Genomic DNA, 116,123 nt, shown 5'->3' on the forward strand with positions numbered 1-116,123 from the left:
GCACCTTTTCTAGTAGTGCCAAATGCTCTAACAAAGTTCCACTTTTGACACAAGTAGGAAATATTAGTGTAAATTTAAGATTCATATTTTGGATATAAAACCAAGAACCCTAACCAGAATTATTTTATATTTGCTAACAATAGGATATTAAAATATTGTTTTTCATATTTTTACTTACATTCTCATAGCTGGGAACGGTTTTTTGTTTCAGTCATAGTATTGTCCTTTCATTGTTAAGAAAATGCCAATCGTGTAACATGATGAAGGAAATGATGTAACATATTATCAAATCTAATGTGAGATAGAATAACTTTGCACTAATGGCTACAATTTGTCATTTTCAATATTTTATTTTATTGATGGAAAGACAAAAAAGGAAAATTATATATATTCTACCTATAGCGCTGATTCCAACTTGAAAAATGACTTGATAAGACTCATGGAGCTTTCAAGCACACTGTGCCAGTAGACTTCCTCTTAAAGGGTGTGGGACATGGTATGCGAAAGAGAATGAGAGGAAATAAAAGTGTTGTGATCAGATGGGAAAGGGAAGGCCTTGATTGGAGAGAATGATAACTTAAGCTGGATTCCTTCCCCCCTTTATTTTTTTTATGATCGAAAATCTGTGGGAGGGAGTATCCCCACAGTGCACGCCATTTCTATAAATTAAAGGAGTGTATGTACAAGAGGAAACCGAGAAAAGCGCAAGAAAAAGAAACTATACAGAATTATCTTGCCATGATTGTATTCTAGAAGCTAAATCACTTTCTATCTCTGGACAACCGGTGCGAGTTCCTTTCCCGAAGATGAAATAGTGGGAAAGAACCCACAGGAGCAAAAAAGACATGAATACGAAAAAATTGCAAATAATATTAACTGAACTTATTAACTGAAGAAAAAATGATAAATGTCCTGATGAACATACGCACAAAATTTCGAATTTAAACTAACCTGGGACGACATTATTTTTTTTCCTTTGCGAGACGGCTTGGGATATTGTAGCTCTAGTGTAACAATGAACTTTTGTGGAACTATATATGTAGTATCTAGTTTCAAGATGGCAGCATTCGTATGCTCATTTATGTTTCAATGTCTTTCGTTCAGCGTGTATGAGTTTTTTCTTTTAGGAGTGTATGAGTTTTTATACTATATTCAATAAACATTTGGACGCTAGCTATATATACCAAGTGGTTGGTGTATTCTTATTAATATATATCCAATATATTATATTGCTTTACAAGATTTCACCACGCAACATACTTTGGATGTTGATACCGAATACTAGTAACAGAAAAATAAACAACATATTGTCAATAGAATTCCATGCAACAAAGCGTTTGCCATGTTTTTTCAATAAAAAAAAGGGTTTATATTACCAAGTTGGGGAACGGGTGACAGAGATCTATTTTTCGTTGGTATGCTGCATTAAGGCCTTGTTTAGATGGAACGCAAAATTTTTTACAAATTTTTTTGCACAGATGGGTTGTAAATCGCGAGACGAATCTAATAATGCTAATTAATCCATAATTAGTTAATAATTAGCGGATGGTTACTGTAGCATTAATGTTGTAAATCATGGATTAAGTAGGCTCATTAGATTCGTCTCGCGATTTACAGCCCATCCATGCAAAAAGTTTTGTAAATAGACTTCATTTAGTACTTCATGCATGTGTCCAAATATTTGATGTGATGTTTTTTTTGCGTTTACGGGGTTTACAGGGTCTGATCTGAACAGGGCCTAATGCATCTGCAACCATGCAGACGGAGTCAGTGGCCGCTGCGTTTGGACACTTGGAGCCCGTCGATCGACTCGCTATGAAGTGGGATCAAGAAATTAATCCAGGCCATGATTCTACGGTGCGCCTTCGAAGAAGAAGCTGTGTTAATTCCATGTAGCTATATAGTACTCCACAAATGCTTCCATGTAGACCAAAATTCAGCACGTAGAAGTTTTGAATACAGTGATTGGTTAGATTATACTCTGTTATGCTATAGTAGACTTCAAGCCCATATTGCAGGATGTATAAGACATAACTATGACGCCTAAATCAGAAGTAGAAAGAAAAGTATCCCATTTTTTTGACAAATAAGCATGTTTCAGTTTCTTGTTCCGGTCTCTATGTGTGGAGGAGAATTATTTCCGAGTCCTTTTCATGTCAAATCCATCTGCCTGCCTCAATAAAGTCAACATTTCCACTTCGCACATGCCTGCAAGCAAAGGGCAAGTAGGAGATAGCTAGTACTCTCTCTATATATATATACTATATATATGTGCTGTTTTGGAAACTTACTAAATATAGACATGATTAATTCACTAAAAAAATGTCAATTTACAAAATAGACAAATGTCAAGTAGTCCAATGAAACAAATAAAATAGTCGGCCATTAACATCATCTTCATATGAAAAATCCCAAGTTGGATAGGTAGCTTATTCCAATCCTGTTAGTTAAAACCTCCAAACAAAAATGAAGAGATTACCATCGACTTCGACCAGCCCTGTGCATTGTTTTTTCCAATAAGTTAGTCTGTTATTATACGTGCAGCATACATTTCACAATCTGTCGGAAATGAGTATGGATGTACAGTTTCCTGCCTTATTTTAGGATGTAATATAATGGATCACAACTGATAAGGGTTTTAACTTTTGGCGGTAGAAATAATCCATCCACAATTCCACATAGGATGTATCATGCGCACGTTACAATCTTATCAAAACAAGGGTTTTTTCGGTTTAGTACTCTCATTTTCCAAGCACAAACGTTTGGTGGTCCGAGAAAATTGGGCCACTAATGACCTGCTAAGATTTGGTCACATTTCATAGAACTGTCATTGCTTATCATAGCTTGTGTAGATTCAACTAAGATAAGCTAACATTATTCTGCCACAAAATTGCTCTACAATCTATCAATCCATTGCCTATATTCTCTCTTTTTTCTAGCATAATTTTTTTCAACATTAAACTTTGCATGATGGTAGTGTTGTTGGTCAAAACCCACCGGCGAGAAGCGACAGGCAACACGAAGAGCCGGAAGGCTACCGGGGCGCTGGCTGGCACCGGTCCCTCGGTCAACGGCCCAGATCCTGGCACACGCCGACGCTTCCGGAGATGCAGGGCGTGCCACCTGACCTATACCCGATCAGAAAGGTGCGAACGTGCTTTCGACGATTTGCCTGCATGCACAAACACGTGTAAACATTAGTTCGAGCCGTGGTCGGCTCCCCGGGACGACTCTTGCATCGGCTTTAAAGAGCCGATCGAGTCCCGGTGTCGGATCAGATCTGCATATCCGGATATTAATAGATAAAGCAAATAACTGCAAAAACTGCTTCAATTAGATCTAGCTAATCCAATCCACGACGGTAAAAGCTTCACTGCTAGATCGGAACATCCTACAGTAGTTAGGCCTAACGAGTGTAATAGATAACCAAACCTTAACCAGAATAGAGGCCTAAGAATAAGCGAAAGCCGATTCCCGGATCAATCCCTATTAAGATCAAGGCAAAGCATCTAATACGTCGCCTGATCGTCCAATCCGTTTGCAAGGCCTAACCTAGCAGATATTAAGCCGATTCTTAAGTATAAGAACAAACCATAATAGATTAGATCTACTAGATAGAAAAGAAACATGGTGTTATCTCTACGTGACTAACTCTATGCAACGAGAATTAGCGTAAGATTAATACATGATCACGCAGAGATAATATGATATTCGTAGATGATAAACAACAAGAGCATGATAAATCTACTAAAGGTCATGCTACAAACATCAGGATAACTAGCATTACTCGCCATCAAAAATGCTTCAGTATGAGTAATACCAAGGTAAAAGTAAGAACGATGCTGCCCTGATCGCAAGAAGTGATCAGGGCAGCATGGCGCTTACTTGGATGAAACCCTAGGATTAGGGGTGGCGGTGCGCTGAGAATTGTTGTTGCGAGACGTGATGACGTTCTTTCTTTACGAATATCATAGGGTACATATTTATAGTTCGGAGACTTAGAAAACAATCTAAACCAACGTGTCCAAATCGGACTCTATCTCTAACCCAAACTGAACTAAATCTAAAGATACATGGCCCACATGGCCCAAACACTCACGCAGGAGCCGATTCACAAGCCTTCTTTAATTCCTGCTTTAAGCCTAACTTGCTCGCGGCCCATTAATTAACCCTGTTAATTTATGGTGATAACACATGCCCCCTGGTTTTAGCAATGATCATTCCAAAACCATTTCGTTGCTTCATCTTTCCATTGATGCTCATTAAAACGCACTACAATCACCATGGAAGACGTAACGTCTCTGCAGCCGGCTCCTCGCAGAATGTGAAAATGCCGATCCATCTTCCATTTTTTATTACTTAATCTCACCCCGAATCGATCATAATCCAACACCAACCAGGTAATTCACCTCTCCGAAACTTCTTCCTTACGCATATATATTCTGGTCGACTGTAATCCTATTTCCAGGACGCAGCTGGAGACATCCTCAGTACTGGAAGCCCGGCACAACAGGGAACCACCGTTCATGAAGCCGACACTGGAACAACTGAAGTCCAAGAACAGCAAGAATCAACCATCGTCCCAGCAGAAATTCGCAGCGAAGGAACTGCAACAGCTGATGTATCGATGGAAGTTCAACTCAGAACTCCCGATCCTCCGATGGAGGTGCGTGACGAACAGGCTGATATAGCCGATGCCCCTGTTGTTGCCTCAAACCCAACTGAGCCGATCGCACCCGGACCGACCATTGCTTCTTCCTCAGAACAGGTAACACTACATGAGCCGATTCTAAATCAGCCGATAACTCCATTGATGCACCTTGTTCCCAAAACTAACTCCAATATCTCCACAGGGCTTCAATATTTCAGATTTGCTCTCCTTTGACCCAGCATCAATGGGTCTGATCACCCCTGGAGCGAAAGTACCATTATCACGGCAGCCGATTGACCTCGCGGATCAGCTTCAACACATCAAAAATCTGCTATCTGCTCCAATCAGTACCCTGGTTTACGATTCCAGCGAAATAAAGAAAATCCCCAACTCCCAGAGTCACTTTAGGTCAAGCTCTGGGCAGCCGGCCATCTTCCCTTCTTTCGGGCAGAGGTAAAAGCAGAACAACAGAGAATAGAATTACGTCATTCTTAAATTCCTCTGAAAGCCGACATCGCTCAAAAGTGCAAGATGCTCAACTAGAAGAAAGCAACTCTGGACGCCAAAGCCGATATCTCCGCGAGTACAAGGCGACTCAATCTCCTGGATAAAGAACTGGTGGAACTCGAAGCAAAGGTCCGCACCACCCAGAGACTGATCCAAGAGGAGAAAGCCTCGATTGCAAACTCCAAGCAAAGAAGCCCAAGAAATGACCGAGCAGATACGGGCAGAGTTCGCAGAGATAAGCACCTTGAGTCAAAAGATAGTAACAGGCGATGACAAGGACGACAAAGCGATCATAGCAAAAGCCGACACCATACGCGCAGAAGCCATCCATGCCATAGAAGGGTTCCTGAACTAGTAGAACAATTCAGAGAACATTTAATGTTGCATGTTAAATCTGAAACTCGTACCTATTAACAACATCTTAAGTCGATGTTTACACATCGGCTGCTTTGTTTCTCATATATATATTTTTTACTGGCCAACTCAATGTGTTGGCCTCTCTCCCCCTTTTTTTTTACTGGCCAACTCAACGTGTTGGCCTTTTATAATACAGCCAGATGGATTTCATCGGCTCTTGTTATTCGCCTTCCCACATGCTCGGGAAATATTTCTTGAGGTGTTGGCCATTGACGGCTACAGGAAACTTGACACCGTCTAATTCTTCAAGCATGTACACATTTTCAGGCAGCACCTGATCAACCTTGTACGGCCCATGCCAAGTTGGAGACCATTTATCATACTTCCTATCTTTAGTTCCCAATGGTAGCACTGCCTCCCAAACCAGGTCTCCAACCTGGAAATTTTTTGGCTTGACCTTTTTGTTGTATGCATGAGCGACTTTAGCCTTTTTTTCCTTGATCTTTTCGAGTGACCAAAGTCTTAGCTCTGTGAGATCCTCCACATTGTCGCTCATCAAGGCTGCATACTCCTCAGCGACAGATCATTCTGGAACTCAACACACCTCGATCCGGCCGTGATCTCCCATGGCAACACAGCATCTTGACCGTAGACCAGATGGTATGGTGATGTCTTGATGGATCCGTGACACAAAATACGATATGCCCACAAAGCCTCTGACAACACCTCGTGCCAGCGCCTAGGATATTCATCGATCTTCCTTTTGATCAGCTTGATAAGGCTCTGGTTGGATGCTTCAGCCTGTCCATTAGCCTGGGCATAATATGGGGATGATCTGATCAGCTTGAACCCCATGTCATCAGCGAACTTCCTAAATTCCTCCGATATAAAGACCAATCCTCCATCGGTCGTAATGGTCTGGGGAATCCCGAACCTATGACCGATGTGCTCTTTAACGAAACTGATCACATATTTTGATGCCACCGACCTCATGGGTACCGCCTCCACCCATTTCGTGAAATAATCCGTGACAGCCAACACCCATTGGTGACCTTTGCTGGATGGCGGGTTGATCTGGCCAATCATATCCATGGCCCAACCCCTGAACGGACATGGCTTAATGATAGGATTCATTACTGATGTCGGCACCATCTGAATCTTGCCGAATCTCTGACATGCCTGACATCCCTTGTAATATTTAAAGCAGTCCTCAAGCATGGTAGGCCAGTAATATCCCAATCGCCTAATCAGCCACTTCATTTTATGGGCCGATTGATGAGTACCGCAGGCTCCCTCATGAACCTCATGCAAAAGCCGATTCAACTCCGAAGGCCCCAGACATTTAAGCAGCAGTCCTTCCAAAGTCCTGTAGAACATATCGTCCCCTATCATAACATACTTCATAGCTTTGAGTCTTATCCTTCTAGGTGCCCTCCCCCCCCCCCCCCGAGCCGAATCCTTCAAATAATTGAAGTTATCGGCTCTCCAATCTCCAGGTTCTAGAAACTGAACCTATACATCGACCCATTCGGTTGTTTCCTTGTATCCGGAAGCCATCTGTGCCAAGTCATTGGCTTCATTATTCAAAGTCCTGTGTGTCCAATGGAAATTAATGTACTTGAATTATGACATCAACTCACGGCACTGCATCCATATCGAAAAAAGAGCCTCGCTCTCACATCTATATTCTTCCGTGAGCTGAGAAATCACCAGTTTCGAATCCCCAAATATTTTCACCGCTTCTGCGCCAACTTCCAGGAGTAATTCCATCCCCTTGCGAACGGCCTCATACTCTACTAAATTATTGGTGCATGGAGTAGTCACTCTGATGGAAAAGGAATAAGTTGCCCCTCGAGGCGATACCAAAAGAATTCCCACGCCGCACCCATCATCACACGCCGATCCGTCGAAAAACATGGCCCAAGCACGTATAAAAAGTGCGGCCACGTCAGTGTTGACCCTGTCTGCAATGAGATCCGCCAGTGCCTGTCCCTTGACTGCCTTTGCAGTTTGATATTGGATATCGAACTCCGACAATGCAAACATCCATTTTCCGAGTCGGCCTTTTAGAAAAGGAGCCGACAGCATATGCCTTATGACATCCGACTTGCAGATAATGATCGTTTCCGCCGAGAGCAAAATATGACGAAGCTTTGTGCATGTAAAGAACAAACAAAGGCAAAGCTTCTCAATCTCAGGATACCTGGTCTCAGCGTCCAACATGCGTCTGCTGAGGTAGAAAACAACCCTCTCCTGATCGTCACGTTTCTGAACCAGCACCGAGGCGATGGAAGTGTCTCCCACAGACAGGTACACGAAGAAAGGCCTGTCTTGCTGAGGAGTAACCAACACTGGAGGCTTCGACAAGTATCCCTTGATTTTGTCGAAAGCCTGCTGCTGTTCTGCCCCCAGTGAAACTCATCCTCAGACTTGATCTTTACCAGACCCATGAACGGCTCGATACGCCCAGACAGATTAGAGATAAATCGTCTGACAAAGTTGATTTTGCCGATGAGCTTCTGCAACACCTTCTTCATAGTAGGCAGCCTCATTGTCCTTACAGCTTCTTGACTCTTTAAACCGATCTCGATTCCTCGCTCATGTACCAGGAATCCTAAGAACTGACCAGCCGATACACCAAAGGCGCATTTCTTTGGGTTCATTATGATCCCAAACCTCCGAGTCCGCTCCAAGACCTGACGCAAATCTTCCATATGTCCCCCAGCCGATGCGGACTTGACCACGACATCATCAATGTAGATTTCTACCAGTTTGCCGATGAGATCATGAAAAATGTAATTCATGGCGCATTGATATGTTGCACCAGCATTTTTCAATCCAAAGGTCATAACCATGTACTCGAACAAGCCGACCGCGCCCGGTACTCTGAACACGGTCTTGCTTATATCCTCTGGGGCCATGAAGATCTGGTTGTAGCCGACATTACCATCCATAAAGCTCAGCATTTTGTGACCGGCAGCTGCGTTGATCAATGTTTTCGCAGCGGACATCGGATACCCGTCCTTTGGCGTTGCTCTGTTGAGGTCTCTGAAATCCACGCAGACTCGCCATCGGCCATCCTTCTTTTGTACAGGGACCACGCTGGAGACCCATTCTGCATACCGACATGGCCTGATGAACCCTGCATCCAACATCTTTTGCACCTCTTTCTTAACCTCCTCTAGGATTTCGGCCTTCATCTGTCGTGCTCGTTGTTGAAACAGAAGAAATCCTTTCTTAAGCGGGAGCCGATGTTCGATGATGCTTCTATCCAGACCGGCATTTCAGTATAATCCCACGCGAAACAGTCCCGGTATTCTCTCAATAGTGCTATCATCGGCTCATGCAAGCTCGGGTCTAACCTTTTGCTGATAAATGTTGGTCGCGGCTTATCCCTGGGACCGATATCAACTTCCTCCAAATCGTCAGCTGATGTAAACCCGTACCCCAACTTGCCTTCACCTGTAAAATCAACTGTGAACGTAGGCAACTCGTCGTCATCTGCCACGTCGACAGCAAACACGGAGAGATAACAAAAGAAAATTTTCGGCAGATCGCAAGGGCTGGCCGTTTCTGTATTACCATTCGAAACTGAATACTCAATAACTAACCAACTGCCAGAGCAGACTATTGTTTGTTCATTATGTAACAGTTTCAACTCCAAATAAAAATTATCTACTTTTTGGGGCCGGTCGCTGGGACCGGCCTCTCTAAACCTGCTGAACTCCGTAGAGTGCCAGGATGTGTTTATTCTGTGAGGCCAGTGGATAAGACCAGCCTCAATCCATTTTTTATCGCTTCGACCCGATCACAGTCTTCCAGCGCAATCTCTGAGATCGGCTCTTGTCCTTCCTCGTCCCAGGCGTTCATGTCTACGAGCGAAACCTCGCTGGAGTCATCTGCACGGACCATCTCCACTTCGTCGCCATCCCATTGAACCAAACATTGGTGCATTGTGGAAGGAACACAACAATTGGCGTGAATCTAATCCCTCCCAAGCAGCACTGTGTACGTACTCTTACTGTTGACGATGAAGAACGAGGTTCGGACGGTCTTGCGGCCAACTGTCAACTCCACATTGAGGACGCCCTTTATCTCCGACGGCTGCCTGTTGAAATCATTGAGCATTACGTTGGTCTTGATAAGGTCAGCAGCAGAACGACCCAATCGGCGCAGCACTGAATACGGCATCAAATTAACTGCGGCGCCGGTGTCGACCAACATCCTGTTCACAGGCTTACCGTCGATGAGACCCTTGAGATATAACCCCTTCATGTGCTTGTAGCTTTTCTCTTTGGGCTTCTCAAAGATGATCGGCTGTGGGCCAAGATCCAGCTGCATGACGGCCAGCTCCTCTGGATGAGGCGCTCGAAATTCCGACGGGAGCAAAAATACCATATTCACATCAGCCGACGGTTTCTCATCGGTTTTTAAATGCTTGGGACGCCACTCCCTCCTTGGAGGGTGCCTTGCCACTCTTTGCGGGCGCCTGACTTGCCCAGCGAGATTCGGGCGCACCTTCCTCAATACGTCGAGGTACCTTGCTTCCGCCTCTTCGAGATTGCGTAAGCGCTGCACTCTGTGCTTCTGCGAGCGACTGAGTCCGTCAAGACACCATCGTGGACGATGATACTTATCCTCCCCTTCGAGCTCAAGATCATCCCTGGATGGCCGCTCAACATGGTCGTCGTGACGCACTTTGGGCCCCAAGCGCCGGAACACCGACGTCTCGCCTGACTGGCGTCCCCGAGGCCTGCACTCCAGGCAATCATCGATAGTAGGCAATCGGCTCATGCCGGAATTCCAACAGTACCTGAAGAACGGGCAATGCCACTGGTCGCGTATAGCCTGGCGCCTCCCCAGCGTTCTCCCTGTGCGGTGCTCGTACTCCTCCTCTTCCGATTCATACCGGCGACGCAGCTTGTACTAATACTCGTATTTTTCAAGAAGCCGATTGGAAGCTGGGAGTTGATTGCGGATGTGACGCACTTGTTCTTCAGTAATATGTTGCTGCTCCGACTCATCTTCATCCTGGGGCCGTTTGCCAGAATCGGCCTCTTTCCTCTGCTCGTCGCGGCGGCGTACGGGTCCCACCATGTTAATCTGGAATGCAAAATTCTAGCCCTCAGGTCTAAGATCTGACAGCCCCACCACGTTAGCCTGTGGGAATGGTTGACTGTCAACCTTCATCATGTGTTGGGCCAGAATTAATCGGCCTTGCTCAATAGCCAATTGGATTTGCCGACTGTGACATTTCAGAGTTTTAAAATGGTAAGCAAGAAATATTAAATGTGTTTTCATGTTTAATAAACAGGAGAAAGTCAATTTATGCATTTCTTTTTAGAAAATAACATATGTGTGTATGTGTATGTGTGTTTATGTGCATAGGTCAGGAACCTCAAATAACTTTCACACCAATGTAATTAGGCATATGAAAATGAATAGACATGTTCACCATGAAAAGATTAATCAATGTCTAGTTGAATCTTAGTGGTAAAAGTGACCAAAATTACATGAAATGATAAGTGTTTTGTTTTGTAGTTTTCGAAAATTTAAAATACCTTTTAAACCATTGTTCAATTAAACTTTTTCCTGAAATAAAAGTTGTAGGTTTTTAAATTCTCTACAACTTTCGTATTCAGAGTTTTCCATGTTTCAAAAGGAATTTTTTGAGAAAAATTCGAATTTGAATCACTCAAATCTCTTTTTCTCTACTCTCTCTCTCTCTCTTCTCTCTCTCCCTCCCCTGTTTTGCGCTGGTGGAGCCGAGGTCGCCGTCCGAGCCGAGGCCACCGGCCATGCGCCGCCCCCTCGCTGCGCCCCGTCCCTGGCTTCTCCCGAAGCTTCCCGGTCTCTCCACGCGGCGCCATCTCCTTGCACGCATGCAGAGGACGGCCGTCGACGCGCCACGGCGACGAACGCGCCGAGCCGTGCCGTGTGCCGCTTCGCCGCTCACTTGCACCCTCTGCCCTGCACTCCTCCCGTCCTTTCGCTTCGCAAACGAGCCCTCTACCTCTCCCTCTACTCCCCTCCCTGCTCCAGGCGCCGAGCCGAGCTCCCCGCGGCGTCCAGAGCTGCCGCCGCCCGCCCTTAGCGCCGCCGCCTCCTAGGCCGCCGCTTAGCCCCCTCCTCCGCCCTTCCTCGCGACATCCGACCCCGCAGCTAGCTCCCTCACCCTTCGCTGGTGCTCCCCGACCCGCTCGCCGACGCCCAAGCCCGCCGAAACGCCGCCGCCGCAGGCCCAGTCCGCCGCCGGCCGCCCCTTTCCGCGGCGCCGCCCGCTCCGGCCATCCCAGCCCCAACCAAAACCACCACGAGGTAGAGCTCGTCCTCCTCTTGCTTTTCCCCCACTGGGCCCTCGCCGCCGACGACCCCAAGCGCCGGAATCCGGCCGCCGCCGCCTCCCCTGTTTCAAACCCCAGCCAGGGACCTCGGGTTGAAATTCAAGAAAATCCAGGGGGTTGTTTGAATAGACTGTGACTCAGATGAATAGTGCTTTAAGGACCCCTTTGTAATTTCTAGCTGTAAACTTTGAAATTCAATAGAAATTCGTAGAAAATTCGTAAAATAGCAAATCCAGTTGTTCTGGAATCCTTATGAAAAACTATATGCAGTAGAATCAAAATATGATAGGTGTTTGTTGAAAGTTTTTGCTGTACAAATTGTTTTGTGTCACTAGGTACATAAAAACTAATTGTTTTATCTTTTCCTTAACTAAAGTTTGAAGCCATGTCTTGCTGTGAAATTTTTATGGTGAGATATCCATGTGACTCTAGTGTTGCTATAAAAATTTCATGATCAGTTCTCATGTGTATCTAATTCTTTGATTTAATCATTGTTTAGTAGACTTTAATTATGATAAATAGTTTGTGTTGATGATAAATCATGAAAATATTTCTAAGTGTTCTTTTTTAATATTTTAGCTTGTCCAGAAAGTTTGAGTTCCAATTCGTGACTAGAACAGGAGCTAAAAATGAATATTGTAAATATGATGTCTGTTTTGTTTATTTTCTCAGAATTAATTATCTATAGATAAAATCATCAACAATTCACAGTAGCTAAGTCATCCATTTTTCTAACTACTGTTAAAGTTGAGCTTCTTTTATACTCTGTTCTAACCTGTATAATTCAATCTTGTTCTAGGAGTTGTCTGATTACATGAATTTTTCTGGATAAATGGCTACAAGTTTTGGGATGAATTTTTCAGGATAACTAGTTCTGTTTACGTTCTGTTTGATGTAATTTTTGTGGAATTTAATACTGTATGTGTATTGAGTTGTTGATTTATTAATGAACCATGATTTAATTGCTATAGGAAACTACTCCCACTTGTTTAGAAAGTTAGTATAGCTTTCTTATGCTGTTGATCATGATGCCTTGTGTAGTTAGATATGTTGAGTTACTACTCTATAAACGATTGCCCAGTAAAATATGAATGGAAGTGTTTCACTCTTTAACTTCGGGTTTTGTTTGAATTACAACTATATAGTGAAGCAAGTTATAAGTTGTTATCATCACAACAACTCACCCATGTGCATCTCATATAGATACTACCACTCTCGCTGACGGAACATACGAGCTGGTGTCCGAGTCCGAGAGTGAGCAGCGTGAAGCTCAGGTGAATCTAACTGAAGTTACTGAAGACCCGAGCCCGATTTTGGAAGAGCCCAGATCCAGTTACGCCCAGGAAGGCAAGCCCCGGAGCATGTCCTTCTATTTTAAATTATGCAACTTATTATGGTTCCTATCTACTTGTGCATTTAAGTTACAGGATTTGACTGAAACCTTAGTTGCATGATCCTAGGTACCGATGCTTGAACACTAGTATGTGTAGGTCGCTAGTTAGCTATGCTAATGGTTCGGTAGAAGTCGAGTGATTTCCGGTCACTCGCGAGAAATTATAGGAATTGGTTGTTTACTACTTGCTACCACTATAAGGTCTACGGGCGGGGTCGTGATACTCGGGATGCCCCGTCTGTTTAGTGAAAAGTGATAAGGCCGCAGTGTGTGGTAGTGGTGGTTAAGCGTTTGAACGCACTAATCACATGCCGAGAATATGGTAATCGGTAAGCTTAAGTACTGGATTGAACCGCGGCCGGAACATACCTTCCCACCGTCTTGACATCGTTCTCATCTAGCTAATGACGGGTGCAGGGCCGGGCTCTGTAGTCGAGGGTGGTGGGCCTGTTCCGTGAAGCGGGAATTGAAGGGAAAAGTTGCACGTGTGACTCTGGGAGTAACCACGTGACGTGTGTTTAGGTCTACCTGGCCAGGTTAACAAATTCGATTCGAATCGTCCGTTTCTCACCGGTTATTGAGACTGCTTAACCCTTCTGTCACATAGAGTAAGAAGTGAAAGATGAGGATGATGAATATGGTTGATTGGACGATAAAAGATAATTGTTTTCACCATGTATGCTATTGGATAGATGCTCACCTAGAATGGTTAATTGAACTAGAACCTGAAAACTATAACCTGCAATTAAGGATCTATTCTTTATTGCTTTTCAGCAAAAACCAACCCCTCAAGCCAAAAGCCTTGCATGTCTAGTTAAAGGACTAAATATATCCTAGTCAGGTAAGCCTTGCTGAGTATTAGTATTTTCAGCCTTGCTTGTGGCTCAATTTTGTTTCAGGCGATACTTTGGAGGACATGTTTGCCAGTCTGACCTGGCCTTGCACTCTCCCGCCTGGTTGGTCCGTGGAGTGGGATACGTCCCCGGCCGGCGATGACAAGAACGAGTGATGTCATGTAATGGGCTTCATCGTGACACCCCTTTCGTCGTTAGTTCTCGTGTTTACTTTCCGCTAAAATAAAGGACTCTGGTGAACTTCTTATATGTTGGCTTTGAAAAGTACTTTGTTAAATTTGGAACTTGGTTTGTAATTCTACTTTTATGTTAAACTCTGTGGTGTAATATATTGTGAGGTGTTGTAATCTCTGGACTCGCCTTCGTGTGAATTATGCTGCTTTGTTCGATCCAGGCTTAAGTGGTTTTATCGGGAATTTACCCGACGGACCTCCGATGTGCTCCGTCTGCTGTGCGAGTTAAACCTAATTGCCTTTGCAACGATGGTTAGCGCACTTAAGCCGGTTTATGTCGGGCAGTTCTGCCACACCGACGCAGCTCCTTGTAGTCATTCGTGGCATGGGTGAACGAGTGGTGCCACTTGCAGTACGGCCTCCCCCGCAGCTCTTGCGTCGTTGGCAGCTTGTGATTCTCTGGGAGCTTCAACTGCTTTTCTTTGAGCAGTAGATCGAATATCTGCTCTGCCATGGCCACGTCAAAGTCAAAGCCCTTCACAAGCCCCTTCTGTTTGACCCACTTGCACGGGACGGGGTTTGCCCCCCGGGTCCACTCTGCCACAACCACTTCTTGTTCCCCGCTAGAATCATCATAATCATCTGCTTGGGCCATATTCACATGGCGGTTAAATTTTTTCTGGTACAGCTCAGGGTGATAGTGTTCATATGCAAGGTTCACCGAACCGTCGGTAACCGGTCCGGTTTGACCGGTTACCGGTCAAACCGGTCCGGCCCGGTACCGGTTTGGTCCGGTATGAAACCGGTCCAAATTCAAAAATTTAAATTTGAATTCAAAAAAATGAAAAATTCCCAAAAAATTCCTAAAAATACTTCAAGGTGCAATGAATCTAATGGTGTCAAATTTTCTCAAAAATTCATTCATTTAGTATGGTTTGCGGAATTTAAAAGTTAAATAAAAAAAGAAAAAGAAAAAAAGCCGCGGCCCATTAAGGGCCCATCGCGCGGCAGGGCGCATTTAACCTCGCGTGTCCTCAGCTGAAGGCTCAGTAGCGCCTCCCTCATCCGCTCCCCCCTCCTTTACTCCTGTCCGCCGCCAGAAGTCGCCGTCCGCCGCCCGAGACCGGCTTGCCGCCCGTGGAGCTCGGCTAACCGGTCTCCTCGACCGGTAAGCCGGACCGGTAGCACACTACAAGAAATTTGGCCTTCCATGACGATTAGATTGTGTCACAGAAGACTAAATATTTGTCATTGTATCTAATCTATGACGACTTTGTGACAAAAAAAAGTTCGTCATTGAATGTGCGTCACTAATGACAATCAGTGACGAAATATATTAAAATTGTCATAGATTTTATGACGATATATTTATCATCACAGATTTTTATGACGCATTAGAATCGTTATTGTTGGAGAGAAAATTGTCATAAGCTGTAGAATGTGATTTCGCCACATAGGATCAAGCTGGGTGATGTGGTTCTGACGTAGCTCTACCTTGTGACGTTTTTATTTCATCATAATTTATCTGGCCCACATTATTTTTAGGCCCACTTGTAGCCTGGTCCAGCCCATGTTTAGACCCATTTACAACCTGGCCCAGCCCATGTTTAGACCCACTAGTAGCCTGACTCAGCCCATGTTTAGGCCCACTTGCAGCCTAACCCAGACATATTTAGATAACTCAGCTCATGTTGAGGCCCAACTATGCTTGACCCAACCCATGCGAAGTCCATTTGTAGCTGGACCCAATCCATGTTGGCCCAGCTCATATCAAGGCCCGCAGTTGGGCCAACATGAGACCAGCCCACTATAGTGCTGCCCAACTATTGTGGCCGTCCAAACATAAATCGTATAATGCTAATTTAATCTCATTTGTAACCCAACACATCCACATCCAGCTCACAAAATGGTATTTGTAGTATAGAATAACATAACCATACTTCATTCACATAATATTATCACAGTTCAATAGTTCATTGACATAGCAATAATCCATATATTCCACCAACAGAACCATCTCACAAAATATGACAACCACCATCTAGATCCACACACATAACAGGATCTTCACATTTTGCACATTTGGCAACCAACAGGTTCACAAAACAGCAGAGCAGTATGGCACTTCAAGCCAAAAAGGACCTAGTGTTCACATCTAGACACATCAACTCCTAGATCCAAAGTTAGCTATAATATTCCCAAAATACCATAGTCCCATGAAAGCATAAACCACGTTAGGGATAAGTATTCACCTATTACTGACTCTGATTGAAGCTGATCAAACCACGAAGGAGAGCATTGTTTTCTTCTAATTGCTTCTTGAGATCTCCAACATCTTCTAGATGCTTCTGTCTTGCTTCTTCTGACTGTTTCTTTAGGTTGTCTATCTCTTGTTGTTGACCATCAAGCTTTTGTCGAAGTTCCTCTTTGTCTTGTTTCTCCTTCTCAAGTTGCGCTTCAAGCTCTTGCACACGCAAAGTTTCAGCTCGGCTAGATCTTTTCTTCAAGGCTGGCTGAAGGCCTACATTTTGAAGGAATTTACTTGATGGTAGAACTTGAGAAACTGCTTCAATTGCAGTATTGGGTTGCTGTTCATCTTCAACTGGAGCTGCCATAATAGCGTTCATGTCATCCTAGCAATGAAAGGATAACAAAATATTAGATATAAGTTTCAAGCGAAAGCTATACATCAAATTTGATCATAGTAAACTGACATGGAAATCATCATTAAAAATTTGGTATTAGAAGTGCTAGTTTAGCAATGCATAGCTCCAACAGGAATGTTCAGAATCAATAAAAATTTAAATCTCTACATCATTCATATAACGAATATTAAATAACAGGTGATGTGGCTCATGGTAAAGCCAAAGGAGCAGGTAAAGAATATTAAATAACAGAAATTAGAGATTTGTTCAGTGAATAACTAATCAAATATTGTATGATGTAATGTTAGAATGTAGTTCTGTACTTCTGTTGAAAATTTACACACACACACAAAGGTTCCTTATAACAATCTTAATTAGAATCTGATTGCCATGATAATTTTCATGCATGTGAAAGAAATATGTCATGTGTGGTCACACTACATATGAATTTATTCATCTTTTTGCAGACTGATCATAAAAAAATAACAGCATAGGATTGGAAACTAGGGAAAAGCCCTCAAGTAGCATATATTTATTCACACCAGTGCACAAAATTTAGAAGGAAACAATTACTTACAATAGCCTTCTGGACTGGCTCAGCAAGGCCTTTCTTTTTGCTAAGATGGCACTCCTTGAAAAGTTCAATTGCATTGGGTGGTGCATCGGGATATAGCATTTCGGTCTAAAATTATATGCAATACAATTTAGAACTTGTTAGCTCCACATAGGATAAGTGTAAGTGAAAGTAGTGAACACAGATGCGAAGTGTTTAGTATTCCTTACCACAGCAAAGCGGTGTGCAATGTAGCACCGAGAGCCTGTGCGCTGCTGTAACTTAACAAACTCACGATTCAGTTTGTATTTCTGGCACTTCTCCTACAAATGGCACAATTACATCAGGCACATAACTGTGCAAGGCAATAATTAACAAAGCATCATGTACTTCCATACCTTGTGTCTTGGGCTTGACCACATTGCCACCAAGGCTCTCCATTGCTCATCAGTCATACTATTCACCGGCGATGTAGTTCTAACTTGATTAGCCGGGACATCATCAAAGTACTGTTTTTTGAGCCTGTGTCTCATTTGACGTTGCCCACCCTTGAGCATGTCAACACATGCATCTTTGACTGGCTTAGAATTGGTGTCCATGGTAAATTGAACCTAGTAGAGTATCAAAATTAGATAGTAGAATGCAAAGGGATATAGTAAATTTATTGACCAGGATTTGTGATACTCACAGCAACTTTGCCAATGTAGTCTGTAAGGATAGAGGGATCCTTCTTGTACTCCTTCCAGTGTGGAAGGATAGGTATGTGTTGCCTAAGAACAATCCCTCCCTCTGATGCAAGCTTTGCAGCTTGCATTGGTGTCTCTGGCCGTTTGTTCCCTTCAGAAATGTGGATTGCTAACTTAGTGCCTAAGCCTCTGCTTATCCTCTCAAGTCCTTTTCCCAAAGTTCTTCCCCTATGCACTTGCTCTGTGATGGTAGTATGTTCAACTGACAAAAAAACAATCATGTAATTAGTTTAACAAATATAGTTTCATAAGCACTTCGTTGGTCAGGGTACTGTTTGATGCAAGATATCTATGTCTACTATGCAAGTAATCATCCATTTGGATTCAGGACAGCAACATAAGAACATCACAAGGCATCAATCATCTAGGACAGCATAAGGACAGCAGCATAAAAACAGTATAAGGACATTAGTTGTGAATATTGACAGGTTATCCGCATAAGAACAGAATAAGCACACTTAATCATTGAGTACACCATAAGCTAGCATGATATCTTAATAAATCATACCATAAAGCTTACGTGATATCTGAATATTAATTAACAGGTAATCAGAAGTCAGGACTACAAATAAAAAACAATAGGACAAAGTTCAGCCACATGCCTTCATCGTCCATTAGAAGAGGGTCCTCATGTTGGGCAGGAGACCTTGGTGGTACCAATGCAACATCTGTGGCAGGAAGGTCTTCGTGAGTTGAAGCCGACGCTCTTGTCTTCTGCCTAGTGACTCTAGCAGGTAGGCCTTGTCCCCCTGGTGCCATGACTCTCTTCGTTCTTGCTCCTCCGAATGGCATTCTAGTAGTATCATTTGAACTCTGTAAAGCCGCAATAGAAAACCATAACAACAATTAGATCCAGAATTAACTAAATGGCAAGTCTGCTAACAACATAGCATGCCTTAATAATGTGAAGTAAATTGTAAAGAATTGCACTGTAGTAGGACCTTTTCAACGCCTTCTTCTTCAGAGTCGTCATTCTCTTCAGGCTGATACAAAGAATCTGATACTGCAGTACCTCTCGCCTTCTTGTTATTATTTGTGCCTGCAGTACCCCTCTCCTTGGTGTTTAACGGTGCAGCTGTTTGGCTAAGGATTGACTTCAACTTTAACATACCAAGTTCTTGAATCCTCTGGTTGTTCCTCATGATATTTAATGTTCTTTCTTTCTCATAATCTGTTAGTTCTTGTTCTGTACATTGATGAATAAATAAAGTTCAACATCATCTTACAAGTTACTCCGTTCTCACAAACAATTCAGATGCATGTCCAAATATTAGAAACAGGTAATCAGATTCAGATTCAATGCATTGGTAGTCCTAACTTTATTCAGGCAATCCTCATTTTATCTAGGGGCATGACAACAATAGTTTAACGTATTCAAATTTCCAAAGTGTGAAATAAGGCATTGATGATTTGTAAACATTATGGATTAAACTATTAGACTAGCTAGCAGTTCTATCAACATGCCACAAGTCCTGATGACAATCTACATTAGCTAGCTAGATGACAATACACTTGTAAATTAGCAAGCCGATGACAGTCAAAATGATTTTACCTGCTGGTTGCCGTTTGCCTGATCCTACCTTCCGGCCGGGAGCCATCTTGTACTATATTGGTCGGTAGAGAAGGGAGGCGTTAGAACCTGGAAGCCAAGAAAATTTGTGAGATCCTAAAATTCGGAGAAGGCGAAAAAAATTGCCAGCAACCATCTAGTGGTTATCACTGTCATCAAATCATGAGATTTTATCCAGCACCAAAAGGAAAGTGACAAACTCCTAAAACACTGTCGTGAACCATATGTAGTAGGCCTAAGCAATCAATTGTGGCCTAAATCAAATGAGCTCAGAAAATGTGTGATCCGGACTTCAAAATCAGCCATCCTACAAACACCATTTGCAGATCTACTCTACACAATCCAATTGATGGTCACGAGCAGCTTGCTGCTGGTGGCAGTGTGAGTAGCCAGCTGCTATGCGCTGCCCAGCAGCACAGCAGAGGCAACGCGAGATGCAGAGGCGACGCAGAGGGGTCAGGAGGAGCGCGACACGGTGGGGAACGATGAGGCGGGAGGCAGCCACGGGAGGAGAGTAGAGCAAGCCGGCGGCGTCGCGCGCACAAGCACAGGGAAGAGGAGGAAGAAGCATAGGCATTGGCCCAGAGTTTCCTTACCGAGAAGACTGCTGAAGGATTGTTCTTGTCCCCCTCCCTGGTGCGAGGAGGAAGCGGAGCGCCTGAGACGCCGGCAAGGGGAAGGAAGGAGTGGAGGAGGCGTGGCGTCCGAGGGCCGCGCCGGCGACACTGGACCTGGCTAGAAGCTGTGGGGATGGGTGGAGGAGAGGGATGGACCGGCAGCGACAAATGACCTGGGACTTGCGAAATGGGCTCGGTTAGGGTTCAAGAAGCGCACGGGTAGGTTATATGGGGTCCGAATTTTTACCACTTTACCCTTGGTGTGCCCATACAAGTTGCATATGTCTTAGGACAGAATTGTAATTTCTGCCCGAATTTTTTTTGAGTGGCGGGGTCTGGACGCGCCCATGGTTTCGGAGGAAATAATTTCGCCCTCCAAATTTTTGGCGTTGGCGGGTTTCGACGCGCATGTGGCTTTTTGGGGAAGAGGGCGCCTACAGCCACCTCTAATTGTTGGCTTCCATTCTTTTTATTATTTTTCCTCATCTTTTTTTTGAAAGTTATTATTTTTCTTCATCTAAGATAAAACAAATAGGTGTTCAAAAGTTCTTTAAAATTTAAATTTAAACATTAAGGAAGAAATGACATATTTCTATGTTGTGTCCCTCTCTTAAATTGGATTCTGATGCATATGTACACGTTATATATATATATATATATATATATATATATATATATATATATATATATATATATATATATATATATATATATATATATATATAGACACACACACAGAGAGACATACATAGTCGATCATGCTTAATTATTTCAAACCAAAAGAGACTATGTTAGTTAAAGGATTTGATGTAGTGATCAAATCTTTATTCCATTTGGTACTATTCATCATCACGCTTCAACTAATATTTTGTAGTATGATATATTTTTTTGCGAGAGTAGTATGATATATTCTTAATCACATAAATCCGTATCAAGCTGCAGTACTACTTTGTAGTATGATGCATTCTTAATCAAGCGCGTGGTATCCAGGATTCGAACATGGGCCCTCCTTGCTCTGCCCATAACCAGCAGTGATAGCAGTGAAAGGGTGTTTTATGCAGTAGTGAACGTGCTCATCCGGTCGTGTGTGTGTGTGTGTATAGGTTAATGTTGTTAGTCCTTCGTTACTTACCTAAGAGCATCTCCAAAAAACTAGATAAAATTTATAGTTAAATAACTAGGTAAATGAATATAAAGCTAGTCAAAGGGTGGGAAATCCAACAGCCTCTCCATCCATTCCTCTCCTCCATCCAAAAACTGATCTATGCGGAAACGAAAATGGTATTTTCTTCCGGTAATGGAAACGAAAACAATTTCAGTCTCTTTCGGCCGTTTTCGAGAACTATCGTATTTAGCTAGTATTTTACCACCAGTAATACTGAATTTGAGAAGCTGTCACTAGCGGCCCAGTTGGCCCTACCCAACTCCACTCACTGACCTCTGTGACCCGCCGGTGCACGGACGGGGGACGGGCACTCGGCGTGCCCTGCAGAAGGTCGCTAGGCGACGTCGAGCTAGGCAGCCAGTGATGGCACTGGCAGGAGATGTGGCTAGTCGTTGCTTGTGCAGATCAATTTCTTATTGTTACATTAGATATGCACCACACTACTGCTTGTGCCATCTACGGCGGCAGTTTGGACAACTTGCTCTAAGACAATTACATTTACTGCTTGTGTCTGTCTTTGAATTTGATTAATGGATCATGTATGCAACTATGTCTGAATCGAATCTTCTGAGATTTAATGTCTTAATCGAATATTTGGTTGAACATTTGATTTGGCACATAATATGATCAAGAACATAGTTCATACAGGTAGTCAGATGTAACAAATACCAAGATGCTCCAGTTTGATGCCCCTCTAGACTTTGAGCAATAAACAGAAACAACCATCCAGTTCCACGATCCTCTGAACTAAAGTACAACAATAGAAAGATATGCATACATGCGGGTTCATATTTCAGTTACAAATGCATAGGGCAAACCACATGATATTCTTCACTTCTTCACAGCTTGTTATTCAAAGCCCCTTGCCTACAGGTTCCTGGCCCCTTGGTTCTCCTATTCATCCTCTGTAGAAGACAAGATGGTTCAATATATGTGCTACTAATGAAAATATTTTCCAATAGAAAAAAACTAAAGAGTTCAGTAAGTCAAACTAATACCTTCATCATCATCAGGGATTGTTGGACCTTCATTATCGCTACAATATTGGTATCCATGTTCATCATCGCTTGACTCATTTGCTTCCACTTCCTCTTCCCTTTGTCTACAGACCTCGTCCACTACACTTGCATCAACAATTAAACTATCTTCATTGGCTACAGGTTCATCCTCCAAGATTTCTTCATTAACTTGCAAATGAGAATCTTCACATTGATCATCTTGGTACGACAATCCCATGCCATCGGGACACCTACGGCATGGACAAAGTATGTCTTCGTCATTAGGAAATTTCTCAGAGACAAACTTCATGAACTCACTGACTCCATCTAGATGTGCCTTGCTAAAAAGCCTACTATTGATCCAATTTTTGTCCATCTGAAGATCACTGAAACAAGTGCAAAACTTAGCGAAAGATGGGAGGATGCATCTAGAAATAAAGAATGGATACAAACTACCATGAGCACAAACATGCTTCAGCAATCAACATAAATTAGTAAGCTTCTGTGAAATGACCAAGCAATATATGAATTCCACAAATACAGTCTAAAGTACCATGTCCAATTGTATCTGGTTATTACCATGAATTCTTCTCCTCTCTACACAAATCAAATAGCAAGTGCTAGGCGCTAACATGCGACATGAATCTATGAAATAAAATGGTGCACTATAATGCATCCGTACCATCAAGTGAAATGCAATACTATTTCCTTGTCATCAAGTAAAATGCATTGTTGTAAATAATTCGAAGTCCATGTGCCTTCTGCACTTGGCTAGAAATATGTGCATATGTTATCTGTAGTTGGGCAATTCCAATAAAACTTCAACCTTTACCGAATCTGTTTTTCCTTGAAGGTTCCAGTTATGTGGATCAAGTATATAATTTGCTTCAGTTAAGGCATAAATTTTGTTGCAGACTTAATTTAATAAAGAAAATCTGCCAAATTTATGTATGCTTTTCATTTATGCATCAATATTCCAACTACTTCCTAATGGCAGGAGCAAAGAGCAGTTAGCAAAGATCACGATTGTTCACAGAAAAAATAGTTCCCCAGAAAAAAACACTTCCCCAATATGCTACTTGAAGTTTTGAACCGGCAGGTTCATACCGATCACCATTCATGTCACATGATTGAATTATTCTCATGTGTAAGTCTTGCAAAGGGTAGAATAATAATCTATCATACCAGATCAAACAAGCTCAAGAAAATTACATGCTAAAATACCAGTATTCCGGCGATTCATGACAATGAACTGGAATCTGGGTTGGGCATTGCTGAAAAAAATATACCCTATTTGTCAGAGACATACTAAGGTATCTGACGCAAGAAGCAAATGCAAAGTGTTAAACTTTCATCTATAAGGCCCACAACATTTCAGTTATCACTAGAAATAACAGAGGACATCTAGACGTGGAAGACTGGAAACACATAGAAGTAGGGATACATGTCAATAGATCAATGCTAGGATATGCAAATGCTTGCACTTGCCGGGAATGAATTCTCCGTGACGGAGCTTTCGATTTTAACTCTCAAAGTAGCATGACTTGGTAATCATTAAAGTGCACCTTTGAACCCGCGCTCGGCCTGCCGTGCCACACTGCCGGCTGCTCCCTGCAGGCCTGTTGCCTGCCCCACGCTCCTGCGGCGGCACGGCGCTGCCCCCCGCGCGACCGCGCCCGCGGGCCGGGGTCCATCCGGCCGCCCAGTACTGCGGCCACCCCCTGCCCCGCTGGGGCCGAGCGGCCACCGAGCAGCCGAGCCCCGAGGCGATTCTCCGGCCGAGCAGCCGCTGGCCGCCGGGAGAGGGACGTGGGAGGAGAGGGCGAGAGGCGGCCGGCCGCCGGGAGCGGGAGGATAGGGCGAGAGAGAGGCGGAGAGGCGAGAGAGTCAGAGAGCCAGAGACCGAGAGGAGGACGGGGGTGGGAGGCCAGCTCGGTCGGCCCGCTCGGCTGTTGTTTGGGCCGGGAAAGAAAGTTGGGCTCAAGTGGCCAGGCGAACAGCCCAGTTGCGCCGGCCGCCGGACGGACTTCGTCTTCAATCTCCAGACGCGTCGAGGCTCAGCCGCTCAGTCCCATGGCAGAAAATTTTAGGGGGGGCTAAGGGGGGGCTTCAGGGGTTCTCCGGCGGTAGGGGGGCTCTAGCCCCGGCAGCCCCACCGCTAGATCCGCCACTGGCTATTATGTTCAATGAGTTCAATATACTATAGGTAAAATATTATATTTAGCCATGGCTCATATCGTACCATTTCCATCTTAAAATCACAATTTCTATTTTTTCCTTTCACTTATTTTTACATGAACAATGGGTGTGGGACCTAATAAGTTTGCACGTAGGTCACCGTCGTTGCCTAACGAAGACATTAGTGACGAACACCTGACCTAGTGACAATTTAGCATTGTCATAAAATTATGATGTTTGTAGTTGGACTCAAGTGACAAAAATGCATTCGTCACAACATGAAGTAAAACTAGTTTATGACAATTTTCATCTTGTCTTAGTGACGAACACATAGTTTTCGTCGCTAAATTGTACCACCCTATATAAAATGTCATAAAAGGGAATGACCTAGTGACATTTTGATCGAGTGTCATGAGATATTCGTCATAGAAGGTCACATTTCTTGTAGTGGCAGATCTACCGGTCCCGACCGGTTAGCCGCCCGGGTAGGCCGGTTTACCGGCCCAGAGAGGCGGTAAACCGCCAACTAGCGGCGGTAAGCCACGGTCAGGTAAGGTTTTTTCCCTAGGATTTAGGTGTATTTCGATGTTTTGTTTTAGGATTTAGGTGTATGACTTAGGTATATTTAGAATTTAGGGAAGATTTATTTGTAGTACATGATTTTTTGCACTATGTAGTAGGTTTTAGGTAGATTTGATTTAGGTGTATTAGTTGATTTTTTACACTATGACTTAGGTAGGAGTTAGAATATTAGATGATATATTTTTGTTGTGCATGTATGCAGATAGACAATGGCAAGCAGAGATGTTGTATGGGAACACGGTGAAAATCTTTATCCCGGATGGCGATGTAACTATTGTCGTACGCAGAAAGGAGGAGGTGGTGCGACTAGATTGAAACAACATTTGGCTGGGCGCGGGGCAGAGGTGGTCCATTGCATGAATGTGCACCTGATGTGCGGGACTTCTTTCAGCGTGAGTTGGATAGGGCAAAAAAGGCAACTGCTGACCGGGCTCGAGAGAGGTTGAGATGGGAGAAGGCTGCGGCGGAGGGAAACTATCCCGGTGATGAAGAAGATGAGGAGGCTCAGGTGCAGCGTGTTATGGATCTATCGAGAGCGGAAGCAGAGTTCCGACGGGGGGTGGAACAGAGAGGAGGTGCATATGAGCGTGGAGAGCTGCGGGCCACACCCAGAGAGGAGGTGCATATAGGTGACACTCACCTAGGGAAGAGAAAGTTGCAGAAGGGGCCTAAGAAGGGTGACCCGAAGCGTCGAAAAGGCAAAGGAACAGCAAAACCAGTGAGCAGCGACACCGAGACTGATGATGGCGAAGGTGAGCGTAGTCCTCCGTATCAGGAGTCCGAGGATAGCAGCTCGGCCGATGATGGTGACGGTGCTGATCCTGATGCTGCTGGTGGTGGTAGTGGTGCTCATGCTGCTGCTGCTGGTAGTGGTGGTGCTCGTGGTGTTCGTTTCACAGGTATACATTGCACATATAAATAGACACATATTTCTGACTATGAGTATTGACTACTAATTATGAAATTTGGTTGATTGCAGGGGAGACTCAGTCCACACATGCTACTCAGGACACCGACCATGGAGTACCGCACTCGCAGAGGAGAACAGGTGGACCGACGGACTATGACAGTCCACAGCACTCTTCTTCCTCCTACAGCGATTCCAGGCACTCTTTTCACTACCCCATTCCTGACATCAGCATGCAGCCACCGACGAGATGGGTGTACGAATGGCAACACTACAAGGCTGAGCTGCTTAGAGTGCGAGGTATCGCTTTGATGTCCACCGCCGAATACCAAACCGCGTCCCAAATGGGGGTCTTCCCATTCCTACGTTGAACTTTCATTTCATGTGTATGACTCCGTATTTGTATGCACGCTTATTACTATTGTATTTGTATGCATGATTATAAATTATTGCTTTGGTAGGGTCATTTACATTATAATATGCATAGATAATGCCGAAATTTCCTTTTATTTCACACCGGGGATCCATTTTTTAAGCGTCGGAAAACTGCACGAACCCACCGGTATACCGGCCAAACCGGCCGGTAAACCAGAATAACCGGCCGGTATGCCGTTAACAACCGGAACGCACATGTAACCGGCATACCGGCCAAACCGGCCGGTAAACCGGTCTAACCGGCCGGTATACCATTTTCAACCGCTTCAACGACGAATTTTGAATTCAAATTTTCTTTTGACCGGTTCCGACCGGTAACCGGCCTAACCGGACCGGTAAACCGGTACCGGACCGGTAAACCGGTACCGGACCCCGGCGGTTAGGCCGGTCCGTTCGGATAATTGAACCATGTTCATATGTCGTGAGCTTCTGCACTATGTGCGCCAGAGAGGTGAATTCCAACTAAAAAGACAGATCCTTGATCGGCTTAGCGAGCCCCAGAACTGCCAAATCGACTGCCTCCTTTTCTGTGATGCGCGATGAGTAGCATCGATTCTTAACCTCTCTGAAGCGTTGTACGTACTCCGACACACTTTCCCCTCACTTCTGCTTGACTTGGGCGAGGTCGGCCATCCCGGCTTCAGTAGCCTCTGAGTGATACTGGGTGTGGAACTGATCTTCCAGCTGCCTCTAAGTGCGGATCGAATCTGGGGCCAATGACGTGTACCATCCAAAAGCTGAGCCCGTGAGAGACTGGCAGAAGAACCGGACCCTCAGAGGATCCGATACTAAAATCATCCCGAGCTGCGTTAGGTATCGGCTCACATGCTCGATGGAGCTGGCCCCTTCTGACCCGCTGAACTTTGTGAACTCTGGGAGCCGATACTTGGGTGGCAACGGGATCAAGTCGTAGTCGATTGGGTACGGCTTGGAATAGCCGATCGTCTTTCTCTTGGGCAGAATGCCGAACTGGTCCCTTAGTATTGCGCTGATCTGCTCCATACTAAGAACTCCTAGGGCCGAGGGCTCAGCACTCGGCCCGGTAGCGTACTTCGCTAGCCATACTTGTTTCTCTGCATCTGCCCCTGAAGCTCCTATACTCACCGGCTGTCCCACGCGTGTTGGGTTGATGTTGTCAGGTATGTACACGCACGTGTAGCCGTGCGGGATCTCCTTAGGCGGCTCGCTCAGGAACTGGCCCTCCCCGGGATCACCGCCGATCTTGTAGACGACGTAGATCGGCGAAGTCTGCGGTCCTGGAGTTGTGAGCGAGTATGGCATTGGCGGCCTAGACTGAAGTGGGGTTTCTCCCCTGTGACTCCCCAGGATTGGTCCCGATGGGGAGTACTGTTTCTTGATCACCTCCTAGACGACGCGATGTGCCACACGCTCGAGCTCGTTCACCAGGCTTTCTGAGTGCCGATGAAGCGAGTGAGCCACCATGTAGTTCATCTCCTGGCGCAGGGTTCTGGTGCGCTCTTCTGACGGTACGGACATGTCGATGTTGTCGAGAGCGCCTTCGGGTGAGAACCCTTTCCACCTGATGCCGTGGCTGCGGGTCCTCTCGAAAGAGCCGATGAGATCGGCTTCAAACTGAGTTTTGACCTCATCATACTTCTGCTGGTGTTCGGGGGTCAGCTCTTCATACGTGACAGGGTTGGTGGCCGGCGGAACCGGCGCTTGGTTCTGAGGTCCAGTCATCCCGGCGGTGGACGTTGTTGCTGATGAAGGTACCACTGGGCGTGCCAGAAGGTGTTGTCGGTCAAAACCCACCGGCGAGTAGCGACAGGAACCACGAAGAGCCGGGAGGCTGCCGGGGCGCTAGCTGGCACCGGTCCCTCGGTCAAAGGCCCAGATCCTGGCACACGCCGACGCTTCCGGAGATGCAAGGCGTGCCACCTGACCGATACCCGATCAGGAAGATGCGAACGCGCTTTCGACGATTTGCCTGCATGCACAAACACGTGTAAACATTAGTCCGAGCCGTGGTCTGCTCCCCGGGACGACTCTTGCATCGGCTTTAAAGAGCCGATCGAGTCCCGATGTCAGATCAGATCTGCATATCCGGATATTAATAGATAAAGCAAATAACTGCAAAAACTGCTTCAATTAGATCTAGTTACTCCAATCCGCGACGGTAAAAGCTTCACTGCTAGATCGGAACATCCTACACGTAGTTAGGCCTAACGAGCGTAATAGATAACCAAACCTTAACCAAAATAGAGGCCTAAGAATAAGCGAAAGCCGATTCCCGGATCAATCCCTATTAGGATCAAGGCAAAGCATCTAATACGTCGCCGGATCGTCCAACCCGTTTGCAAGGCCTAACCTAGCAGATATTAAGCCAATTCTTAAGTATAAGAACAAACCATAATAGATTAGATCTACTAGATAGAAAAGAAGCAGGGTGTTATCTCTACGCGACTAACCCTATGCAACGAGAATTAGCGTAAGATTAATACATAATCACGCAGAGATAACATGATATTCGTAGATGATAAACAACAATAGTATGATAAATCTACTAAAGGTCATGCTACGAACACCAGGATAACTAGCACTACTCGCCATCAAAAACGCTTCGGTACGAGTAATACCAAGGTAAAAGTAAGAACAATGCTGCCCTGATCGCAAGAAGTGATCAGGGCAGCATGGCGATTACTTGGATGAAACCTTAGGATTAGGGGTGGCGGTGCGCCGAGAATTGTTGTTGCGAGACGTGATGACGTTCTTTCTTTACGAATATCATAGGGTACATATTTATAGTTCGGAGACTTGAAAACAATCTAAACCAACGTGTCCAAATCAGACTCTATCTCTAACCTAGGGATGAAAACGGGCGGAAAACCTATCAATCATTTCCGTTTCTATTTTTTATTACGGAAAATGAGCGCGGGAGCGGAATAACCAGGTATAGGTGCGGAAACGGGATATAACAGTTACGGAAACAGACGGGAACCAGAAAATCTACCAGAATACATTATGATTTAATCACCACTTATTTTGTATAAATATAACACAAAACTCTTTTACACAAGTTATTTTTCAAAAATATGATCAATATTTCTTGTTTCCTACGATTAAAGCGCAAAATATATGTATTGATGTTGAGAAACATGAGAGGATATATGGTGTGCCAATTTATTTTTTTCCGGATTTTATAAATACGGGAAAAATACGGGATTATCCCAGCTAAAAACGGGATTCTGCAAATACGGTCGGGATACACCATCTCCCGCTTCCCGTCCCATTTCCGTATTTTTCCGTAAATACGAAAACAGACGGGATAAATATAGAAATACGGGCGGGACGGGACGGGATTTTTTTCATCGGTTTTCATCCTTACTCTAACCCAAACTGAACTAAATCTAAAGATACATGGCCCATATGGCCCAAACACTCACACAGGAGCCGGTTCACAAGTCTTCTTTAATTCCTGTTTTAAGCCCAACTTGCTCGCGGACTATTAATTAACTCTGTTAATTTATGGTGATAACATGTAGATGCATATGTGTTGTATCCATTTGTTTTTTTATAAATATTTTTGTACAAATTTAGGTGTAATTAAGTTTGGTAACACGGTAACACTGGATATATGTTCTCCTCTCTGTAATCACCTCTTGATATGATGACATGATCATCGTTGTTGGGTCGTAATCATATGACTCCGTCCACTGGAGTTCAAATCTCTATAACCCCATAATTTTTATAGTCCCCCCTTCCAAAATATAGGTCATTTTGACTTTTTTAAATTTATAGTATTTGCTAAGTACCTAGATATATCATATGTCTAGATACATAGCAAAACATATGAATCTAGAAATATCAAAACGACCTGCATTTTGGAACGGAGGGAGTACATCACTACTTTAAACAATTTATTAATATATGAAACATCAAAATATCTCTTCACAGAAAGCACCATATCAAGCTCCGTCGCGGTTTCCTTGGCAATGAATTAATATTACTGTAGCTATTTTGATCGCTACTATTTCACTTAAAAGTTCATAAATACTTGAATTTAATATTATTAGAATTATCATGAACTATACTTGACCACTATTTTATACTTTAACTTATATATGTATAATATTCTCTCAAAACACACACGGTCCAAATTTCTACGATAAAAGACAATATACCAGTTAATAAACTGAAACGGAGATATGTACCAAAACTAACAAAACAAGGAACTTAATTTTATTAATAGGCTTAATTTTATTATTTTTCTCTCCCTATGTGGGCGGGCCCACCCTCGCATACGTGACAAAACGGCGTTATTCCGAACGAATATCTCCATCATGCACGCATCGCATCAACAGCGAAACCATCCCATCCAATCAAGTCAGGATCATATCCGAAATCGACCGTTCATTGTCATCTGGTTGTGACCCACTACACTAGCTGGCTGCTGCTGCATTCATTAGAAACGACTCAACTCAGGCCCTACATGTAAACGCAAAAAAGCCTTAAACGCATTAAAGTGAACGGAATCTTGCTAATTTAAAGTATTAAATGAAGTCTATTTATAAAACTTTTTGCATGGTTGTGCTGTAAATCGCGAGACGAATCTAATGAGCCTACGTAATCCATGATTTGCAACAGTGATGCTACAGTAACCATCCGCTAATTATTGATTAAACATGGATTAATTAGCATCATTAGATTCATCTCGCGATTTACAACCCATCTATGCAAAAAGTTTTGCAAATAGACTTCATTTAGTACTTCAAATGCCCTATTTACATCTTTACACAATTTTGCAAAATGAACTAAACACCCCCTCAAAGTAACTCTTCCAAACATGAGAGGTGCCCATCGGTGGGGCCACACGACCCAGGGCCTCCTTATTAGCTTTTGGCTTTTGCTAATTACTTGTACATGTATACTACAATACTGAGAACAATCAAAGGTGTAGGTAGCTTCGCGTAATACCCATTTTGCCCCCTCCTTGCCCCACAATATATAAAACAAAATAAAATAGTAGCATATATAGAAGCTAGCTCTGCCCATTGTAATAATCTACTGTGCTTGTTGCTACCATACCAACTTGGTGATAGGAGTCTTTCAAGATAAGTGTGTCAACTTTTAAGTAGCCTTTACATTCATCAGGATAAGAGTCAATGCAAGGAAAAACAGAAGTCATTCTTGTCATGTCTTAGTCAAACTGTCGTGCTGGGTATGTTCATTGAACCTGTGGAAACAAACCATTGCCCCCTGCTGGTGCTAGCACAGCGGTTACATGAGAACATGCTCCTTATACTAGGTATATATGATGATGTTGGCTTCCATTTGAATTTGTGCACGTTTGCCTGACCCTTCAAAGTGAATCTTGACTGCTTGCCTAACTTTGAACGTGCACAATCATATAGGCATGGCACCAGACTTTTAATTAAGGGTATTTTTGTTCAGCATAGCGTCAGTTAATTAGTTTGGAGAGCGTGCTTGTAGCCCAAGCTATATGGAGAACTAACTTCCATCACTCTGTTTTGCTGGCTGCTTCTCCAGCCAATTAATAGTATTTTTCTCTCACACCAAACCAGCATCAATCACCAATTAGCTAGTAGTAATTCATAACAAACCAGCACCGGCCACCAGCCGCAGCGAAGAGTGCATTTGAGGCTTCACACTCGTATGGGTATATATCATGATGATGTTAATTTGCATTGCTTTCCACACATGCTGGAAACCAATAGGCTGGTTCAGTTCACCCGATCGAGCGAGCTTTCCCATCAGCAGGCATCGCCGCAAACGGAACAAGACACACGAACCTGCAGACAAAACCACAGCATCGATCAGTCCAGCACTCCAACCTGACGTGACCACACAGCTAGCAGATCAGAATTCCAAGCTTTCTCCTCCCTGATGTGCTAGGTAACTGATATCGTTTATTATCTCGAAACGTTAAAAAATGAAAAATAAAAAACGAAGACTATGCTCGTACTTTCCCTGGGCCGGCGGCGTTCACCGCCAACCATCTGTTCAAGTCCCAGTGGTAGTTCAGGAGTGAAGTGCAGTGCAGTAGACTGGGAGAAAAAGGGATGTGAAAGCTAGCTAGCTAGGTTAGCTCACTAGCTTAATTATGTTGCTTGAGCCCGCGAAACTCTCTCTCTCCAGTCCTGACCCCGTCTCTGACGGCCGGAATATAATTATTCCCCACGTTTTGCTTTAACAACGATCACGAATTGGAGCAGACGACGCTAGCTTCTGGAGATAATATCTCTGGAAAAGCGTGGCATTAGCCGCGACGGCAGGGCATTTGGGCACCATAAACTACGCGCACGTCCACACCGGCGGTGGTGGCGAGCGGCCGCGAGTGGTTCGCCGGGAGAGAGTTTGCTCGTCGTCTCTGCTGTCCTTTGACGAGACCGGCCGGCCGGCGTGCAGCTCCTCCTTTGCTCCTCTCGCTCTCTCTCCGCGAGACCGCGTGCAAGACAGCAACGGGATTACGCAACGGTGACTCAACCGGTCAGAGCAGTGAAGCAGTACAGGACAGGGGTGGTGACTGGGGCTAAGATTTGACGACCCGACCTGGTGACAAAGAGACCTTTTGGCTCTCGTGTGTGGGTCCGGGACGGTGTAACGAACATGGCACCATTTATGTCATTTCGAGTGATTTTAGTGATCGTATGACAACACAATCAATGGGACTAATGGCTTTGTTAAGTGAATATTTCTAGATCCCAGGGATGAAGTAAAAAGGCCAAGCAAAGCAAAACACGAAGAAAGAACTCAAAGAAACGCTGAATTGGACGAGTTCTACTGAAATCAGTAGCACCGGAAGAACCGATGCCTATAGCATCGGTGCATCCGATGGTTGTCGGAAGTTCCGACGTCCTGGCATCGGTGCAAGTCTGAGCACCAAATAGAGAACAAGCGAAGACCAAGTCAAGATAGTCAGGTCACCGGTTGAACCGACAGAGTCAAACTAGGCATCGGTGCATTGGATGTACTATGTCCCAGAGACGATGTCAAACACGCAGGAGCCAAGCCTTCAGCACCGGTTCAACCGACGGAGCATCGGTGCATACCGTCGGAGCATTGACGTCAGCAGAAGAGAGAGGTCCAACGGCTAGTCCAGTTGCTGTTGTGACCGGTTGAACCGACGCCCAAAGCATCGGTTCATCCGATGGTCTCTGGAGTCGCTGCAACTGTGTCAGCAAGCCAACGGCTACTTCAGTTGCTGTGAGTGACCGGAAGTTCCGACGCCTCTTCACCGGAAGTTCCGATGCCTACGCAGAATTCTACCAACGGCTACAAACGGCTAGTTCGACTTGAAGGCCTATATATATGTGCTCCCCCGGCCATTTGAAGATTGCTGGAGTTGCTAGAAGTCATACACACACACCTAAGAATATCTCCAAGCCATACAAGAGCTCATTGGTCATATCCTTAGTCCTTAGCACAAGCTTTGTGAGTGTTAGTGCTAGGTTAGCTCTTGAGTGAGTGATCAAGCAAGGTTTAGATCCTTGTGCTGTGGTTCTAGAGTGAACCATCCTTGTATCTTGGTGCGCCGGTCATCCTTGGAGCTTTGGTGGCTCGCCGGCAAGTCTACGACCCTCCGGCTTGGTGTGGAGCGGCGTCGACGACATTGTGCGGGGGACGGAGACCCCTCCTTCGTGGGCAATCTCCCTTAGTGAAGATCGGGATCAAGGTGACCGTGATTGTGTTCACGGAAGAGACTTGATTGCCGGGAAGCGATACTCTTAGTGAGTGGTTCAACAACATGGACGTAGGGGCGCCTTTGTGGCAAACCGAACCACGTGATAAATCCTCGTGTCGAGAGTTCGCTTCCTCTCATCTCTCTCTTTAAGCTTCCGTATTTCTTATTGCAAATTGTATGCCTTTACTTTCTTAGTGTAGTATCGTGCTAGGATTGGCTATAGGTTGTAAAACTCTTTTGGGATGAGGGTTACACATTAAGGTGAACCGTAGTTGCACATCTAGATAGTTTGTTTTAGTTTAATTTTGTACAAACTAGTTGGAGCCATAGGTTAATTTTTTAATTGTGTCTAATTCACTCCTTCTTCTTCTTAGGCTAGAGCACCCGATCACTTTCAGACGGCGAGCTAGTTAATAGCCTCGTGCCAAAATGCGCACTGTTCAACGCCACGATGTGGAAAGGTTGGTGTTTTCGTTTAGCCAGAAGATCGATCGCCGATCGGGCCGTCGTCAGAGGTCAGAACGAGGAGAGGACAGGAAGAATGGAAAAAACAAAGATGAACTCTCCTCCTCCGTCCGGTGATGTCCAAATAAATCCCCACCTGGGATGTCGTCGCTTCCCGGAAACGAAGCCCACAGGGCCGCGCACTACCTCGGAGCGAAATGGCCGCCCCCCTTGCCGTTGACAGTGACGCACTAGCGAGCAAAAGGGAAATGCCATAGGACAGTGCAAATCGACGTGCACTAGCTAGCTTAGCAGCAGTGGAACAGCCACGAGTCAGCGATACTGGCAAACAAGAGATATAGCAGCAGGACGATTGGAAGTTGACATGCACTAGGCAGAGTAGTTGGGAAGTTTTGGCAAGTGTGGCGGGCTAACCATGTTACAGCATACCCGGAAATGGCAAAGACTTAGGAGTTAGGAGTACTTAGAAGTTTAGGATAGAATGGTATTACTTGGGGGCGTCCATAGTTTTTACTAATTAAGACATTTTTAGTATAATTAATAGGAAAAAAATCCAGTTTACACCTTCAAACTATCATAAAAGTTCAATTTTTGACCTGCGGCTACAAAATCGGATAACAAGGACCATCCAACAACCCAAAGCGGAAAAATTTGACCATTTGGGTGATTTCAAAGATGGTTTTGTATTTTTTAAAAAATTTAAAAAATGGTTAGAATTAAAAAATCAAAACTATTTCAGTTTAAATCAGAAAAATAAATATTAATTTTTTTCTAAAAATATAACCTACATAATGTTGCTCTATTTGAATCTTATTAATTCAAAAACAATATGCATAACTATAAGCAAACACATACTAGGGATATGAAAAAATTGGAACCGAATACCTCATAAGTAGATAGATTACATTTTTAGAAAAATGCTGACAGTTGTTTTGTTTTTATTTAAAATGAAATACTTATGTATTTTTTAGTTTAAACTTGAATTATTTATTTTTTATAAAATAAAAACTACCTTTGAAACCATCAATTTGTAGAGTTTCGATAGTTGGATGACCTCCGTTATTGGGGTTTGTAGTTAAACATTGAAAATTAGACTTTTGTGAAAGTTTGAGAGTGCAAACTAGATTTTTTTTTGTTCCAATTAATATGATCGAATGTATAATACTCCATGGGCCTCTCAATTTTAGAACCCAATTAAATGGCTCAAATTTTATCACTAAGGTCTCCCTTCAATCCAAACAAGGTGCCTCACCGCGGGGAGTCTGTCACCCACGCTCCCTCGGTCGCTCCTGTGCGTACATGGCTAAATGGATGGTACGACACATGCCGTTAAGGTAGGCAAGGCACACCAAGAATAAGTTTGTGGGTCGTGCCATGCCAGCATACGAGCTTAGGGACTGCACAGTCAACTATTGTGTTAAGTATGCCTCAATCCTCTCACCCTCATCCCAACACCCAACTCCTCCCTTTCGGTCTCCCCATATCATGCTCGCCCTAGTGACCTCGGTCTCTCTCCACACGCCTCGAGCTCCTTAAACGAGCACAAGAAGAAGAAGAAGATCAGCCATCTCCGCAGCTCCGCACATGCCACCCATGGATCCACCACCACCATATGCCGCTTTGCAAGGTGATATGGAGGTGGAGAGGGAGGGCGAGGCAAGAGAAGCTAGGCGAGTGTTAGTAGCGTGTGGCTAGGGCTTAGGCGGCATGACTATATATCGCATATATATGTTGCAAATCACCGAGCCATCGCCTGAAGAGGAGCGATGCCCTCAATTCAGCCCAATACGTCCCATTTGCAATTGCAACCTAGCACTGCCTCCTTCTTCCTCGTGCTCACATCGCCGCTTGCCGTTGTTGCATGCTAGGGAGCTATCGGAGGGTGGCTGCTCACCCGGGCCTTAGAGGGAGGGCCGGTAGTGGCAGGCCGGCCCCGACGGGTCGGAGGAGGCGGACGCGGGGGCTGCGAGGCGCGGCGCCGGGGCGTCGCCAGTCGGGCGACAGGAGATGGCGGTTGTGCTGGCGGCGGGTGGGGGAGTCGACGGTGGTGGACGGCGGTGGCAGTGGGAGGCGGCAGCAACGGTGCTAGGTGGTGGCCAGCGCGAACAAACCAGGGTCCCGCGTGGAGCTCCACGCCAGTCGCCCACGCCGGTGGGGTGTGGGAGGGGCTGGGAGGCGGACAGCGGGAGCCGAAGGTGTGTTTGGGAAGAAGAAAGTGTGGCGTGAGAAGGGAGGAGCTGCTCATAGACCGCTGAATTCAAGTGATTGTTCCATGGACCATCATCCGAAGCAATAGCGAGCTGCGTCCGGGCTTAGGCGGATGGAGCGTGGCTTATATCCTAGGGTCATGGGTTAGCTCAGGCCACCGGTTAAATGGGGCAGACCTGGGCCACCCAACGTGCCCTATTAGACGTGTGACTGCTATTAGGAGTTAGACGTGTGACTGCTATTATGAGTCAGACGTGTGACAGGTGTCACACAGTTATATTTTCAAAACCGTATATCCAAATCAAAATCTGACTGCACCAATGTATTTATTGCGACAAAACTTCAAAACAAAATCACACTTGGTTGATTTTTGTGGAACATTTTTTGAATGCGGAACAATTTTTTTGAAGCTAGAACAATTGTTCTAGCAATATAAAAATTATTCTGTCTTATTTGATTGTTTTACTGCTAGTCATACACGTGACTCCTAATATTTTTGCCAGATCGTCCTTTAAACACGATCCTGCAGAACATCCGTAACCTTCTTGCTGAGTACTCGCATGGCAGTTTGAGATAACAATTTCGAACAGCCCAATAGAACTAGATGCAGCCCATAAATCTCAGCAAATGCAGCCCATGCTTGCTCTTCTCTCTGGTAATAGCAAGGAGACAACCGACAATATTTTTTTTGTGCTTTCCTTCTTTTACTTTATCTTTTATTTCTTTCCTTCATCTATTTTATTTTGTTTTCCTATTTCCTTCTCATTGCTTTCTTGTTCTTCTATTTTATATTTTATATTATTTTTCTTTCTCATTTTTCTTTTTATCTTTGGTATTACTGATTTGTATTTTATTTTTTTGGTTTTTTATTTTTATTTTGTAGACTAAATTGTTTGCCTCTAAAATTAATGTGTTTGTAAATGTTGATGCTTTTGCTCCTCTCTGTAGAACAATTCATATGTGTTTGGATCCTTTGTTCTGAACATTAAGTTATGATGTATCATGTTTAATCTTTTGTTTGTAGCAAAAAAAGTTGTTGGTAATTCATCAAAATAATATCATTCTAGCTTAATCAAATTTAAACTTGTTTTGAAAATTTTTATTGTAAGAAATGTTCTGGTGAAATTGAGATATAATTTGGATGATCGGTTTAAAATTTATCTTTCTTCCGCAACCCCTTGCAGGCAAGTGACGTCGGCGAGTATTTGATTTTATTCTCCACTTTTTCTTGTCTTCCTGTGAGGCCCACGAACATAGCTAGGCGCGCGTTACATGCGTTTGATGTGTGTGGGCCAACTTTTGCATGCGTAGACACTTCTTGTTTTTGCACTCCCACTTCGCCGCCCCTCGGGCTCTCCACAGTGTGTACTAGAATGGTGCGCAAAGAGGAGAGAGAGGATTTGGAGATCACTTCAGGCTAGTGATGCTAACTCAGAGTAATACTAAAAAAATTTAAAACCGGTGCATCTACATTCACCGATACCTGAATTATAAATAATAATAAAATCACTGTAGTAACAAGAGGTAGTCTCGGTAAATTTTTTACTTTACGTGGGCCCCATCTGGTAAATGGCATCACTTCTGCTTTTGCCCACGCCGCAGCTCCGGATAGCGATGCCCGGTTTTCCCTCTATAGGTCCCACTATTCTGTGGGCATCGCTCTCCCACTATTTTTCCTCTCAGGTGGCGTAATTGTCGCCTTCAGTGATCGGTGATCACGCCCCCTCACGGCCTCACTCACCCGTTGTCCTGGTTTTAAAGGAGGAATGTAAGAGATGCCAACAGCCTTCATGGAGAAGCTCAATCTGGCAAGGTCGTCATATGTGGTTGGAGGTCTGGGTAGAGATTAAGTTTCCTGGCTGAAGCAGGGTGATGCTAAAATTTCATAGACCCATAAGCAACAGAGATGTATTGTTCTTCGTCTTCCTCGAATCCAATCCTCCACATTAACAACAGCGTTCGCCCCCCGCCACCTCACGCAAACAACATCATTTTTCTTCTTTCCCATCGCCGAAGTGCCCACCGCCCGCCTGCATTTGTTCCACTTCCACGGCTAGTGCTTCCACATGCGTACGTCTCGCGATATCACCCCTCGACGTCCCATTTCTGGTCCGGCCGACTCCTTCGCCATCCCTCTGAGCCTGCAGGCTGCCGGAGAACCAGACAACACCAAAACTACCCATAACGTCGCCATGTTTTTCCCAAGGCTGCCGAGATTTCAGGCGACCGGACAATAGGAGTGGAAGTTTACGTCAGAGTTGCGGGGCATCTACCTTGCTACTACACATTAAACTTCGTTTCGATTCATTGCTCCTAGCTAGTATCTGAATTCAGAAGACTCCTATACTTAAATTGGTCTGTCACGTGATACTTCAATGGATTCGATGCTGCTGCAAGACTTCTATTCTGGCCCGTTGTATGGTACTTCCATTCCACGCAACACCAGATCCTTCGATTGACGATCAAGAATTTTTTTTTAACGAGCACATCGAAAATTTATTTTAAACTCTCTATTTTAACATAGCCTGGTGCCCTGGTGCGCGGTGCTATGTTGTGAGCTCGCCGCGAAGAGCAATGGAGGGCAGTGGGAAGGTGGCGTACAACAGCTGCGGCGGCGGCGGCGGCCGCCTTCACCACGACACCAAGCTGCTCAGGAGCTTCAGCAGCGTGGAGCCCCGCAAGTTCGGGATCGGCCTCTTCGCCGGCCTCCTCATCGTCACCTGCGCCTACGTCTCCACCGCCAAATTCGACGCCGTCCACATCGCCATGAGCAAGCAACCGAGTAAACCACAAGAATGCTAGAATCTCTTCAGCAGAGCGCTATCAGTCACTATCTGCATTCTCCTCTTGTTCACTTGGCTAATTTTTCAAATAATCTTTCTCATTTCTGTGTTTGCGCACGCAGTAAGTTCCTCGGCCAAGAATGCAGTTGGGTTTAGCTCGCCGGTCAACGCCGGAGATAATTCGAAGCAGCCACTAGGTGAGAGGCACCTTCAAGCTTGTAGTGTAGAGAGTTGCTAAGTAAGCAGCCAGTGACATCGACATCAGTAACCGGTCAACGACCTGCTTGTTCTTCCTCGCTTCGGTTTAGGTTTGGGCGAGCAGAACCACCAAGGTGCATTGTCGAAGGAGAGGAGGAGCAAGGATGAGGCCGAGAAAGATGACGTCGGCGGAGGCGGCATTTCCAATTCTGGCGTTGCTGCTGCCTCTGCGGCGCCACCGGATCCTGCGGCGGAGGGCGGCAAGGATGAGGTTCCTGAGACGGATGATGACCCAAGCGCCGCTGCTGTTCTCCCCCTGTCACCAGATTCCGCAGACACCACGCAAGAATCAGGTCAGCAAGCAGCCATCTTGAACTAACAAGCTGATGCCAATTCGGTAGGATAAGTGTGAGCGTGTTCTTGCTTTCCTTGTCAGGTGTTCTTGAAGATCAGGAACTGCAGGTGCAGAATGCTGTAGCGGAAGCTGCTGCTAATCCACCCGAGAACAGCGATGGTGTCAGCAGCAGCACCAATGGCAGCTCCCCCTCCGTGATTCCATTTCCATCTGATCCTGCTGAAATCCCTGCTCCTGCCCCCGCTCCGGCAATCGAAGCTCCTGCTGACAAGATTCCAGAAATTGAGGCCCCTCCTCCTCCCACTCCAGAAATTGAGGCCTCTCCGGTCCAACTGATTCCACCTACTCCAGAGGTCAAGCAAGCAGGTAAGTAGGTGATTCTTATGTTCGTGGCAAAAGATTTTTTTTTGTCTCCTTCTGACAAACCAGTTAGCCAAACCATTTTGAACGGTTTGGGCTTGGGACACCATCCAGTAACTGCATAATTGATTAACAAGCAACGTGCTTAATTTTAACCGTTTGCAAGATTGGGAGGCGCCGGCACGGGAATGGAAGCCGCTGTGCGACGTCACGTCGAACCACCGCATCGACTGGTGCGAGCTCGACGGCGACGTCCGCGTGGTCGGCGCCAACGGCAGCGTCACCCTGGTGGCGCCGCCCGGCGCGGACGGGCGCAGCTTCCGCGAGGAGTCGTGGCGCGTCAAGCCGTACCCTCGTAAGGCCGACCCGAACGCCATGCGCAACGTCCGCGAGGTGACGGTGCGGTCGGTGTCGTCCGCCGGCGGCGCGCCGGCGTGCACGGACCGGCACGACGTGCCGGCGCTGGTGTTCTCGGACCGCGGGTACACGGGCAACTACTTCCACGCGTTCACGGACGTGGTCCTGCCGCTGTTCCTGACGGCGCGGCAGTACGGCGGCGAGGTGCTGCTGCTGGTGGCCAACCACCAGGCGTGGTGGGTGGGCAAGTACGCGCCCGTGTTCCGGGGCCTCTCCAAGTACGGAGCCGGTGGACCTGGACCGCGACCCGCGCGCGCGCTGCTTCCGCCGCGTCCAGGTCGGGCTCACCAGCCACGACGACTTCAGCATCGACCCGCGCAGCGCGCCCAACGGCTACTCCATGCTCGACTTCACCGCGTTCCTGCGCGCCGCCTACGGGCTCCCCCGCGACGCCGTCGCGGCGCCGGCGCGGGCGTCGGGGCGGCGGCCGCGGCTCCTGGTGATCGCGCGCGCGCGCAACCGGCGGTTCCTGAACGTGGAGGAGATCGCGCGGGGCGCGCGGAGGGTGGGGTTCGAGGTGGTGGTGTCGGAGGGCGGGCACGAGGTGGCGCCGTTCGCGGAGCTGGCCAACAGCTGCGACGCCGTGGTGGGCGTGCACGGCGCGGGGCTGACCAACATGGTGTTCCTGCCGAGGGGCGCGGTGGTGATCCAGGTGATCCCGCTGGGCCCGCTCGAGTTCGTGGCGAGCTACTTCCGGGGCCCGTCCAGGGACATGGGGCTCCGGTACCTGGAGTACCGGGTGGCGCCGGAGGAGAGCACGCTGCTGGACAGGTACCCGCGCGACCACCCCGTGATCGCCGACCCGGGGAGCATCAAGGCCAAGGACTGGGTGTCCTTCATGGGGGTCTACCTCTTCGAGCAGGACGTCCGCCTCGACATGAAGCGCTTCCGCCCTGTGCTCAAGAAGGCGCTCTCGCGCCTTAGAACCAAGCCCAAGAACCCCAAGAACAACTAAGCAATGTACTACTAGCTAGGAGTATTTCTCGTCATCACATTCACATTGTAATTTTAGTACCTCTAGACACATTTTCAAGGACAGTAAAAAGAACTATCTCTACCACAAAAAAAAAACTAGAGCGTCCATGCGATCAGAATTCAGGAATGCTGTGTACTTGTAACTAGCAGTACTACTGTACATTTTCTTTTTACCATCTCCGCCAGGTTGTACACTAAGCTAGAGTCAACTTCCTACATGCTACATATTCTAAGGTGCCAAGTTGCTAGTGCGAGAAGCTATACATACAGATCTCGGGAGTAGAAGATGGTGCAGTGCTGACAAACTAAGATCACTTTTTTTTTCCATTGCCGCTAAGGAGGTGCATGTGCTGTGCATGGGACAGTGCGAGCTCTGGCGCAGCCGGCAGGGGCACGTTGACTGGGAGGTCTGGGATCGCCTAGTTTATCGAAGAGTCGTAGATGGCATCGCCCATGCTCCCAGATGCTCCTCGCAACTATTGTTAGCTCCATAATTACCCTACGATGAGATTCTCCAAGGAAGTATCCAACCTATTCAGGGCCTGCTTGGTTGGAACCTCAAATTGCTCCAAAAAGGTTGGTGACGACCGATTGAGACGTACAAATGCAGGACCAAAACTTTTGCAGGAAGTGCATGTTTAGATCATATTCATGTGGAAATTTGATTTCGCAAAAACAAAAGGTGGGCAAACTTTGGTTTGTCCATGACACGTGGACCCCACATGCAGTTAACATTCTACAATGTTAAACTAAAACATAATCAACATGTATCTATGCTATGCAGGTCTTGTAAGGGATGTTTTGGTTTGGAAAATGTCTAAATTACTTCCCTCAACTATAGCCAAAGTTTGGATAACCCCTCTAAACTATTGTTGGTTTATTTTACCCCCAATATATGCTCTTTGGTTCAAATTACCCCCTTAATATAATTTTTCTTTTTTATTTCTCCATGCATAGGTAGAGTTTGAAGTTGAAATTTTACAAAATAATAGTACATATCATAATGCATGCTAGAAAAAATATATCATAATTTTTTATTATTATTTTGACAGGATAGAATATTTGATAATAAAATAATCATTGGAGTTCAAGATTATATGAAAATTAACGAGGAAAAAATTATAATATTTTTTAAATATGAATTGTGATGTCAACTACTACCCTGCAAAATTTGAAATTAAAATTCAACTTGTGTATGAAAAAACAAAAAAAAAGACAAATTGTATTATGGGTAAAGTGAACCAAATAGTATAGTTTAGGGAGTAAATCGAACCAAGTTATAATTTAAGTGGCTATCCAAACTTTGGCTATAACCAAAGGGAGTAAATTGAACTTTTTTCTTTTGGTTTACTAGACACGTTAAGGCATAGCGGCATACTAAATCACCCTATAGAAGTTCCCTTTAAGGCTTTAACCAACCCACCAAGTATTACATCCGGCCAACCGACGGCCACGTTTCCTAGGAAATCCACTGCGTAGTGAACTCATTTTCTCGCCCATAGGCCATGCCTGTTCAGCTGACTGTGGCTGATACTGATTTGTTGTGAGAGAAAAGTACTGCTGGCTGGCTGGTGCTGGTTTGGTGTGAGAGAAATATTATTGGCTGGATGCAGATGAACAGAGTGATGTCTATTCCATCTTGCCAAATACTCATGGCCTGTGCACGACAAATATTCTTCCACCTTAAAGTTACCGAAGCTACAGTTCTTCTAGAAGCAAAGCCATCCTGGGCCTGGTTATGAAGCTAACTAGCTAAGTAACTAAGAGGAACTGTTTACAAGCTCAGGCTCAGTAGTAGAATGGACCGGATTAGCACATCCATGCCCTCTGCATGTGAAAATTTGTTTCCAATGATCCAAATGCTCCAGAAGTGGAAATCGGACAGCTCGCACAATTGAACTCTGAACAAAAAGGCAGCCAAACGGTTGACACTAATCATCATTTTATTCCTTTCTAGTGCATCAATGTGGAGTGCACTAAGACATTTTTACACTAAGTTGTCAATCAAGATATGAAAGGAACCAGTTTATTCTTTCATCGGCCTGTAGCCCTATACATTAGTATATGAAACCTTTTGCTAACTAATCATTTCATTTCACGTATATTTTGTAGCTGGGGACTCTTCCCTACAATTACAGTGTGGTCCACTTACGACACCCCTAAACTCTCCTTCCCTAGGCGACCAAAGATCGACGCATCAGTTAGTTGAAGGATCTGCTGTTAACCCCAGCCCTGTACAGCTTCATGGACTCAGGGCCAGAGGCAGAGAGCTTAACCTCAGTGTATGCAGGGACGAAGAAAACATCACCTTCCTTTGCCTTTTCCCCATCAGACAGAGAATCAGCCTGGAGCTCACCTTCCCCGGTCATGACGAGAAAGATAGATGGGCTTGGCACCGGGGATATGACAACCAGTTTACCTGGAGGTACCAAGCAGGAATCGACCTCAAACTCATCAAATGGTGGGGTGTAGCGCCTTACGTGTGGCTGCACAGGAACACCTCGCAAGATTTCTGGGAAGGCCTGCGTGAAGGAGACTCAGTGATTACATCCACAGATTATAAAATTAAATAAGCGAATCACAAAATCGTGAAAGTAGCTTGGAAGAGCAGATTATCAGCTAGTTTTTCTTCTGACTTGACACACTAGCATACTCACTAGATTTATTTACTTGATTCAAAATAACAAGATACTTGACATTTCACTGTTTCCATGAATGTGTCTAGTCAAAAACTAGGATTCTCTAAAAAATTATATGTTATATATTTTTAACACTAAAGAGAATGTGAATCAGGTGAACTTAGGTACTAACTTAAATGTTCAAACATCATAAGAAAAGTGACCCGTGGATAACACTTTAACAGCGGATACTACTTTTTTTATAAAAAAAATACAGCGGATACTACTTTGACCCATTTACTCAGAGGTCACTGGCAGTATGGTAAACATGGCAGATATGCTTGCCAGATAAAGAATTCCTAAACCTTAACAGTGGAGCAAGTAAAATATAGAGGAAGCATTATATACATGACACAATAAATAACAATGACACTCACCTGTCTGTAAGTTAGCATTGAGCAGAGAGTTTGCACATCTCTGTATTTAGGAGTCAAACCAGCACGGACAACATTGTCTGAAGTGGCCATACATTCAATGCATTCCCCAGAGAGGTATGCATGCGGTTCATTTGCGCCAATATAAAGTGCTTCACCAGGACTAAGTTTGACATAATTAAAGAAAAGCGCTGCTAGAACACCAACATCCTCTTGATATTGTCTCTCCAGGGATAAAACCAGCTGTTCTTTATCTGTTAAGGTTCTAATCTGAATAGAGAAAGGAACCATGAATCAAGACCCAATCAAAGGCTTCTCCACTGCTGCTCATTGTGCATTATTGAATACTGATGCGACATATGTGTACTTTGGAGAACAAAGGAACCTGTCTGTCTAGTCGCTTATCAGTTATCACCATTCAGATCTTTTTCAACTAGACCAAATTGCGTTGGGCATAGTATATTTGAATTGTTGCAAATACCAACCCCTACTTATGAAAAATAGCAGCTTAGCTGCTATACATTCAATTTAGTACATGTTTGTTGAGATTTAACACCTACTTCAAAAATTTTGGGTTGCAACTATAATTAGTGCACCAAAAAAGTTAGGTGGTCATATAAACTTCAAAGGCATATGTGGTCATGCGAAAAAATACGGAACACTGGTGCAAATTTTTCTTATTGTAACAGAAACAATTTGGAAAAAAACATCCAAATCATGTAATCACAACAAAAGGGAACGTCATGATGTAAATAAAAATGGCAACCTGGTGTGTTTTTTTTTAGCATGGCCAAATAGCTTCCATATGTTAGTAGTAAATGTTTGCAGTTTCCAATGGTTCCATGTCCAACATTTTAGTAGTAAATGCTCGCAGTTTCCAATGGTTCCTTGTCCCAAATGCAACATATTGTATACCCAACATAGGAGGCTTTGTAATCAACGATGACGACTTGTCAGTTATGCTAACCATGAGTTCTTTTTGGTTAGATCCAATGCCATGGTTACATGTTAACATTTCCTTTTTAAGGAAACATAATGTTAACATCTGTCATAAATATTGTAATGTGGCTGCAATAACATGATATTTAGCATTGCAGGCTACGCGTGGCCTTGTAATCTCTGCTCAACCTTAACATTATATCATCTTTACATTTAACCTATACTACACACGTCTGGAACTTACAGGATCTGTAAGCTGAGGTGGAAATCCTAAAGTTCAAAGCTACCGTGTAGAGCTCAAGTTGAGGAGAGAAAAAACCAGTGCATTTTCATTGGCTGATGGGAAATCTGTAACTCTGAACTCATTTGAGACAATAACACTTCCACTCCTGAGAGTATTGCTGCAACAATCCACAGGCAACATTTCCTTTTTCATGCCAAAAGGGAAGTCGTCATTTTCCAAGGAAAAGAGCTTCACTTTACCAGTTTGTTCTCAAGTAAGTATCAACATTTTAATAAGTAACAAAAAGAGTTTCTAGTAAATATTCTTCTAACTTTCACATAGGTGCACTGGATTCATGAAGGGTGCATCTAGCCTATCCCAAGCCGCACAGCATATACCATAGATTTTGAAAATGGTGCCAATTCGTAAAAAAAAAGGGAAAAAACTCCATGCTACAATATACAGCCACATACAAGTTGAAGTTCAAATTCATTCTAGTTTAATTCATATGAAAATGACAAATTTCAGGTGCACATGCACTAGATGGCATGTTTTGTTTTGTAGAACATATCAACATGAAATTTGTGTATGCCCTAAATGACAAAATTTGTCATCTACATAAGCAGTAAGCACTACATGACAAAGTTTGTCATGTAGTGCGTATGCACATGAAAATTGCCGCTTTCATGAGTTAAAATAGATGAGTTTTTGCGTAGATGTATATCACAATGTCAGGCACAGATGCAAGTTTTTCTCAAATGATAGGTGTATCAAGTTTCAGGTTTCTTGAAGCTTTTAGGTATGTTTTTTTTTTATGAATTTACACCAGTTTCAAAGTCAATGGTGTTTTCACCAGATATGCTCCCCTCAAAGGCTCAGGCCCTGTTCCAGTGCTAGTGTGGAACAACCTCAGCTGTTCAATTAACATGTAGAACGGTTGATCATAAGTCGCAGCTAGACAACAAATGTAGTCCATTTCCACGGATTAGATATATCATGGTACAGCTTCATCTATGTGAGCATTTGAAAAATGGGAAAGCATTGGAGCAACCAAACACACAAAGAATTTAAGGGCCCGTATGTTTTGTCTTTGTTTTTACTATTTCGCAATCTGTATAGTTTGATAGCTCTAGAGAGGTATAGAAATGAAGGCGCTGGACTGGTAGACTCAAAACCTCCTGAACAACTTTTTGATCATTTAAAAAGATAGTCCCTAAAGACCTTTTCATGGCACGTGAATCAAGAAAAAGTAAATGCATCATAAATGAAGAACCAGAGCAGGACAAATATGCTAGCAACCTCCAGTATATGATAAAATATATGGTAGTTACTATAACTGATGTCACAAAAAACTGTAGAAGCTCACAGAAATTTAGGTCAAGAAAAATTTTCACCTTGCTCTCAATATTCAGGCGACTGATCAGTTTTGAAATTGCTTCAGAAACCATGTCTTTACTTGCTGTCATTAGCTTAGCGAAAGCTGATTGCAAAGTGGATTTTACTTCACTGCCCCCATCATACTCCTTCATAGTCATAAGCTTGCCAGCATCTTCATGCCCAACTAGCCCTTCAACTTCAGGTACAGTCCTCAGGATATCCTTGAGCTCCTTCATTGTATAAAGGGTATGTTCATTTATATGTAAGGATTTGTGCTTTCCAGACTAAAACATTAAACAAAATAGAAAAAGTTTCCTCTTTAAAATACATCATCATATACTCCCTCCATTCCAAAATGTAGGTCGTTTTGGCTTTTCTAAATTCATAGTGTTTGCTATGCACTTAGATATAACATATGTCTAGATACATAGCAAAATATATGAATCTAAAAGAGTCAAAACGACCTACATTTTGGAACGGAGAGGGTATAATTGAAAGGACGGAGGATAAAATGATTTCTTTGTGGCGAAAGCCGAATTGGCTGTGTTCAAGCAGCTGGCTCTTTTCTAGCTATCATCAAGTGAATACCATTCAGTATTTAATATTTATCCAAATAAATCCATTCAAACTGGACTAGAAAACCAAAGATGTCCATAATCTCACATCAAGATAAATTTCCTTTTGCAAGCCAGAAAAAAAAACAGAACTCCTATAAAACCAAAGATTACACCTTACTATACAATTTATGCAAATAGTCTACAGCCCTAAACTGAAATAATACAGATAGTTTGCCCCAGGGTTAGTTTGCTCTAAGTGATGGTAGAGAGTGAATGAATATATGCACAAAGGACCAATTGAACAAATCAAAGGATGACGATGGTCAGCATTGGCAAAAATACTACATTGAACTTAAAAGGTGGTATGGTTAATCTCAGTTTTGGTTATATCCAAGCAGGCAAAAACTATCATAGGTGATGTGTACAAGTACATTTATGATTTATCACTTGAAAGAAAAATCAATATTTTTGTCTATACAAAGTTGCCCTTTCCTTTCCGATATTATTTCCCTTTAGCTATGACATGCCCAAGTACAACATAAAATGTGATTCTGAAAGCATGTAAGGGAGTTATCCTGCTAAATATGTCATGAGGGTTATGTGGGACAATCCTAGGAAGTGAGCTCCTCTTTGATCTAGTTTCTCAAATTGAGAAACCAGATACAATTGAAATTATCGGTGGACATTTTTTTTGTAAAAAAAGTCAACCCACAGTATTATTGTTACAAACACTGTCTGTTTTCTTTTCTAAGTAGGAAACCCCACTAATTTTCTTATGCCCACTTACACATGCACATCAAGAACAGTGCTTCACATTATTTGCTATGACCATTAATTATACATAACAACAACGTCAGCTAACCAACTAGTCCATGGGACCTTCCAATGATAGGACTTTCTTCATCTTAGGCGGTTAGGCCTTAGCCGCCACCCAAGCATCAAACAGAGAGAAGGAAAGCCTCTTTGATTGCAACAGATTGAAACTAAGTCTAAGTGAGTTGTATGATTTTAGAATAGTAATTTGGTGCCAAATTTGAAAAAGGAAACGTGTACTCCCCATTCGGTATTGACATGTACATTTGAAATTATTAGTCGATAGTTCAAATTTCAAAAACGGTTGGCTGACAAGATGAATAAAAAAGAAAAGAGAGAAAGCTGAAAAAAATAGTAAACAGCGGTTGAGAGTAAACAATTCAAGTTCTAGACACACCTCAATGGTCGCAAAGCCGCAAAGCGCCCGGAACTCGGTGATGGCGATGGCCATCTCCGGCTTGTGGTTGTCGTCCTTGTAGGTGGAAGGCCGCAGCGCGTGCAGCACCTCGGCGAGCTTCTTGTCCGGGTGCGCCTGGATCGAGAGCGCCTTGGCCACCGACAGCACCTGCGCGTTCGCGGAGTCAACCAGCGATCGAGACGGCAGAAGCACGGAACGTGGGACAGCCGAACAGGGCGGGAGCCCGGGAAGCACCGGTTGACCGGGGCTACCTACCTTGAAGAGGAATGGGAGGTCGCCGCCCCACCGCGCGGCGACGGCGGGGCCGAGCGCGTCGGGGTTCCGCGCGAGCCAGTCCCCGAGGAGCTCGCCGCCGTCGAGGAGCGTGGAGGGGCCCGAGGGGTGCGTGCCCATCCAGAGCTCGGCGTAGGGGCGCGAAGGGTCGGGGTCCCGGGCGGCGAGGCGCGCGACGAGGGAGGCGTCCCCGCGCCGGCCCCACTCGTAGTGCTGCACCGCGCAGCGCAGCCGCAGCAGCCTCCGCCGCGGCGGCGGCTGAAGGGGAGGAGACGGCTCCGCGTCGCGCCGCGGGGAGGCGGCCGCGGGCTCGGGCTCCGGCGGAGGAGGCGGAGGCGGGGGCGGGTCCTCCATTGGGCGGAGATTCGGGAGCTGGGCGGCTTGGGGTCCGACGGTTGGAGGGAGGGGGGCGGGGGCGTTTGGATTTTAAAGGGGAGGGAGAGAGGGAGGCCGCTGCTGGGCGGCGGCCGAGGGGAGAAGACGACTCGACTCGACTCGCCCGATGCGGCGTGGCAACTGAATTGACCGCGTCGGTTTTCCTCCAACCCGGGGCGAGTGCTGCGTTGGCCGTGCATGATGGGCCGGAGGGTGGGGACGACCTGCCTTCTTTTCTTTAACGCTTTTTTTTTCCTGGTCTGCCTTTTCAATTTAGTAAAATTCTTGTAACTGTAAATATGGGAATTTGTTTTCTTTCTTGACTGCCTACATCAGAGCAAATATGTGAATGTTTAACTTTTCACCATTCGCATGGTGAATGTCTCCTCTTTTACAACAGTTCTAAGTTTATTCTAAAATATAATATTTTAATTTATTCAGTTCTAAGTTTGATCAAATTTATATAAAAAATAATATTTTAATTTCTGAATGAGGATGATTAGATCTATTATTTAATATATTTTTATAATTTATTTATTTGATGTGTGGTACATAATATTATTCTATATAAATTTGATTAAATTTAGATTTTTAGATTGCTTTAACTTAAGACAAACTAAAATGATTTACATATCAGGACGGAGGGAGTATCATATTTGTGGAAGTTCCAAACATATTAACTGCTTGAGAGGAATAAATGTCTACGGTCGCAATGAAAAAAGTTGACGTCTATTGTTTCGTATTTGTCATTTTGCAAAGTTTTTGTGTACAGAACGCACCACCACCGAGAAACTTGAATGAATTATCTTTAATTTTTGTTGAGTCAGCGGGGGTGTGGAGCAGTGGCGGAGGTTGAGGAGCTAACCCGGGGGGGGGGGGCATCCATGGCAATGCACTCTAAAAATTAATGAACATTAACCAATTTACTATTCATGCAGTGAGGATTTTTATTGGCCACAATGAAGCTCATATGATGAGACTTATGGGCCTACTATAATACTAGGAGTATAGTACGAAAAAAGATGACTTATGGTGGGGGTTTCTTTTCCTTTTTTATCCAGCGAAATCCAGATAGGCACGAGAGAAGATGGAGGGCCCACCGATAACTACATGAAGGAAACCGCTGCCGCCAGCCACCGTCCGAGGACCGAGGATCAACGCCGTCGACCGCAGGCAGGGCACCAAGGAGCGGAGCGTTAACCGCGGCCGGCGGCCTGCACCCCACCGTAAGACGCCCCCGTCACACCGGAGACAGCGAAGACGAGACGAGACGAAACGCAGCGAAGAAACGGCCTGTTGCGCCCTCGTATCAGCTCGATCTCTGCCGACGCCTACACACCAACGGCCGCCGGTACGCGCCAACCGCTAGCACAGCGCCGGAAGTGAACCACCGCCGGCCCCGGCACCCGGCACGTGGTTCGCGTTACCCCGGCCGTGGCGCCGGCGCGCGCCGTCGCTTCCTCCCGAGCGCTCACCGACACGCCCGGGGCCGGAGAGCCGGTCTCGCTTTCCCGGGCATGGCAAAGGCAAGGGCAAGCGGCTGAGCTGGGCCGGCCCCGGCCGCGGACACGCCGCGGGTACCCATGCCGCTCGGCCTTTTTCCGATCGGGAGCTGCCCACGAACAGTGCCCTTGTCGGGCAAATGGTGTCATGTGGCGACGATGCAGTCGTTAAACAAGGACCCACCCCCACTGACACTCGAAATCAACCCCTTTCAGTGCTCGCTAGCGGGCAGGCAAGGCAGGTAGCATGGCGCGGCTGTACACGCAGATGCTACTGTATTTTCATAAATTTAGGACCTGTATTTCATTAAAAATAACCCGTTCTTCCCACCTAAACTTTAGTCCTATCATATCAAGTAAGAATTTTGACATTTCGAAGTATTAAACAAAATTTAATTATAAATTTTCTTTGCACAAATGGATACTAATTCGCGAGACAGATCTAATTAGCTTAATTAATCCTTAATTAGCATACGGGTTCTGCAATTAATTTTATAATTAGACTTTATTTAATAATTCTAATAGCAATATTTTTTTTATGTGACGAAGCTAAAGTTTAACCCCGTGGAAACGAACGGACCCTTAGTAGAGCTCCTTTGAGTTCAGTCTCTCCCAAATTTGAAACCCTGCATCTGGGAGTTCAAGCAGTCCCATGTTGAAGCATTCCCGCGCAGGCTTTTTAGAACTGTCAACTGCGTGCTCCTCGTGTGATCCCAGATCAAGGACTTTGAACAGCTGGCGATCCGTCACCCATGCGAGCCTAGAAGCCGTTGACGTTCTGGACTGCTGAAATAACAACATCTCTACGCAACGCGAGAGGAGAACCGCGTCTTCAGAGTTGGTTAAAGGGGGGCAGGAACCCCCTAGCAGCTTTCACGATTGCACTCTGCCTGTTTTGGACTCGGACGATCCAAAGTGTCATGCTAGCACACGGACTGCGTTTGCTTACTGAAACTGCTAACACAGACCACCGCAGAGTATGATATGATCCGGAAACAATGGGAACACACGTTCGGATAGTCCAGCCCAACGCGTTTACTCCGAATGGTTCCGCTTGTTTCCGTCTCCGAATTGTGTGGTTACTTTCCATCTCTACTTCTTAGAATTGCTTAAGATCCAAGCCACCGTATGCTGCTGGAAATGATCTGAAAAGGATGGTCAAATTCAGGCGGATGCCGTTTGCCTCGTCATGTTTCCCCATATCCTTTCCCCATCACCGTCGTTTGGTATTTCAGACGAACTGACAGTAACAGTTTGGAATGAATGCACTGTACTGCACAACAGAACGCACGCATGCTGCTGTCCCGCGCACCTGCACCGTAGCCGGATCCGTATTCTACGACGGACAGTGATGTCCACTGCTCCTGTTTGTTCCCTACCGGAAACCGCCTCTTTCCGCCTATATACACACGGTAAAGGTTTTGCCCTGTGCCGCACACGGCATTCAGGCGTTGGCAAAGGCTGCGTCGGCAAAGACGGCATTTGCCGTGTGCAGATCTTGGCCCACAGCAAAAAAAAAAAGACGGCCCGCAGAAAAAGTGACGTGGAGGCAAAGTTTGCCGTGTGCCTTGCCGACGTGGCACACGACAAATTATTTTTGAAAAAAAAATATCCATCATGGCCCACGTCTGCCGCGCCGCCTGCCGGCGCAGGCACCCTGGCCGCATCGCCGCCCGCGCAACCACCGTTGCGCCGCCGGGTCCCCGATCTGCGCGCCGCCGTCGGCTCCGCGGCCGCCGCGCCGCCGCCGCCGCCCGGACCCCGGCTTGCGCGCCGCCGGCCGCTCCGCGCCCGCCGCGCAGCCTGGTTCCGTCCAATGCACTGCCGCCGCCGTGCAGCCCGGCCCCCGGTCGGCGCGCGGCCACTGCTGCGCCAACCGCCGCCGCCGCTGCTCCACTTCCGCTCACGCGCCGCCGCGCCGCCGTCTCCCCGCTGTCGCCCTGCTGCACCGCCGCCGCGAGCTGCTCTGCTCCACCATCGCGCGCCTGCTCCGCCACCGTGAGCTGCTCTACTCCTACAAGCTAGCTGGCCGCGGCCGCCGCTCCTCCTCACCGGTCGATTTATTCCGGTGAGGGGTGAGCAAAGGGGGAGGAGAGGAGCCCTGAGAGAGAGATGGACGGAGAGGGCCGGGGAGGGAGGTGGCCGGGGAGGAGGAGCTCTCGCCGGCCTAGGGCCCGATGCCGCCGCCGCCGCCGCCGCCGCCGCCGCCCATATGGCTGTCGTTGAGGACGACGCAGAGAGAGAGACGAGAGAGAGGAGGAGGAGGGCCGACGGCCTTCACCTGGGAGAGAGGGGGATGACCAGACACACGATTTTTGAACTAATGGGAGAGCTTCATTTTGATGCCTTGGATTGATGACGTGGCAAGTGTTTGTCGTGTGCCGCCGATCTGGCCCACGGCAAATGTGCGGGGCCGGCGGCGCTGCGTGGCGGGCGGCCGGGGCGCGCGGCGAGCCGTGGCGGGCGGGCGGGGCGTGGCCGGCGGGCGGCAGCGCGGCACGGCTGTGTTTGGTTGCCGTGTGCCGCCGGCCATGCATATGGCAAACATTTTTTCTTTTCAATTTATATTTTCATTCAGTTTGCCTACTGTTTAACTAAATTTTATTGAATATACTTCAAATACCTTGCAAAATTTACTCAACAATTAATGTTTAGTAATTATACACAACAAACCTATTATTTTATGCAGTGATAGCTCAAGATCAATAGATATGACATGATATTGTTTAATTGCAAATTTAAAAAAATTATAATTATACCACTGATCTCAAAATTAACCGAACTTTGGCATCAAAGAACCTATGTTTTGTTTTGCACAAACAAAAAGTTTAAAAGTCAAACGCCAATTCGTTCGTAACGTTCTGTTCAAATGTAAACGATTCCGTCTCAATTTCACGGATCTTCTTTGGAGATGTTTCGATTTTTAACAAGCATACATTAAAACTTTTGCAAAACATTCCCAAAATTTTACCACAATCTACATGCATGAAATCATGATACCATGACAAATTTTATGATTTTCTGAATTTGTTTGCTTTTAATGGAATTTTAGAACGATTCGTTCAAACAGTTCAAATGTTCTCAGGTTTATGCCATCACTTTGAACTCCTTACTATAAAAATCATTTTTCTATCCATTATACTCTACTATTCAAAACACTTCCAGTTTAACCCCAAAAATTCGATTAATGAAATCAAATAACTAAATATAGCAAAAAAAGATAAATATACCAAAATTTAATAAGGAATACAATACACTGTATATGTATAGCAGAAAAAATTGGAAATGCATAATCTACTTTTTTAAATAAAAATTGCCGTGTGTAAAAGTTTTTCCGTGTGCAAAAAATTAGGCACACGACAAATAGTGCTTCTTTGACGTGTGTCAAAAGTTAGGCACACATCAAATAATACTTATTTGCCGTGTGCTGAATTTTTGCCGTGAGTTTTTTGCTCGGGTACACAGCAAACATCACGTTTACCGTGTGCCAGAAGTTTGTTGTGTGCTCTATCTACTGGCACACGGCAAATGGTAGATTTGTCATATGTCCGTGTTTGTGCACACGACAAAACTGTGGTCACACGACATACCGGAGGTTTCCGGTACTGGTTTCGGGCTCCTCAGCTGCTTTCAGCCTCCCTGTGAGGCTGTGACCACTTGAGCTTTTATTTGTTCGGGTAGCGGATGCCCTGCGAGCCCCGGCCTTGCCGCACATGTCACCTTCCGTTCTCGACCCTTCGAATTTCCGTTCCGTCGCAGTCCAGCGAGGAAAGGGGGTTAGGAATTGCTCCTGTAGGTGTGCACCACCGACGTGGGTAGGCTCCCGGAGCCTTCCCGGTAAACCTTGCAGAGCTCAGACCAAGAGATAGAAACCCTCTCACTTTCAGAAAACTGAATTCGATCCTCTCAAAAAAAAAAACTGAATTCGACGACGCAGGGATTCGTTCATATCGTCGTAGCATTTCTTACTCCCCTTTGATTCGTTCATATCACCCACCTGCTGTGTCGATACAAGATGCTGTGCGCTGTTCTTAATTAACGAACAGTGACGCGATCAGGCGCTTTCAGAAAACGAAGCCTGAAGCCAGAGTGCCATTGACCCGCGTGCAAGCTCAGGAAAGCCAATTGCTGCTAGCTGACACGTTGACGCCTGACAGTGATCGTGCTGATCTCGACTTCAAGCTGCGCAGTACAGGCGAGGCTCGGATCACAAGGCAATCCAGACCGTGTGCGTCTGTACGATGAGGGGGGGGGGGGGGGGGGGACAGTCGCACGAAACGCTGCGAGATCTCTGAAATACTCGCACGCAAAGGTCTGTTTGGTTCTTCTAATGCACACAAGTCGAGAAAGCAAAGAGTGTTAAATGAAGTCTATTTATAAAATCTTTTTAGAGATGAATATAATTTTTCGTGACGAATCTAATGGCGGTAATTAATTGATTATTAGCTACAGTAATACTACAGTAATCATTCCCTAATCACGTGGTCAAAAACTTCATTAGATTCTTCAGACTTTCTAGTGCAGGGGTTCTGAAATTGATTTTGTAATCTGATTTTATTTAACTCCATAATTAGCAATCAAAATTTTTTAGCACTCCCTAGCGCAGAGAAGCAAATAGGGCCAAAGGCACGGTGGCTGCTCACCCAAGTGATTGTGACTGAACAAAAGCAAGAAGGATCTGAAGTCAATTGGAAACACGCTCCGTGTCCGTGGCCTAGGATGGTTCGATTCATTCAGTGTGCATACTGTACGAAGCAATCAGCCGACTCATCGTGTGCATTCTTTCATTGACTGGACGCAAATCTTTTACAACTGGAGCATTCAGGTTTGCTAGTTTTTTTTTTCTTTTTCAAAACACAGTATAACACACACACACACACACACGGTTGTACACATAATATGATGCGAAATGATAAATCTTAGTATTTACTAAGACAAAGAAAAATACAAATGTGGACGCAGAATAACACATGCCCTGCTTATATAAACGTCCTCGACCTCGAGATACTTTCCCGATAGATCTTGAGATTGGCAATAATCACCGCAAGTATCTTGCTGTCGAGGACATGTTTGCAGGACAGTGGTAGAAAAAATTTGCTTGCACAATACTAAATCTAAGGGCAGCTCCAGTGCTACATCGATTTACGAAGATCGAACAAGTCGAACAAAAGTTTGGTTCGTCCCCTGCTGTGTACAAATCGAATTGTGGAGCCCGTATGGTGATTAAAGAAATAAAAAGGAGCAGCATTCTCTCCTCTCCAAGCTGAACCAGGGGCATCCACGTATGAGTTACTGTGTGCTGCTGATTTTTCTGTTGCCCCTGGTTCGACTCGTCAGAGGTCGATTTTAAAAAGAATTTTAAAAAGAATCCCGGACGGTTCGACTGGTGCAGTGTACAAATCGGCTGCTGCTTCGCTCTCGGTTCGATTTGGATGAATGCTGGAGCTGGCCTAATCTACTAAGTGTAACTCGCTAGGATCCGGCTGACACGTGGGTCTTCTGTCATCTGCAAGAAAATTTGTAGCTCGTGGGCCTGGGGCCTCAATAACTTTTGCAGCCCAGGTAGATAAAGAAGTACTGGGCCAAACATTTTCTTGAGGCAATGGGTTTGGTCCATTTCGTAGTTGAGAGCCCAATTAGCAATGGGCCATGGTTACGAGAACTTCAGTGGAAAAACTATAGGTGCCTTCTTAACTGGTAAGAGGCTTGATAAGGTGCTTGAGAGGAACCACCGGTTCCTCCCTCCGCAAATTATCTGGAGCGATGATTTAATCAGGGGTGTTTTATTTTAATCGAGGGCAGTTTAGTCACTTTATCCAGCACACGAATACATCTCGTTCTTCTCTTGACCAGCGGTGGCCACCAGCCTGCGCTCGGGCCTTCTGCAGCCGCGGCGGCCTGCGTGCAGCCCTTCCCCGACGTTGGTAGTCTGCACGCAGCCGTTCCCCCGGCCGCCACCTGCGCTGCTACGCGCAGCTCTTCCCAGGCGGCGGCGCCCAGTGCACGGCCTTTCCCCGGCAGCGGCGGCGAGCAGCGCGCGGCCCTCCCTCAACCAAACAACCCGCAGTGATGTTACTTTAAAATTTAGGGTGCGAAATCAAACAACAGAGACACAATCAGAGTGTCGAGATCATTCAAACCCGCCTAACGAATCGAATTTGAACCCTTTGTCATCACAATTCACAACCCCGATGTTGTTCCATATTACAATTCACTCAAGATCCTCAAGCTCGTGTTGATGGGCACGATGCCGATGTAGAACCACTTGCGACCGCTCGACTAGTACACCCTAGCCTTGCCCAGCTCCTTGTTGCCGCCCTGAATGCAGTAGCAGGCATTGGCGATGTGGCTCTTCATGTTGTCAAGCTTCTCCCCCTCGTCTCCACCATGATGGACACGTCGAGGAACACCCGACGGACCTCCAAGAGGCTGCACTCCACGCCGACGCCATAGCCCATCCGCCGACTGCACGCCATGCCAACATCATAGCCCGTCCGCTGGCTGCACGCCATGCCGACGCCGAACAGCCGTCCCACCCGTAGCCGCGCCTCCAGGCCATCCCGTCTCCTTGATGCCAACGCCGTGCCTCCGGGCCATCCTCGCTCCTAGATATCGGCACTGTGCTGCTTAGCCGCCCCCGCGTCCCGCTCATGCTGTGCCACCATCCCCCGGATCAAGGGACATGTGTCGGCGGCAACGATGAAGATGACGCAGCGCTACACCGCTTGGCCGGCCTGCTCCGACCATGCCGCCCGAAGTCCTCGGACCAGGGACATGCGGCAGCAGGGCCTGACCGGCGGCGACATCGGCACAATCTATCACTTTTTATTCTCCAAAGCGATTTACATTGTTTAATGATTGAAAAGATATGAAAAGTGCTAAAATACCCTTAGCATCATTTCCATAAGTGGTTCATGGCCCACAAAATAATAGTTCCTGGTCCACACATTTAGTTTTTCGTAACTAGTTCCTTCCATTTTTTAACCATTGGATCTGGACCCCTCAACGGCTCATAAAATCTCCAAGCACCGTAAAATTTCTCAACTGGTAAAGCAGCTAATGACCATTCTCCCCTCAAAAGAAAAAAAAAGCCTAATGACCATTCTCTGAATATGAATCGAATTGTACAAATCAACCTAGCTACCAATCAAGCCACTCCCTCACAAAACTACTACTATTCTTCACATCCCACCATAGTAATCCCGCCGCTCGTCCTCTCATCGTTTTTACCGGCCTTCCGTGGTGAAGGATATGGAAATGGAGTTCCTGGACTCGTCCTCAGCGATATTGGCCAGCGCAGAGGCCCTCGTCGTGTTCGTGTCGGTGCCGAACGTGGTGGCGGTGTTGGTGCTGGAGCCACCGGTGGCCGACAACGCCGACGCTGACGCCGATCCCGAAGCCGTCGTCGTCATCCACCGCCCGGTCCTGCCGTGGATCGCTGGCTTCCCCGGCTTGGGCAGCGTGAACGAGTCGCTCGACAGGATGAGGTGCACGCTGTGCATGTCCGGCCGGTCCGACACCACGGCCTGGCAGCACAGCAGCCCGAGCTGGATGCACTGCAGCGTCTGCTCGGTGTCGGGCTCCGACAGAGACGGGTCCACGATCTCCAGGGACCGTCCTTCTTCGAACAGCTTCCATGTCTGAACAAAAGTTTCAGAAGATTCAGCACACCAGATTTCCTGTCAATTTTTACTACACAGCAGGTCATTATGCAGGGATGCCTCTTTTTTGACGAGATGATCCGAGCACCTACGTAGTTCAAGAGGTCGATCTTCTCGTCGTCCGCATGCCGGACGATGTTCTTCCGTCCGCTCACAATCTCCAGCACCAGGATCCCGAAGCTGAAGACGTCAGTCTTGGTGGACAAGTAGCCGTTCATCGCGTACTCTGGAGCCATGTAACCACTGCGATCCGTCACACTCGGTATTTGCGCCGAAGCATGGGCTGTGAACGGAAACGAGACTGCGGAAAACAGAACGGTGTGAGCTCACTATGTGCCAGAGATTTTGAATGTGTTGACGTGCGTCGCGTCCTCCAGGAAGAGCCTCGCCATGCCGAAATCTGAAATCTTCGGGTTCAGCTGGTTGTCCAGGAGCACGTTGCTCGCCTTGATGTCTCTGTGGATGATCTTCAACGGGGACTCCTCGTGAAGGTAGAGGAGGCCTCTTGCTAACCCAATGATTATCTGGTATCGCCTTGGCCAATCGAGCTGCACACTCTTCTCCCTGTCTGAAAGTATCCAAGGAACAGAGTGCGTGTTAGACAAAAGAACTCTCCTCCTGTATCTTACTATCAAATTTGTACACTACTATGTATAATGCATGCAGTCGGTTATGCCCAAGCCGAATACTTCAAACAACTCCAACTGTGTTTGCAATTGATTACAGATTTTCACTGTGTTTTCCTGATGTTTCTATCCTAAAGATTGATGTATGTCTTAGCTGAACAAAAGATTTCCACTTCTCTGTTTTGTTTGTGTTCAGAAAACTCATATTCTGTGTTCACACAGTACTTTCTGAGGACAAGAAATCTTCTTTGAAGAAAGCGTCAATGCAGGGACCACGTCTGTCATAACTCGTAACCGATCTGATGTGATATGTTTAGCCTTGTCGATTAAGAAATCAAGCAAGTACTTTTTGACCCAGTTGAGGTCAAGGGTGCACTAGTACTTGGAAACAGACTTGACATCACCTGAATGACTTTTTATTACAGTCACAGATTCGATGCTATGATGTCAATTAGATGCTGGGATGAATACCATTTGTTATGTATTACGTTGACATGACACACTCGACGTCTCAGCTACCTGCAGAATAGAGCAGAGCGATTCAAAGGCATTCCTGCACCTCTATTGGCAACACTAGTTATCTTGCATAGTTCTGTTGTCCGGAACTCTTCTGAACAATAAAAAATACCTGATTGAACCAGTCCAATACATGTTGCAATCCGCAGATGTACTCTAACTAGTAACTACTAGTTTATCAACCCGTGCTTCCGTACGGATTAATTAGAAATATCTAATAATTATCTATCTCATGCTCTTTTTAATCAATTAAAAATTATAATCTAGTACTGTACAGATACATATTTATCATTATGTAATTGTAATAAATATGATAGGTTTAGTTACTAACATTTTTTCTTACTTTGCATCACACATCCATATGTGTTTGATATGTCTTTTTATTATGTTATCATTGGATAATATGTATAAAAATTTAAGGGGCTATTTGACATTATTTTATAATGGTATAAGTAGTTAATTTACATGAAGATTAGGGGGTTACTTTAGATTATTTTTTATAATGACAGAGGTGGATAATTTAGATACATGTTTAGGGGGTTACTTTAGTCTATTTTCATAATGGCAAAGGTGAGTAATTTATGAAAAAAATAACAGATCCAATGGCTATTATGATTAGAGTTGCTAAATTGATAGCCGGATGTTTCTTATTTTTGTGAGAATTTGTAGAATTTCTCTATTTTTTTAGACTGTCCACCTAGGATTCTAGGTGGCTTCACCTGGAGGCTTTAAAAGGAGCTTCCAATTAGTAATAGTAAGATGATGTGCATATAATACCGGAAAAAGATATTTTTGGCAACAGCAGTTTACCATGATGGCGGCGAATTTTGAGGAAGCAATACATGACAAAATGCAGATGAGTTTTTTTTCCTTACTGAAGAGAATATGGTCGAGGCTTCCATTGGGAAAGTAGGGGTAGACGAGCATCTTCTGACCGGAGGAAGCGCAGCAGCCAAGCAGGGACACCAGGTTCCGGTGCTGCACCTTGAGCAGGAGCCGCACCTCGTTCAGGAACTCGCGCACGCCCTGCCGTGACCCCAGCGACAGCTTCTTCACGGCGATCTGCTGGCCGTCCTGAAGAACCCCCTGCAGAGAGACCCGAGACGCAGATTCAGACCACTGGAGGTGCTAGTAATTTCTTACTGCAGCAATCACCGGCCATTAATAACTGAACTGAACTGAATACTACTATAAGCCAGTGCTGAATCCTGTGATAACTGAATACTGAAGCGCATGGGCAGAGAGAAAATTAAAGCGAGGAGGATTGATTGCCTTGTAGACGGGGCCGAACCCGCCGCGGCCGAGGAGGTTGCCGTCGGAGAAGCCGTCGGTGGCGGCCTCGAGCACGGGCAGGTCCATGAAGAGGCTCCACTCGTCGCCCTCCTCCGCCCGCCCCGACGCGCCCGCGCCGCCGCCCGTCTCGCCCGCGCCCGCGCCCGCGCCGCCCTTCCTCCTCCTCCTCCCCACGCAGCACTCGCACGCCCACGTCCACGACCGCGGCGTGGCCGCCATGACCTCCTACCGGCCCCGCAGCAGACAGCTCTAGTGCTCTACTAGCCTAGCCGAGCGATCAACCTCAGCCACGCTCCGCGGCAGACACGGCAAACGAACGAACAAATAAAGCCCGGCCGCCGGGCCGCGCCGCGACACGCGCGCAGGGGCGGGCGGGTCAGCGGAGCTGGAGCGGCGGCCTGATGTGGTGGCGGCTGGGTGCCGAGACCGACGGCGCCGCGCACTTGGCGCCGCTAGTTCCCGGTGCTACTGGTTTGTGTGTACGTGGTGGAATGGTGAGTCCGGGGCGGGGCGGGGCGGGGCTGGAATTCCACGCCCGTGTCCAGCGGCGATCGCGATGGGTGGTGGCCGTGCGCGTGGGCGTCGTAGTAGGGACCTGCAGTTCTCACCCGTAAATACAAAAACACAAAATTTTGCGAAGCAATTTTACTAATTTAAAGTACTAAATGAAGTCTATTTATAAAACTTTTTGCATAGATGGGCTGTAAATCGCGAGACGAATCTAATGAGCCTACTTAATCCATAATTTGTAACAGTGATACTATAGTAACAATCCACTAATTATTTATTAATCATAGATTAATTAGCATCATTAGATTCGTCTCGCGATTTACAACAATCTGTGCAAAAAATTTTGTAAATAAACTTCATTTAGTACTTCAAATTAGTAAGATTACGTCGCAAAATTTTTTGCGTTTAATCTCACGGGAACTAAACACGGCCTAGGTCGTCGGGTCGTCGCTGACTAGTAGCTTGCACCCGCCGCGCCTGCTCTGCCCGCAGCGGGAGGTTGCTGCACTGCAAATGGAGGAGGAGAGGACCCGTTCCGGCGTTCCGTGCCCTGTGTTCTGTACAGGAAAAGGACCTTCAAGACCGAGGCGTCGTCGTGCAGCTCATCATCTGCGTACCACCATGTCACGGCTCGCGGCGCAACCCGTGTTGGGTTTCCAGCCGGATCGCAGAGTAGAGCAGAGCCGGGTCGTGGTTTGCGCTTGGCTTGGCTTGCACGTTGCAGCTTAGCTCGTGGTTCCGGTTCCACTCGTCTCGCCTCGTTCGGCGACGGAAAATCTGGCGCGGCCGGTGTCCGCAGCCACCTTTTTTCTTCAGAGTTGACGCGACCTGACCGTGCCGGCGGCGGGACCGTTCGTTTCGAGTTTCGACAAGCCTCTTGGGCGGCGGGTCTGCTCTGGTCACACTCAGGCTGTTAGCAGGGAGCAGAACAGAGCAGGCGAAGGCGAGCGGGAGGAAGCTTCCTGTCAAGTGTCAAGTGTCAAGAAGGGGGCACTACGGCGTACCGTTTCTGTTGGGCCGCAAAGGTGTTTTGTTTACGGAAGTTATGGGCCTGTTTTTATTGCTCTGGGCTCTCATCCGTTGTTGTTGGGCTGCTGACCAGTACTTTAAGCCCGGTCTGCTATGACAGCCCACTCTCCACTGCTAGTACCTGTCGACGCTGCTTGACTTTTCTAGATTTTTTTTTAACTTGGGGCAAAATTCGAGATGCTTAATTAGACATTTTGATAGAGGTTGGCAGCCATCAATATAATTAATTTCATGAGGCTGCACTGCATGCAGTTATAGATTCTTTGTTCTGATGCAATTAGTCGAGGGATGATTTTGATTGCAGCTTGGACTGTAGTAGTAGTATCCGACTATGGGAGCAGGCCCTTGTCCTGGAAGCTCTTGATGCAGTCGTCGAACATCTGCTGCAGGGACAGGAAGGGCGGGAAGCCCAGCGCGCGGACCTTGCCGGTGTCCATCCTGTGCGGCCGGTCGTCCCCCTTGCGGGCGCTGCACTCGGTGGGGATGGGGTACTGCGGGTACCGCTCCCGGAGCGAGCCCAGGATCTCCGACCAGTGCGCCACGTCGCAGGAGCAGATGAGCCGCCCGGACGCCCTGGCGTCCTCCATGGCCAGGACGTGGCACAGCACCACGTCGTCCACGTGCACGAACCCGATCGTCGTGTTCGGGTACTTGCCCAGCTCCCCTGCATTTTTTGATGCGGCCGTCAGTCAACGTACGTACTTCGTCAGTAATCGTTCGCGATCATCGATGGAGTCAGTGTCCTTGTGCATGCAGATCATCAGTGAGACCTTTGAGCAGGGCGAGGACGATGAGGATGGTGCTGGTGGGCCTCGGCCCCAGCGCCGGGCCGATCACGAACGACGGGTTCACCACCACCAGGTCGATGCCGTGCTCCTTGGCCAGCCGCCACGCCTCCTTCTCCGCCACCGTCTTGGCGTACGCGTACCACAGCTGTGGCCGGCACATCATCCAGTGCAATCCCACATGTCGTCAGGTCGAGCCAGATCGAGCGGCCAAAATAAACCATCAGCACGCGGACACGGGCGTACGTTGTAGGACTTGCAGTAGTCGGCGTCGGACCAGTGCGACTCGTTGAGCGTGGCGGCGTGGCAGTAGCGGACGCAGGAGCAGGAGGAGGTGAGCACGACGCGGCGGCGCGCGCGGCCGGGCGCCCGGGCGCACGACCGCAGCACGTTCGCCGCGCCCTTCACGATCGGGTCCACCAGCTCCCGCTGGACGACGTCGTCGTCCTTGCCGCCACCGCCGCCGGAGACCACCACCACGGGGGAGGCCGTGTGGAACACGCCGTCCACGCCGCTCACGGCCGCGTCGAAGCTCCCCTCCACCAGCAGGTCGGCGCGCAGCAGCGTCAGCCGCTCCGCGGCGCCCTCCAGCTGCCACAGGAACCCGACCTTCCCTTCATCCTCTGCATAAGCACGCGTCAAATAAACTAACCCAAGAACTGATGGAAATTAAGCACTCTAGCTAGTAGCTACCTGGAGCAGAACCGTACCTGGATCTCTGACCGTGGCGCGAACCGTGTGGCCGGCGGCGAGCAGCGCCCGGATGAGGTGCGACGCGATGAAACCCGCCCCCCCGGTCACGCAGTACTCTGGCATCTCTCTCGCTCCACTCGTTGCTTGCTAGGCAGTCAGTCTCGTTCTAGCTCCAAGTACTGTTTCTGTTCGTTGCATTGACGGTAGTGAGCTAGAAGAACATGGTGTATATATATCCTTTCCTGAATCTGAATCTGAATCGGTTACATTCCGTCACCTACGCGACTGTACGTCTTACTTTCCCCTCTTGGAGTTCAAAGACGAACCGTTGGCCGGCTGGGTGAAAAATGGTTTTACAAGTTTGGGTTGGATTAGGTTGGTCATGGGAAGAAGACTCCTGTTGCTCCAAGTGCAGAAGGGTGGACATGTGTCATGACATGCACGGGGGAAGAGTTTATTCAGCCCAAGATACTAAAGAGGAACGCTATTTATCTGTTGGCTGGAATTTGTCAGATTTGTAATGTTATATATGCTCTAGAGAGAAATAAAATGTTCTATGTAAATCAATGAAAAGTTTTAGAAAATCAAGGCTGGCTGGATTCTAGTTTCTTATTTCAAATATATCAAATTTGTAACTTTTGGTCCGATAAAAAAGAGATCTGTCTAGAAAAAAAATTCAGTTGACTCATAAGGTCTTGTCACCCGGACATCTGGTCTGCATGGGCCCAATGCTTGACACGTACATGTCAAAGATGTCAGCTGACTTGAGAAGGACAAGTGTCGATGGTGCATGGCATGTGAGCAACTTCAGCAAATTCTTTAAACAGTCTTCTATCTCAAATTTAGAGGATTATATAAAAAAATGCACTCTAGCAGATCTTCTACTAGCCCTTCTATTTTGGAGAGACCTTCAAATCGGGGCCCGCTAATTTACGGGCGACTCACGATATCTAAACCCGTTACCCAAACCCACATCCATGACAAACGGGTAGGGTATGGAACTATGGATATACCCATGTTAAATGGGTAGGGGATGGATATACCTGTATGTGAGGAGGGTATGGAGTGGATATTACTGTAGTTATCCATTCTTCCCCGTTACCCAAACTCGCGAGAGGGATCCCGGCCGCCGCCGCCGCCGCGGGCAACCTCGCGAGGCTTCTTCGGGCGGCCGTTACTGAGGAGACTTGAACCCGGCTGCGGGCCGCCGCTGTCGTCCGCTGCCACCGGTACATACTGCTCATCTTCTTCCTCGTGTTTTTGTTTGTTTCCACCTTCTTTCCCCATCCAATTCCCATCCCGTCGCCCCTGCTTGGCGTCGTGCTGATTTGGTCTTTCTTTCTCTTGTTGGCCTGCAGGTGGCTGTCTCGGCGCCGGTCTTCGGCTCGGATCGCGGCGTCGGAGCTCCGGGATCAAGGTGCGTGCCTCAGTGCTCGTCTGCGCTGAAATCTGCTAATGTGCGGCTCATTGGGATCTCGGCTAGGTGCTGTTTTAGTGCGCAGATTAGTTCACACTAGGAATATTATTCAGTGATGCAACTCTGCTGTGAACACACATCGAACGGTGTAGGGTGCATACCTATGAAGGGAGCTTAGCTAGCACAATTTTAATCTCAGATACTCTTATGTGAGCTATGAATCGTTCAGTTGGGCGCTGGGTGATAAACTAACAGGGCATTACAGACTTGAAGGTTCTAAATGTAATATGAAAAGAGACCATTTTCAGGTGTGACTGAATATTGTGGATCCAATTATCTGGAATCTGGCCACTGGCCTTCTATATATTTGCCCTTCAGTTATAACCATTTATCAGGAAAGGGAAAAAGATTGAAGAAACTCAAAGTACTAAGGTACTCGCAGAACCTTACTGATCCTGATAGTGCATTGATGTGATTCTGAGTCAACGCAGTTAGGCAGAACATACTGCGTCCTGAATGCACAGAATAGGAAAATACACATTGTCTACAATATAGGTCCAATATACATCTACTTATGAGCCATGTGTTGCACCAGATGCTATCAATCTTGAAATTTGGATAATATAGGTCCAATATAGTTTATTCTGAAAGCTGCTATTAATCTCTGAATATGTTGGCTTATGAGTCCCGTATAGTTTTGCTTTCATATTTCACCCTACTCTGATGGCCCTAGATTTGCTTTATTCGATATTATACACTGAGCTATTGACATTTATACTCTTTTAACACAAAATCAAATTTGACTTAAGAAAAAAGTGAGTCTCACATATTTCAGCATAGCAGTCTAGCTGCCAACGTATAGAATCAGACATTTGTGTCCTTGTCGATTTGAAATTCTGCATTTTGTAGTGTTGTGGTTTCATATGCCTTGTTTGAAACGTGCCTTACCCTTGTCTAAGCTGACAATATTATAACTTTTCAGCAATCAAGGAAGAAGAAGGATCTGGTACAATGTTTGTGGACATTGCAAGTGGCATGCTCTATGTCAAGTGGCTCGGACATGAATCTTGCTAGGAGTTAGTTTCTGTATGGAGAGGAATTTTTTTTTTGCAAGTTTCTGATAGCGAGAATGTCCAACCTATAGTGTGGCCGCAAGAGATGATGGATGATGTAAAGGCTTACTATTTTGCACTTCTATAATATTCTCATTGTAAGATAGAGATTGAGTCTATGGTTATTGCTCCCCATGGAGATGCATGTCGGTAGGATTCTCATTTAAATATATTATTATATTATAAGAATCAAGCAACCGAGTTCACTGCTGCATGCAGCAGCCGACCAGTCTCATATTATTTATCAATATCCTGTGTATTTATGTACCCATAGAGCGAGGCTGCAGCTTGCACCAATGAGCTTATCGTCCGACGAGCGGGTTGCCCATATCCATCCTATATTCCCCGTTACCCAATGGGTATGGACAAATTGAATTGGGCAGTTTACAGGTAGAATAATAATTAGATAATTAACTTATGGGTATGGGTAGAAAATATTGCAGGTATCCCCAAAGCTTGGCCACCGGCAACGTCGACCGTTTTGTTTTTTTCCCCTTTTGTAGTAATTTTTTGTCGTTTTTGATATAAATTTTTTTAAGGAAAAAATTTGGAGAGAGTGCAAAAAGTTTGGTAAGAAAAATTTAAAAGAGAAAAAATTGACAAAAAAATTAAAGGAAAAACTTTTGCATTCAAAATAAAAAATTCAAGTGAAAATTTTTTATGAAAAACTGTTCCATCAAAAATTTAAAAAAAGTTTGAGGAAAAAATTTTAAAAAACTTTTGCATCTAAAAATCAAAAAGAAAAGAAAAAAGAAAAAAAAACATTCGTACCTAGTGCCCGTGGGAGCTCGCCGCCACGGGGCGGTGGAGCTCGCCGCCATCGCCGCGGGCGAGCGCCTAGGGGAGCGCGCCGCCACCAGGGCGGGGGGGGGGAGCTCGCCGTCGTCTGGGGACGAGCGCCCAAGGTAGCTCGTCGTTGCCGCCGCCGGAGCCGGGGAGTGCACTTGCATCCCCAGGAAGCCCACCGGCCTGGCCGCGCTGCCTCCATCCCGCCGCGCGGCCCTCGCCCAGCCACGCCGCCTCGCCGCTGCCGCTCCGCCGAGGCATTAGGGGGCATTTAATGCAGCAACAGAAAGAGACGATAGAGGAAGACGAAGAGAGGAGAGAGAGGACCAAAGGAATCAGGAAAAGGATTGGGCATGCAGCCGGAGGTGGGGACCACCACATGAATCACTCCGTGCACCAGAATTGACCGTGAGATGGCTCCCGAGCGGGTGACAGTAAAACCAACATTGGGCTTCGAATCCCGTCATCTATCCTCTATTCTTAGAGGGTCTGTAGAGAGCCATCTATTATATTGAGAATTATTATTGGAGTTGAAGTCAATTTGGAAGTCCGTAAACAACAGAGACAACCTATTTGGAGGGTCTGATTTAGAATGTATCCTTGGAGTAACAAGAATTTTTTCCTTAGTCTTTTATCTCAACCGTTTGGTCCAGATCCACCAAAAAAATGATGATTAATCTTGAGGCCGTGTTGTTCCAACGCAAATTTTTTTTGCGATGGAATCTTACTAATTTGAAGTACTAAATGAAGTTTATTTACAAAACTTTTTGCACAGATGGGTTGTAAATCACAAGACGAATCTAATGATGCTAATTAATCCACGATTAATCCATAATTAGTGGATGGTTACTGTAGCATCACTGTTGCAAATCATGGATTAAGTAGGCTCATTAGATTCTTGTCGCGATTTACAGCCCATCCATGCAAAAAGTTTTGTAAATATACTTCATTTAGTATTCTATACATGTATCAAAACATTTGATGGGACATTTTTTTTTTGCGTTTACTGGGTTTACGTAAAGATCTAAGGGCCTGAGTGTGCCGATCAGTATGGTGAGAGCACCACAAGGAACCAGCCGCACCGCTCGCTGTCATCCTGACTACTACTCCGCCTTGGTCCAGCATGCTGCCGTGGGCCGTGGCCCAGCAATAGTCAGTCATTGACTCATTGGGTTGGGCCGTTAAAATCTGCATTCCTAGTCGTCACAGGTCCCTCACTAGTTCGTCTCAAGGCATGCACACAAGAACAAGAATGAATGAACTGCTAAAAAAAAACAAGAAGGACCGAGAACGAACAGGTATATATACTGATTAACAGGCTAGTCCACCTGGCTTAATTTTTATTCTCCATCTCGACTGGGACGAGATACATGCGTAGAAATGGCAAACAGTTTATTTCAAAAAAAAAGAAATGGCAAACATCAACGGATTATTGATGTCTTGCAACGTGGACGGAGCATGCGTCGGTCTATCTGATGATCAGTTGGCCTTGCAGGGGCAGCCCTCGGGGAGGAAGTCGCGGCACCTGTAGCGGGTGCCCTTGTCTGTGGGCACGGCGGCGCAGTTCTTGCATGTGGCGGCGCACTTGGTCAGCAGGTCGTCGCAGGTGTAGACGCCCGACCAGCTGGTGCAGGTGGAGCAGCACGCCTTCTTCGCAGCGCTTGTGCCCACGCCTGCACGTAGCAACACACATTCGTGTTCGCGTTCATCATCAGGTCAGTCCAGTTGGTTCGAGCAAACTTGCACTGACCTAGCTAGTTGATCGAAATTTACAGGAGCATCGAGGTAGCTAGCTAGAGAGCGCCTACATACCGTTGGATTTCGCCACGGTGGCAGAGATCAGGACGGTCTGGAGGACCAGGAGCGCCAGCAGAGCGCGCGTGCTGCTCTTCATCTTCTCTCTTCCGCTAGCTGCTTGCTGCCGACACTGAAGCTCGCTTAGCTTGGAGTAAGAAGCTAGCTAGGCTCTTGTGCGTCGTCGCTGCCGGTCGATGAGGCTCACCACCACAGCAGCTCTGTTTATATAGGCCGGCCCCGGCCGGGCGTCCAGATCTCGGGACATTTTTTTACATGAAACGAACCAGACAGGAGCAGATCTCGGAACATGGCGTACGCAGTTGCCATGAAGCCCGTCCCTGGCCGGACAATTTTCCCTTTCTTTTCTTTTTGCAAGGACACGTGGTACGCGTGTTTGAGTGGATGCGGCGCGGCGGCAAAGCTTTGGTACGGTTGTGGAACTGCCATCCATGCCTTTCCAATTGTGGGGGTGTTTTTCATTTTGCAAAATTGTGTAAAGATGTAAAAAGGACATTTGAAGTACTAAATGAAGTCTATTTGTAAAACTTTTTGCATAGATGGGTTGTAAATCGCGAGACGAATCTAATTATGCTAATTAATCCATGTTTAATCAATAATTAGCGGATGGTTACTGTAGCATCACTGTTGCAAATCATGGATTAATTAGGCTCATTAGATTCGTCTCGCGATTTACAGCCCAACCATGCAAAAAGTTTTGTAAATAGATTTCATTTAGTACTTCAAATTACCAAGATTCCGTTTCACTTTATTGCGTTTACGGTTTTTTTGCATTTACATGTAAAGATCAACAGGGCCTGTATTCAGCACGCTGGTCCAAAATGGAGTGCGGTGTCGGTGAGCAGGTGACGGTGACACCGTCGCCGTCGTAGATGTAGCAGCCTAGTAGGAGTAGTTATTGGCCTGGCTAGCAAACAGCGAGATTCTTTTTTTTTTAAAAAAAAACGAAGCAGCTCGGCTGCTCGAGTAAGGCAGCTGGCATGCAGCTAGTGTTAAGGTGCCGCGTTGGATCGCAGCCGGCCCCGGCCGGGACGGTGGATCAGATCTGCGTCTGCCCGGCGGTCGCCATCGCCGTGGCACGACGTGTCGCTCCTCCGTCCTGCCCCTCGCGCTGAAGTTGCTTAGCTCCTCGTGACCGGAGAGCGAGGCCAGCAGCAATCCACCACCACCACCGACAACGGCGTCGGCGCAGGCGAGTCTGGCTGGAGGCTCGGCGTCGTCGTCCTCTACTCCTATCTGTACATGGCTCGTATCTCTTGTTTCGGAATAGTACAATTTCAGTATGCGCACGTGCTGCTCCAAATAAGAAATAACAAACGACAGAGGCGACTTTTTCTCTATGATCCTTTATTATTGGGTAAAGTCCGTTTTTGGACCTGAACTATCACGATCGTCCGATTTTGGACCCTGGACTACGAAACCGGACATCCCACACCCTTGAACTAACCAAACCGTGCAAAATACCCCCCTGAGCCGAAACCAGACTGGTTTTCAGCCACGTCACCCGTCCACGTGGCGCCAGTGGCCACGTCAGCTACCCTCTCCTCTCTCTTACTCTCACAGACAGGTGGGCCACCACCTCTCCTCTCTCTTCTCGCTGTCGTCGCTTGCTCTGTCTCGCCGCCGCCTGCCGCCGCCTGCGTCTGCCCGCCGGCTTGCTGCCGCCGCGTCCTCCCCTGCGCTCCCGCTCGCCCTCCTCACACTCATCGCCTACCTCTCCCCTCGCGCCCGTGCCGCGTGCCGAGGCCCGCCGCCGCCCCGAATCAAGGCGCCACCGCGCAGGGACCCTCCGCCGCAGCTCCACTCGCACGCCATGGCCCCGCGCTGGCGTGGGAGGCGGGGGCGCCGGCGTGGATGCGCCGCGAGGAGGAGCGCCGCAGCCATGAGGGAGGAAGAAGGAGCGAGGAGGGCCGAGCGAGGCGGGAGGAGGGCGAGGGCGGCGAGTAGCGAGGAGAGGTAGAGGGGCTGGCTAGGGAGGAAGGGAGGAAGATGGGGACAAGCTCCAATCCGGCGCGCCGCCATGGCCACGCAAGGCTCCGCCGCCGCGCCGCCATGGCCACAGTGCTGCGCCGCCATGGCCACAGGGGGTAGGGGCGGGCGCCGGCGCGCGGGCCAGCCTGAGGTGGGGAGCTGGAGCTCCAAGCGCCCTCGAGGCCGGCGAGCTCGAGGCCAGTCGAGCTCCGCCGAGATCCGCACAAACCCGGCGGCGAGGAGGCAGCAGCTGGGCCGAGCGGCTTCGGCTCGGATGGTGACGTGGTCCAAAACCGGACTGGATTGAGCTTAAGGGGGTATTTTGCACGGTTTGGTTAGTTCAAAGGTATGAGATGTCCGGTTTCGTAGTTCAGAGTCCAAAATCGGGCGATCATGCTAGTTCAGATCAAAAACGGACTTTACCCTTTATTATTCATGTAGTCGGCGCAGCTGTAATGCAGTAGCAAGTCAGTCGCAGCATCATACATATGCAGCGTTCTCGAGATAAGGTGGTAGTTGGTACGCCTACATTGCTGACTGAAAAATGTTGTTGTATCGATGGGTGTTCGTTGATGTCGAAGCCGCCACCTAGTCTCGAAGTTTTTGTTTTTAGGTTTAACTCCACTGATGAAGTGAGGAGCTTGGTCATCCCCGCAAAGGGGGGGGGGGGGGGGGGGGGGGGGGGGGGACTCAGCTGAGCTTGTCCATGCATGCATCGGAGAACGTCTTTGGAGACACATATATACTTTGACCATCACTTTCTCTTATAACATGTCGCCAATTGCTACAGAATCAATGCCGTGTAACATTATTTATACACTATAAAATCAATGTCATGACATGCACGGGGAAGAGTTTATTCAAACTCGAGATACTAAAGAAATACGCTATTTATCTGTTAATATATATCTGTTGGCAGGAATTTGTCAGATTTTTAATTCTACAAAGAAAATAAAATTCCAAGTAGGGAAATAAAATGTTCTATGTAAAGAGAAAAGAAAAGAAATGTTCTAGAAAATCAAGGCTGGCTGAATTCTAATTTCTAATTTGAAATATATCAAATTTCAATTTTCGGTCCGATAAAAAAAAGAGATCTGCCTAGAAAAAAATTTCAGTTGACTCATAAGGTCTTGGCCACCCGGGCATCCGGTCAAAGATGTCAGTTGAGTTGAGAAGGACACGTGTTAAGGACGTGCGGTATGTGCTTAAGAATGGTACTATAGCCCCCATAACAATAATTTTTCCTTAGTTTTTATCTCAACTGTTTGGTCCACTAACGATGATGACTAGAAAGGCCGCGCAGCCTTGCTGCGCGAGACCTGATTTTTACCTTTTAATTGTCTTATATGAAAGTTTGGGTGTGTTTAGTTTCTAATTTTTTCTCTACAGTACCCGTCACATCAAATTTTCGAACACATGTATGGAGTATTAAATATAGTTGGAAAAAATAACTAATTAAACAGTCTAACTGATTCCTACGAAATGAATCTAATGATGTTAATTAATCTATGATTGAATATTAATTGTCAAATAACAATGAAACGTGCTACAGTATCCAAATCCAAACTTTTTCACCAATTAAACACCCCCTTTATGTGATACATGGAAGGAAAACGTACTTAGGTTGTTATATTTTTTATTTTTTTAAGTCCGACGTATGTGAGACAATTAGGTATATTCCATTTATTATGAAGGTTCGAACGGAACTCATTATAGAATTATTTCCAATGAAAATGGTTTGCTTCTGCATATGGAAACCAAAATTTAATCTTGCGGATACATAAAATTTGGAAGAACCCTGGTCGGGACCTGCAATGGCTTGCTTGCGGTAATATCTCTGGTGTTAATTTTGTGGATTGGGACCTAATCATCTATAAACAGTAACATTTGTATTAATGATGCATGCTTAAATGTTCTTAATAACTTTTGCTTGCATCGTCAATTGATTTCAGATTTGCACATCAGCCTTTGTAGCTCTTTGAACTAGCTGTAAGATACTTTAACTAATGCACGTTTTGTGCAAGTTAGCTGGTCAAAGCGTGCTGCCTCATTTATTTATTTTTTTTGCGAAGGACTTGCTGCTTCATGTTGATCACAATGAATTCAGTGAATTCAGGAGTTGTACTTTGAAAGTACTGTTTCACAAAATGTGCATCAAAGCACCGGAAAATCAAATTAGCCTCCGGATACGGGTGCGCCGGGTATACAATCGGGAGCGTTGGTTTCAAGATTCGGGAAAGGACATTCAATTTATCATATCAAATTAGTACTCTCTCCGTCCCAAAAAAATGTAAATCTCATTTTTCGAGAAGTCAAATAATTTCAACTTTGATCGAATTTATATAAAATAGTACTAATATATATATTACAATATAATTATCTTAAGATTAACCATGTAATATATTTATATATTATATCAAGTCGGAGACACGAATGTTAGTAATTTTTTGTATAACTAAGTAGGCATTGCCACCTCTGCTTCCGAAAGATCTAGAGCACATACGATCCAAGTAGACTCTCATAGCTTCTGACGCCGCTTCTCTCTCTCATTTCATCCCCTTCTTGGGGCCCGTTCAGTTCGCGATTTTGGGATGAAAAGTTATTGTAGCACAGTTCGTTATTACTTGACAAATAATATCCAATCATGAACTAATTAGGCTTAAAAGATTCATCTCTTGCTAATCAGTTAGACTGTGTAATTAGTTATTTTTTCAAACTTTTTGGGAAGTGAACGGGGCCTTGGTTGTGTTGCAAAAGGATGGGATGATTCAATTTGCTTGTGATCCAAGGTAGGACCAATAGATGATGCATCGTCGATTTGTTTCTCCGTGTCATGGTCTCTTATTTTCTTTGCTTTATGTTGTCTTCGTCTTCCTCCTCCCCTCCACAGCAAGTTGAGCAGCTAGATATTCATGGAGGGGCCGTGAGGCGGCCAAATGCCTAGGCGCAGTGACGCCGGTGGCCGGTGGCCTCCGTGTTGGCGCCGCGCACGGGGCTAGCGCCGGTGGCTGCTACGGTGGGGCCGAGTGCGTAGGAGCTCGCCGGAGCTCGCGCCGACGGCCGCGCGACGGAGCTTGCCGGACCTCGCGCCGGCGGCCGAGCACAGGAGCTCGCCGGAGCTCGCGTCGGCAGTCACGCGCCGACAACCGTGCGCAGGAGCTCCCCAGGAGGGGATGCGGCCGCGAGCGCCGCCTGCTCGAGAACGGTGATGAACGGACTCCGAGCTTGGCGGCCTCCCTCCGCGGCGTAGGCTGCGCTGCGCGGCCGTTGCACGGGCGCGGCGGCGAGCTGCAGCTCCATTGGCTCTCCGCTGAGCACGGGCGGCGTCGACCTCCGCCCTTCTGCACGCGGCGCGGCAGGCCTTCCCCTATTTCCCTCCCTTTTTCCCCTGCAGTCGGAGCTTTGGCGTTGCGGCTCGGGCGGCGGCGGAGCGCGGCGCGGGCGCAGAGAGCTGTGGCGCCGTCTAGCGGCGGCGAGGAGCCGGCGGGGGCTGGCCTCGGCTGCCTTGCGCCCCTCCCCTCCCTCGGTCCTTGCGCTCTCTCTCTCTCTGCGGTGCCGCAGTGGATCCGGTGCCAGCGAGTTGGAGCTCGGACCGGCAGCGGGCGGGGTCTTGCGGAACGCTGGCGGCGGAGGCCCGCTCGCGGGGCGTGCGGCGGCGGCCGGCGCATGGTGGCAGGCGGGAGGCATGGCGGTCAGGCGGCGCATGGTAGCCGGCGGGAGGCGTGGCGGCCAGGCGGCGCATGGTGGTCGTTCAATGGCCCGATCCGACGGACGTCTTTTTTTCGGGTGACGTGGCACGTTCTGGTGGTGCCAGGGAATCGCCCGTGCGCGGACGCGCTTTCGTGTTATAGAGAATCGAGCTCCCCCCTCTAATCATGATAACTAGCAAGGTGACTCGCGCTAATAGCATAGGCAGATATAGTTTTTCTATACCAATATTTTGGTGGTGTTTATTGCACTGCGATGCCCATGCTGCCATTGTCTCATCAATTTTTTTTCCCTTTTTTCGTGATCGTGCCTGAGCATGTTTTTTTATTAAAAAATCAATTACAAACACAATCTTGATGTGGCCAAACAGAGCATGACCGACACAAGAGCAAAAATGACTAAAAATAGAAAAACACTAAAGAAACGTACACACAAGCGAGAAAAACACAACGACAACACAAAACAGCAGGAAGCAACACCCGAACCCACGAACCTAGCCGAAACTACACAACTGAACTTGCAAAAAGAGATACACCACCAAAGGTATGAAGATCTGCAACACAGACAAGTGGCAAAGTATCCACCCGACCAACCAACAACGACGGCAAAGCATCCGTTCGAAGCCCAACCAACCAACAACGATGGCGAAGCATCTGTACGAAGAGAACTCCAACCAGCAACGATGGCGGCAAAGCATCCGCCAGCAATGGCAAAATATCCGCCAACGAAGAGAGGGGCGGCAAAGCATCCGCCAACTGATGACCAACGCAACTTGGACGATGTAGAGAAAACTAAGCGAAGACAGGTGCAGAAGTGGATCCTCTTCGAGAAGAGAATACGACCACCACCAGCAAGAGCTTCTAAGACAACGCCTCCAGGGAGGGAGCGACGCGAAAGGCGCCGTCGTCGTCTAACCAAAATGGTCTAGGTTTTCACCTGGAGAGCTCACCGAAGAGGAGGGCATGGGGAAGAGTGACGCCTTCAACAAGGTAAGCGACGCCATCGAGCGTCGCCGTCACCGGCCCGCAAACGGACCACGGCTTTCGCCTTCACCCCAATCCCAACCCACAGCCGATGACAACAGACGCCATCGCGCTGGGAACAACGGCACCACAAGCAGGGCGGCCACCCATGAGGGCGACAGCCACCCAGGAGCCCACGGCCATGGTGAGACGGTGATGGTGGCGCGGCCACGGGGCCACCCCAAGGCGGTGGCGGGGCGCAGTCCCGAGCCTCAGGGCGAGCAGGGGCACGGCCACGGGCCCCAAGGGCCCCCGGCGGCAGCATGGCATGGACCGCCAACTGCGGTGGCGCGGCCACAGACTGCTGACAGCGGCGCGTCACGGACCCCCGGCTGCGGCGGCGCGGCCACAGAACGCCCCCCGACCACCGAGGCGGCGGCGGCGCGGTACGCCCCCTGCGCGATCCAACCGCGGGCAGCGGATTCCGCGCCCAAACCCAAGCCCCGCGGTGGATCCGGCCATGGGGGCCCCGGATTCGGCGAGGAGCAGGCCGGGACCGGCCCCGGCGGCTGCCGGCGGCGAAGAAACGACGAGGTCCCAAGGGCGGGAAGAGGAAGGAGGTGAGAGAGGGGAGAGGGCGAGCGAGCCGGCACCGACTTCGGCATGGCCACGGGCCGCCGCCGCCGCCCGGACGCGGCGGCAGCAGCCACCGGGTCGCCAGCGAGAGCGACAGGGAGGGGCTTTTTTTTGTTCCCTAATAAATTCAATCTTGTAAACCTATAACAGCGCCAAGATGATAGGAGTGTATCTGATACCCGACCTGTAGATTCTGAGTAAAGTGGTAGATTCACATAGCTAGTGGACACACGTCACGGCCGGTGGGCATAGCTAGTGGACACACGTCATGGTGGGATGTGTGATGGCTGATGACATGTTCCTACAAGAGCTCACTGTCGTGCTCAGATTCAACTTGGCTAACAATGGTTTGGCCTCTCGACTATGGGCTCACGCAAACCTAGAGAGTTTCAAAACATAAATCATCCGGGACATTGAGCCCATCGCCGCTGATTGGCCCCACGCGAGTGTTTCGTTGTAAGGCCTCCTCCAAAGGGAGGCGATATCGCCGGCCTTTGATGAAGTGGCGGAGAGAGAATACTTAAATTTGACTACGCTAGCTGTTGGCACATTAATCAAAGTATAGTGAGAGCGTATTTGTCGGAACTACAACTACCAAGGAGAGGAGAGAAGGATTTTTTGTTTCCTTATTGTCTGTCAGCTCCACCACAAGCAACGATATCACCAACATGTATCATCGTTTGATGTAGCTTTTTTCCCGTTCAATTCCCACTGCTAATATGATCATGTGTGGATGTCAGTTGTCGTACGTGAGTTACTCCACTTCGTGCATCAGTATCATCGACGACATTATCGATGAGCACGCGTGGAGAGGCTCAAACAATTCTTGAAGCTAATAAATTATGTCTGTTGTCCAAGAACATTTGGTTTTTGTGCATGTACATATGTTTATAATCTCGATCAATTAATAATTATGTCCCCTTTAATTGAAAGTTTAGATTAGATTTACACTTCTTCCCCTACCAAATAGGATACGAACCCAATTTTTAGCTATTTATTAATCATATAGACCGTTAGATCTTCCTAAAATGCAACGGTGTAAATTCTTCCCATTTTTAGATTAATGTGAGAATTTCTAGCCCCTCTCAGCGAATGTGGTGGCTTGTTATAATACTCTTTTATTAATATAAAAGATAGATAGATTATTAATTATTGATTAAATATTAATATTATTAATTTTAATTTTAGTTTAAGTTATTTATTAGTCATATTTGACATGAAATGTTTGTCAACTTGTAATTTTTAAATCAAATTTGGTTATATATTTATTGTATTTGACCTATAATATTTATTTGGCTAGTTTCCTTACTATTTTTCTTATTGGTTGCTATACAAATCAACAATATTTTTTTTTTATTTTTAGTTCTTAAATTTATTTATTTATTAGTTACATTCGATATGGGCATTTTGATCAACTATTATTCCTTATTTCTATAATTTTGAATTTAGCTATTTACTTATCGTATTTGACATGGAAACCTAATTTTATTATGAAATTAGCTATTTATTATTCATTTAAAACTCTCTCGTTAATATAATAGATAGATTTCTTGAGCGTGTGATTAGTATACCTTGGTCCAGCATGCTGCCGTGGCCCAGCAATAGCCAGTCATTGACTCATTGCATTCGTAGTCGTCACAGGTCACTCTCTATTGTTCGTCAAGGCATGTACACAAGGACCGAGAATGAACAGTATACTGATTAACATGCTAGTCATCCGCCTGGCTTAATTTTATTCTCCATCTCGACTGGGACGAGATACATGCATAAACATGGCGCAAACAGCAACGGATTATTGATGTCTTGCAACTTGGACGGAGCATGCGTCGATCCATCTGATCAGTTGGCCTTGCAGGGGCAGCCTTCGGGGAGGAAGTCGCGGCACCTGTAGCGGGTTCCCTTGTCCGTTGGCACGGCGGCGCAGTTCTTGCAGGTGGCGGCGCACTTGGTCAGCAGGTCGTCGCAGGTGTAGACGCCCGACCAGCTGGTGCAGGTGGAGCAGCACGCCTTCTTCTTCGCAGCGCTCGTGCCCACGCCTGCACAGCACATGCGTATTCGTGTTTGCATTCGTCAGGTCACTCTACCTAGTTGGTTCGTTCGAGCAAACTTGCAACGACCTGTAAGAGAGCTCCTACATACCGTTGGATTCCGCCACGGCAGCAGAGACCAGGACGGCCAGGAGGACCAGGACCGCGAGCAGAGCGCGCGTGCTGCTCTTCATCTTGTCTTCCGCTGCTGCTTCCTGCTTGCTGCAGACACTGAAGCTTGCTTGGCTTGGAGTAAGAAGCTAGTAGCTAGGCTCTTCGCTGCCGATGAGGCTCATCACCAGAGCAGCTCTGTTTATATAGGCCGGGGGGGCGTCCAGATCGATCTCGGAACATGGCGTACTATACGCACATGATTGCCATGAGAACAGAGAACCCACACCAGACCGGACAATTTCCGTTTCTTTTTCTTTTTTGCAAAGAGACACGCGTGTTTGACCGGATGCGGAAGTGGCATCCATATCCTGTCCAATCTGTACTACCACGTCCTGTACGATCGATCGTCCTAGCCTGTCGGCAATCCAGCACGCTGGTCCAAAATGTAGTGCGGTCGTCCCGGCCGGGACGATGGATCTGCCCGGCCGCCGTCGCCATCGCCCGTAGTGCGACGTGTTTTTCCTCCGGAGCGTAGTCCTTCCCGCTGCCCCGGCGCGCTGCAGCTGCTTAGCTCCTCGTGACCGGAGAGGCCAGCAATCCACCACTGCCAAACAGCGTCTGCGCAGGCGAGTCTGGCTGGAGGGCGGCTCGGCGCTGTCGCCCTACTCCTATCTGTACATGGCTCTCATCGGCCAGTAATCTTGTCTCAGAACAGTACAGTTTCATTATGCGGCGACCTTTTCGTTATTATGAATGATCCTGTAGTCGCGCAGCTGTAATGCAGAGCTTGATTGGTTGGCTGCCAATTTTTTGGCCTGCCCCAACGTTTTGGCTAGACTAAAGTTGTCATTTTTTTTAACAACACTTAGTTTGCTATCAAAAGTTGCCAATATCTCACGTTTAACTTACTGAAATGGTAGCAAATTTTTCACCTATATTTTTGCATGCAAAAACTCTGGCACGCCAAAATTTGGCTAGCAAACCAATCAAGCTTGCACTACCAAGTCATTCGTAGTGTGAGCATGCGGCGTTTTCGAGATAATAAGTTGGCACGCCTATATTGCTGACTCAAAATGTTGTATCGATGGGTACGGAGTTCGTTGATGCTCTGATTAGTCTGTTGAAGGCTTGAGAGCCGCCACCTAGTCTCGAAGTTTTTGTTGTTAGGTTTAATTCCACTAATAAGCTTGGTCTTATCTTGTCCATACATGCACGCATGGGTTATCTAGTTTTTATGCCAACATGAAATGGTGTGTACACGTGTAGTCAAAATGCTGCCACCTCTGTTTCGTCTCCACCAGTAGACTGATTAGGATTGAGGAAGTCTTTACAGACATTCATATACTTTGGCCATCACTTTCTCATTTTTTAGATAATGGAAACGAGTTTTGGCCTCTACAAAGTGTAGATAGCCCAATAATTATTACAAAACATAGCCGTCTATGGGCTAACCGGGGGAATGAACAAAGTAAAAATGATCTAAACCAATCCTAAGGTTATGTTTCCAGAATCTCCAAGGCGACGGCCTCCAATGCAAGACTCGCCTCTCGGAACAGCACCTTTATCATATTTTTACGCTGCAGTTGCACCCATAAACACAACCAGTAGATCCCTTTGAAAACAGCCTGCATAAATGATGAATACTTGATTTTGTTAAAAATAATATCATTACGGCATCTCCAAATAGCCCAACACAATGCAGCTGCCCCCACCAAAATGACACGCCTCTCGTTGTTATCAAAATTTGAGAGCCAATTTCCTAACATATGAGAAATAGATTTTGGTGGGGTTAACCCTATAGCTAAATAGACTATCTTCCAAATCTCCTTTGCATGGTGACAATCAAAGAGGAGACGTGTAATTGATTCATTACAATTACATAAGCAACACTTCAAACTCCCCTTCCAATTCTTCCTCGCTAGATTTTTCTTTTGTTAGGATAACTCCTCTTTGGAGAAACCAAAAGAAGATCTTTATCTTGAGAGGAATTTTTAGTTTTCAAATCAATTTGTGGCGAAAGGGAGCATGTTGGTTTATTTTGTGGAGGTACATAGATCTAACAGTAAAGACCCTGTATTTATGTAAATTCCATCTAAAGTGATCACTCCCTTCAACTAAATTGATATTGGTTATCTTAGCTACCAGATCAAGTCATTCTTGGAGTTTTTCATCCACCAATGCCCTTCTAAACGAAATGTTTAGGGGTTCTGAACTTAACACACTCGCTACTTATGCATGAGGTTGGCGAGCAATGTTGTAAATTGATGGATACTGTTCTTTGAATGGCCTTTGGCCCACCCAAGTGTCTTCCCAAAATCTCGTTTGTTTCCCATCTTTAATCTGAAAGGATCCACATGCCAAGACTTCTTCTTTAATCTTCATTAACCCTCTCCAAAAATGAGAGTCGTTCGGTTTAGCTTGGACTTGTGGTAGAGATTTTGAGCTCAAATATTTATTTCTGAGTAAAGACTGCCATGTGCCTTCGCTGTTTAGCAAATTTATTATCCATTTGCTTAAAATGCACTTATTCTGAACCTCGAGGTCAATGATTCCAAGGCCCCTTGATCTTTTGGATGGCAGAGGATGTCCCATTTAGCTAAGTGGTATGTTTTCTTATCTGAACCACCTTGCCAGAAGAAACGCGATATGTAGTGATTAAGTTTCTTAAGAACCCCTTTTAGTATCTCAAAAAAGGACATCATAAACATAGGTAGGCTACTAAGAACTGAGTTTAGGAGAACTAATCTGCCTCCGTAAGACAAATGCTTAGCTTTCCAACATATTAGCTTCTTTTCGAAACGTTCTTCAACTTTCCTCCAATCATTATTAAGGAGCTGTCGATGATGCATTAGGATCCCCAAATATCTAAAGGGATACTGACCAGCATTGCATCCAAAGAGTTCAATATATTCATCTTCAAACTCGTTCGCTTTTCCATAGCAAAAGATTTCACTTTTGTGAAAGTTTATCTTAAGCCCAGACATCTGTTCGAAGACACATAGCAAAAGCTTCATATTTTTTGCTTATTCGATGTCATGGTCTAGAAAAAGGATGGTATCGTCTGCATATTGCAAAATCGACAAGCCATCATCCACTAGGTGTGGTATAACACCCCTGATTTGTCCATCATCCTTAGCTCTTTTAATCAAAATTGCTAACATATCTGCAACTATATTGAACAGAACGGGTGACATAGGGTCGCCTTGTCTAAGACCTCTCTTAGTTTGGAAGTAATGGCCAACGTCACCATTGATCTTGATCCCAACACTACCCCTCTTAATCATTCATTCAATCCACCTACACCATTTGGGTGAGAACTCTTTCATTCTTAGTGTTTGTTGAAGGAATGACCATTTAACTTTGTCGTAGGCCTTTTCAAAGTCAATTTTGAAAATGACCCCATCTTGTTTCTTAGTGTGTAGCTCGTGAATGGTTTCGTGGAGTATGACCACCCCTTCAATGATATTTCTGCCTGGCATAAAAGTAGTCTGGGAGGCACTTACCACTGTTTGAGCTATCCTATTCAACCTATTGGTGCAGACTTTTGTGAAAATCTTGAAGCATACATTAAGGACACAAATTAGTCTATATTGTTGTATCTGTTTTGCCTCTACTGTCTTGGGAAGTAATGTAATCACTCCAAAGTTGAGACTATAAAGAGGTAGTCGTTCCTTATGGAAATCTTTGAAAAATGCCATAAGGTCCTCTTTTATTATTTCCCAAAAAACTTGAAAAAATTCTACTAGGAAACCATCAGTGTCAAGTGCCTTGTTGTGTTCCATTTGAAACACAGCCTCTTTCACTTCTATTTCAGTGAATTGCCATCACTTTCTCATGCCACATATCTCCAATTGCTATAAAACTAAGAGCCAATTCCTTCAAAGCCACAAAAATTATTGCCTCTCCCTTTAGTGCCACAAAATTTTTGAAAATCCTTTCAATGCCATAGAAATTTTCATTCATCCTTTCAATGGCATTGAAGGGATGAATCAAAATTTATATGGTACCGAAGAAATTTCCAAAAATTTTATGGCACCAAAGAGAGAGGCAACAATTTTTGTGGCATGGAAGGAATTGGTTCTAAAACCAATGCCGTGTTAGAGTCTATTCACCGGGAGGCTATATGTCGCCCAGGCTACAAATTCCACATCCATCGCCTAAAGAATGTGCGCTCGTTGCTTGACTGTTTTAGGCCCAATAACAGTTTTCTCAAATCAGCCCATACATAGATGCATTGATGGTGCTAGAAGCGGCAGCATATACCAGACAGATTTGTTACATGTGATAGCGACGCGCATGTATATGATAGCGACATGCTGGTGATAGCAGGCACATGTATGTGATTTCTTACACATGCATCCGGTATGCATACTGCAATATGACAGGTTTGCTCTATAGTAATTATTTTATTCTTTTTCCTCTTTTATTTTTCTTCTTCTATTTTTATTGCATCTTTCAATTTTGAACGCTAATCATTCATGTTATTCTTTTTATTTTTATTTACCATGCTCTACTTTTCTTCTTTTATGTTTTTCTTTATACATTTTATTTTCTTATTCAATATTAAGTTTTTTGAGTTTTCTTATATTTTTCTTTTCATTTATATGTCCCTTCCATTAGTTGCTTTGCTTTCTCCATTTTTTCTTTTCCTTCTATTGTTATTTCTCTTTTCTCATTGACGTGATCTTCTTTATTCTCTTTCTTTCTTTTTCTTGTCTTATTGTAACATTTCTTTTCTATTTCTTTCTTTCTTTTCTTGGCACAAGTTACTTTGTATCCTAATTTGTTTCTCGATTTCGTAAAATTATTTTTGGATGTATAAATTTATTTCTTGGATTTTCTTTTTCATATAATATAGATTTTGTGATTTATAACACTTGATTCTTTTTTCTATTTTTTATTTAACCTTTTAGTAGGTTTTCTTTTCCCTCATTCCCAACTAAATTTTTTTAATTCAATTATTTTACTTCTTAATCAATTCTATTTTACATACTCATTCATAACAATTATACTAATAATTGATTACTTTTTTATCTAATATGATTTTCCCTATTGTATCTTCTTGAATATTTTTATTTTATTCTTTAATTTCTTATTCCACTTTTTTACTTAACCTTTATGTACCTATCCTTTTTTATTTTTTTTATATTCTTATGCTACTCCTTACTGTTCAAACTATCTATTAATCTTTTATTCTATTTTCATAATATAAGTGTTCCAGACGTATACTTTATTTGTTCGCATTATAGATTAATTTGTTCGGCCAGGTTATTTCATTTATTCGTGGTATTTATTTTCTACTATTTAGTATATACAATCAAATGTTCGTGATGTTTAATGTTTTGTTCGTTGTACATTATTATTTGTTCGTTATGTTTAATTTTTTGTTCATGGAAATATTTTTTTTGTGCTGTTAAAGTATTTGTTCCCAGTAGTTGAAACTAATTATTTACTATTAAAAAAATATTTTTTTAAAAAATCGTGTGAACATAAGCAAGTGTGGTCTTGTTTTGAAGATCTTGTCATAAAAAAGATAATGGTGCAATCAAAATTTAATTTAGATGCTCAGTTTAATAGTTATAATTTTTTTTAATTATAGATTTGCATGCATGCGGTGATGTCATGGTGGTTGTCCTCTCATGCTTGCATTCATATGATGGCTCTCTTTTATGTGCACTATAGCATGGGCGTTATATTGTTAGGTGCTAATATTAATTTAGCATATTTGGCTCAACAATTAATTTCGGCCCACGCGGGAGAGCGCATCTCTTCAGGTGATGGTGAGAAATCTGTCACCCGAAGCTACACATAACCGCACCCGTCTATTCATATAGCATTTGTACACTAAGTATTTATACAATTCAATAGTCGTTGGTCAAAATTCTTAGAATCTGACTTTTTAAAATCCTCGCATGCTTTGCTTACGAACGGAGTGGTAATAGTTTTTGCAGCATATGGTGACTCACTAGGGAGATGCCGTGCAACGCCACGGGCCGAAGCACACTCTCTGGCAGTCCTCGCCTTCTCGGTGAGAACTCATGGATCGTCGTGCTTTGACAAGTACCAAATAGACGTATTTGCATGGCACGGGCTGTATGTAGATCGGCCCACTCAGACGGGTCGTCGATGATGTGTAATTTTTAAAAGGTCCAATCCTTTCTGGTCTACCGGGCTGTCCAAATTTCCGAACAAGGGCCCATGACTCCAAGCACGTGCGGCCCGCTCGTTTTTATTTTTTTCGCCGGTCCACCGGTTGTTAGGGTCTAGCTTTGCTAAAAAAAAATTCTTTCCTTTTTCTTTTCTCGTGGAAATTGGAATGGAACATTTTTTTCCAGTTGTTCTAGAATATTTTTTTATTCCAATGATAAGATTGGATCCAACTGAACAAATTTTACTCCATTTTTATTCCAAAAGAACAATTTGTTCAAGTCATGGGGCGCGGGAGCGGGTGGCTCGAAAAGAATTAGCAGCCCACAAAAATTTAACCCACCCTTCTGTGACGGGACAATGCACAGTCATGCACGCTACCCGAGCAGGGCCCATCATCACCCCATTTGCGCACCACCTCTCGTCGCCTCTGGGCTCTGGTTCCTCCACCCCTTTGCTCTGGGCCTCTGCGTTCTCCCTCTTCTCCGCTATGCTAACAAGTTATTAGGAGTTAGGGTGCCACACCCACGCCCACAAAATGGGTTCAAAAGGTGGGGGATCCCCCTCCCTCCCCCACAGGCATCGTATCTGTCATTCAAAAGACAAAATATCATACATATATTTTAATATTTGAGATTCGTACCGTCTTTCTTCACCTTTGGATTAAGTTATTGTGTGGCAGCGTACAATAGATGGTCCAGTCTCCAGTGTGCAGCCCGATTCAGCAAATCTCTTGAACAAGTGTCACTCTCTGTTGGCTCTGCTGGGTGGAAGTTCCTTGTGGATTTCAAACATTAAATGTATTTCCCCCTCAAACTGTGAATCCATTTTTGAATCTGATTTTCTCTCTCAAACGTTTGATGAAAGGTCGGTGGCCTTTTCAGTATGCCGCCGTCGTACCTCGTCGACGCCTAGATTTGGGGCGAACAGTCGGGTGACGAAGTCAGCTCGAGGTCCGGCTGGAGCCCGTTTCGCGCATTCCCGAATCTCGACGAAGTTGGGACGGAGTCGGGCGACCTCTTCTCCCGACGAGAGCTCAATATGCAGCTCGCGACATGGGCACAGGATACATGCATTTCCGTCAGTTCTTCCGTTGATGATCATGGCATGTCCGTTGTTAACTTGAATTGCTCGCTTTTCCGTTTGCTAAATTCCTCGAACTCGGGGTTACCATGAGGTCGCCGATCGTGGAGGTCTTGCAGACGTTGACGACGGATGCGCCGTCCAGGGTGTCGGGCATCGCCGGCACCTCGCCGGAGGCGCATTCTTCGACCGACGCCACGGGGAAGTCCAGCTCGATCCAGAACCGGCCGCCGCCGCGATCGACTCCATGGGCAGCCAAGTCGTCGAAGGCTCGCTTACCGATGACCTTCACCCGCCGCCTCGCCGTCAGGACCAGCCCTGCTATGGTGACGAACTCGATGGCCCCAGTGCCGGTCCCGAGGCCGCCGCTGGTGAGCAGGAAGTGCGCGGCAGCCAGCGTCGCGTGCCCACACAGCTCAACCTGCAACAATAATGCAAGCGCGACAGGCTAGAAAAATACAAAAAAAAAGTACAACGGAGACCTCTCCAGGTGAATGAACAACAAAACGAACGTGTGGAATTATTGGTGCGAACGAACCTCGGCCTCCGTGGTCAACCATACTACTACAGAAAATATTTCTCGAGGCGGTCAAAGTCAGTTTTTCGAGGCGGGCAATACAAACGCCTCCGAAGCAACATCACGATAAATGGAGTATTTTCCGAGACGGTTTGGTGTCCGTCTCGGTAAACCAAAAAAAAAGAGAGAAAAACCCACCGAGCCCATCACGGGCCAGGCGAGCCCATCAAACGCCGCGGCCGCGGCATCCCGCCGCCGGATCCGGCCTCTCCGCTGCCGGATGCGGCCTCTCCTTGCCGGATCCCGCCTCCACGTCGCCGGATCGAGGAGGAAGGGGCCGTGCGCTGCCGCCAGGAGGGACGGGCTCGGGCCCCGTGCGCCGCCGTAGCCGGGAGGTCCGGCCCCATGCGCCGCCGCCGCCGCCAAGAGGGAGGAAGGGGCCCGAGCACCCGGCGCTGCCGCCGCGAGGGAGGGGCCCGTGCCCCTGCACCGCCGCCGCCGCCGGGAGGGAGGGCTCGGACACCGCGCGCGCCGCCGCCGCCGCCGCCGGGAAAGGGTCTGAGGGAGAGGAGGAAGAGAGAGAGATGGGCGGCGGTCGGCTGACGAGGGAGAGGAATGGAATGAGGGTGAGGGATGGAGATAACCCTAACTTCACTATATATATATATATATATACATATATATATATGTGTGTGAAGACGGTTATCGGACCTTATGGGCTTCATATGGGCTACGACCATTAACCGAGGCGGACCTTTATAAGATGTCGGCATCCAAAAATAGACTATTAACCGAGGCGAACAATTATAAGGCGTCCGCCTCGATTAATACATTTTGCAATTAATAAAAAGTGACCGCCTCAATTAATGTGGACCGTTAATCGAGATATTTCTCCTGTCCGCCTCCGAGCCCTTTTCAAAGTGCCTCGGTTAATCAGTTTTTGTAGTAGTGACACCGGATGTGGAAGCGTGGCAGCGTCGCAGCCACGCCTCGGTCGGCGACGGTGAGGGCGAGGAACGCCGTGACCGGTGCGGCCTCGGCGACGTTGGCATGGCTGGGACGCGGCGGAGGTGAGAATTGATGCTGACGCTTTCGCACGGTCGCAAGCGTGCGTTCACGGTGCGTGTGACGGAACCACCAAATTAAAACTCTAATTAAGCGTAATGGCCGTCATTTGAACACATCGGGCGCATTAGCTTAACGGCTTAATTTGGCGATCCTTTCTCAACCCACGCCTGATCGAAACAACACCGGTAGTCCCACGCGAAGGTGTGCGCAGATGGTATAAGCACAACCCATATATGAAAATATACAAGAGTGACATACGGTAACACTAAGGAGTTTTACAAACCGAGTTCGAAATACATAATATTATACGAGTGTAGCTGCCTTTTATACAAAGTTTGATAAATATGAAATCTACCCACTATAATGTATAAGAACGACAAGAATTACACACTCAGCCCACGAGTGTGCAACTACAACACCCCAAGGCTACGCGCCTGGGTCCTTGACGTTCCACCCATCCGCATTCAGTCGAACGAACTTGGCGCAACGCGGACAGAAGTCTATGTCTGCGTGTCCTGAAATAATTGTGGCAACAAACCCTGAGTATACTAATACTCAGCAAGGCTTACCCGACCAGTGGGTATATCTTAGCCCACATATCTAGACATGCAAGACTTTTGGCTGGTGGTTATTTTTGCAGAAAGCAGTAACTAAAGTAATTCCTCACTTTCCTTATTTTAGCCCAAGTTCTATATAAATTAACATAGTCTAATATTTGCATAACCATATCTAGAGCAACCATAGTGGAACAATAAATAATAATGCATATATTCATCAATATGGATATAACCAATTTTCCATCACAACACTACGCTGTGATGCAGTGATCAAGGTGCTCATATCCGAGAGCGACTGACGGCGAATCGATTCGATTTAACCTTGCAAGGTGGACATAACCAACACGGCACGTATTAGCCCCGTCGGACCATATGGACCAACCATTCCCCTCCCCGCCTCGAACTACAGAACCGCCCCACCTACATATAGTCAGCCGAGCCATACGAGAGACCACCAAAAATAAACTCATGCATCCCAATTCTCCGCGGCCACTCGACTCGCCGTAAGGGGTGGGTAGAAGTTCTGTACTTCCGAAGCAAGGCAGTACTCGGCTTACCGGTTTCGACTACCTCCTACTCCCGGCATGCGGTTAGTACAGTTCAAACATGATCAGCAGGGCCAACAACGGCTTGGTCCTTAACCGACACAGACGGAACTACACCTCTCCCGTCCGGTCTCAGATTCTATTCTTTCTTTCATTTCAATACTTTCATCCATAAATTAATAACTCATATCTGGAAACATAAAGCTATTCTACATCTCGCGAGTAACCAAGAAATTACTCGACTTCTACCGAACCCTATCTAGCATAGCATTTCTATCGGCCTATATATACTAGTACAACTCAAGTACACCTAGGGTTCATGCAACTAGGGTTTCAAACAACTCCTAAACGTAATGCATAAGTAATAAATACATATGTAGGTGTTATAATTTAAAATTAATAGGATGTGCACCGGGGCTTGCCTTGCGTCTGTTGCTCAACACTAGGGTGAGATGATCCTTGGGCCTGCTCCCCACGATCCTCCTGCTGCGGGGCTTGCCCCTGTGGCTCCCGTGGCTCCGCAACCACCTCATACACGATTCCTTCAGCGGCGGCGTCTATACGTATGCACATGATATGAGAAAGTATGCAATATAATTTGAGACTTTGAAATAAACCTTAACCGATCACAAATATTGCTAACCGAATCACCCGACGTTCATAACCCTGCAAAAACCGGAATATCCGGATTCCAATCCGGAATATCCGGAATTTCCGGAGTAACCGGATTAATACCCGGAGTTTCCGGGTGTGGAATTTCTGGAGTATCCGGACTTACACCCGGAGTTTCCGGATTTCACACTGCTTTCGCCCCCAGAACTGAAACTCTGATTTCTAGCAAAACCAACCTACAAAAATCGAAACCCTTCTAGACCCTAGTAGAGGGACTCATAAGAAGACGATTGACCGGAGGAAATTGATTTAAACCCCCTAGAACAAGTGACTTGCCAAACCCTAACTTATTTACCTTGGGGTGAGCTCTTCCTTGCACCAAGGGCTTGAACCCAAGCCGCCCAGGGAAGGCGTACGCGGGAGAGAGGATCCACCACCCAATTGAAGCTCCCTTGGGCCTTGGATCAAGAGTAGAGGTAGGGTTTTTGGGTCTCTAGGGTTTGGGGTGAGAGAGAGCACGGGAGAGAGAGAGTGAGGAGAGTGAATAACGGTTTATAACGTTTCGAAACAGTCACCAGACCCAAAACTCGTGATATAGCATTTCGGGTCCGGACTATCCGGAGTATCCGGGGAAATCCGGAGTTTCCGGATGAAATACTGGAGTATCCAGAAGTTCCGGTTTTCTCTGGCTCCAGAATTTGAAAACTGGGCTTGGATCCATTTTCGACTCGATTCGTAACGGAACGTTTTAAGTCACTAATTAGCTAATTAAATCCCAAATTTAACAAGTGTGTTACAGTGCGGACATGCATGGGCGAGGTCACCGCCGGTGCTTGTAGGGCGCGCGGCTGGCCCAATGACCATGCATGTCACTTTCTTCCTTTTCGTTTGGAGGGCATCCTTGACTCCTTGTCGCCATGACACCACGTCGCTGTAGGTGTCGGTGCCGCTGAGTTTTCATCTTTATTTGTTGTGATTTTGTGAAATTATTGGACACGTGGATTTTTGTACACAAATGATTGGCACCGGCGGGTTGTTTGTCGGTATTCGCCACATTTTTTAATAGTTTTTTTTTGTGATTCTTTAATCGTTTTTGACAAGAGGCAAAAAAAAATGCAACCTTTGGTAGTTTGGTTACGTGGGTTTTGGCCAAGTTTCGGCATCTCTCGGTCAGGCTCAGGCCACCGTCGGTGTTTTCTTCATTATGGCCATGGATAACGGCATGCACGACGTTTCAAGCAGATTGTGCGGAACTAAATCAAGTTCTTGTGCTTGTCTGCTACATATACAGAGCTTCTCGAATTTGGCCATAATATTCTGAGCTGTGGTAATCAGTAACTTAGTTAGGGTAACCACAACATTAACGTGAAGACGACCTTAAACACTTAATGCTGCTATGAGTATGCACCTTTACCATTACTGATCCGAACCTCAAGATTTGCGTACCAAAAATCCACCTCAAGCTAAAGGTGTACCACAAACAGATTGGAACTACAAATACTCTGTATCAAATTCTAGGTCATTTTGGTATTTCTACCTTTTTTTTACTTATATCTAGACACAGATTTATATCTGGATGCATAGAAAAACTATATAATGAGAAAGTCGAAATGATCTATAGTTTGAAACAAAGAGAATATCTTTTACATTGTCACTGTCGCGGTGACCTTTGTCGCCTCATGGTCATAGGTGCCTATGGCTGCAAAATAGGATGGGGTGTGCTAATTTACGGGTGACCGTAGGGAGACCTTCTCTAGGTTGATCTTCGGACATCCCTTTTTAGTATTTTTTGTCTTTCTCCGACAAAAATTTTTTGAAAAATATTTCTGAAAAAAATGGAGACATGGAAAAAAGTTCTGATGGGAGAAAATTCAAAAGACAAAATTTTGAAAAAAAATTGAAAAATTATGTTGCATCCAAAAATAAAAAAATTAGAATTTCTTTATAAAAAATTTTGCATCCAAAAATTAAAAAAAAGAAAAAAGAAAAAAAAGCACCACTACCCAGGGGGCGAGCGCCTGGGGAGCACGCTGCCACGCCGCGAGTGGAGCTCCCCCGCCATCGCACTGCGCAGAGCTCCCCACCGCCGCAGTGCTGAGCCACCTACGAATAGCGGTTGCGCCTCGAGCTTGCAGGGAGAAGAGGGAAGGAGAAGGGGAATGGGGCCGGGAATGGATCTAAGGGAGAAAGGAGGAAAAAGAAAGGTAAAGGGTAAGGGGAAAGGGGGTGCGGGCTACGGAACCCAGGAGTGGGACGTCGACAGTAAGTTTTGCAACTTACGGTTAGCCGTGGATTCAGCATTAAGAAACATGATCCACCTTAAATTTTTTTAGAGATGTATATATTGCAGAATTTGCTTTATTTTTCTCTATACTGGGTAGGGGCGGAGCTTGGTTATGAGTATTGGGTGCGGTTGTACCAGAAAAAGGTCATAATCACTTAGACACTTAGATTTTCACAATGTTTGTTGGGATATCATTCGTCCGCTACAAAGAGCCGCATCCCCCTATGTTTACTGGGTCCAAGTGCCATTTGAGCCTAACTATCTGACCGCCATAATTTTAGTCCTAACTGAGCGGCATCCTCCATGAGCCCCGGGTGCGCGCCTTGCTATCCGTCAGAACCAGCGCTGTGACGAACTCAACGGCAGGTGGCAGCTGGTCTGATAAGCTAGGAAACATGGCAGCTGGTATGATAAACCAGGAAACATGGCAGCTGGCGATGGCACGGCGCCGCTGTGGCATTCGCGCAAATGCTGCGGTGGACTGTGGTGTGCGGTGCTCGTCGATTTCCCAACTTCTCGGCAATAGATAGATCAAACGGGTCCGTAGCCAAAAGCCCAAGTGAACGCGCCCCGTCCTCCTCTCGAAAAAAAAAAAAAACAGGACGCGCCCCGTCCGGAAAGTGTGGCCCACCTTCGCATCGCTGTGCTTACCTTCCTCCCTGTCCGCGCAAACGAAAGCACTTCCATCTGATCCCAGATTGCGCAAACGATTGTCAGATAATCAATTCAGATTCCATGATTGGGAGTTCTGCTTGTTACGGCCATATTTCTCCTAGCCAAGACATTCAGTCATGATCAGCCGGTACATAGCGCCAGTTTGAATCTCTGTTTTTTGAACTACAGTAAAGAAAGCAATTTTATTAGGGGGGGGGGGGGGGGGGCAATAACATGTGGTTTTAAAAGCTTGAAGGTTTGTTGCATTCAAACATTCAGCTGCTTTCGAGAATCAAATTATTTTCCAAATACCAGAAGATATTTTGCATCCAAATAATGCCTTACTCCTTACTTGTGCAGAGGCGAACAATGAAAACATATTGTTCTCTAGAAAAGTTTTTTAGAAACTAGAAACCTTCACCTACGATGTTCTCATTGTCCTGACAAGTTATCATGGAGAAGGTGTTTGAAGAAAACGTAAAGGCTATGCGTAAAAAAACTATATTACTCAATTCTAAATTCTAAATTGTTTGACTTTTTTGACCCCAAGTTTGACCATTTATTTTATTCAAAAAAAGTTATGCAAACATAGTTCAATTTAAGTCATTCTTCAAGAACTTGTATTGATAAAGCAAGCCACAACAAAAGAAGTGATATTTATATAAATTTTTGAATAAGACGAGTGGTCAAACTTTAGATTAAAAAAGTCAAACTGTCTATAATTTGAAATGGAGGGAGTAATTAAATTATCATGAAAGTTACTCTAGGAAATTGTTTAAAAAATTGTATGTAAGACCAATCTCAATGAAGTTTTATGAGCGTTAAATTCTTTATCACATTAATTAGCAATTTTGCTGACTTGGCAAAATCTTTACGAGGAGTGAGGAGGTGAGAGTTTATCAGATGAGAGAAGAGTTTCATCACCATAACATTCAGCGCCACTAGGCACAGTTACCAATCTGCACCTTTGGTAACAATATACCCGTTTGGTTCGCGAAAATGTTTGGGGTTTGACACTGTAGCACTTTCGTTATTATTTGGTAATTAATGTTCAATTATAGAGTAACTAGGCTTAAAAGATTCGTCTCCTGCTAATCAGTTAGACTATGTAATTTGTTATTTTTTAACTACATTTAAAGCTCTATGCATGTGTATAAACATTTGATGTGACGGGTACTTTAGAATTTTTTTGGAACTAAACGGAACCATAGTCAAACTGTGCACTGAGACAACTAGTCAAACAACTAAATTAAATAAACAGCATACGGGCAATCAAAAGTTATCCCACAATTTCAAGAAATAAAGTTATCCCACGAAAATATCAATAATTTATAACTTATGAAATTAAAATATTACGAAAGACTTTCTAAAAAGAAAAAGAATGGGGAAGATAAAGAATGCGGCCCTCATGGCGCGACCTGCGGGATGCGGCTACATGAACATATAGACATCCAAGTACAGTAGAGTCTAAAACTAGGACAGACTCATCAACCACCGCTGCCAGCTTTTCGAACGCACCCTACAGCTAGCACAACTCCTAGCCTTGACAAAAACCTCCCGAATCCATCACTCGTTTTTCTACAAATACATGCATCTATCGACATCCAAGCGTCGGCAAATGCTGTTGGCACGAGCGAATTCAACGGGTTTTATTCCTAGAACTGTTCGCTTCTGCAGGCCAGCACATCTCATGTTTGATGGACAACTAATAATGCTCCAGTGTCAAATCTGTCTTAGTCCTACTCGCACGCTAGTTAAAACACACACTCGAACCAACCCCATTTTTTGTCTTTACTTCGCATAAAAGGGTTAATTCGGAGATTGGAATGCATTCGACACTTGGGTAGATTTATATGTTGGTAAACATCACCTTCAGCTCGTATTTTTACTTCAAAAATTTGTACTAATTTATCAAAATGATGAGCTTCCACTATGGAAAACTAGTACGATTAGAGCTGTTGATACTCTAAACCCTATACGATCTTTTGAACTAAGGCCTTGCCTCCCGTAAAGTTTTTGAAAGAACACCTTTCTACATTTGAAGTACTAAACATATACTAATCACAAAATTAATTACAGAACTCGTCTGTAAATCGCGAGACGAATCTAATGAGCCTAATTAATTCGTCATTAGAGGTTGTTTACTGTAGCATTTTAGCGCCTAGTTACGACCTAGTTAGGTTCATTAGATTTGTCTCGCGATTTACAGGCAAACTGTGCAATGCGTTTTTTATTTTGTCTAGATTTAAGTCTCCATGCAGGTGCCGGAAAAAAAAATTTGGAACTTTGAATTTGGGAACTAAACACGGCGTAAAGAGCATTGTGGATACCCTTAGGCTGACCACAGCGGAGGGAGCAAGAGCAAATTTGCTCCCTCCTCGTTTCCCACGCCCTCTCTGTCTACAGTGCCAAACAGTGCATCTACAGTGTCAAACAGTGTATTTGCTCCTTTATTTGCTCCTTCCACTCTGGACGGTCTTAGGGCATCTATTTGCACCCCTACATAGGCTACTAGTGGTCAGATATTCAAGCTATTGGATAGATTGTGGATACCCTTAGGGCATCTATTTGCACCCCTACATAGGCTACTAGTGGTCAGATATTCAAGCTATTGTGTGAATCCATCATCAGTGTGACACCCCAATGATTCAGTGCGATTCCTTCTCCCCATTATTGGCGAATCGATGGGAATCGCAGTAGAATGTCAACCAAAACTTGGCCACCATCGTGGCCACCGACGGAGAAACTAGGATCTGGTACACAAAGGCCCCGTTTGGCAGGGCTCCACAGGCGGCTCCAAAATCGGCTTCGTCCGGAGCCCTGCCAAACGGTGCTTCACCCGCGGCTCCGGCTCTGGAACGCTTCTGGAGCTCCGCGTTTCACGCTCACTGGAGAGCTTCAGGGGAGGTGGAGCCACGTTTTCGTGGCTCCGCCCCACTTTTTTCCAACGATACCCCCGGTAATCGCGGCGGCCGAGATAGAGAGAGGAGGCGGACGGAGGTACCGACAGCGGCCGGCGGCCGGCGGCGCGGAGCGGTGCGCGCGGCCTGGACGGGGCGGAGGCGGCCGGAGCGCGCGCTCGCGGCGGTGCGGGGCGGGGAGGAGGCCGCTGGAGCGCAGCGCGCGGCCGGGGTCGGAGCGCGTGGCCTGGGCGGGGCGGACGACGACCACCGGAGGGGCGCGGCCCGTGGGGAGGAGGGCGGCCGGCGGGGAGCAGGGAGCTTGCGGCGCCGATGGAGGGAGCTCACGGCACTGGAGGGAGTGCGCGACGGCGGGGAGGAGGGAGCTCGCGGGGAGGAGGGAGGCTGGCGGCGCCGGGGAAGAGGGAGGCCGGCAGGGGAGGAGGAAACGGGCCAAGCGCAGGCGTAGTGAATGAATGGATAAGGAGGAGAGGAGGGGAAAAAAGAAAAGAGGTGAGAAAAAAGAAAATGAGAGGAGAAAATGAGAAGGGAAAAAGAAAAAATAGAAAAAAAATATAGGGAAGGGTAATTTAGACATTTCACAACATCAATTCAACATGTGAAGCCGTTTTGCCAAATGTTTTTCAAAACGGCTTCAGCTCCATCAAAAAAGCCGCTCCACCAAAAAAGTTAGAGCCGGAACCATTTTCAGAGGAGTCGGAGCCCTGCCAAACAGATCCAAAGTGCACGACGCTTGCATTTGTCTATCGCAGAAGAAGCCATCAATGATCAGGGTGAAGCACAGCAAGCAAGTAGGTAGCATGTCTATTAGATTAATTGGCCAGGACTTACAGTACTTGTACTACGTACTATATATATGTATTATGTAATAATTTTTTGTCATCTGGGGGAGGTGTTACTTGATTTTGGAGGATACCTATCTAATCTGGCCAGCATATTAGATCTAATATGATACTTTTTTATTTTTTTAATTATATAGTACAACTCATACACTTACAATGCGCGCCGCAAATCCTATCCCTACGAGCATCTTACCTTTTTGAGTGGTTAATATGATTGAACGCTACTCTTTTCGATTCACAATGTACGCCCACAGTCTCAAAAGTATCGGTTTTGGAACGTTTATCCATATGATTATTGCTAGTACATTGTTTTCATTTTTCAAAAGATTTTGAGGTTGGTGTTCGCATGCTTCAAGCAATGGATTACCTTGTTTGGATTAATTTATTGCTGTCTTGAACAAGGGTGCGAATTCGTGTCCATAAAAGTCACCACGGACCCTAAGAACAATTAATAGAGCTAGTTTTCCAAAATATGGTATTTTTCTAAAAAAAATAGTTCAGTTAACCTGAACTAAAAAAAGATTGGTGGTGATGATCCTTAGGGACACCATTCAAGCCGCCTTATTTTGGATTTATTGTTTTTTTATCTGTCTGCAATGGTGGGCATAAACATACGTCGTGAAACAGAGTACCTGTTTCCTCGAGCCTCTGACACATCTACTAATTGGGTGCATTTGAAGTGCATGGCGTCCTTTTCAAATCCTATGAAATTTGATTTGCTTTTCATAAAAAAAGTTCTCGATTCCAAACAAAGATTTGCCTGATGAACAATGCTGCCATGATCTCTTGAGATGAACTCCTACTCGGCTACTACTATAATTACCAATTCTCCGCCTACCTGGGCGCTGCCAAACTAAGTCCACATCAGGACGAGTAGTAATAGTTTTAGTTCACATCATCAATCAGCAGCAATGGAAAAATTGACCAAAACGAGCAGCAGGACAAAGAAAAGCCATCCATCCAAATGGACCAGGCAGACCCATGCAAGGAAGCTCTGAAAGACTGAAACTCTGTTCTTTCTGCACCCATTGACTATCTCCAAGCTTAGTTGGCTAACGGCTTCTATTTAAAATGGAGTGTGTAGAAGCAGTACAACTAATGAAGGTGGGCAGGCCGGCCGGCTCCAACTAACTGAGCATCATCTCGTATCCCTCTTGCAATTGCATGCATGTTGTTCACTTGTTTACGCCTCGATTAGTCTATAAATACAGCCCTGACTAGCTTGGCATCTCCATCAGTCGTGTGCCAGCCACACGCCCCCTGTCTCCCTCCTCCTGCATCTCACTCTGCGTGCCCCTCTCCAGCAAGGTCAGCTTGATCACTCTTCTCTCAAGCAGATTACCTGCACAAATTCGTCATCGCATCCTTACGTTTTTGGCTGCGATGTCGTCGGTGATGCAGATCATGGGGAACCACGCGCGGATGCTGCGCCGCGTAGCCGCCGCGCTCGTGGCCGTCGTGGTTGCCGGGGTTGCGGTGTCCGCGCAGGCGCCGCCGCCGCCGGTGACGAGCGCGCTGCTGCAGCAGGTGGCGGCCTCGCTGCAGATGTACGTGGACCCACTGCCGCAGATGGCCAAGATCCGCGGCTACGGCTTCCAGCAGGGTAGCGTCGTGCCCGTCAACCTCACCATCGGCATGTTCCAAAAGAACTGGGTACGTGCACACAGAGCTGACGAAAAAACTTTTTCACAAGACATTGGCTGCTCGTAGACTATATGTGCTAATGCAATAATTTTCACTCATCGCCGGCCGGCAGAAATTCCACCGCGACCTGCCGGAGACGCCGGTGTTCGTGTACGGGCAATGCGCCGAGACCGCCACGTTCCCGGGCCCGACGATCGTCGCCCGCCACGACGTGCCGCTGGCGGTGACGTGGGAGAACCACCTCCCCGACCGCCACATCCTGCCGTGGGACCCCACCGTGCCCACCGCCATCCCCAAGAACGGCGGCGTGCCCACCGTCGTCCACCTCCACGGCAGCGCCCACCCGCCGCAGGCCGACGGCAGCCCCTTCGCCTGGTTCACCGCGGGGTTCCGCGAGACGGGGCCGGCGTGGTCGACGCCCACGTACCGGTACCCCAACGTGCAGCCGCCGGGCAACCTCTGGTACCACGACCACGCGCTCGGCCTCACCCGCGCCAACCTCCTCGCCGGCCTCCTCGGCGCCTACGTCATCGAGAAGCCGGAGGTCGACGTGCCCATGGACCTGCCCTGCGACGACGACGACCTCCACTTCGTCATCGCCGACCGCAGCTTCAACGTCGACGGCTCGCTGTACATGAACTCCACGGGCGTGGCGCCGTCCGTGCACCCGCAGTGGCAGCCGGAGTACTTCGGCGAGGCCATCACCGTGAACGGCAAGGCGTGGCCGTTCCTCGCCGTGCACCGCCGCCGCTACCGGCTCCGCATCCTCAACGCCAGCAACGCGCGCTACTTCAACGTCTCTCTCTCCAACGGCATGCCCTTCCACGTCGTCGGCTCCGACGCGTCCTACCTCGCCGCGCCGGTCACCGTGTCCAGCCTCCTCATCTCCCCGGCCGAGATCTTCGACGTCGTCGTCGACTTCGCCGCGTCGCCGACGGCCGAGGTCGAGATGCTCAACTCGGCGCCGTACCCGTTCCCGAACGGCACGGCGCCGGGGCCGCTCAACGGTAAGGTGATGAAGTTCGTGGTCACCCCGAACGGGCCCCGCGACCCGCCGGACAACTCGACGGTGCCGGACCGGGAGGTGCCGTACGCGAACGTGGCGTCGCCGGGGCCGACGTCGGAGACGAGGTACATCGCCATGTACGAGTACCTGACGCCGTCGGGGCAGTCGACGCACCTCTACATCAACGGGCTGCGGCTGGAGGACCCCGTGACGGAGACGCCGCGGTCGGGGACGACGGAGCTGTGGCACGTGATCAACCTCACCGGCGACAACCACCCGCTGCACATCCACCTGGGCATGTTCCAGGCCGTCAAGATGCAGCAGCTCCTCGACCTGCAGGCGTTCACCGACTGCATGACTCAGGTCAACGACGCCGTCAGGTGCGGCGTGGACCAGCACGCCGTCGGGCCCGTGGTGCCGGTGCCGGACCACGAGAAGACGTGGAAGAACGTGGTGAAGGTGCCGCCGGGGTTCGTGACCACGGTGGTGGTGGCGTTCAAGCTGGTGGACACCAACCAGCCCTACCCCTTCGACGCCACGGCGGAGCCCGGATACGTCTACCATTGCCACGTAAGCGCCACATCTTCCACCTGGTTAGCTTCATTCATGTATCACCAATCCACAAGTATTCTGACGTGTGATGCTGTCCAGATCCTGGATCACGAAGACAACGCCATGATCCGGCCACTGAAGCTGCTCCCGTGAAGAGACTTGCAAGACCCAACGAACCAGCTGTGATGATTGAATGATTGATGAAGAGGAGTTGTTGCCTGCCGAGAAACTGATAATTCTGGGGATCAGACATATTCATTATTACATTTACTATTGCATGATTATTTGTTTAATATGTAAATTTTCGTCCAGTAAATTCTTTTGTAAGCATTTCCATCATACTGTTTCTATCATGCCAATGATTGGCAAGTATATGAATAGCCACGTATTGTATTTGGTCGTATGAAGTGAATAATGTATAAGCATACGTATTGTATTGTATTGTATTCGATTATATGAAGTGAACAATGTATAAGCATTCTTTGTAACCCGGCAGTATAGCCTCTGTTTTCTATTCTTTTACGCAGTCAATACCGTCTAGCTATGTTCAGCAGTACCTCTGCTATCAGTATTGCAGAATGAAGAGCAGTATAATTCAGTGATCGCAAGAATGCACAAAACACACACAAAAAGTATATAGCAAGGTCAGTGCAAGCACTTGGAAATCTTAAACCTTAATAGCATGGACAAGCAAACTTAATTAACTCCTGATAGAAACTTTTGCCGTTCAAGAGTTGGACATGCCTGCCAATCATTGCCCATGGCATCTAAGATGCATGAACAGCAAGCTCTTACATGCCTCAGCGCGGCACTTGGACTGCGGATCCATGACATTGTTCACGTTCTGAAAATATAGCAGCATTCATGTCAATGCTACAATAGGGAAGTCCCGAAGGAAACCAGTGACTTAACGCTAATCATCATTAGTAGTTTAATTTCAGCTGACGAACTAAGGCTAAATTTAAATGGCACCATGCCTAGTTCAAGTGCCCCAGCTCAGGCGAGCGTAGGCAGATGAACCCAAATGGATCAACGCTTTCTCTTGTGAGTCCTCCACTGCTTCATGACATGCTGGACGGCTTCCTTCAGGGTTGCTTTCCTGCCCTCCTTGTAGTTCCACAGCTCTGGTACGGGGTAGCGGCCACTGGGATTGTACTCGTTGATCTCAACCAATGCCTTTGTTACCAGTGCATATATTTCTTCGCCATGCTCTTCTTTCAGCTTCCAAAGGTTCTCATCCTCCTCTGAAAGAACTTCCTGCACCAGACAATGCCCATCAGATGCAACAATGTAGCATTCAACTACTAGCAGACGTTTAGGGAAGCAAGGAAAGCAAAAGTGATCAAGGGCCGTACCATTTCTTTTCCATCAACCACTTTAACCCGGAAGGGGTGCCAGTTTGGGTTTCTAATTTCCTCTTGCCATTTTGAACAAAGCACAGCACATTTGACTTCTGCATCCTCTTTCGATGACCCTTTCCTGCAAGCAGCTCCGAATGCTTTCAGATCAATTTCACCCATTTTCTTGATACCTATATTTGATCGGCCAGCAGCAAGCTCCTGAAAGCCCTGTAGCATGCACCAACCAGAAGGGAAATGGCATGAAATGTGAGCAAAAGCAAAGCATAAATAGGTGTCAATTGATTTGAAAAGGCACACAAAACATAATATTGGACACTCGGTTAATCAATGAGGTAGCTTACAGCTATCAGCTCCTTCCGAGCATTTTGCAACTCATCGTTGCTCTTTCTTTCCTTGATAAGCAGAGTCTGGTTCATTGACTCCATATACTCCATTTCATCGTACTTATCCTGTAGCTCCTCAGTGAGTTCTTTTATCTTCTTCTTTGATTCGGAATCTTCCTCACCAGGCATATGCTTCATAACTTCCAATTTTCCCTTGAGCTGTTGTATTTCTAGCTCAAGCTTCTGCTTGGCATCCAGTTGTTGCTGTAACTTGAGGATTTTTTGTAGAGCAACCTGTTTCTCCCTCTGCATTTTACACACAGTAACACACTCATATATATTAGTTTCTTAAGAAATAATAGAAAAAAATATTGTATATTTGACCAAGAAGCAAACCTTGTGCTCTTCCACAAGCTTAAGCACGTTCTCATCGGTCTTCTGCTGCTCCATTGTTGCCATCTTAAGATGCTTAGTTTTCATTTCGTTCTACATTCAACCACAACTACAAAATCTTGAATAAGTTGCATCTATATCACACTAAAGAAAACTTAACAGCACCCTGCATTTCATCACTAACATCACTGAATGCCTTCCAATGAAGTAGAATTTTGTTATTACTCTACTGCCCAAGATTAAGGATGGTAAAGTCATAAGGAAATTTGGACCCATTCGCTATTCGAACAGTCAAATATAAAATTACTCCCCCAAAGTACTAACCAGTAGATTGCTAAGGGTGGCCAATAAGGCAGTGGTAACAAATCAACCAGTTTATCCCAGGAAGATACATAATGGAAGCGGTATCAATATTGCATGCAGGCTTATCGATGAGTTGATAGGAGAATGGTTTAATAGCTTTCTTATGGTTCATATGGATTTTATTGATATTAGGCATTGGTTTGAGGAAAAGAACTGGTGCCTAATGTTATCTTTTATTCTGCTTGTTTTTGGTTTAACAGCTGGGAATTGTTTCAATACAAGGAAATTTTTGAGATTGAACAGTGATATGAGGCATATATTCAACAATTGAAGGATGCTGATTTCTTATTGCTGTTTTACTGAAGATGGTGAACATCATTTTATTGAGTCAGTCTAATAAAAAGGTATATGTTTTCCATATGCTGCTGGATGAAACTTGCCAAGGCAGTGAACCTGCTCCGTGACTTTGGTTGTTTTTCAGGAGTAACTACAGACGTGGATTGTTTTATCAGCTTTCTTATATGAAATTGGGGGGGGGGGATCCTTCCCATCCTCTATTTCTCGAAGAAGACACAAAGTAAACATGTACAGCTTCCCTGCATTTTACCCTGATTTCCCTATCGATAAACTATATACAAATGTAATCTGAAAACAAATGTAGGAGAAGTAAAACAATAAAACGGAATGCTGCGCACAACAAAAGGAATGCTATTATGCAAAAGTGCAGAAATAATCAACATTATCCCTGCCAAAAAAAGGAAGAGAAAGCAGAACTTTAAAATTTCTTGATAGGAGAAAAATGCAGACTAGCAATAAGCCAATAAACCATCACACACCTTTTCCTTCTCTTGCTGAAGGTTCCTTCTGTCGTAATCGCTTTGCGAAGCTAGCTCATCAAGCTCCTTGGATCTTGAGTCAAGTTCCTGCATCTTGGACTCCAACTCGGAACGGAGCTTTTGATTTTCATCAATGATTTTCAGTGAATGCCTACGGGCAAGTTGCTGCAACTTGCGAATTTCTGATAAGAAAACAAGTTTAAAAGATTGTCAATGGAAGTTCCAGTTATGATTAGAGGATAGAATTGCATATATGTTGACAACTAAACCATGACAAAACATATATTAATAGTAAAAGATCAACACAAACCTTCATTGTAATTCTGGAGGAGCTGCTCTCTTTGATCCATCATCCTGTCAAGCGATGCGGTTGTCTCATTACACTTAGATTCAAGTTCTTGCACATGCCTGCTCTTTACTTCAATCTGGCTTGCTAAATTAGCGACAAGCTTATCAGTTTTACGGGTCCCTTCACTTTCAAGATCATCTACAGTTTTCAGATCGCCATTTTTTCGCAAATGATCTCCTATAGGCCCTTGACATCTATGATCATCATCCCTTGCAACCCATCCAAACATTTCTGACCCTCGGTACTTCTTCAGCTTCCAGTCCCTTTTGCCATAACCCTCTGCCTCGAAATGATTTTCAAAGGCAAGTGCATTTTTTAAGCCAGTCCAGTCTTTGGCAAATTCAACAATAGCATTGCCTGTGTGACCTCTATAATTCCACAAAGGAATAACCTTTTGTGGGCAGAAGCGTGAAAGTTGCTCCTTCAGCCGATTTCCACTCTGGCCAACTTGGCGTCCATTCTTCCACTCAGTAGGGACATTAACTAGAACACCCATCCAGGGCCAGACAAACTGATCATCTCTGTTTCCAAGATTTTGAGGCTCTATAAGCATTGTCGGTTGCGACTGTGGCTCAGATGACCTGGCAGGTTCATCCTTCAAAAATTTGGCAAGAGCACGGTGGGTTGCCTTGTCTTTGGCTTGTCGATTAGCTGCTGAACCTACTCCTGTGGCATGTTGAAGTAGGTTATTCATGCTGTAATCTTTTCTCCTTTTCTCCCTGCAGAATGGACAACTGTAGGTCCCATGATCCTTCACTTTTATATCTCCTGATTTCAAACGTTCATAAACCTCTGCTTCACGCTCATCAATCTCAGAATCGCTAATTTCGTAACTGTCTTCTGAACTAGAGCCCATTTTCAGAGAGGAGGGACACGTGCAATGACCTAGAGGACAAATACGAGAACACAGTTTCAGCAATTTTTATTAACTTGGTCAATATAGTGCAACACTAAATGAACATTGTATGAAAGTTAGGAATTTCTCAAAGCATCACAGAAGAAAAATGATAAAGCACGGGTTAAGAAACTCTCTCTAAATTAACTGGATAAAAAGAGCACTATTTAATCATGTGGAAAAATAAACGAGCTAACTAGACAAAGCATGCAAAAGCTTCTGAACCACAAGTGCTGCTCTACTTCCACTGCGCTGTTGGTCTGCTCCTAAAACTCAAATCTGAAAGATACTCAAGCACACAAGCAGCTGGTACAGATCAACCATGCGTGATTAAAACAATGACCTAAATATATCCTATCACGCTGCTGCCATGTACTCCAATAGTAGCTTAGGTTAGAGTTAAGATAAACTATAAATGTAAGCTATTCCCTCCATTCTAAATTGTAGGTTGTTTTGGCAAATCTAGATACATACATAGTTTATGCTAAACTATGTATGTATCTAGATTTGCCAAAACAACCTACAATTTGGAACAGAGGGAGTAACATACAAGCAAACAAAGATTACAAATTTAAAGGTATCTAGTTACTGTCGACACTAGCATAAAATGGTTAAACAATGGAACCCAACAGATGCATCATTATAGCATGAAAGTTACTGGCGTTAATGTGCTATATCAGGCTGCAGAATAAAACAAAGGCTTCACCGAGCTGCACACAGATCAATTCAAGCTAGAGCTGCAAATGGTGATCTGCTGGGACTTTTTGGATGAGCTCGCCAATTTAGTACACGCACAATAAATCAGGCGCAAAAAGAGAAGGCTTCCGCTGCGACAGAACAAAGGCACGGAGAAACCCCAGTGCCTGGGAGAGCCTCCAGCGACTGAGGAACAGAACAGGAAACAGAGCAACGGCTGCAGGCCGAGTCCCACAAAACTCGACCGGATCCAAACCGATTCGCACAGGATTTGGACCACAGCCTCACTACATCATGGGCGCACTATCCCAACTGAAAACACCCAAAAGGACTCAGCCTTTAACACTAATTTCACAAATTCCGGAAAACCCTAGAGAGAGAATAAATTTGGAGAAACTTCAAGCATGCCAAAATTCACAAGCCCGAAACCCCCACGCCGTGACCCCGATCGCCACACGGAACGACGAGAAAACCCACATTCCCCCGCGACCCCCTCCTCCGGGGGCCGCCTGGACGACTTGGAGTTGGGCACGTATGGGGTTTTTCGCCCTTAACAGTTAATTAACACGTAGGGAAATGAAGATCCACAGAGGCCACGACACGGACGCAGGTGAGGGGAGGGAGGAGGAGAGGAGGAACGGGCGGGATACATCCGGCGATCGGCGGCGGCGGCGGCCGGAGGAGGTGGGGCGTGCGAGGAGGAGGGTTTTGCGCTGCCTCCCCACGCGTCTGCCCGTCTGCTCCAGTCGGATGCGATGCGTGCGTTGTGTGGGTGGAGCCGCGGAAGGCGGACAGGTGGAGAGGTGTTTGGCGTGAACTCCAGCCGTCGTCTGCTTTTATTTTGCGTCGCAGCTTTTCTCTCGCGGCAATTCAACCCCAGCCACCACCACCGGTTATCCAGTGGTATTTTTTTCTCAAAGTAAATAAGCACCAGCCACAACCAGCTGAACATAATTAAAATTTTATAATATTAAATTTGTTAGTTGGAATTTTAGTGCTATAATTTTGTTGGTTGGAACGGCCAGCCCCATCTAGCGTACATTCAGAATTGCACAATACAGATGAGCTCTCATCAATTTATAACTTTATATAGTAATTTATATGCTGTATGAACACTCACGTGAGCCTGTCTTGCTGCTTTCCCATTCGTACATTTAAAAGAGCAATGTCAACATTTAAAAGTCGTAGTTGTTGAACCATAAATTAAAATTAAAAATTTATCGCACGATTATGTTTCTTTCGGCCGGAATGATCGCACTTGTATATATTTCGGTAATATTCTTTGAGGAGACATAAATTGCTTTTGTAGTAGACACAAATGCTATACAAAACAAATTAAAATGTTCAATTGGTTTAGCAAAGTGACCTATCGTAGAATATGCATGAAACATCCACCTATGGAACACACAGTTGTCCTGCCTTCTTCTTTGATCACACTATCCAATCTATCTTCGCAATATGAACATTAATGTCCACTTAATTCAAATAAGATGAGTGAAGCAATTTTTAAAAATTGAGCAATAGTTTTAAAAGTCATAAGAAAACTAAAATATAATAAAAAGTATTTTTTGAGCAAGAAAAAACATCACTAAAATATATTAATGTGGGTCTAGTTTTGAGGTTCTTGTTGACACGAACGCTATGGCATAATCAGATTTTGATTTCGATGCTCGATTGTGAGACTATGGCCTTTTTAAATTTTAAAATTGCATACACACGCTGATGTCATTCTCCATTTATTTCTCCCATGTTTTGTTTATTTCTCTCACGTTTCACATGCATGCAAGTGTGTCGCAATCCAACCATGAGCTAGTTTCTTTGCTTGGAAAGAAAAAATAGCCCATAAAATTGGTTTTCTTTCTATAAAAGGGTAGGCCGTATGGCTGGACTAAATTACGGACTACCGTAATTTAGCCATATCCTAATTAAATTATATGTAATATCATCAATTTTGCTAATATGGAGAGAAGAGAGAAGGATGTAGTTTTATGAGATGATTAGAGAGAAGTTTCATTTCGATAAAATTCAACCAAATTCAGTTACCTAGTTGTTAGTCTCGGTAACTATGCTATAAAATTGTGCAAGCAGCTGAAAAGAGAATGTCGCCCGCTGAATTGCGCTAGGATTCGTGTGAGGCCTCATTTCCGTTGCATGCAAATTTCCACAGTCTAGCGTGATTTTCTATCAACTGTCCAGCCGTGTCACCTTCATGAAAGTTTCGTGCAATGTCCTGCTGTAAAAAGTTATTGATGGATCAATCGTGTCATGGTTGGCATGAGCCCTCATTTCCGTTGCATGCAAATTTCTAGACCGAAGACCATTTCGGCCCTGCTTTATAGAAAGCATAATAACGTTCGGGCTGAGTTTGCCAGTTTTATATGACCAAGAGTTCTAAAGCAACTCGTCCTGAACAAAGATCACAGAAAGAAGCAATTCTTGTGAATTGGGGAAAAATATGGAATAAATTTTGTCCAAAGTAGTTATTTGATTAATTTTCTTGGAAAATTTATTTAAATATATTTTCTGTAAAGTAATGCCCTAAAAGTTATATATTTTCGAATGTAACATTTTCCTTGTCAAGGAAAGTGTAGCAAGAGTGATCTTAGGTGGAAAAATGTGTGTCAAAAAGCGGCTATTCGGGTCAATCATGCAGACAACATACTAGAAAATCAACCATTTGTAGACCTGAAAATTATGCTTCGGCAAATGCTGTCTCCCCTGTCACACTTTCATATTATTGTATTTGATTAAGGACATATCTTGCGACTCCTATTGTGCAAACATTTCAACAAACTGGACGGATCGGTTCATCTCAATCAACTGTCGATCAAAGCATAATTGAGATGCGGTGATCCTCCACTCAGCCTCGGAGGTTCAATCGTATGGCAGTTGTTCTTGCTAAATTCATGCAGTCTTGTAATTAAAGAATCTCCTTTTTGCCGGACGAATCCTCGATGAAATTTTGCTGGGAATCGGTCAAGTTCAACGCACGATCTTCATCGGCCTCATCATCTCGTTGTCCTCGTGGTCCAAAATCTGCAAAAAACATTTTCAAAGGATAGAACGCAAAATGGCAGAAATCTTGTTCAGGACAGACTGATAGAGTGGTGTACGGATTACAGAAACCGATCAGATTAGCTCGGCAGATCGACAGCAAGACTTACATGGCAGTGGTACACGTAGCCGGGTCCGGTGGTGACGTCGAAGGGGAAGCGGCTCTCCTCCGGCGACGCGTCGGCGGACGACAGCGGCTTGAACCGCACGAGCATCCTGGTCACCGCGCCGGGGCGCACCTTGAAGACGTTCTTCCACCCGCGCTCCTGCCGCGGCACGGCGTGCCTCCGCCCGCCGGCGAGGTGCCGGTCGATCCCGCACGCGCGCGCGTCGTTCCGGCGCACCATGCAGTCCCTGAACTCGACGACGCGCCGGAGCGACCGCTGCTCCAGCACGGCGAAGAGCGCCAGGTGCACGTGCAGTGGGTGGTTGTCGTCGGTGAGGTTGATCACCTCCCAGAGCTCCGACGTGCCCTCCCGCGGCGTCTCCGTCACCGGGTCCATGTACGACCGCGCGTTCAGGTACAGGTGCGTCGGCTCGTCCGTGCCGTTCTTGGCGTACTCGTACATGGTGATGCGCCGCGTCGTGGCCGCCTCCCGCGCGTCGGGCCTCGGATAGTGCGGCATCAGCGCCGCCGGCACGGCCGAGGTGTCCGGCGGCTCCTCCGCGGCGGCGTCCTCGATCAGGAACTTCATCACCGCCACGGTCTCCGCCTTGTCGCCGGGGTCGCCGGGGTACGGGGCCGGGGCGTCGTCGCTCAGCACCGCCGCGCCGGCGGCCGCCTCCGCGAAGTCGACCACGACGTCGGCGATCTCGGACGGCGCGACGAGGAACGCGTCGGTCGCCACCGGCCGGGGGAGGTACACCGAGTCGGACCCGACGTGCACGAAGCGGAGGCCGGCGGACAGGCGGAGCCGGAAGAAGCGCGCGTTGCTGGCGTTGAGGATGCGGAAGCGGTAGCGCCGCCGCCGCACGCGGAGGTACGGCCACGCCTTGCCGTTGACGACGACGACGGCACCGAAGTACTCCGGCTGCCACTGCGGGTGCACGTCGGGGTTGTTGCCGGTGCGGTTCATGAAGAGGGCGCCGTCGGCGCGGAAGTTGCGGTCGAACAGCACGAGGTTCCGGTCGAGAGCCGCCCCCGACGGCAGGTTCAGGGGGCCCTCCTCGCCGGGGCTCGCCACGCGGTACGCGCCCATGAGGCCGGCGAGGATGTTGACGCGCGTGAGGCCCATGGCGTGGTCGTGGTACCAGAGGTTCCCGGGCGGCTGCCGGTTCGGGTACGCGTAAGGTGGCGGCGAGAAGCGCGGGCCCGTGGCGGCGAGGCCGGCGGTGAACCAGGCCAGCGAGTGGCCGTCGGAGGAGGAGTGCTGCACGCCGCCGTGGAGGTGGACGACGGTGGGGACGCCGCGGGCGCCCGGCGCCACGGCGGTGGTGAGCGTGGCGTCCCACGGGAGGAAGTGGCGCGCCGGGAGGTGGTTGACCCACGTCACGTGCGTGGGGACGCCCCGCATGGCCTCGATGGTGGGGCCCGGCACCGTGGCCGTCTCCCTGCTGGCGCCGTAGGCGAAGACCCGCGTCGCCGGAAGGTCGCGGTGGAATTTCTGACACAAGACACAAGTGGCATGGAGAAAAATCAATAACTTCTCTTTTAAGAAAATAAAAAATTCAGACAGTAGATTCTTACTTTAGAGTAGAAAATTGCTTGCAAAAAATAAATGGCTTTCAAATTGATCTCAAAAATGGAAAATGGCTTTGAAATTTTCTAGCATTGCGATGCTGACACCGAGGGCAAACCCACATGATTACGAAATCTCCAAAAGCACTGGCTGGAAGACTGGAAGTTGAATGGGCTCCGAAAGTCTGAATAATTGTCTGCCATTGATGATAAGGTGGGGGCCGCGGCCCATGATCGAGCGTGAGTGGTAGTCGTGGCCCGTGAATGTGATCCACGATGCAGACTGGTGTCTTCACTTCACCGTTCGTCAGAGACTTGGTGCTTCTTACAGTTCTACGCTTGAGAATTGAGAAATGATGTGAACAATTGTTCTGAATTTCTGATGAATTATGTGTGCAGAGGAAGCTACTAAACTGGACTAACCGACACGACCGTGCTATTTCTTACAAGCATGGATTTATCTCATTAGTTCAGTTAACAGGTTCTTCCAGAACCTCCAAAGAGGGAAGCCGGGGCCCTTCTAAGGAGCTAACGACGACCGTAGTGCATGACAGCGCAGTGTCATCTTACTACTTCTGATCCAAATATGCTCTCTTTTTTCCTATAAAAAGTTCCTAGAGATCACCTAACAGTCTTCGCTTTGATTTGTTAACTAGCCGATGAGCTTAAGAACGATTTTCTTGTAAAGGGCCGAGAAAAGAACACTTCTACTTTGTCAACATGCTGCACCTTTGCGTATGAGTATGTGCAATCTTTTCGATTACAAATTCAGACTTCCATGTCCCTTTTATTTTCTGAAGGGGAATGTCGCTTTTAAAGACGATTGATTCAGACTTGAGAAACACCAGAACTATCTAGTTAATAAGCTCCCACTGAGACTGCCCTAAGCACACCACTTACAGATCAGGTCTAGCTAACTATCGCGTTAAGGCCTCCTTCATCGGCCTTGGCGAAATCGCCGGCTGAGGTGGAGCAAACATTGATTGAAAAGATACAAAATTGGTTCCAGCACTCATCGATCTCCGCGCCCCCTCTCACATTGTCTCGGGAGAGAAGTCATCAGCTAGCGGCGAGATAAGAGTCAGTCTAGTACTTTTAGCATTTCTCTCTCTGCCACATATCTTGATACTGGCGATGTCGCCGATTGTTGGAGAAGGCCTAACTGTCAACAGTCATCACCTAATTATTCCTAGCTAATGGACGACCAAAATACCCACGGAATTAAAATAACCCACCACTGCCATTCAAGTTTGCTACGAGAGTGTAGAGTGGCAATAAAGGGCATAATTGGACAATTATCTTCCAGAAGCAATAAGCTATAGCCCTTTCATGATATGGAGATCCCCATGCTTTTAGACCAGCTTTCAAGTTTCAACTATCCAGTTTCTATTGTAGCTATTCGAGCAAAATTCTTTTTAGTTCTAATTAATTTTCCGTACCATCATGAGTCAGCATTTGCCCAGTCCTTGATAACAGAGTCAACAAGCACACTGAACAGAAGTCCATGCGCAGTTGGACAAGCTAATACTAAAGTTTAGCACTTTAAACATTAGCACTTGGATTCAAACATCTTCTAAGTTGGACAACATTAGCACTTGGATTCCTCTAAGTTGAACGATCTTCTTGTTTCACAAAAAGGCCATAAGAACATGTGGAACAAACTTTGCAAGATACAATTATATGCATATATATTCTCTAAGAAATCACCCAAAAATTAGTGTAATGGAGAGTATATCGACCGAGTTTCACGTACTCAGATTTCTAGCAGTGCTTACCCAGCTGGTGTCGTACATGCCGATGGTGAGGTTGCCGGCGACGAGCGCGCCGCCCTCCGCGACGCCGTACCCGCGCAGCCGCGGCATGTCCGGCAGCTCGTCCACGAACTTCTCCAGCCCCCGCGGGTCCAGAATGGCGGCCCCGCCACCCCTCTGCCGTTCGCCCCCACCGAGCACCGCCGCCGCCTGCAACGCCACCGCCACCGCGAGCAAGCAAGCGGACCTCCGATCTTCCCCCATGGCTGACTGAAACTCCGAGCAACCTGATCACCGACGGTGTGGAGGAAGAAGAGAGGTTGGCCGCCGGGGATTGGAGGATCGGAATGGGGGTGGAGGGCTCCGACTTTGCTGCCGCCGCTGGTGCCCACGGATGCACCGCCCGGCCCTGCGCTGTTTGTCGCCTGGTTCTTGGTTCTGAGGTGACCAGTGACGAGAGAACTCTAGTGGCCGCCGGGGGGGTGCAGGAATCGCTATCGCTTTAGACTTGGGAGTGTCATTGGTTTGTAGTGGTCGTGGAATTTCACTTTTGCTGGGGGGAAGATGTGGCCTTCTGCTCTCCTCTCGGATCAATTATCAGCTCGTTTCAAGCATAATTTTTTTTCGAGTATTCAAGCATAAAATTTTCATCTTTTTATGCTTGTTTACGCGTTTTCAAACATAAAAAATGGAATAGTGCAGTGGTAGCTGTCAGCCAATATTTCTCTGTGAGTAACGAGAGTACTCTTTCCTGCCTGTGATGAGTGAATTGTCAACCGTACGGTGTGATCGTGCGCTTGGTCTTTAGATTGCAGGTACACGGGCGTCGAGTGTCGACGGAGAGTTGCCGTGGAGGAGCTCGGGCCGGGCGGCAGCTGTGGCGTCCATTTCTGGATCGAGGGCGCAAGCGGCGACTGAAGGCGGGTTTCTTGGTTTGCGCCCCAAAACCAAGGAGGCAGACGGCGGTTGAATACGCCAAGTCGTGGAGGCACGGGCGTCGGTCTCGGGACTGGCGGAGGCGACGGGCGTCGACGGCGTCTAGGGCCTCGCTGCGGGCGAGGAGGTGACGGGCGTCGGGCGGCGTCTAGGGCCGTCAGAAGGCCGAGGCGGGAACGGCGTCTAGGACCACGGTGTGGAGGCGGGAATCTTCCCGCGCGTGAGGTTTTGGCGGTTTTCTCAAAACCGGCCACCTACCCGGGTTTCGCGGACCCTCCAAAACCGCGGACCAGATCTTCATCAAGATGGCGGCATCATGGAGAAGACTTCGTTTCGAAGAAAGAACCTCAGCCATCAGATGGGATCGTGTACAGGGGGATACTGCAGACCAACCGGTCTGACCGGTCCCTGGCACCGGTCTGATCGGTCTAACCGACCGGTCTGACCGGTCTAACCGACCGGTCTGACCGGTCCATGGAACCGGTCTGACCGGTCTCCGCGGGTATAAATACCCCTTCACTTGTATTAGGTCGTGTGGCTTTTGTAACTCGTCCGTGAATTGCTCTTTCTCCCAGGCCGCCACCCATGTGTCTCTCACCCCCCCCGTTCTTTCCTTTAGAGTAGAATTAGTCTATGGATTTGTGAGACTTTGTGTTGGATTTGATTGGGAAAGGAGGCCCTATCCTCCTCGCGCCCTCTGGGTTTTTTTGAATCAATCCAATCCCCTCGTTTTTGTGCCCTTGTGTGATGGATTTTGATTTCGTTTTTGGTGCACAAGATTGCGAGGATTCTACGAGCTCTTTGTTGTGATTCCCGTGCTTCTAGTTCTATCCCAAACCCTCTGGAATCACGAGCTCTTTCGAATTTGGATTTCTTGAGGTCTTGAGAAAACCCCACCCCTTTTGATCTCATCCCGAAATTCTCTTGCTATGAAGATCTTTAGGGTGAGATCCCTTGTGGATATGTTCACGGGGTAGGTACGAAGCTTTCCTCCAAGTTTCATCAAATTTGGACGTGATTTGCTCGAGATTTGTGGTTTGAAGACTTATTCACGAGTTTTTCTGGGTGCCGACCGGTCAGACCGGACAGCGAGACCGGTCAGACAGGTCTAGCCGTGTTCAGGCCCCGACCGGTCAGACCGGTCTGTTGCACCGGTCAGACCGGTCCAGGCAGACAGAGATCTGCTGTTTTTCCAACTCGCTTTCGATTTGCTTCGTGGTTTCGCTCGCACGTTCGAGGCCTTTTGTGTTGGTTTAGCTTTTCCATAGCTACTCCAAACTTTGGTCAGAACGCTTGAGGGCTTGGGCGATTTTCGGGATATAGGCCGACGATTTGAATTTCGGAAGAAATTTTGATCGGCTCCCATTCACCCCCCCTCTGGTCGCCGGCTTCAGTCCCTCAATTGGTATCAGAGCCTGGTTGAGGTTTTCAGTACCTTAACCGGTTCGAAAACCACTTGGCAAACATGGCGAGTGTTGGGAAGATTCCGGTGTTTTCCGGCGAGGACTATGCCTACTGGAAGGTTCGCATGAGAGCCTTCTTGCAGAGCATGTGAGCCGAGGTCTGGGATATTACCAAGAACCAGGCTTACGTGGTGCTTGCCGCTCGGGTCACTCCTCTCCAAGTGACTGAGCACGAGGCTAACACCAAGGCTGTCAATACCTTATTTGCTGGCGTTTCTCGTGCGGAGTTCTCACGCGTCCAGGGTTTTCAGGAAGCCCACAAGATTTGAACCACTTCATCGCCGATTGCCCCAAGAAGTCCGGCGATGGCCAGAACAACCACTTCGACTACTACCGCCACCGCGACCACGACGAGGGATGCTCCAGCAACGAGCGTCGGCGTCACAAGCACCGCAGTCGTGACCGGGGAGGACGCTTCGACAAGGAGTCGCTCAAGAAGCGCTTCCAGTAAAAGGCCAAGAAGCGGGAGAAGGCCTTTCTGGCGCAACTCAGCGACCTCGACAAGAGCTCTGACGCCGACCGCTCTTCTTCACCGACCTCCGACGACGACGACAAGAAGAAGAAGAAGCGGGACAAGGAAGCCACCGGCTTCATCGGCCTTTGCTTGGCGGCCGGTCGGCGCAAGAGCTTCTGCACCATGGCGGGTGAAGCCGATGGTGCTCGTGCGTCTTCCGGAGGACATGCTACACCGACGCACACCGACTCTTCTCCTGGATCTGAGAGTGATTCAGAGGTAAACTCCACGATTGACCTGCTAGATACAGAGGTTAAGGAGTTGTACGCCGCTCTCGACAACTAGAAAAGGTTGCTTAAGGAAGCAGCTAGAGAGCGTAGAAAGCTTAGGGCTGAGCTGGCTTGTGCCAGGGAGAAATCTAGTGAGGATGAGTGCGCTGGCTGCATATCTCACATGAATGATCTTGTTGCTCTCCGTGCCAAGTATGATGAGAACGTCGCGAACTTAGATGATGCTAAGACTTCGCTTACTGACGTGTCTCATGAGCTCGCTAAGGCCAAGCATGAACTAGAACTGGTTAAGGACACTCCTATTGTTAGCGATGTGCTTGAATGTGATGAGTGTCCTATATTTAAGCCAACTTGGAGAATGAGAATACCTATCTTAGGGCGATTCTGAGTTGGGTTTCTAGCAGTGAGCCACAGTTGGACATGATGATTAACCAGTTCAAGCGTGGTGATGGGTTTGGGGGTCGGTTACACATACACGAAGTCAGATTTTGACAGGTTGTATGGTAAGATTGGCAAGGATGCTGGAAACACTACTAGCACGAGCACGCAGACTTCACTTGTTGACCCCGTGGATGGTGTGCTGAAAGACTCACAATAAGCACCTCCACAGAAGCAGGTTTAGGTTCCAAAGCCCAATGAGCTGAGGAATCCCCTTGACACGCTCCCTGTTGCCACAGTCCAGGTTGCCCAGAAGAAGGGGTCTGCTTCTCCCCGTCCGCAGGCTAGGCCTCCACCTCCCAAGCGTGAGGTGAGGTACCACTGCGAGTTCTGTGATAGGGAAGGTCACCTGGAGGAGTTTTGCTTCAAGAGGAAGCGGGCTGTGAGGCGAGAGCAGGAGAGACGGAACACGGACATGTACTCTGCTCGGGTGCATGGTGCTTCTTGACGTGGTGGTAGGCAAGATGCTAGGGCGCGCCATGTAGGTGGAGGTCAGGGAGACGGTGGTGGTTACCGTGCTCCAGCGGGTGGTCGCTTTGCCGGTCGTGCTCCTGGTCGTTTTCAGTACGGCTATGGACCACGGGACCGAGGCTTTGAAGGAGTTTTCGATGCTCCACGCTTTCCTCACGGTGGTGTTCGTCAGTCACGCGGTAGACGGGACGGGGGATACGCTTTGCCTGGTTTTGCTAACCCTTCTGTAGAGCAAATGGCTCGACAATGGTTTGCTTCTCACTTTGCTAACCCAGTGTTGAGATATTTGCTCACCCTTTGTCTCACTACTGATGTGCAGGTCGGAGGCTTGGAGAACAGGTAGATCATGGACTCCGGTTGTTCGCGCCACATGACCGGGAATGACAAATGGTTCTCCAGCCTCACCCCGATGCGCTCAAAGGAGTACATTGTGTTCGGGGATAATGGAATAGGAAAGGTACGTGGACTTGGCGCTATTTGAGTTTCTGATCGCTTTACCCTGAGAGAGGTTGCTTTGGTTTCGAACCTTGGGTTCAATTTGCTTTCTGTTTCGCAACTTCTTGATGAGGGGTTTGAGATTCGCTTCAAGGAGGGTTGTTCGCGTGTTTTGGATTCCAGAGGAGATTTGGTTTGCTGGATTACACCTTGCGATCAGGTTTTCTTGGTTGACTTCTCTGGAACTCCTCTTGGCCCTTCTCATTGTTTGTTGGC

At 46.6% G+C, this 116,123-nt stretch overlaps 10 protein-coding genes, 1 long non-coding RNA gene and 1 pseudogene across 13 annotated transcripts; 4 read left to right on the forward strand and 8 right to left on the reverse strand.

Annotated features, from left to right (window-relative positions):
* Window positions 1-16,200: 16,200 nt before the first annotated feature.
* Window positions 16,201-20,599, reverse strand: LOC120706126. 2 transcript variants are annotated; one of them, XM_039990700.1, is made up of 10 exons: window positions 20,390-20,599; window positions 19,776-19,862; window positions 19,335-19,409; window positions 19,165-19,262; window positions 18,826-19,036; window positions 18,166-18,425; window positions 17,876-18,088; window positions 17,708-17,800; window positions 17,502-17,606; window positions 16,201-16,912 (listed from the first exon to the last, which is right to left on the reverse strand). In XM_039990700.1, exons 2-10 carry the CDS (start codon window positions 19,819-19,821, stop codon window positions 16,535-16,537), a joined length of 1,479 nt encoding a protein of 492 aa, XP_039846634.1. In that variant the 5' UTR covers window positions 19,822-19,862; window positions 20,390-20,599; the 3' UTR covers window positions 16,201-16,534. The 2 variants fall into 2 exon arrangements, with proteins under 2 accessions (XP_039846634.1, XP_039846632.1); XM_039990698.1 differs by having other exon boundaries at window positions 19,165-19,409.
* Window positions 20,600-39,486: 18,887 nt separating this feature from the next.
* LOC120706127 lies at window positions 39,487-42,121 on the forward strand (annotated as a pseudogene).
* A 1,903-nt stretch (window positions 42,122-44,024) lies between these two features.
* Window positions 44,025-50,159, reverse strand: LOC120706128 (mannose-6-phosphate isomerase 1-like). The gene is made up of 5 exons (XM_039990701.1): window positions 49,734-50,159; window positions 49,458-49,625; window positions 47,708-47,920; window positions 45,155-45,421; window positions 44,025-44,621 (listed from the first exon to the last, which is right to left on the reverse strand). The coding sequence occupies exons 1-5, from the start codon at window positions 50,103-50,105 to the stop codon at window positions 44,301-44,303; spliced, it is 1,341 nt and encodes a 446-aa protein (XP_039846635.1). The 5' UTR covers window positions 50,106-50,159; the 3' UTR covers window positions 44,025-44,300.
* Window positions 50,160-58,504: 8,345 nt separating this feature from the next.
* LOC120706129 (putative receptor-like protein kinase At4g00960) lies at window positions 58,505-62,182 on the reverse strand. Its single transcript, XM_039990702.1, has 5 exons — window positions 61,704-62,182; window positions 61,307-61,517; window positions 59,620-59,857; window positions 59,382-59,532; window positions 58,505-59,268 (listed from the first exon to the last, which is right to left on the reverse strand). Exons 1-5 carry the CDS (start codon window positions 61,941-61,943, stop codon window positions 58,855-58,857), a joined length of 1,254 nt encoding a protein of 417 aa, XP_039846636.1. The 5' UTR covers window positions 61,944-62,182; the 3' UTR covers window positions 58,505-58,854.
* A 1,279-nt stretch (window positions 62,183-63,461) lies between these two features.
* Window positions 63,462-65,806, reverse strand: LOC120706130 (tetraketide alpha-pyrone reductase 2). Its single transcript, XM_039990703.1, has 4 exons — window positions 64,759-65,806; window positions 64,295-64,671; window positions 64,034-64,196; window positions 63,462-63,927 (listed from the first exon to the last, which is right to left on the reverse strand). Exons 1-4 carry the CDS (start codon window positions 64,862-64,864, stop codon window positions 63,593-63,595), a joined length of 981 nt encoding a protein of 326 aa, XP_039846637.1. The 5' UTR covers window positions 64,865-65,806; the 3' UTR covers window positions 63,462-63,592.
* An 11-nt stretch (window positions 65,807-65,817) lies between these two features.
* Window positions 65,818-67,463, forward strand: LOC120706131. Its single transcript, XR_005688205.1, has 4 exons — window positions 65,818-65,970; window positions 66,100-66,158; window positions 66,467-66,590; window positions 67,141-67,463. It is a non-coding gene; the product is annotated as an uncharacterized LOC120706131 (long non-coding RNA).
* Window positions 67,464-69,338: 1,875 nt separating this feature from the next.
* Window positions 69,339-70,071, reverse strand: LOC120706132 (Bowman-Birk type wound-induced proteinase inhibitor WIP1-like). Its single transcript, XM_039990704.1, has 2 exons — window positions 69,869-70,071; window positions 69,339-69,729 (listed from the first exon to the last, which is right to left on the reverse strand). The coding sequence occupies exons 1-2, from the start codon at window positions 69,948-69,950 to the stop codon at window positions 69,536-69,538; spliced, it is 276 nt and encodes a 91-aa protein (XP_039846638.1). The 5' UTR covers window positions 69,951-70,071; the 3' UTR covers window positions 69,339-69,535.
* A 6,657-nt stretch (window positions 70,072-76,728) lies between these two features.
* On the forward strand, window positions 76,729-77,136 carry LOC120709647 (translation initiation factor IF-2-like). Its single transcript, XM_039995321.1, has one exon. The coding sequence runs from the start codon at window positions 76,729-76,731 to the stop codon at window positions 77,134-77,136; it is 408 nt and encodes a 135-aa protein (XP_039851255.1).
* Window positions 77,137-78,825: 1,689 nt separating this feature from the next.
* Window positions 78,826-79,508, reverse strand: LOC120706133 (Bowman-Birk type wound-induced proteinase inhibitor WIP1-like). The gene is made up of 2 exons (XM_039990705.1): window positions 79,288-79,508; window positions 78,826-79,184 (listed from the first exon to the last, which is right to left on the reverse strand). Exons 1-2 carry the CDS (start codon window positions 79,367-79,369, stop codon window positions 78,988-78,990), a joined length of 279 nt encoding a protein of 92 aa, XP_039846639.1. The 5' UTR covers window positions 79,370-79,508; the 3' UTR covers window positions 78,826-78,987.
* An 18,115-nt stretch (window positions 79,509-97,623) lies between these two features.
* LOC120706135 (multicopper oxidase LPR1 homolog 4) lies at window positions 97,624-100,209 on the forward strand. 2 transcript variants are annotated; one of them, XM_039990707.1, is made up of 4 exons: window positions 97,625-97,827; window positions 97,921-98,172; window positions 98,276-99,739; window positions 99,821-100,209. In XM_039990707.1, the coding sequence occupies exons 2-4, from the start codon at window positions 97,924-97,926 to the stop codon at window positions 99,872-99,874; spliced, it is 1,767 nt and encodes a 588-aa protein (XP_039846641.1). In that variant the 5' UTR covers window positions 97,625-97,827; window positions 97,921-97,923; the 3' UTR covers window positions 99,875-100,209. The 2 variants fall into 2 exon arrangements, with proteins under 2 accessions (XP_039846640.1, XP_039846641.1); XM_039990706.1 differs by having other exon boundaries at window positions 97,624-98,172.
* Window positions 100,210-100,399: 190 nt separating this feature from the next.
* Window positions 100,400-105,681, reverse strand: LOC120706136 (factor of DNA methylation 1-like). Its single transcript, XM_039990708.1, has 7 exons — window positions 105,528-105,681; window positions 103,248-104,171; window positions 102,938-103,119; window positions 101,802-101,891; window positions 101,424-101,711; window positions 101,077-101,289; window positions 100,400-100,978 (listed from the first exon to the last, which is right to left on the reverse strand). The coding sequence occupies exons 2-7, from the start codon at window positions 104,140-104,142 to the stop codon at window positions 100,751-100,753; spliced, it is 1,896 nt and encodes a 631-aa protein (XP_039846642.1). The 5' UTR covers window positions 104,143-104,171; window positions 105,528-105,681; the 3' UTR covers window positions 100,400-100,750.
* Window positions 105,682-107,536: 1,855 nt separating this feature from the next.
* LOC120706137 (multicopper oxidase LPR1 homolog 2-like) lies at window positions 107,537-111,851 on the reverse strand. The gene is made up of 3 exons (XM_039990710.1): window positions 111,385-111,851; window positions 108,042-109,535; window positions 107,537-107,913 (listed from the first exon to the last, which is right to left on the reverse strand). Exons 1-3 carry the CDS (start codon window positions 111,622-111,624, stop codon window positions 107,860-107,862), a joined length of 1,788 nt encoding a protein of 595 aa, XP_039846644.1. The 5' UTR covers window positions 111,625-111,851; the 3' UTR covers window positions 107,537-107,859.
* Window positions 111,852-116,123: the final 4,272 nt, after the last annotated feature.

This window comes from Panicum virgatum, chromosome 5K, assembly GCF_016808335.1.
Source record: "Panicum virgatum strain AP13 chromosome 5K, P.virgatum_v5, whole genome shotgun sequence".
Classification (NCBI taxonomy): Eukaryota; Viridiplantae; Streptophyta; class Magnoliopsida; order Poales; family Poaceae; genus Panicum; species Panicum virgatum.

Bases quoted from the DNA above. Each gene is read 5' to 3' on its own strand.
- LOC120706126 (XM_039990698.1), bottom strand. From the start codon at position 19,821: ATGGCTCCCGGCCGGAAGGTAGGATCAGGCAAACGGCAACCAGCAG. The intron at 19,410-19,775 runs GTAAAATCATTT...ATCAATGTACAG, and splicing joins AGGCAAACGGCAACCAGCAG to AACAAGAACTAACAGATTAT. The intron at 17,607-17,707 runs GTAAGGAATACT...ATATAATTTTAG, and splicing joins TTGCACACCGCTTTGCTGTG to ACCGAAATGCTATATCCCGA.
- LOC120706128 (XM_039990701.1), bottom strand. From the start codon at position 50,105: ATGGAGGACCCGCCCCCGCCTCCGCCTCCTCCGCCGGAGCCCGAGCCC. The intron at 45,422-47,707 runs GTGAAAATTTTT...TTCTCTATTCAG, and splicing joins GCCTGAATATTGAGAGCAAG to ATTAGAACCTTAACAGATAA. The intron at 44,622-45,154 runs GTGAGTGTCATT...TCCTTCACGCAG, and splicing joins CAATGCTAACTTACAGACAG to GCCTTCCCAGAAATCTTGCG.
- LOC120706129 (XM_039990702.1), bottom strand. From the start codon at position 61,943: ATGGCGGCCACGCCGCGGTCGTGGACGTGGGCGTGCGAGTGCTGCGTG. The intron at 61,518-61,703 runs GCAATCAATCCT...GTCTCTCTGCAG, and splicing joins GGTTCGGCCCCGTCTACAAG to GGGGTTCTTCAGGACGGCCA. The intron at 59,533-59,619 runs GTGAGCTCACAC...GACGGATCGCAG, and splicing joins TTCAAAATCTCTGGCACATA to TGGTTACATGGCTCCAGAGT.
- LOC120706130 (XM_039990703.1), bottom strand. From the start codon at position 64,864: ATGCCAGAGTACTGCGTGACCGGGGGGGCGGGTTTCATCGCGTCGCAC. The intron at 64,672-64,758 runs GTACGGTTCTGC...GTGCTTATGCAG, and splicing joins CGCCACGGTCAGAGATCCAG to AGGATGAAGGGAAGGTCGGG. The intron at 63,928-64,033 runs GTCTCACTGATG...CAAAAAATGCAG, and splicing joins CGTCCTCGCCCTGCTCAAAG to GGGAGCTGGGCAAGTACCCG.
- LOC120706132 (XM_039990704.1), bottom strand. From the start codon at position 69,950: ATGAAGAGCAGCACGCGCGCTCTGCTGGCGCTCCTGGTCCTCCAGACC. The intron at 69,730-69,868 runs GTATGTAGGCGC...TGCTACGTGCAG, and splicing joins CACCGTGGCGAAATCCAACG to GCGTGGGCACAAGCGCTGCG.
- LOC120709647 (XM_039995321.1), top strand. From the start codon at position 76,729: ATGGTGGCGCGGCCACGGGGCCACCCCAAGGCGGTGGCGGGGCGCAGT.
- LOC120706133 (XM_039990705.1), bottom strand. From the start codon at position 79,369: ATGAAGAGCAGCACGCGCGCTCTGCTCGCGGTCCTGGTCCTCCTGGCC. The intron at 79,185-79,287 runs GTATGTAGGAGC...TGTGCTGTGCAG, and splicing joins TGCCGTGGCGGAATCCAACG to GCGTGGGCACGAGCGCTGCG.
- LOC120706135 (XM_039990706.1), top strand. From the start codon at position 97,903: ATGTCGTCGGTGATGCAGATCATGGGGAACCACGCGCGGATGCTGCGC. The intron at 98,173-98,275 runs GTACGTGCACAC...GCCGGCCGGCAG, and splicing joins GCATGTTCCAAAAGAACTGG to AAATTCCACCGCGACCTGCC. The intron at 99,740-99,820 runs GTAAGCGCCACA...GATGCTGTCCAG, and splicing joins GATACGTCTACCATTGCCAC to ATCCTGGATCACGAAGACAA.
- LOC120706136 (XM_039990708.1), bottom strand. From the start codon at position 104,142: ATGGGCTCTAGTTCAGAAGACAGTTACGAAATTAGCGATTCTGAGATT. The intron at 101,892-102,937 runs GTGTGTGATGGT...GGTTGAATGTAG, and splicing joins TTCAGCAAGAGAAGGAAAAG to AACGAAATGAAAACTAAGCA. The intron at 100,979-101,076 runs GTACGGCCCTTG...TGTCTGGTGCAG, and splicing joins TGGTTGATGGAAAAGAAATG to GAAGTTCTTTCAGAGGAGGA.
- LOC120706137 (XM_039990710.1), bottom strand. From the start codon at position 111,624: ATGGGGGAAGATCGGAGGTCCGCTTGCTTGCTCGCGGTGGCGGTGGCG. The intron at 109,536-111,384 runs GTAAGCACTGCT...GTCTTGTGTCAG, and splicing joins GCATGTACGACACCAGCTGG to AAATTCCACCGCGACCTTCC. The intron at 107,914-108,041 runs GTAAGTCTTGCT...TGTTTTTTGCAG, and splicing joins GCTACGTGTACCACTGCCAT to ATTTTGGACCACGAGGACAA.